This window comes from Manacus vitellinus, unplaced genomic scaffold, assembly GCF_001715985.3.
Source record: "Manacus vitellinus isolate BGI_N305 unplaced genomic scaffold, ASM171598v3 scaffold_51_pilon, whole genome shotgun sequence".
Classification (NCBI taxonomy): Eukaryota; Metazoa; Chordata; class Aves; order Passeriformes; family Pipridae; genus Manacus; species Manacus vitellinus.
Window position 1 is genome coordinate 143,735 of NW_021940620.1, and position 144,179 is coordinate 287,913.

Below are 144,179 nucleotides of genomic sequence, written 5' to 3' on the forward strand. Positions count from 1 at the left end.
ATTAACCTCTTAACCTGTTGAAACCTTCGAGTCGCTTCATAAGCCTGACCAAAAACGGAGCTGATCATAAGAACGTGGATTTTTCCTTTGACTTCAGTGGTCTTTGAAAGATTGATAGACCACCATGAGCTGGCAGTATCTTTTCCAACACGTGCTTAGATATTAATTAAGCAGAGAAGAGGAGCAATTTTTATCCTTTAAGAATATTCTGAAGAAAACATTTATTATAGAAACCATTTACTAGTATGAAAAAAACCAGCATGCAATTTATGTTTAATAATCAATTTGCAATTGAAGAAAAGCAATAAATTGAAAATCATTTTTTCTGTATGAATTAGGAGTGGATACAGTTAAGGCAATATAATCTATGAAAAATTTTTCCTTTTGCATTTTGGAGGAAAAATTTTTTGAAATTACCTTTAAATTTGTAAAACAGTTTCTGATAGGGTTACTATGTCTGCGTTAGACCTAAATCTCTGCTTAATGTCCACAAAAGTCACAGTAGAAAGTAATGGTGAGGATTTATAGAGCTCATTAATAACTATAAATACTTAGCAGGGTAAGAAGTTACAAAGAACTCCACAGGTTTCTTTTGAGACTCTTCATGCTAAGTTCCTTATTAAAAATGGGGAAAAAAGAAATAACGAACTTATGTTTTCTTCTCTCTCTCTGTCTTTCTCAGTTAATTCAAAGTGAAGCTGTTAACTAACACCCAGAGTACAATCTTTAGTTACTGGATTAATCACAGAAGACTTGCTGTGGGTTTTAAATTCTCTTTTGGGATATTTTTAAATCTGGTGGGTAGTAATACTGCCATGTGTTTTGTGAGCCAATAGTTTGTTCTTACTGAAATCATTAAAATTTTGGAAACTACACTGCCTGCTGTCAAGGCTCATAAATAAGTGGTTTTTTTTTAAAAGCAAAATCTGTTTATACTCCACTGTTCACATCTGAAGCAACATTCAGTGCACCTCCCACATATGCCGTGGGTAAACAGCCGGTCTGAGAAGAAATTGCACAACCTGTCTATCCAGATCACAAAGAACTTTCAGATAGCTAAAGGAAAGTTAGAGCCGTAATCTTCATGTTACAGATTTTTTCCAGCAAATAAAAGTATTTAAATAACACTGTTTTTAAAAAGTCATCAATTTTCATGTGATGCTGGAAAAAATAATTGATCGGAACTGGTTGCTGCTGTTCACTTGGCATTCTCTGTAGCCTGAGAGGCTCATCTGCATCCAAATCTGAATATAAATAAAACCTGATTTTGTAGGGAATGCTGTTGAACACATATTTACCGAGAATTGCCCTCAGGAGAAAAAATATCCAAAAGTGAAATAATTGTGGGTTACTCAGCCCTCTCTTATTCTGAAATAAATGTCTTTTCATTTCTTGTTAAAACCCGATTGGATAAGGCAATTTTTCATCTATATTGCTGGCAGGAATCTGACAGACTTGCAGAGATCCAAATCTCTTCCAGACAGATTTGCATGCTGCATTTAATTTAGGATTTTCAATCAATAGAATTGTCAAGATCTGGCTGGTGGTCTTTTTAAGTGCAATTAGTTCAAACCATGTGCTTGTTGACTTCAAATTCTTCATCTTTTACTTCATTTCATGTACTTTTCAGTGATCTCAATATTCTCGTATTTTTTCATCTCAGGACTCACACCTCAGCTGCTGACTGTGTTAAACATTTTAGCATGTATCAATTTAGAGTAAGTAATTGTATATTAATTATCTGCTATGCCAGGAAGGTATTGTTTCTTCTTCCAAATTCAATTCCTTTTTATGGCCAACAAATAAATACCTTCTTTTTTTATGGAACAAAATCTTGTGAAGCTCTCCTAAAGTTAAAACGTATGAAGTTTCCCAGTCAAGTCATCTCTATTACCTACTGTATTGGTGTCTGTCAGTCAGTCAGGAAAAGAAATTTATGTTTACCCTGTTGAGAAGCAGTAAAAGCAGAAGGGCAAAAGATTATTCTGTAGTTCCAAGGAGGGATGATCCTTTTTTATGATAATGAGAAATTGTGAGGAAAAATGCCTGACATCCTATGGACTTAGCAAATCCAGAGAACTGATTGAAGGGGTAAAGGGATGCAGGAATTATAGGGATTTATGTTTTTAATGTGTAGGATTTTAACATTTTTAGCCCGGTTCAGTATTTCATGAGACAACAGAAAGACCTTTAGGAAACAAAATAGAGTAAGAAAGATAGTTAGAGAGACTGAGAAAAGCATAGTATTTAGTTTTCTATTCATACAGATTTTTAATATATCTGTTACTTAAAATATGAAGTGTTTATTTGCATCACACTTGAAAAAATATATCTTATGTACTGTAAAAGTAGAGGAAAAAGATCAATCAGGAGCTGCTCAGTACTGCAGCAGCTACTAAATGGCTGTCTTCGATCTTCAGTCCAATATGTTTTCAGATTCCACTTGCTGGAACAACTCAGAATGCAGTGTATCCTTTCTGGTTTCAGTAGCACTGCTGCAGTGTGAACAGATTGCCCACCCTCATTAGAGAAAGAGCTCTGAAGCTGTGTTGTATCAGCTGCTGTGCACAGTGCCCACTGATAAGACTGAGAGAACTGCTGGTGGAAACAATTTGACTGAATATGAAGAGAAATGAAAGTGATTTTTCCCTCTTTCTTTACTCTCTCAGTGCTTCAAGATTAATTTTGGATCTGATCTTCAAAAGCTTAGATGTCAAAAGCATATGTATTTTAGATTTCATTTGCACGGAGTAGGGAAATTGCTCTCAGTACATTTCCACTTTGCAGTTTCCCAGATCTCAAATCCCTGAAGGCATTGATTACCACTGAATCTGATCTTTCTCATCTTCTGGGTAAAAATCCAACGTGTTTTTCCAAAGGCAAGTTCATTTAGTGTATGGATATGTGCCAGTAATATCAGCAGCTTGTGAGTGCATTTTCATGCAATTGCACTATTGACTATCAGGTAAAGACAGAAACCAATAATAAAAGAACATGTTCCTATGAAACCAGATCTTCAGGTGAATCAGCTTGAGCCCCAAGTCAAATCAGCTTTATGAACTTCAGTGGAAGAAACAAATATGGAAAGTATTTTTGCTCTTCATATTACTTTTTGCATTATGCTTTATGCAATTATGCAAAAGTGCTTGTGTTGTTTTTTTGAAATTCCCAAAATATTTCTGAAAGAGAAAGCTGATTAAGGCTAAACCAAGAAGTCAGGTGGAGCTGAATCCAGTAAGTACATTAATAGATTCTAACATTTCTTTAGGTATCTTAGAATTTGAAGTAATACTAGTTTGAAATATTTGTCTTTCTGCTGTATTCTTCTATCACCACCACTAACTGAGCTTTTCATAGGTGTCAGCATGACATTCAGACAGTTCTACGTAAAACTTTGTAGAGCTCAACAAATGAACCTCATAGTGAGAGGAACCATAACTCATCATGCCTTCTCCACAAAGATGCAGAATGCTAAAACAGAGGAAGGTCATAATATCTGTCCTTATCCTTCTGTCATAATAAAAACTTCATTCTTTATAGTCTGACCTCTAAAATATAATGTATCTTTAAATAAAACCTACATTTAAACTTTTATACCTTGGTTAGAAACACTTTCATTTTACATGTTTTTTCTTTCATGGCTACAAGAGTTTAAATTGATATTTTTAAGCTTGGGAACAGGAATTATACAGAACTTTCTCGTTACTGCATTTCTTAGCACTTGTGAAAATATGTTGAGAATTCAGAAATGTGTGTCCTGTGGGACTGAACTTACTAAAGAACTGCAAGTCACTTATTAGAAAATGCCTGCTAATCCCTGAGGATTTTTTCCTATTACCTACCCCTAAATGAATGACTAATGTGATGAATTAGTCTTTTCATCCTTGGTACATGACTAGAAGACTTTATGAACTACCAGGAATGTATTTTGATTTCACTAGTGTCCTTCCTAATCACTGCTGTTGAATTTCCAAATGCTTTTGGTACTCACCAGAATCCAGATGGAGAATTTTCTGAATTGTGAGAGGCTAACGCTGTTGTTCTGAACCTCTTTTTGCTTGACCTCCACGTGTCCTGTGTGTAATTCTGCCTTTTCCCAGTATCAAATCTGTGACAAGATCAAAAATGGATCTAATCAGATAGCAAAGGTGTTCTCAGCTAAAATGTACAACTAGAATTTTAACAAGAAAATTCAAAGGAAAAATTATAAACATGTATATGCATAAATGAAGATAAATGTATTGGGTTGTCTTAAGATTTGTACTATATGGCTAGATATATTGGTCTTTGTGAGGGTTCTCTATACTGACTTTGAAAAACCATGCAAGCAGTGTTGATGGAGGATATCCTTCAGAGAGACCTGTAAGGATGCGTTTGAATATATCCAACCATCTTTTTATTTGCATGATCCATTTAAAACCATAAATTGCCAGTCAAGGGTTTGGATTTTGACTTAATTATCATTATAATTTCAGACACTTAGTTATGATGAAGTGCATGTAATTAAAACTATAAAATAGCAATAAATGTATATAAAATGATATACAGATTCCAGTTCAGTATTGTGCTTCTGATGAGAATTGCTTTGCACAGAAGCTGGGGATTACAGACAGTTTGGGGTAGCTGAATGCTGTGACTTCACCTGTCTTTGTGCAGGTGAGAGTAACCTGTTGTCTCTCTTGCAACATTTTGTAGCATATTCTCTGTTGTCAGTTCTGAAGTAACATCTCTGAAACTTTTTTCATAATTCATACGCTGAGTGAAGGCTGGTGGAAGCCTGTTATGGTCAGTTCTGTATCGAGAGAGCATTTTGGCCATGCACAGAATTGTTGTGTAGCACATCTGACTGCATTTTTGTGAGCTCAAATTAGCCAACACATTGTTCTGTGCATTACTGAAGGGTACTCAGTTTCCTCAGAAAATGACTGTACTACAAATGAGGCTTCTGAAGCTTTTAGACAAGTTTCCTGGAGCACTGACTATAGACATGGAAAAGCAAAAAACACTGTTATCTCTCTCACTGTGTTGTAAGAGGACGCTGGCTTTGTCCCCCTCTTTCTCCATACCCCATCTGACCAAATAGGCTTTTTTAGTTACTAACTCACTCCACTGTGAAGCAGGTCTCTCAGATGTTTGGCTGCTGGCTAAATATATTTTTGTTGCCTTTCAGTGAAAAACAGCTCAGCTCATCAGGTCCACTCTATCATGTGCAACTAATGTTTTCCACTGCCTTTTCTCTCCCAGTTACTTTTCAAACTCTCTGGTCCTGCCAATCTTTTTTTTCCTCATTCCTTGCAGCAAGGCCTCTATCTGTTTCTACTTCTTTCCTGAGACTATCAACCGGTGACAGTATTAATTATTCAACCTTATTTTCTATTTCTCAAAGCTGTGGGAAACACAGCAAAATGTTACATTTGCAGTGCAACACAATTCTTTCTCTCACTCCAGCATGACACTGGCAGGAGTCAGATATACTACAGGTGTCTTCATAGACAAGAGTTCTCTTTACCAGTAACTGGATACCAAGCACAATGTTACATTTTCTCTTAGATATGCAGCCTTATAACAGAAAACTAATTTATAAAGATGAGAAAATTACTCGGTGCAACCATACATGTCTACTTTTATAAGAAAATAAATGTCACTGTAAGTTTCGGTAATGAACAGTTTCTACGAGAATTGTCTACTTCTTAATTAATTAGTGTTTAAACTGTATGATGATCCATACTAACAGGTATACCATATGCTGTGGAACTATCCTTCAGCCTCCAAACAAAGTCTGAGAGGAAATGAATCAGAATTTAACTGTTCTATTCACTAAACAAACACTCTGTAATTAGAGGTTCAGATGATGACTTTAAAAAGACAGTAAACAGATGATGTGACATTCAGACTGAATGAAATGCAGGAATGAATAGAAAAAAATGCAGACGCTGTCTTTAGAAGCAAGAAAAATTGTAGTCCAATAGTTGCAGGGGAACTTTACATTAAACTATGTTATTGCTCAGCTGAGATAAGTAAACTGTGAACTCAATAAACTACAGGCGGTGTAAGTTGTGCTTCACAAAGAGGGAACAAAGAGAAGATCAAAAGGCACAGGGCTCTGCAAGATTAGAGCAATTGAAATTGTTTTTCTTGTCACAGTATCAGCTCTGCTTGAGCAGCACCAAGCAAGATCTGGGTAGTGCCTCCTGGGGAGGGTGTCTCTTTTGAGACAATGCTCTCATTATCAAATACTGGGGCTTGTTCTTTAAAATGACTATACAAAAACTAGCAGGAGCCTTGAATGTACACATGCATAAATTCAGATACCATTTGCTAGTAATTACAAAATATTAGTTTAAAGCAGAGAGGGGCAGCACTAAAATAATACAGCTTCTGCTTTCACCAGAAATTGCTTTTTTTCCTTTTGATTCTTTCTCACCAAAAGTATTGCTGACAACACTAAAATGACCTTTTTTTTTTATTATTAAATAGAAAAAGAACTCTGGAAAAGCACAAGTCTTCCAGTCCTTTAATCCAGTTAAGATATTTTAAACTTAATTGTTGTATTATCATCATTCATTTTATTGCAAACTGATATTGTAGATATTCAATGTCCAGTGTACCAGAAACTGTGTGATTTAATCTCCTTGCAAGCAGAGCACCTCCTTGTGACTTCCAGACTCACAGCTCTGTCCTCGGAAGAGAACAGGCACATAGAGCTGGCTCGCTACAGCTTTATTGAATAGCATAGCTGACTTCCATAATGGAAATGCTGAATTGAAAAGTGTTGCCTTTAGTTCAAAATGATTAGCTAGTTCAAAATGTAATTTACTGGTTGGGTGCTTGCATTTTTTGTCTTGAAAAAGCAGCGTTTCTGAAGGGTGAGCACTGCTCATAAAAACCTCATCTTGTTGAGAACCTGGTATGTTTAGGTGTCATTAGAAGTAAAAAAAGTCTTTTCCTTGTATATATCCTAGCACCGTGAGATCCTGGCAAGATACTGAGAATCCTATTGAGAATTTTACTTCCAATTTAAGAATATAACTGAAAACAGTCAAAAAAAATTTTTTTTGCAAGTCATTGTGCCTCTTTTCAGTCTGTTTTCCACAGATACGTAGAAGTGTCAGTAGGTGAGTTTGTTGTGCTAGAGAACTGGAACTGTCATGTAATAAAACCCTATGCCTTGCATGACTGTGATACACTTCCAGTACAAAGTCCAAAAGTGTAATTCCACCCAAGTCTGCAGAGATATAAAAGGAATCAATACATTCCAATAAAGAGCAGTGCTTGTGTTGTCAGCACGTTATTTTAAATACTTGACTATGATCAGTAGGAATCATAATAGACCAACATGTCTGAAAATCATGTACTTTTATTTATGTGCTTAAGTATGATAACAACATCTTTCATTATATTTAAAAAAGCATCTGAATTTGCAGATAGACTTTCAGTGTTATTTTCAGATGTGCTTATGTGGCATTTTTCTGCATCTTTAAATACCTAACACTTGTAAAAATATAGCCTTTAATCTGTAACTTCAGGGATTTTAGCAAATCTCTAGGAGAAAATCTCTGCTCTTTTTGCAGAGAAGAAAGGGAAGAGACAGTCTGATCAATTCTACTGCCTCTTCCCTGTAGTTCCTCCTCTTAACTTGTGTGTCTTCAAGTAGAAATTATTTTAATTATTCAACATATAACGGGTTCCTGTAATAACAAAAGATCACAAGGTTGGACCATGGTGCTCCTTGGAATCAGCAAAGGACTGTGTAAATGTGGACATAGGGTTTATAAAATTCAGTATTCAAGGCAAAGAGGATTTTACTCCAGACTGAGACAGTCAGTTTGAAGAAATAAGGCATTTCTTTAAGAGTCTTGAATTGTTCTGACTCTCTCACTAGATGACACGGAGCGGGTTTGAGTGAAGTTGTACAAGAGTGAGCTGCAGAGTGACTTGACAAAGTAAGGGGATTTTTAAGCTACTTCAGAGTCTTGTCCCATCAGACCATTACAACCACTGAAATGGATCAAATGGTTACATAAAGCAGTAGAACTAGAACTAATGGAGTGATTTTATTTGTACTAGAGCAAGTCCACCATTGCACGCCCTTTGTCTGACTCTAAATATCTGGGTAACTTTATAGGAAAAGACATTTTCTAGCGCTAAAAAAGTCAAGTGCATGTTTCTTTTTTCACATTTTTATATCTAGGTTAATTCCTGTTTCTTATGGTTCATTTTATCTTTTGAGCAAATGAAAAAACAGCTCTACCTAAATTCTCTAAGTTCTAGTGAGTAGGGAAGTGACACTTCCAAACGCAGACTGAGACATTGTATTTTCATTTTCCAGGTGTAGGCATGGGCATGGCATTTAAGACAGAGTTCTGTGTATTTTTGAAACAATCACTGTAAAGTTATTTTGAAAAAATATTGTAAACATCCTTGGAAGCAAATTGATATCTCATTAGAATGAAAAATGTAACTTTTGGCTGGGAAGGTTTACCTAATATATATATACCCTGGTGTTTTGAAGCTTAAGTTGGACCATAAGCCCAGTTCTGAATTTTCATATATGAAATACCAGGCTTATTCATGTCTAACAGCATGCACTGAAAAAAGCTTTATTTGTTGAACTCCCTCCCAAATGTACTGCAGAAAAAGTTTGCCTACAAGTTGAGCATGTGGATATCTGTACCGGTGAGAAATACTTCAGAAAACAACATTAATCACCTGTGATATAAGAGACATTTCTCCCCTTAAACTGTTTGGTCTGGAACAGACTGCATTGGAAATCACTGACTGAAGTCTTGAACTAATAGGCAGTTTGTGTGAACACAATTACTGTACTGTGCAAATCTGTTTGAACATCTATCATTTAAAAGATAGACATAAATTTAATAAAACACAAGGCATAAAGCTGCTCTTGTGTTGAATAGCGATCAGATTGTAAGGTGGTTTTAGAAAGCAAGACTTCTAGTGAATATGCATTTTTAAAAGCCTCCAGCCAGTGTCAAACATATTAAGAACTACAACTAGTCCTTTTTATCACGAGGGTAACTTCCAAGGTTTTTATTCCTTATTTGACACAATGTAATCTGCACATATCCCCAGAAGACAGCTAACTCTTAAAATCTGTTATTTTTTCTTTGTATTTAAGTATATTAGTCATGTTGATTAGATGTCAAAGCTTGGACAGTGTGTTCTCTAATACTGTGAACTTGGCAACACTTCTATCAGAGAGTGGCATTTTGGCTTATTCTGTTATTTCAATAGGGAAAGCGGAAGAAAAAATCTTAACCTTTTAAAAATAAATTTTAATAACATTCTGAAATGCAAAAGGCCATCAGACCTTGCACCTGATGCGTTGATTTCTGCTGACCCCTTTTGACAGGAAAAAACACACTTAGGTTACAAAAAAGAATGTAGAGCATAACATAATTTAATTGGGCAAGTTTACTATTCTGAAAAAAGCCAACGTCTGCACTTTTTTTTCTGAAAAGAAACCAAAGCAGCAAATAGGAAAGGAACACATTTTCCTTACTAGAATAGGAAGCGTTCTCCTTGTTGCTGTGTATTGGCAAAGCTTTACCAACCTGAATAGTGCAATGCCAGTTTTTTAGCATCTGAGAAGTTGGTTTGGCCTTTGGAATACAATGGATCATCAATTCAAGGCTCTCCCATCAACAAAGGGAGATTCCTTAAAATGCCGAAGTACACAGAAACTTCCTTCGCTCCTCACTATGCACATCTCAGCAGTTTGTATTCAGGTTCACACTCAGGTCTGGATGATTTTAGTCCGTTCTCGGGCAATTGGATTCTTTTTCCTATGAACTGTAATAGTCCTTGTCTCTGTTTCCATGAAAAAGCCGAATCAGTTGTTAAGCCATTAGACTGACCACTGCAAGACTTTTTTCTAATGAACTTATTTTGATTCACATACCAACTGTCTCTGAATGCAGTAGCTATGCATTTGCCAATGTGATGATCTAATTCATCAGGCTGAAACATAACTTTTCTTTGTCATATGTGAAAATAAGTAATTAAGTAGAGAACAGAACTACCGAGAGATAATAGTTCTTAGACAGCAGAATATAGCTTAAGCAGCAAATTAACCTCTTGAATTACTTAACACAGATTTCATACATAAAGATGTTGTTCCTTTATTTTATTCTATTTCAGGCACAAAAAGTAGCGTACAGATTTTGAAGTTCTGTACGACAACTCACAGATGCAGATGGTTTGTAACTAATTTTAGGCTGCATTTTCCATTCAGATGAAGAGATCCTAATGTTAGAATCTTCATGATACATGAAGAGTTGTCTTGAGAAGCAGAAGTTATTTATAAAGGTGTTGGTCTGCTTTGGATGGAGAACTGCAGATGAATTCTCTTTTCTCCATAGTGGTACCAACATGTTATGAAACAAGATGTTTCAATACCAATGCCACCAATCTGTATGTCACTGAACATCTGTTTTTTTATATGGTCTATTTGAAGATTAATTACCTGTTTTGCAGCAAAAGCTTCTTGTCAGGAAAACCCAGTTAGAAACATTGCTTTTCCAGATCATTACCCTGAATGTAACCACATATACAACACAATGATTATTAACCACATTTAACTACCATTTTCAAGTAAAAGGGAAAAAAATGCTACTGGTATTCTGTATTCATTGTCATGGCTACAGTTGTCTGCTAAGAAAGTGGGTTTGCCCTTAATCCACCCCAGTTAAAGCTGACATACAAATTTTAAGAAATGCAGTGTAAGCTAAACACAAAGATCATTAACTCCAGAACATTTTACCCAAAAAATACCAACATCTGGGAGGAAAACAAGGCAAATAATTGTTTGATTGTTTGGCTTTTGCAGATGCAGCATATGTATATGATATCTTGGTTGCAGTATTCTTCATCACTAAGAAGATTTTTTGGTGCCAAAAGTTTGAGAAGATTGTGGGACTGACTGAAATCAGGACTGAAGACATGTTTGATCAGAAAAAGTGGTGAAGATTTCAGAGCTTACAAAGCAAACGCAGTGATTTTCTTGGCCCTGTTCTCTAAACCTTTTTTCCCCCAGGAAAACCTTTGCAGCCTCAACCAACTCCATAAGCAGGAGATGGCTGTGCATATAAAAAAATCTTAACATGTGAGAGCTTGGCAGAATGTAGTCTCCACTGGGATGCTGAAAACTGTACAGCTTTGCAAAGCAGAGCTGCACCAAATTGGAGAAGAGCACTTGAGGCATTTTTATGTGTGTACAGCTAGCAAAAACTTTTATTTTTATTTAGTTTTATATCTAGGCCAAGCACAAGAGAAGCAAGTGTATCTTAGTGCTGTATTAGTGTGATCATTGTGCTAGAAATTACCATATTCTGTGATTCTGTAATTTTTCTTTTACAATACTACTTCTGTAAGTTGGCTGCCAAAAAAAGTTAAAATTTTGCCAAATCTTTTGCTCAAAATTGTATAAAATCTATGTTGCACATTCATACCAGCTTAGATTAACACCACTGTGTACAGTGGGGACTCAATGGTTTTTGTATGTGATGCCATATATATTAAACTTTTTTGATAAATCAGTTGTCTTCTACATTTAATAAAGACATGCAAATACTGCAGGTCCTTGTCTGTGCTTTTCTTCTCAGTGTTTGGGTCTAGATACTTGTGTGTCTGTGCCTGTGTGTGTCTGTGTGTGTGTGTCTGTGGTATGTTTATGTGTGTGTGTGTGTCTGTGTGTGTTTGTGTGTGTATGAGTATGTGTGTGTGTGTCTGTGTGTGTGTCTGTGTGTCTGTGTGTGTGTCTGGTGTGCGTGTCTGTCTTTCTGTGTGTGTGTGTGTAGGGGAAAGGGACAGCTCAAACCTCCCTGAGGTGGCCCCGTGTCCCTCTGTCGGTCAAAGGCAGCTCGCACACACTTGCCCATCCCTCAGCTCCCGGAGTGCAGCTCAGATTGGCAGGACAGCGAGGACACCGCCCCTCACCCCGGTCGGAAACCCCCTCATGGCCGGTGGGTCAGAGGCCCTGCCTGGGCGGGTTGGCCACAAGAACCAGAGTGGATAAAACCAAAGGAATGCGTTCGCCTCGTGTCGCGGCCCTGCCATCTGGACAGGTGAGAGCTGGGCTTCCACGAGGTTCCAATGGTAGCTATACAATCTGCCTTTCCCTCTTTCTCCTTCCTCTGTTTTCTTGCTCCCTCTTTTTCTCTTTCTTTGCTCCTTTTTTGATGCTTTGGGTAGCCTAAAGCTGAAGGAATTGGATTTTAACTGGGTAGTGTGGATTGGTATGTGCTCGGTCAGTACTGTGGTGAAATGTTTCCTCTAGATTGTGTGATGCCCTTTTGAACTTTTGCCAGGTTCCCTTATTTTCTCCCCTAAATTATCAGTAAAAATGCCTCTTAGGGATGAGTGTGTGGCTTATTCTCTTGACGCTATCTCGAGGTATTAAAGAACCCTATATATATTTTAAAGTAAAACTCCTGGCTGATCCTGTGAGCTTGCAGCTCCAGGGCTGGGATGTTAACAACTATCACAAAGGAAAGTACCACAACTCCAGGGTTTGGAAACACCATGTGGCCCCTTTTGGATTTCGGCATTGGACTCTGTGCCCATATTTTGCTTAAGTCCTGCCTTAAATCCTGTTTCTAGGTTACAGGCTGATTCCTCTCTCTGTAAGGGTCAGGGTCTATGAGAGCATGGCAATTTAGCTAAGTAGAAGATCCTGGGTTCAATAAGTGGCACCGCTGAAAGTGTGATAGATAATAAATGAGAACTAATTATGTTCAAACTGCAATTGGGCCAGCAATTGCTTTAATTTATATAAAAAGAAAAGGGTAGCCAAGTATTTCTTTTGTCCAAGGTGTGTTGAAGATCATTACAGTAAGAGTTTTTAGGAGGACAAGAGTTTAGTAGGTAAGTGCTTTTTCTTTATAACAGAGAGGAAAAAAAATAGAGACTATCTAGTTAGTCATTGCTATTTCAGCTTTTTCTTTCTGTCTGTTTTCAGGCAAAAATGCTTTTCTACCTTATGAATTCATTAGTAAGGAAGAAAGTTAGAAGCTGTTTTCTGGAAAGCAGAGTGCGTTGCCAAATGGTTTTGGTAGTAGGTTTTGAAGTACCAAGTCTGAAAACAGAGAAATTTGCTCATAGTGTGCACCGGATAGAAGAGGTTTTAGCTTTTCATTCAGCAAATTGGATTAGAACTAGCAATTTCTATTTCATCCATTTTAATTGTGTGGTTTTAATTATTTTCTTTTGCTTTGGCTCAGCATATGTTATCAGGGCTAGTGGGCCAAATTCTCTGTGGTCTAGCCGTAGCCTTTTTTCAGCTTTACCCTGATGATTAAGAAGTAAAATGAAGCCTCTTTATCAATAGAGCCCATTTACACCAGTGTCATGTTTTATTACAGCAATATCTAAGAACTCATGATCGTTAAAATTCAGAGGTTACTGTTAATAAGAGACATGTGGGGAAAGCATCTGGTGGCTTTTGCATTCTGAATGCTGCTCCTTTTTAGAAAAAAAAGTAGTGCTGGTTAGAAATTAAAAATGTATTAATGTCTCTGACTTTTTTGTAAAAACTTCTTGGGCCCCTTGGGAAGTAGTTTCTTGACAGAAGCAAGCACCTGATGTTAACTTGGTCGTAACAGACACAAAAAGTTCCCTTTGTGTTAAAACCCAAACCTAACTGATATAGTATATCAGATAACAACTAAATACAGGATCACTTAATGGAATAGACCACAATGATGTTTGTTCTTCTGAAAAGTAAAAGAAGTGGGGGAAGGAAAGACGTGCACAACTTGCTAATGATGGATATCTGTCTGCAAGTGGTGGTGTTGGATGACAGGGTGTGTTCCCTCTTTCTTGATTGTCAGAAAGAAAACCAAAATGTTAAAACCAGTTGATCTCTACTCTCAAATCCCCATGTCACCTTATATTCTGTATGTTTTCTTCTGAAAATATTCTGCATCTTAGAAAGTATTGTTCTCAGAATTTGTACGATATGCTAGAAATGCAAATGGCTCCCATCTAAGGAGCAAAACAGTGAGAAGAACTGCTGCTCACTTTTCCAGTAGTTAATGAGTGAAACCAATATCTCAAATACTGAGTTCATAAATTTAACTGACTTACACTGGTGTATAGCAAGATGTCTAAGTGTACATATAAAAAAATGTTAAATTTTTGGTCTTGAGTGTTATTGGTGACAACTATTTGGCTCAGGGCAGTATTTATCATTGCTTCTCTGAGGTGCTGATATCAATTCCTGGCACCCTGCATTTGCATACTCTGTATGGTTTCTTTAGATATTTTTCAACTTTTAACTCCACAAAACCTTTCACATGGTACTTCAGAAGGAAAAGCAGAATATGCGATTTTTAAGACAGGTAAGTTAGCAGCATTAACACCTCGAGGTTTTCAGAAAAGGGTTGAATCTCATGAAAATGAAGATTGTAGCAATCAGTGAAGCTTAGCTTTTCAAAGAGCCCTGCAGACAGTGTCAAACAATACTTCTCTGATAGCTTCTTGTTTGATTTGGAGTCATTCACGTCTTTGTGAAGGTAAATTTGACAGCTCTGCTGTACTTATTAGTGGGGCAAAAAGCTCTGAAAAAAATGCACAACCATATGCAATTATGTTCTCTCCTGTCCTTGTGCATCTGTTGCTCTGGTTAATTTAAGTTATTGATAGAAGTTATTTTTCCTGGTCTCTAACCTGTTATACATGTAAAAGTTCCTTAGTTCATTCAAAATTTAACAAAATAGCCTGATGTTTAAAAAAAAATAATTAGTTGTTATTAGTAGTCAACATTAATACCAATTTCTGTTCTAGAATTCAAAGACAATATAAAACACTCCTCCTGCTAAAAGCAAATTTTAAATATGCTTTTCAAGGCCTTTAGTGCTTATTTTGCTAATCCAGTTTTTGCATATACTGTGCTAAATTCCTTATAACTAAGGCATGGTTAGTGCTTATCCCAATAATGTATATATACAGTATTAGTCTTAATCATACATCCTAATTTTTCTTAAAAGGAGGAAAAAAGATAATTAAAATTTGCAGTGTAAGTAGAACGCTAACAATGTTATGCTCCATTTGGACACGAGGTGGGGGGCGGAATTCCAAAATGTAAAGCCTTTCACAGAGTGCCTCATGTCAGTTCTCCCAGTATATGTGTATTAGGTGTGATGTATCTGGTTGAAATTCCAAAAAGGTCTTGCCAAATTTAATGCATGAGGATATAAACAACTGAAGTCAAGTACTTGTGCTGAGTCAAAGCTGAGTGGGATCTTTAAAAGTATGAGTTTGAAACAGTTTTAAAACTGTTAAATAAGGCTGGATTGCTAGTGAATCTAGTTGCTATCTTGTCTGTGTTTGTTTCTCTTTGGAAATAGGGATGGTTTGCTTAAAATATCTTACAGTTCGTTGTCAGAAAAGGTTGGGGTTTGGTTTTTTCCAAGTGTCTCTCAGAGCTATAATGAGATGACATTTTCTCAAGCATCACTGTAGTCAACAGAGTATAACAATTGTAATGGTATTTTTGCTTATATGGGCTTGGCTATATGGTGAACGTGTTATTTTGGTTTGTTGGGTTTTTTTGGTTTTTTTTTTAATTTATATATAACATGAGATAGAATAAAAATTGCATTGAGTGATGAAGTAAGCCTAAGAAATTTACATTAAGAGAGTGGGAATATTGTCTAAGTAACTTCAATAATAAAACTGAAGAACACCTGGTGTTAAGAATGTGTATATACATATATGGAGCTCATTGGCTACCGCTGCATTGCCTTTTAAGTGTGCACTGTGTAGTCAGCTTTTAATATTTCAATGTCTTCTCTCGGATTAACCCCCAGATTATCAGTGGGAACCTATGACAAGAAAAGATGAAAAGCTGAAACCAATGCAAAATGAGCTATGGTGTTGTGTCCACCTCAAATGATTTTGTAAGTTATTATCATCCAACATGAGGAACATGTTACCACAGAAGCAGCAAAGTTGTAGAAGGACCTATAAATGGATGGCATTGCTTTCACTCTTTCCTCTCAGTAAAAGCCTTTAGGTGACTGTGTATTTTTGTTAGATTGAGCCACGAATTTTATCTGCAGGGTACATAACCACTCTAGTTAATTCAAACTAAACAATGGGGAAATCATTTTCCTTTAGTTACCTTTCACCTATTTTTTTTCCTCAAAAGACCAAGAACCCAAGGAGCTGCTGTTGCTGGATCCCATTCTTTCCTTAGTTATTTGTAATATTTTTTTAATTTTACCTGTTGTCGAGTGAATCCTAATTTGTGTTCTTAAAGAAAACAAACTCCCTTCAGCAATTGTTAAAACTGTTCCTTCACACACAGACCCAATGTCAGCAACTTTTTTAGAGGTGGCAGGTCCCTTAACATGATGGGACACTTTCTATGTGCTTCTCGTTTAAGTGACATTGAATTGCTGGGGTATTGGCAAACCTGTCCAGTGGACATTCAGCTTGTCTTCCTCTGGTTCTAGTTCACTTCACTTATGCTGAGCCCTCTGTTTTCTTTTGTCATTTGAGAATCTTCTGTTCAATGAAAACCTTCTTTTGAGACTAATTAAAAACAAGCTAGAGGTTTTCTTTGAAGCAGAAGCACTGTAAAGAATTGCAGTGTCTCATTAGTAATAAAGAGGTGTCTGCCTTGCCTACCAAGGTTTTTTGCAGCTAATCTTAGTATAGTTATAATATTTAACAATTGTATATATTGAAGATTACTTTCCTGGTGTTTTCCACACTGCTTTCCTTTGTGTACATCATTCCATACCCATAATTACTGCTGTTGAGGTAATGTGATGAAGTGCTTGACAATTACAAGTCTGAAACAAACCCTTTCTCATTTCTTACGCTAATTTAACATACACTACCAGAGTAGCATACAAATTATTTTTGTAGTCACATTCTGAGTTCTTTTTGATGCCATTATGCTGTGTGCTATAGATGCACAGTAATTGAAGGTATGGTAGGTATAGGCTACTATCCAAATGTGGTACATAACCATAGATCTCTTTGTCTTGTGTCCGAGTTTCTCATATCCTTTACTTTTTTTTTTTTTTTTAAATTAGAGAGGCTCTTGAAATCTTATTTTACATGGACATCTGTGACAAAAGAAAAAATTAATTTGACTAGCATCACATGAGCCTATGCAGGGGGACTGTGCTTAGCTTTGTATTGCAAACCAACCTGCTTTACTTCTGTTATCTCTATTACAAGAGAAAAGCTCTTTGTAACAGTGAGAGGAGATCTATAGTATGTTTGTAGGGCTTCATGAAACAATTCATCATAGTCTGTTGTTGATTAGAATATTGCTATTTGCATAATTTGAAGTGCAGTCCTTTTCCCTGGCCATTAGTCTAAAATTACTTGTTCCTTTTGACAACATGCCACCAGTGTTTGCTTCTTATGATTGTAAAACCATTCTTATAACCTTTCTGGGAAAGGATCTTACCAATTTTCTGATTCCAGCTGCTGGAGATGTATTACTGCTATATGTGCCAGCCAGCATTTCTCAGCAGTAAGAAAATCTACTTGAGGGGAAAAAGGGATTGATATCTAGTAAAAAGTAATTAAAATAAGTAGAAAAGCTCAATTGTTGAGGGAGAAGAAACTTCCAAAGCCTCGCGAAGTCTGTGCTGCTTTACTGCATCCCTGAGTTACTGGTCACAGAGTGAACAAGGAATTACATATTTTATGTAAAATATTCATCATAGTTGAAATGAAAACATGCTGCAAAAAGTTTCAGAGAGACACTAAGCAATAAGCTCTAGTCAATAATAGTTGGGTGATAAAGTTGGAGAAATACTGAAGATGCATCAAGATGTGCTGTAAATTCCTGGTTAGCAGTCAGAACCAGGATCCCCATGATGCAGTGTTGAACATGCTAGAGCAGTACTGAAAATACAAGAATATTAGACATTATGAGCTAAGTACTTAGAAATAGAAAACATTATTTATGCCACTGGTAAAGACATAGTGAACATTTAGAATCCTTCATAGCTCTGTACTTCATCTCATTTTAAAAAAATCTAATAGAACTGGAAAAGGTAGAGAAGTTGACAAAATATATCTGGAGCTATTGAACTGTTTATAAAATAAGATTCATTATATCAGGATTTTTTCTCACAGGATAAGAAAACTGAGGGAGAAATGCTAAAGTTCTGAAAAATACAAATCATGTAGAGAACAGAATGATTATCACTCTGCTAAAGGACACTCCATAAAAATAACAAGCACCAGACTTCCATTAACAAGGAGATACATTTTCTCATAAGTACAACCCCACTATGAAATTCCCTGCCCTAGAGAACATTGGCGTTCTGTGATGAGTGAGAAAAGGCCATAGAAGGTTCATGCAGAATGTGTTTCTCAGAAGCTGTTCGGTGTGGCTGGGAAAAGGCAGCTCCTGGCTTCAGGTGGCTTTACCTGCTGCTTTACAGGAGCTGTGATGGTGTCCAGGCAAAGGGTCACTCTGTGCTTTCTCAGCTCTGTTGCTTTTCACTACAGCATCTTTTCATGGCCCTTGGCTGAATTCTGGGCTAAATGATGCTTTCTGAAGGAATATATCTGTTCTTATGGATGAGGAACAAACTTGTATGTAATTATGACAAAGCATCTCCAAATTGAACAAATACATTTTATAAAGCTGCTATCTGGAGTTTTCTCATTTCTTTCACATGAGCTAACCTTTCTGTAATGGAGTAACTTTCTGTTATCTCTCCTCTCCTCATCTTGTTTTCAAGTTTTAGCTGTAAGCCTGTGCCTTCTGCCTTTTTATTTGTGAATAAAACTGCTGTGGGGCAGCAGTTTTTATATGAGGGGCTTTTTAAGCAGAAATTACATTATTCAGTCTCTGACAACACTGATAGCTGTCTACAGTCACAGATGGATTTAAGATGAAAAATGTTTTGGACATGCTAAACTGAAGACTAAAGAAGGGCAAGTTTAATTTACATAGGAAAGAAAATAACTATTTCTGCCTGTGGTATTTTATGCACATTGGTATTTCCACTGAAGTTTATAGATAAATACCTATATTTGCTTCTGATCTCAAATACAAGAAGAGCTCATCTGGTATGCTTTAATTTGATGCATTATTACAGCTGAAATCCTGGCAAGCTTGTAAATCTGACAAATCCACAATTCTTCAGAATTGGAAAAGAATGTTTTCCTCTCAATTTCTGTTTGACTTTTAGCAAACAGATTTATCTCTCTTGATGTTCCAAACCAAGATAATCAATGTTAGGTAGTACAGATAAACTTCCTTGAGGGAAGGAAAAGCCCCTGCAGTAATAAGTGAACATTTATACAGGTTAATGTTACTGATAACAGAATTCTGCAATGATTACCATAACAGTAAACCTGCATTCATGTGCTTCCTAACAAGCATATAAGCTTTCTTTTCTTCCACCTGGCATCAAACACTAAACATTAACCTCATCTTTCTAGAGTTTAGGACCACTGACAAATGTCTCAAATTAAACTGCAAAATGAGGAATCCTTGACAGTAGTGGCTGGTTATTAGTTTTGTGAACCTACACAGGGCTTTCGGGGAGGATTCTCTGCAGGGCTGCACTGTGCTACAGGGAGGAGAGAAACCTGACAGTTGTGAAGAGCTTTTGATCACTGTCCAGCCTTGCAGCTTCTGAGCACTAACTCTTTTCATCTGTCTTTTGGTTCAGCCTGAGGAGTTTGTTCATATTATTATTCTGTGTCCTAATGCTGAACAAGTAACAGCCATTTTTGCTTGTATCCACCTAGACTCTAATCACCATTTTTGTTTCTTTGTAAATAGCAATGAAGATGCATTCCTACAGTAATGTGGGCATAATTAAGGTCAGAGCTGGGTCTTCAAACATCTTCCTGTGTCTCCCTTGTCTGTAAGACACCATTAACGAACACTTTATTTATGCCCTTGCACTGGAGAGGTGTTGACATTTAATTTTCATCTATTTTCTTTTTTTCCACAAGGTGCAAGAAGGTGGAGGGAGGAGCTGCCTGTTTCATAGCTGAGGGAGCTAAAGCAAGGAAGGCTGGAGTTGGTTATCAATCGAAACTGGAGGGTTTCCTAGAAAATGTTGCTGTGCCCCCAGACACTGGAGTACAGCTCCTATTCTGGCCCGGGGCAGGTAAGGCTCTGCAACCAGGGGCTGCCTGCCAGGAATAGCCCCTCTGCTCCTGGCTGCTGGCCCTGGCGTGGGCTGAGGGCAAGGGGCAGGGCAGAACAGAACAACTGCTGCCTGTGAAGGGGGAGAGGGTCCTGAAGAAGTCTCTGAACTCCTCTATCAGCCTGAGGCTACAGGCTGAGCCATGTGACAGTCACAGAATTGGTCAAGTTGGAAGAGACTACAATGGGTCATCTGATCCAACCTTCCTGCTCAAGCGGGGTCATCCCAGAGCACATGGCACAGGATTGTGTCCAGACTCCATGCCCGCTCTGGGCAATATGTTTTAGTGTGCAGTTCACCCAGACAGTAAAGAAGTTTTTCCTCATATTCAGGTGGAACTTCCCGTGCATTAGTTTCTGCCCATTGCTGCATGTCCTGTTGGCACCACGGAGCAGAGGCTGGCTATAACCTCTTGGCACCCCCACTTTAGATATTTATATACATTAATCAGGTCCCCTCTCAGTCCTCCCTTCTTGAGGCTGAACAGGCCCATGTTGGAGCTGACCTGATGGGGGGCCCTGAGCTGGGGTGGGGGGAGGCTGCAGAGTACCTGGAGACTTGAGGCCCTGACACCTGTGGCCCCAAACACTATCACTGCATGTGAGATGTCCTGTGTGCTTGCTGAGCAGAGAGGTGCCTGGGGTGCAGAGGGAGGGAGCCATGAGAGTTTCTCTGTTAGCCCAGAGCACAGGCAGGGCAGTGAGACAGCAGTGGGTGTGTGGGGCAGGCGGGAGGTGGGCGGTGCTGCCATAACGTGAGACGTGCAGAGCATGACTAGAGTGAAAGTTCCCAGTGCTATTAATGCTGGTTGCTACTGTGTGCTGGGGAACTGCAGCAGCACTGCCATGGTTACAGCTCCTCACTGAAACACAGGCTCCCTGACAGCCAAAGCAGAAGTTGAGGAGCTCAAGTACCAGATGTAAAAATGGCCAAATCTAGGAAAAGTACTTCCCAAGCATTGCACGTAGGGAGGTTGTTTTGCAAATGCTTCTGGGACTAGCAGCTGACTTTGAAGGAGTACTTAAAAGTCAAGTAAAGTAGCACATGGGCTGGCTGTCACTCCTTGGTTTTCAAATTGAACTAGGCCAAAAAAGACAGCTTGCAGCTACTTGCCCACACTGCACTGGACTGAATGGCAAGTAGGTGGTGGTTGCAGGACACACTGAAAGCCATGTGCCTCGAAGTGCTGGGCTAGGCTGGTCCATCCTGTATAAACATGCCTGTGTGAGTGAGCTTCTAAGCATTTGTTACTTTATAAAGTTTCAGATTAAATTAGCAATTGTAAAAGTTAACATTTGTAGCATTTGTGGGGGGGTGGATAGTAGAAAAGTCACAATGTAGCTGAGAATCTGAAGTGGGGGAATGATGTGAGGGGTCATCCATCAATCTTTCTTGAAAAGTAAATGTGGTTTCAAAACAGTTCCAGAGTGGATTAAAAGTAAAAAGTAAAGTAGAGGCAAAGAAAATGAAACCTGTATACTTCTTTTATCACATGTACCATGGGCCTATTATACAAACGTTTTTGACTTTAGCTATCCTAAGGAGTCTCATTACTTCATAAGAGTCGGAAACCCGATTGAAACAATGGGGTTTGCCATGGGATACACAGATGCTCACAGTCCAACCAGTCAATGTTTGTAACAGAAATGAAATTGCACTTTGCTGGTCCAGTCCTTTTGTCTCTGGGTTTGGTTTTAAATCCGGCAACCTATCTATCCTTTGTTCTCACTATGTGTTTTGTTATTTAGTTGTGCAGTACCTCTATATGTGTCAAAATTAGTATTCATAATGTGCTCCAGGCAACTTAACTATCCACACTGCCACATTTTAATGTCTGACTTCTTCACCACCTTTAGAAACGAGCATTGAGTACTGAAGATTTGACTCTGCTGAGCTCCTGCTTTGAAGTAACACGATGAACTAGTTTACAAGTGGAAACCTGAAGTTTCTGAGCACACAAGCATATCCAATAGAGTCACCTTGTTATTTTGTTACTTCCCTGGTACTGCGCTTGTCCCTTTGACCCCTGTAAAATGCAGGCTGCTTGACCAAGATAATTGCTGTTGAACAGTGCTGTTTTATTAACATGCACTTTATCACCACAATCCAGTCCTGCCAGGGCCTTGCTGTGGTGTATATGAGAGGTACACAGAGCAGCAGAGAAAAATCCTTTAAGACAAATTTAGGTGCCAGATTGCTTTATGCCTTTTCTTTTTTTTTTCTTCAGGGGACATAAAGCTCTTCAGTTTACCAAGCGAATGTGAAGCCCTCAAGAGTATAAACTAGGGGTCAAAGTAGACTCTTGCACTGAGATTGTAGAAAGGATTTTCTGTTTGAAGATTTCCTTATCCGTGCACATTAGAGAACAGACCTTTCTTCCTCTGCCACTGGCAAAGAAATGCACCTTACTTAATCATATTATTATGCTGTGACTCAGCAATAGTTGTGCTATTGTATCTCAGTATTCTGGTTGACATTGAGTACTTAATGTCCAGCATAAAGTTTTAGTAAGGCTGGTAAGGTCAGGTGTTCTTAAAGGAACAGCTTTTTCTTACAAGTCTGAAACTGTCTCTCTTGATGGGGCATGAGAAAGAGATGAAGCAAGAAAAGAGCTTTTTTTACTATCCTTGTGAAGGTGTTTTTCAACTTATGGGTACCTGGAAAGAACTTCTTGTCAGACTGTTGATCACAGCCTTCTTTCATGTAGCAGCAGTCAGTAGTATTAAATAATCATACATTCATGTCAGTATGATAAATAAATTTTAAAAAACATGGATTTAAGAGATGTAATCAGGATCATAATCAGTAACACCAATAAGCAATTATTCAGCAATGATCAGGTTGTGGTGAAACCTGCACCAGTGTTTACTGCAGGATCTCTCCTGCAGATCGTGCTCAAGTGAGAGGACTGATTAGTTATAGCAGGATAAGAATATCAGCCTTATAGTAGATAATGGCCATGAAACTGTGTCCTAATATTGTTCTTTTCATTCCATGATGAACTTTACCTCATAATGACAGTAGATCATATATATTGAGATGGAAGTAGCAGGAATTTTAAGTGTATATCAGATCTTTTTTTTATTAGAGGGATTTTGTAGCCTCAGACTCATATAAAGCTTTATTATAGAATGGGAACATGGAACATGCCAGGCTCTGGAATTATACAACAGTAATGAAACACAGAAAGTACCACTGTCATTTTCTTAGAATAATTTTACATTTTTGCCATTAAAATAAAAAAGGAAAGAGAGCTTTCAAATGTGAATAAATTCAAAGGTCATATTCCATCCCACTGCCAAACACCAAGTGCCCTTTTCTGATGTCTGTTGACTTTTAAGTTCTTGATATTTCTCTTGGCAAATTCCATTTGGAATTCAGGGGGTTTTTTTCACACAGCATAAAAACACTGCACATGCTGTGTGCCATAATGAAACATTATTGTAGTTCTGACTTATTACAGGCCTGAAAGTGAATTTAGCCAGGGCAAGTAGGCAGAAGTCATTATCATTTGATAGCAGCTAAAGGTCACAAATGACAGGGCCATAGGCATTCCTTTATTAGAATAACATCACAGTTAACAAACTAGGAACTGCTTTAGTTGAGTGCTTGAAAGAAGTATAACGTTTAAGTGTGTAATATCTTAAGAATAAGAAGCAAGGCAGTTAATACTATATGGTGTGTGTATTTTCATATATACATGTGGATCGAGACTTCTGTTTATCAGCACACCGAAGTGACAGATTTCCTCTGAACCTGCTGAATGCTCATACAAACTTTCTCAAGCTAGTTAAGTCCCTGAAGTTTAACCTGTGTTCAGGTGTTGCTGAAACACAGCATAAATTTTTATATACTTTCTTGGAGTGTTCTTTATGATGAGGTGCAGTATTTATTAAAAACTGGATTGTTGTTACAGGCATTTAAAATATTTATTTAAGTCTTTCATATGGATCTCTTGCCTCAGACAGATTTGTTGTTGGGACCTTAAAAAACCCATGTAGATCAAGTCTTAAATTTCAAAAAGAATATTCTGACACTCATAAGACTTTTTTTCCATGTATTTTAATTGTGAAATTTATTATAACTAACTCTTTCACATCAATAACATGAAGACACAAACTGGTATGTACTGAGAAAAGATAGTAATTGAAAATTTAAACAAAATCAAAAAGCCAACACCTACTGGGTTATTTTTTTTCATTTATGTGTTTCTCCAGTCTACCTTGTAACATCAAATCAACTTTACAAAAAAGTTAATGTATTTGTGATAATTTTTTTCCTAACTCTTGATTCTGCACTTTTCTATTCTCTAGACTTTTGCTTTAACTTCTTTATAGAGGAAAAAAAAGTTTTAAGGGTAACCCTTGCCGTGTACTATAACAAACAAACAAGAACTCTTTAGGGGGGATAATTTTCACTTTGTCTTAACACATTCAGAGGAAAATCATGTCCTAAAAGTGGGTAACATAATGATACATAGAGTTCTATAAATTTTTCATTTTAAATCATGATTGTAGTGTACACCACATTAAATATAAACAAGCTGAAGGCCTCAGATGGGAGTGCAGCAGCAGGTTTAGGAGGAGATCAGGTGAGATAGAGGTCCCTCTGCTGACATAGGTAGGAGCTCTGGGCAGCCCTTTAACAGCACTTGCTGAAACTTTTTCCTTTGTAACTTCAGGACTTTGAGTCAACTAAGCTCTGCCTACCTGCTCTGTCCTTAGCTTGCAACTAAGACATCCTAATGGACTTCTGAGCTTCTCTAGCAAAATCCAAGATGTTCACCTTCCTTTCCATTTTCTCTAGCCAAACTTTTTCCTCCGCTACTCCTTTCCTGCAGGCCAAGGATGTGCTACATTATCTTATCCTTCATAAACATCATCAGTTAATACTTAATGTGCTGTTACAAGACACTTTTATAAATGTTGCAATTACCGTTGAAATTTTCATGCCCAACCTTGACAGTGTTATGTTTGTATTTTTGTTTAAAAGTACTCCCAAAAAGCAGTTGACCAGCTCATGCAGTGTGGGAAACTGATATGACTCCCCCCAGAGGATACAGAATTGATATGATAGGATTTTAATTACACTGCAGCTAGTGGCTCTCTGAATCTCCATTAAAAATTAAATCACATCCTCACCGAGTAGGATGAAGCTTCAGCTGTCCAAATTGCATAACCACAATCTTTTTCCTTGTCTTTAAATGAAAATTGGTTAAATATTGAGTAATTGAATGAATTTCAGGTCTTTGATCTGCACTCTGTTACATTACTGGCAGTGTCACAGGTGGTCTGTCTGTCTTCTCCACTGCTCTTTTTTTGGCTTTACCAAACTAAGGATGTGATGGCTTGTCAGCAAGTTGGCCAAGACAACCTGCTGGCTTTTGGTTACCAAAAGAGAAAGACTTCTGTATCAAAGCAACCAGTTGAAAGCCAATTAAAATATTTTCCTGTACCTGCTTTTTCTTTTCCTTAATGATCTTACTTTTCTACTGTGACCAGACCTACCCTAACTCAAGATATTTTTGATTCAGGGAGAATTGAGGTTTCGTTATTTGGTTTGGGGTTTTTTGTTGGGTTTTTGTGGTGTTTCAATTTTTTTTTTCCACACTACATTGTATTAAAAGATATTTATATAAACCATATGTCTTATGAAAGGATAGACACATCTGTTCTTCCTCAATGGAAAAATCGCAATGCTCTATTTGAAAATGGGGGTGACATTTTCTATCTCCCTCTTCCTCCACCCTGCAACCCCACTGTGTTATCCAAAACCATTTGTGAAACACTGAACTCAGATTGGCAGAGCTATTAGAATAATCACAAATAAGTTTGTAAAAGAAAGTATGTGTCTGATAGGTCTTAACTTTGTTAATTTTCCCCAGAAAATATTTCATTTAAATATGTTTAAAGCAACCTCTAAGACAGCAGCAATCTTGCTGTAAACTGTTAGATCACTGCCTCCAAGTGCCAATTCTATTAAGAGTAACTTCATTGTTCAATAGCTGTAATATAAAACACTAATACAATATTTCAGTGTTATCAGACCTCTGACATTTCATTTTGGTTTTGTTTGCTAGACTTTTATTTTAAGTGTTATAATTGATGTGAGGAAAGAGGAAAGAAAGGTCTTCAGGGGATGTTAAAATACAGAAGAGGGAATCAAATAACCACAATGTAATAGAAAAGATTCCTCTCTTTCAACCTCTAGCTCCGTGCTTGTGTATACAAAAAAGTCCATGAGAATATTATTGCTGTGACTGCAGGCAACGATGTACGAAATTTCATTTGTGCATCAAAGCATGGGAATGACAACCTGGAGTGTTTTGTTTTGTGAGAGGAAGGGAATACAAAATTTGAACTAAAATGTACAGTTGTGACAGGATGTCCAAATGGCTTCACATGTACAGGAATACAGTGCAAGTAATATTTCAGATTTGATGAGTTTTGAGGGATTTCAACCAGCATGAGTGCTAAGAGGAATTATTTTTACTTGTCTTTTCATCCTATGGCAATGATTGGATGACTGCCAGCAAAGCAGTCTATTCAGCACGGACTGAGCACAGAATATTCTGTTCAGTTGTGTCAATCTGACTTTTCTGCCCAGATCTGAACTAGCAAAGAGCTGGATTAATTTCTAACTACATATTTAACCTTTGGCAAAATGCAAATGGAATTGTAAAGTGGACCATGTAAAGATCTTTACTGAAGGTTAATTGCCTGTACTATATAACTTCCTGTTTTACTGTACCTTACATGACTAACTTAAAAGGACAGGTGAAAGGATTAATGAACAAATATAATGGCTTGGACATCAGTGAGGCTTTTTCAGTTTTTCTTAATTTAGTCAGCACAATTAGGCAGACTAGCTCTTCTTTATGCTGCTCTTTCCCACTGGGATTTGCCCAAGCTGTAACTGAGAAACTTTCAGACATTTGCTCAGCCACATGGAGAAGTGCTGCTGTATCCAGACTGATGTTCCTGCAGATTTTGTCTGGAGAGGTGCTCCTGGTCACGGGCTGGCTGCAGATTACTGCAGTCCATTGAGAACTCACATGGGAAGATCTCCAGATGGTGCTGGTTAATGCCATGATGTTTTGATGTACACCTCTCTGTTGACCTTTACCACTGAGTGCTCATTCTTTCCAGTATTGCTCTTTATATATTTTCAAGTAATTTAATATTTCCATTACCTAAATCAGGGTTTTTTGATTTAGAATCTCTGATGTCCATGAGAGATGATTAACAAAACCAAATCTACTGCTAATCTTGGATAAAATTCTGCTTGTGACACCAATTTAAGTGTGGCAGGAGTACATTATTGTAGCTTGAGTTACTTCTTCTGTAAACTGATGGAATCAGGACCTGGCACCTTAAATGTTTTATTTCAGAGAATGTTCAAATGTAGTTTCTAAAACTTCTTGTCTGCATAAACTGAAATTTATTTTAGGTGAATCAATAAGATAGAGACCTTCCTAAGACATTCGGGTATCTGCCCAGTCTAAAAACCTCAGATTAAAGAACTGGAGCCCATGCAAAAAGTCATTTCATTTTCAAGGCTAAGATTAAAGTAATTGATTCAAAGTGAAATTACTGTTATTATTTCAATAAATGGCAATCATGGGTCTGTAATACTTTTTGAGACAAAAAAACTTTGTTCAACAGAATATAGGCACTGGAAAAAAAAATCTTACTGCAGAAGCTCAAAAATTAGATATTTGATTATTCAGCAAAGATAAACATTAAAAAATGTACACACTGTTGAGCAATATTACATGCTGTCACAGGTGCCTACAGAATATCAGTTCTGAGAAAGACAATAGCTCATCAGAAGCTGATCTCTGAAACCACCAGTAATGATGTCAGATTGCTGTAGAAAAGTTTGATTACCTTTAATAGTCACTAGACACCAAGCATGAAATGGTGTTGGCGACAGCCTGGGCTCAGCAGCTTATTCCATTTGCCATCAATTATAAATATCGGAGCGTGGGAGCTAGCCTAGTAGGACCAAATTACTGGATATAGTTTAGTTAGGAGAAGATACTGAAAAGGGAATTAGATATATAATGATCTGGACAGGTGAGGGCTTTAAGGCAATATGATTTGGAATTTAAAGCTTATTTAATTAAATGTAAGATCTTTAAAAGCTCTTAAGTATGCAAGTACTTGCTGGAATAAGAAATAGCAGTTGGTATATACTGAGGAACCTGCATAATGTGTAGGAACTAATGTCTGTATGTACTGTGCTTGCTTACCTTTGTGTGTGAAAACTAAATTATATAGACATACTTATTCTTGCATTTTTGAAATGAAATCTATTTATGCCTCTGCTTTGGAAAAATGAATCTTGCATAGGCTTCAAAAGCAGACTGTTTTTAGGCTGCTTCCCCAAGGTGTTACTTCTGCTATTTATGATATCCAGCTTACAAGGTCATCCCAGTGGGTTTAGTGTTCTCTGTATTAATATCATGGCTTTTGTGAAAATTACAATTTAGGGTTAGTTAATATCAATAATCTAATCCTATTATTAGGTAACCTGAAACTATTTATTAAATTTTAACCTCTAATGTAACACATTTTTTAAATATTTCTAGAGTATGAAAGAAATCAATTCTATTTTTTTTTCATTACATAGTCTTCCTTTTTCCTCTTCTGTTTTGTGTTTTCTTGTTTTCCATTTTGTTTTTCTTCATAAATATTAGAGTTTCATTTAAGACAAGTTTAACATTTCCCAATATATTTTAGTTTAGTCCTCAAGATATGTGCTGCAATGGCTGCTTCTAAAAAGAATAATCTAACCCTGACAGTATTTAATGAGTTTAATGATTGGTAGTCATGGCCAGTTGTGGAAAAGAAGTGGAAGTGAGGGAGAAAACTGTGTCTTACCTTTGTAAGGATTTTTTTTTTTTTGCATTGGCTGTCTGGAAGAAGTTTCCATATGTTTCATTTTTTTCATGAACAGGCCAATATAATCTACTGTATTCATCACCTAATAGCAGAAACATTCCTCTGAGTATAGATACCTTAATAATTCCAAGGGTTTTCTCAAGGTAAATATTTCACTAAAATATAAGGGTTAAGAGTATATGCATTTGAGTGTATGAGGAAGCAATACTGTGAGCTCAGTGGAGGATGTAAAACACTGAGACTAACGAGGATGAATTTGAGTCTGAGACAGGTCCAGCAGCTCCAACAAGTGACATCAGTAAAGATGGTGCAAGTTAGCACATGGAGTGGTTTGTACCACTGAAGTCCAGTTGGTGTCATCGCCTGAGAAAGATTTTACTTTGCTCTGATGGAGTTGATGCACCTGTAGTTTTTGGTCAGTGAAAAGCACACTCACTCACTGTGGGATGAATCTCTCCTATATATGGTTGTAACAAAGGAAAATAACAGGTTTGGGGAGGATTTTTAATATAATTGGTCTTCTTTTTTCCTCATCCCTAAAAATGTTGGTTTTCTTGTCTGGAACCTAACACATTTCTATTGCTTAGAGATGTTCCATGGAGTCTGGTGTTTTAAAAGGATCCAGCACACCTGAAAGAATTAATTAGCATTTAGTCCATAAATGGAGTGGAGTTTTAGTAAACATGTTTTAATGCTTTGGACCTTTTTAGGTTGACAAGCTTTCAAAAAATTTGTGTAGTATGGCATCTGCTGACGAACTGTTCCCTGAAAAAATAAGCATTTTGCTTCACAATCCAATACTGTGCTGACTGTCACCAGTGTTCCATGTTCTTTTTGGGTGTAATAATATTCTATTCTTTAGTCTGTTATGTAAATATGTAAACAATAGACTGCTGTGTTTAGCACACTGTACAAAGTAGCATAGTACTAAATTAAGCACAATGGATTGAGATATTTAGATTGCATGGAGTGAAAATCAAGGAATAGTTTTGCAAAGAGTAGAAACAGCTTTTGTTATTGCTTTTAAAATATAATGGTTTGGGTTTGATCATGAAAAGCTTTCTCTGGATTATAATGATAATAGTGGTTTTGAAGGAATGCATTGGTATAAACTATACAATTAATGATAACTGCAAAACAATCTGCATTAGCAGAATAGTACATTTCTTAAATTACAGGGCCATTGTTATGTGTGATTAGTATCAGTAAAATCTCCTGTAATAATTCAGTTTCTCTGACTAAACTAGTTACCATTCATTCTTGCTGCCGGAGGCAAGAAAATCCAGTGTACTTATCACCCAGTGACTCTTCCTTCCCAGTCAGGTAGAGCTGAGTTTTCAGATTCTGTGCCTGGTCCCAGGTCAGCAGGTGGGAGGCTGCTGGGGTTTTGGTGTGGCCGGGTCCAGCCAGATGCAAGACTCAGCATCAGTTTGCAGTAGGTTTGCCCACAAGGGCACATCATCACAATGCAGCTGGCCCCACAGAAGTGGTATTTTTATAAACACACACTGCATGAGTACTTTAATCTTGGGTCTACAGGCCGACAATCAGGGGAACACCATTTTCCTGCATATCCCTGATCCTACTCACTGGCCACTTCAACTTGAGCTTCACTGGGGTTCACACACCTGCACACAGTGTGCTGTCTCTGGGAGCTGCTGGGCTCTATCCAGCTGCTGGGCTCTATCCAGCTGCTAGTCCCCACACATTTGCTCTTCAGACCAACCCTTCGGCATCACTGAGTGGTCTTCAGAACTCTTGTGCTACTTCAGCTCTTCTTTCTGGTTCTATTCTGATCTCTGTGCTCAGACAATCTTGATGCTCATAAGTCCAGTAGATGCCATGGCCATATGAATAAATAAGATTTGGTAGACTGTCACCTGGAAGAGACATGATTAGTTTTATTGCTTTGTACTGATTCTGACAGTTTGACCTTAATTTTATGGGTGGTTTGGGATACTGTTTACTGAGTGTGTGTGACTTAAATCAGACAATATGGAGTTTAAGGTGTATTCAAACCAAACTTTATATTAGTTTATGTAACAGGTTCTCCAAAAACTTAAGATTCCTAGCAGTCTAGTTCTTGCTAAAATAACAGTCTTAAAGGGTTTTATTCCATGTTCTGTTGTCTAGAATATGCAACATGGTGGAGAAGAGAAAATGAGGAGAACTTTCTTAGAAAGACTTCTATTTGCTGGACAATTAATATGTGTTTAAGTACAAACTTTGTATCCAAGTTTTGATAGTTGACATAAAATGATACTTGAAGACAAAACCCTGTATTACATGATCTCATATCCAGTAAATGAGTAAAAAATTGACCTAACTGGGACTGACGATAGCATAACTAGATTTGCACTGAACTTGAAATGGTGACACAGGTCAGAGGGAAAAGGAGTATCTACAGTTATAGCAAAATTAGAATCACAACTTCTGAGGTAAGAAAGTATAAAGATGCTGCTGGGATTCTAGAAAGAAAGGAGTAGATAACCAGGTGATGTCCTTATTCTCCCTTGCTTAACTGAGGAACACATAGTAATTAAACCCTCTTCATTTGGGGAACAAAGAGCTATTTAGGGAGTCCTATGTACCTCTGTCAAATCTTCCAAAATCATCATTGCTAAGTATACAAGCAGAGGAGCTACCTGTATAAACTTTTCTTTCATTTGGAGAATCATATTAGAAACAACTGGAAGAGCAGGCTTCTCAAAAGTTTTCAGCAAAATTGTCTTGTTTTGTACCCACTCAGTTACTTCATATAAAATGCAAATGGTGTATTATATATGCTGTGTTTAGTAGTCTTCAAACTTGACCCCATTAGTAGAATACTATGAATTGCATAGAGTGACCAGATTACTAGAACCAGAAGCATGACTGTGGCCATGGATAAACTCGTAATTCCAGTGGTTTCAGTGTATTGAGGGTCTTTCTGTAGGTTGGTAAAAGTCTCTTATAACAACTTTAGAAAGATCATTCACAACCACATTGTCCTTTGGCTCTTCTCTAGTCTGCCAGGAGAGCTTCTAGCCAAGAACTTTTGACCCTTCTGCTGCTGTGATGGCACTTTTGAAAGCCTTTGGTGTTGCTTGGTCCACTGAAGTTAATTATGGGGAACTAACATTTGTGAAAAAATATCCTTTCCTTCCTTGTTTTGGCATAACAGTTATTGGCCTCTTGGGATGAGGGAAGATCATGATGGCATATTCAGGTCGCTTCAGTGACATAGTAGCTGTAAGTTTAACTTTTAAAAGTTTGATTTCAGCTACGAGTTTTTATTGGCAATTGACAGTAGGTAAAAAATATGATTAAGTTCTTACCCTCTGCCAGCTTGTCTTCCTTAATTTATACTTACTGAAATAAGTTGACAGCAGTTTAAATTGAAAAAAATGTACTGACCTGGAATATTGCACATGGTTTACTTAAAAGTGACCTATTTCTGAAAGACTTTGTAATAATTTTTTGTACAACTTTGATATCTTCTGTCTCAAACTTTTGCAGAGGTTGTTTTTGTAGTTAGAAGTTACAGCTATGTGTTTATTATGATCTAGATATCAAAGCATTCTGCCACTAAAAATGTAAAATTCCTAATTTTAAAAAAATCCCTATGACTAAAGAAACAAAATGAACAAACAAAAAACCCAACTCCAACCCAGATATATTTAGGTGTGTTAAGTCCATTTTACACTACTCTGGTGTTATGGTTAGGTGATAAATTGAACAAACTCAGTTTAGGCTACTGTAAGACACCTTGTAACACTGTTCACTACATTTTTTTGTTACAAACAAATGTTGCATCTTTTTTATTGATGAGAAACTATTTTTTTAAATATAACACCAAACATATTGCAGCTCCTACATCCAAGACACTCGGTCCAATTCTTTTTACAATAGGTGATCTATTTGTAACTCTTTTTCCATTTATGAAGACATGACAGTGAGAATGAGGAGAGCAAATACAAGAAGCAAAATTCAGCTCTTATCAATAGAGCCCATGCATACAAATAGAAATGCACTAATTTCTGCTGGGCAGAGTCATGCAGCAGATGTTGATTATATACTGTCAGTGTGCAAATAGCAGTAAGTTCTTTTAAAAACAAGCATGTTCCGTACTAGTGTATCAAAGGAGTGCAGAATGTGAAGGTGAGATAAATGAGAAAGCTGGGCAGAGTGGGAATGAAGAATAAATATTTCTTATTGAATCTGCTTGATATGTTTCCTGTTACTTTGCAGGCTTCGCTGTCTTGCTTTTCTCAGAGAGACAGAGGGCAGGGAGGGAGAGGAAACACTAATTATTAAGTGGGAGTTATCAGGTGAGAAGTGTGATCCTTTTGAAAAGAAGAGGAACTAGAGAGATGAAGGGACACTGCATAGGAAAAAACCAGTAATTTAAACCTCTAGTGAAAGTACAGGTTTGGCTCTCATCTGTTTCAGACCAGCTACCCATATTATACCATTTAAGGTAGCACTCTGTCAAAGGCTAGAAAGGATTTTCGATAGAACTTTTTCATGGGATGCTATAGGAGGAGATAGGAAATGGGAACAAACATAACATTTTCAAAATCAAATGGGTTTCTTTTAGAGATGGCTGCCTTAGATTCCTAGGAAACAGGCTTCATACACAGCACTCAAGAAGCTTGTTTCTAAAGCTGGTGGAGTTGAGTTCACATTTTGTCCTGTAGCATTAATGAATCCTAGCAAACGTTGCACAATTTGCAGATTCTGGGAAGATGGATGTAAGTGTTGATTCTCAAACTCAGACTAAGATCAAGCAACCACACTTCAGGATATCAGTGCCAAAATATGAAGACAAATGAGGTTCAACACAAAAGGGTTTTACAATAGGAGTCTGCATTAAATTGTTCAAAACCAAGGCTTCTTTGGCCTTAGGCAGCAGGTATGGACAGACCTGCAATTTGTTGGTGCTTGCTATTTTGCCTGAACTTGCTCTTCTGATTTTATTTTGGGCACTGGTGTTCATTCCTTACATAACCTGTCCATGTTTTACTATGGCGAATTGACCTTAGTTCATAGACTGGTGTTTCTCTTTTTTCTTCTTTCTCTTCAAGCTCCCTAAGGTACTTTGACTGTTACACTCAAAGGAAATGTGATCTTTGGAAGGCACACTTGCCTTCCTGCAGTCTAAGCAGCTTCTCTATTCAATTCCTAAGCTCATCCTTAAGGTGACAGTTCTTTGTGTCACTCTTTCTATCTCCATATTCTGTACTTAGCTGCCAAAGGATTTGCATTATTTAAAAGAAAAACAATGCAAATCTCAAAGATTTTTTTAAACTATTGTGTCTTATTAATTATGTTCAGTAACTGTATTCTAATTCCAAAGGTAGTTCTCATACTTGTCTGTAATTCACTGCTTTTTGTTAATAATAGTTTTGGTTATCTTATTATTCCTCTGAAAACTGTTTAGTTATGAAATATTCATAATTATAATGTTGGTGCTACGATTAAAGTAATGTTAATGCTTCTATTAATGAAACCTTCACTTGCAAGTAGGTGTAGTGGTTTGAATCTTGTTTTCCCCCAGAGGCTAAGAAAAGTGGTAGACCCCAAGGGGTGGAAACCTCTGGAAGTTTTGGAGTTTTGTCCAATGGGCACTCCTGCAAAAATGTAAACATATCACAAGCACCAGAAAAGACGAGTTGTAGTTTGGGTTGGTAGGAGAAGTAGCCATGTTGTAAGACCACGAGGAAGGGGCTCTGAGCCCCTCGGGGCCTCTGGGGCCTCCCAGCCCCTGGCTGGGGGGGACTGCAGAGACTTGGAACAGTGCTAGACTGGACTAAGTGTCTGTAGTATGCCGGGAGATGTTTTCTCTGCTGTGGGTGAGCAGAGACAGCAGTGGGACAGCAGCGGCAGACGCAGCGTCCAGAGACTCAGGCAGAGAGCCAGGACAGATAAGAACTGAACCGGAGAAGCAGAAGAGATGCAACTGAATAAGGAAGACACCAAGTTGTGTCGGAGAGCCGAGAAGGAGAGTCAGCAGCTGAGAGACAGAGTTCTGGGGATAAGAACTGTACTACACTCCCCAAACTCCTTTGAGACCTCCTGGAAGGAGGAAGATGATGGACTCTTGCTTGAAAGAGCCTTGAAGTGCGACATGCACTGCAGAAAGGAGCTAGAGAGTTCCGAGAGGAATGCAGAGGGGGTGACCTTGGCTCCCCCCTCACACTGCTGCCAAGGTGGCAGCCTGAAAGCAGGGCACAGAGGCCCTGCAAGGAGCTTGAATCTCTTGGAGATACCAGACCGTCACGAAGACCCCCTGTGTCTTCGTGATATGACGTGATGATACGACCTTGTCTGGGGTTACGAAGCCCACGGAAGACCCCTTTGCCTGTGTCAAGGGGCCGAGGGAGCTTGGATACCTCCCTCGTGAGTGCTGGCAGAAATCCAGCTATCAGCTGCTGCATGTGGAGAGGACAGACAGATCACTGCCTTAGAAGATTCCTGCTTTGAGACTAGAAGGGATCTGTCCTTCTTTCCCTCCTGGACTTTTATTTGGAGGGGAGAAGAGATCTGATCATTGTAAATACATATGTCATGGTGGAGATAGTTGTGATCGTGTGTATAATGTGATATGGTATTTATTTGTACAGTCATTGTAATATATTCCCTTTCCCCCACTTTGAGTCCGGCATGTTTTGTCTGGAAAACCCATCTCACATTAGGTTGAGATGTGGGAGGGGGAATGGAGCTAGGGATTGGATTTTGGGGCTATCTCAAACCATGACAGTAGGTAAAGTTCATATTTAGCTAGAATTTGTCATAATGGGATATAGACACAAAGACTGTTTTGCACAATGAAAAATATTTAAAAGTGTCAATATTTTTTATGATTTAACTTTATCCTATAACCATGTCAGTGAGACATTGAGTAGGCAATAAAATTAAATAGCCTTTCTTATTAAAAGTACTGTGTTTCCCTTTGGAAATACAATTTTGAAGGCTTAGTCTTGGAACTCATTCTCACCTTGGAAAGTCTTTCTATTTTGGCCCTGTGAGTGTAGTTTTGGGCTAGAAAGTCCATGGATCAGTGATGAAGTCCACTTCATCAAATGTCAGCATCCCATCTGCAGACGTTCTTTCTGGGTTGGGTTATATCAGCTGTGTTCTCTGGTCATGATTTTCTACTATTCATTGCCCTTCAAGTCTGGGATACCACAGTTTGTGTGACTAAGCACTACAAAGAGTTGATACAGTATGTGGGCAGGAAGATTCTTTCTTATCAAGTTCTTTTTCTTTGATGATTAAACTCTATATGTGTTTTCCTTTGAAGTACTTCTGAATAATTTCCTTTATTTCATACCAGTCTCTGGTATTAGATAGAATAATGGCTTGACAGACTTTGGTACCATGTATTTCTTGATTTACTTCTGATGACCATTATGGCTTGCTTTTCTTTTCCTGTTTGTCAGTGGCTACTCTGTCAGTGGTTTGAAATGTTTGCATATAGAACGATTAATCCTGTACTGCCTGGTCAGTCTCACACAGATCCTTCTGTACATTAGACAGAGCTGCAAAGACTTATATGCCAAGTTAAATCTGAACAAAGCTCAGTTTTACTTGATGTCTCATGTTGAAATAAATCTGAATACGAGTGGCTGCATGCAGATCCCTGGCCGTGTGCAGATACCTGGACACGTACATGGACCCTTTCTTAGTCTACTAGTAGAGACAGAGTATCACCTCTAAGGTCAATTCAGAGGAAGTTAAATTGTCCTCGCATACATTGAACACCTAAACACATAAGCAAGAGTCACACATGAGATGTTCTCCAAAAAAATACATTAGGAAACAGAACTTTTGATTCCATGGAATGGAGCCCACAACTGCTTTCTTCCTCTCCCTGATGTTTCAGGCTGTTATTGTTGTACCTCTTCCTTGATTTGAAAAATGCATGGGTGAGAAGGTGTAACAAGGGCCATGCTCCCTCCAGCACTCTAATGTCATGTCTGATTGGGATGAGATATTTGTGTTCTGTCACATGAATTCCCAGCTATGTCACTGAGCAAGTAGCTCTGGAACTGTTGCTCAGTAAGATGAACCGACTAGTAGAAGGTGGCCAACAGCTGAAGGGATTTATTCTATCATCACCAAATCTACTTCATGTTGAGAACCAAAAGAGCCACAACATTGTAAAATACTTAAAAGGTTATGCAGAAATAACTTTTGTGGCCAATGATAAATAAAATATGAGCATTTCAACAGCTTATTTACTAGGAAAACAATATAATCCTATCCCTTTTTAAAAGCTGCCTTGAAAGTTTATTGGACTTGAACTGTCCCAGCGCTTTCCATAATTCTGCTTTCATCAGAGGAACCAGGTTGCTGAACTACTACAGCTTTTCCTTTTGCAGGTGTTTATAGACGTGCACTTATTCTGATGTTTTATGTAACAGTAAACCTTCAATATTAAATCAACAGACCCAGATTTTAAATGCTGACATACTTATTGCATTTCTCATGGAAAACTGCTTTCTGACCATACAGTGGCTGCTGCAATGAATCTGTGAAGTGATCATTGCTGTGAAATATTCTGGAGGGTACTCACTTTGAAATGAGCAGTCGGAGCCTGGCTGATAGCGAGCAATTAATTAGTGAAAGACCATATGTTAGCAGACACACAGCAGATGTGTGTGTGTGTACATGGCAGAACAGAGTCAAAAATTCTACAGTTGCAGTTCAAGTGAGAGAAAAAGCTAACCTAAGGCAGAATCCAAGAATAGCAACTTTGATTTGTTTTCAAGTGGCTTTCTGAATGCTTAAAAATGTTTATATTTTTACTGTGGTTATTGTTGGATTAATTCTACTTGTGTGACTTCTAATGTTACCTTATTATATGGTAACTGAGATTGTTTTTAATTTCCACTGAGTGGAAGCACACATGCCCAAGCCTGTTGTGTCATACAGCAATGTTCCATATGTGTTTATTACTTATATTAAGAAAGAAAAATTGGCTCCCAGTCAGACATGACTTGAAAAGAGGCTGCCCTAACTTGGCCCCCTGTCAGACCACTTGCTTTATCAACCATTGTAAGATAAATCATCAAAGCATGTGTAGTTTGCAAAGGAAACTGGTGTTGAATCTCTCTCTGTGGACATTTTAAACATACTGTTTTGTTCTGTGTGATAACGTTTTCTATTGCTTATGACAATCATTAATGTTTTATGAAGTGCTGCATTTATTTGCTAAATGTTATTACAAATATTTTCTAAACAGCCCTGAATTGGGCATGTCTAACTGCCTGGAATGCTGACAAATATCAGTGTTTATGGATGGTTAACTAGGCAATGAGCTGTTCACCACCCAGTGTAGAATATACTGTATTTTTGAAAGGCATAAGAACAAATTTATTTCTCTTTCTAGTAATCCAGAATGTGAATGAGATTTATAGCTGGCAATAGCAGAAATAGATTAATTGGTATGTTCAATAGAAGCTATGCTTTGGTTAAGCTTTGGGCAGGGCCAGAGCAGAACACAATGGCTTGTTTTGGGACAGAAAACTCCTTTTCCACTTGGTAAATAAGTCAGTCAGTTAAGGGTCACTTGTAATGCCCCAGGATGTAGAGGTGGTCTTGTTGTGTGTATTACATCTGCCCTACAGCACCCATGACCAACCTGGAAATTGGGTTAACTGCTGCTTTACCAGTTATATAAAATTCTTCACTCATGTGAAAGCATTTTTTTTTGCTTCTTTATTGGTCTGTTTGACTCTTTTTACAGTTGCAGCTCTAATTTGAATTTTACTGGGTAATGATGGTGACTTATATCTATTTCATTAATATATTTATTTCATGAATTTTCATAAATAACTGGGATAAAAATGAGTAACGATGTACATCACTTAAACTAAGAATATTCTCTGAGATGGTTATAGTCACAGGAAGTTCCCATGTTTATTCTGGTGAATTTACTACTTAAAAGCTGGAAAGTCACCTAAGAAAATTTCTATCTGAAAATGTCTTTAAAAAAAATAAAAAAGAAAAGAAGAAAAAAGTAAAGGACATGAAGAAACAAAACCAAACTCTGTGTTTGTACAGTTGGCATATATTGAAGCTTTGAGATCAGAATGGATTGGGTTGGAAGGGACCTTATAGGTCATGTAGTTCCAACCCCCCTGCCATGTTCAGGGACACCTTCTAGGAGATCAGGTTGCTCCAAGCCCTGTCCAGCCTGGCCTTGAATACTTCCAGGGGTCTTGGTTTCAACCAGCAGATAGCAGGGATGGCTGCAGCTCACAACAGCCTTGTCCTTGAGAGCAGAGCTTCCTCCAAAAGACAGAGCACGGAGCAAAAGGTAATGGCAGGGGCAGGTCAGGAGCCAGCTCTCCCCCAGTAGTGATGCAGTGAAGCTCTGGGTTTGTCAGGGACACTGGGCTACATTCTGGGTTGTTGACTCGGGCTCAGAACCAGGTGGGTGGGAGTACACAGCCCTTCACATCATAAATTCCCTGACTTCTCCAAATGTACAACTTTAAGCTAGCTCGCAGCATTTAATTTTTTTAAAAAGAAAGGTTTATTGTTGTTATTATTACTTTTAGAAAAACTGTATTGACTTTGCTGCAGGCAATAGATAGAAGGAAAATAGCACTGTGACTCAAGAAAGGATTGTTAGCATTCAGTTAGAGTAAATGATTGCTGTTAGCATTCAGCTGCACTAAATGATTACTGCCAAGAGACAGCTATACTGTGAGCTCTTAAGCTGTTCTGGTCCACTGTTACTGCTTATAGGTGAAGAGCCTGCCAAAATCCTACATTCAGTCTTCCAGAAGAGTTATCAGAATATGAGATTTCTACTCTTTTTGGGAAGTGAAGTTGGGGGGAGGAAATCTATGTTTAATATTTGGCATAAGGAAAAAGCTATAGTGACTTCAGCATCCTGAGAAACAATTCATGCCCTAGATAGTTGCTTTATATTGAAACTATCACTTATATGACAATTAGAGGAAAAGAAGGTGGTGAGGTTAAAGGAGAGATGTTTGCTTGTAAATTTTTAAATGTGATACCAAATGCAATTGACCACCTGCAGACAGAATTCATTAATACCGAATTTTATATAATGTTGGAACAGCAGATATTTACTGAAAATAATTCAGGGAAAAAAATGATCCATTTAACTTCTCTCGGAGAAAATCTTTCTTTCAAAAGCTGCTGTGAATTTAGGAAAACTGTAGATCTCATAGTCACAGAATGGTGGCCTATTTCTAACAAAAAATGCAAACAATATAATGGTAAATTAAATCATACTATTACGAAGCTAGAGAGTCACTTTGTGTTGTCTTATTTGTTGGGAATGATGACATTTCAAGATTCCAGTGAACACAAAATGTAATCGTATGGCCCTTTCAGCTTTAATCATGCAGGTAGAATGCACAATCCTTTGCAAACTGAATTCTCTGACCTCTCAAAATGTAGGCCTTTAGCTCAGCTTCCAGTGCAGGATTTAATAAAAGGAAAGCTTCACCAAAGGCAGTGGCTATCAAGAGTGGCAGTCTCCAGCGGGGAGGATGGTTTTCCATGGAGAACGACCCTGACTTTTCCAGCAGTGTAAGCAGTGTCCTGATCCTGCCCCTGGAGCAGGGCAGAGCCAGGCCCAGAGCTACTGCCTCGAGCAGGAGGGTTGGCTTCTGCCAGCAGCTGCCCAGGTGGCATCAGGAGCAGTGGCATTGTCCCAGCAGCAGCAAGAGGAACAAGGAGCAATGCACTGCTGAAAACTCTTGAGCTGGTTCTGCCGGCAGGATCTGAATTGTGAAGTCCACAGTATCACTTGAGTGTGTTTTCTATAGGTTTTCTGCTGTCTACTTGTAACCATTCTGAATCCAGGTCCTGTTTCTTCAGCTGCCTCTGATCAAAAAATTTCAGCTGTGTGGAGCCCTGGGAAGCACTGAAAGTGCACTTGGGAACATAAGTATACTTGAAAGATAATTTCAGGTTTGCGGGAGGCAAGATAGGAGAGAATAATGCAGGAAATCTTTAATAATTCAATATATAAAAATTCAGTATATGATTTGGTTTGTCAAGAATTTGTCAAATTTAAGGATTTACTATTACCTCTAAGTGGCATAATTATTCTTCTGAACTCCACAAGAAAGTAACTATTAATGGTGTACACAAAAAAGTAGTTGTCATATAGAACTACTTCAGTGTAGTAGCTCATTTAAATTTCCTTACACAAGAAAATCTTCCCTGTTACAACTGATGAAAGAACATGTACAAGTATGTGGCTCTTTTCTGAAGCTCTACAGATATGAGAAGGCAGAACTTTTAGCTCTCATCTTGTACCAACTCAAAATCAGGTACCATATCTAGAAGAAAAGGTAATGGTTCAAAAGCCATTGTGAGTGTGCAAAACATGTTACACAGTTTGGCTTTTTCAAGAAAGATAATTGCCAGTTATTTAGATTTAATTTTAGACCTCAAGAAACGAAACCATTTATCATATCCTAACATATGCTGAGTATGTCCAAAGTTTATAGTGAGCTGCTGAGGAAAAGAGCCACAGTGAGAACTGTGTGGAGGGTCAGAGTGAACACTGAAATGCTGCCTTGCAGAGTCAACTATAGGGAGAATTTTTTTTGCATCCTGAAGGCAAAGCACAATGTTGATAATTCTTGTGTAGAATAAGGACTATGGATCCTGGTAGTCTTATTAAACAATTCCAGTTGAAAAGCATGAAGTCAGATTCTTAACTCAATGGAACGACTGGCAGGAAATGTGTCTGACTGAAACCTGGATACCTGTGCTGCCTCTGGAAGGGGAGCCACACATTCCCACTGAACACAGGAACAGTTTTGGAGGATTTTAACACAGTCCTTAAGTTGCTCTAACAATGACTGACATTTCTTTCAATATTTATTTTGTTTCCACTGCTATTACTGCTGTTGTGTTTACCCCCTGCTGGTTCCTGCCTGCAAAGCTGGCAAATGTAGTTCAGTGTCTATAAATAGCTGGTTTTCATTGCAAAAATTCGGCTCCTGAAAGCAGTCATATTCTGATGAGTGTTTAAGTGGCAATCTGTGATCATACATCAGGGCATGCTCATCTGAGATTCATTGTACTTTGAAATTTATTGTCTTAAGGAGTAGTATTTCAATCAATATATGTTAGAAAACATTTTAGTCTTTCGTAAAGAAAAATCTAGCCCTGTGAAAATTCCTTTAAATAGGCAAATTTAAATACTTGCTGACCTATTAGTGCATGTTGCACAGTAAGATATTACAAAGTAGTTAACGATATGTTCTTGTCTTTGAACTCAGGAATTAAGGACTTTCATAATTCTCCAAAATTCTTTCCTTGCTACAGTATTCTAGCATATTCTTTAACCAAATGTACATGATGTGCATTTTTTACTTTAGTAATACTGTAGGGTGGATTGCAAAGTTAAATCACAGGCAGCTCAGTTTATACTTTGAGAGGCACTGAAGCAACCAGGAGTCAGTATTGACTTAATTTCTCACTGTGTCTTTGAAAAACTCAGACTTTGATGTCTTGGGTAATTCTGGGGAATCCTAAGAATGGAGAACAGAGGAGGGAGAGCTACTATTTCTAAGCCATGATTTCTTTCCTGTGAGGCAAATCTTCATTACGTGTTTGTTGCTTTTCTTTCCTTTTCTTTCTAACCTTGACCTTTTCAACTAACTATTTAATTCAGGATATTAACAATCTCACTGTGTTCACATTTTATGGTCTTTTTGTACATTTTTTAAAAGACTTCAAGAAAATTGACTTAAGGCTTTCTGAATACATAGTCTTCTGTGTAGGAGCCTCCAGTTTGTTTTTCAAGGAAGGACTCAGGTAGTTTATGACAATTTCCCTCTACTGAACAGATGTACAACTAGACCTTTAAACTCCCTTCTCTGTACTTGCTCCCAAGCAAATTCAGATTTTCAGATGGAGGACTATTGGCTTTACTTTACAGCTATAGCTTGTTATCACTGGAGGCTCTTTGAAGAGCCAACAATACATTTAAAAGTTTAGTAGTTTATGCAGGAAAGTGGGTTTGGGGATTATTTTTTTTTTTAATTTTTTGTTTTCTGAAGACCAACTGGATTTTTTCTTTTGAAGATATAGACAATTTTGATTTGCTTTTAATACCAGTTTGCAAGTATTTCTCAGCTGCTTTTTGATGCAATGACTGAAAAATGGGCACTCACTGGCTCCCAGTGTGCACTGCTTCAGGTGAACCTGTACCGGGTATACTTGTATCTGCCTGCCAATACTGAATATTTGAATGAGCTGGCAAAGGAGAAGGGCATTAAAAGAAATCAGGTGTCCAAAATTCCTTCTTACAAGACAGACTGCTGTTCCCGTTTTCCAGTAGATCCACAGAATTAATTTCATTTCAGGTAACCCTTAGGATGTGTTTAATTGCCTTTTGTTCCTGTCTTGATTGACAAAAATTGTTGCCTATTGAATTGTGGTTTTTGGTTCTTGTTTTGGTTTTTTGCTCATTTTGATTTTTCCTGATAAAAATAACAGAAAACCCCCATAAAACCACGATTCAGATGGGCATGAAAAATACCATGTGCCTTCTCTAGTGCTTGGAGAAATTGTCTGCTGGAATCGAAGTGTCCATTTGTGTGTGAGGATTGACCAAGCTGGCATTGGCATTACTGGATGCAGTGTCATCAATCATGCTTTTGATACAAACCCAAAAGTATGCCAAGATCATACTTATGATGATGAATTGCAGAGCATAAATGATGAACTAACATATTTACTTCATCACTGTAAAAGGCCTTTTATAGTACTTGCTATTTCTCTAGGCCCACAGTTTGCAATGTTCGCTTTGTAATGTTTGATGTTTTTTATTTATTTATTTTTAAATGGATACTCTGTACTATGATTCACTTGCCAGTTTGCATTTGCACTGTTACCAGAATTTCCTAGTTGCTCAATTTGAGAAAGACTATACCAAATACTGTCAATTTTTTGTTCAGTTTCTCGGTCCTTAACCTTTATAGTTGCTTGTTACATGTGACAAAGTAAGTCATTTGACATAAAAGGCAGGCCAAAACTGAATGAAGTTGACCTTATGAGTTAGTAAATAGTATATGGATGCCAACATCATGTCTGTGTGAAGTTGTATTCCCAATTAAGAGACTGACTGTATTTATTCTATGTATGTGCTTTCTATCATCTGGTGGTAGGTACATGTGTATATCTGGAAGTTCTTGGCAGAGAATAGGGTGAACTCTGCTTTGCAGGTTAGTAGGAGCATGGCTTGGAATGACCAATGACTCACCTACACAGTCAAATGCTGAGGTACAACAAGTGCATTTGAAGATGTGCACTCGGTGTAGATGAGAAAATACACCAGCAAAAGCTGTCCTGTTCTGAGCAACAATGCTCCTCTGCATTCTCCTGGGCACATTATGCAATAACTTTAACTTACAAGAAGTCTCACAGCTTGTTTGTACATGCTTTGTAGATAATTGGGCTATGTATGGGTAGATGAGAAAAGAAATGTATACATTAAAATCTTCTAAAGCATCTATCAGTTTTAAACAAAGACATTTTTTGAATTTAAAGTGAAATATGGTGGGTAGGAAGGCTTCAACATTTTTATAAAACATTTCCTCTTAATAACTATCTTGGACACAAGTTTAGTATAAGAAATATGCCTTTAAACAGGCAAACTGTAAGATCCAGAGAGAGATTTTTAGTGACAAAATTCAGTTCTATTATTCAGAAAATGAGAACTTGGCTCTGCAATCAAATAAAATGTGCTGACTCTAGCACTGGCCCCCAGATTTAGTGAAAGACTTTTTAAAAAAGTAAGTTAAAATAAGTTTTTAAGTAGTTTTCTTGTGTGCTAGTATGAGGTACGTCCAGGAATATTTGCACAGTTAAAATTAGATGATTCAATTTTATTTCTCATCTTAATTGGGAAGGGTTTTTAATTTTATTTGATTGTGAAATGCTTGAATTTAACCTACTTATAAACACAGATGAGTCTTACAAGTGAGACTTAGAGTAAGGTTCCTTTCCAATTTGTGATGGCTCTGGACACTGCACAGTGCATGGGTTTAGACCAACTCCATGCCATCTGTACCATCCCAGCACTGAGAATGATGGATGTATAAGCTAAACTGGAAACAGCATCTTTGAAGCAGCAGAGATGCTCAGGCTTTCTTACTGCTCTGTTTGCCAGTAAGTGCATTTGAGTGCAAACAGAACTGCTCTGATGTTGGCAGCTACACCTGTCTGGCCAGAGCCTGTACCAGCTGCAGCCACTGCAGCAGGAGGTGGGAAGATGTGAGGGCACAAAGATATCTTTTATGGTAATAAAATGTAACAGCTTGGGAAAGTGCCTTTCTGTGGAGTTGTCTGGACTGCAAATAAGCCAGGCACATCAAAGGACCTAAATCCCTGACAAGGGGGTTGAAAAATAGGTCTGGGCACACAGAGGAACAAGAACCTGGCAAACATAGAAGGGAATGAAATTCTATCAGATAATGTCCAAAAAATGTTTGAGAATGGATACCTCTTTCTAGAATTCAGTTACCACTTCACTGATGCTTCTCTTAGAGGGGTTTCAGTCAACCATTCCGATATTTTCTGTCACCCATTCCTCCTACACAGCTACCACTTTGTTTCTATTTATTTCTGGGTTTAATGATTCTCTTAAAAAATACCTTTCGAGAGTTAGACTGGGTTGTATAGTTTGTCACCTTCAAGAGAATAAAATCTTTTTGCGTGTCAGGAAAAGCAATAAAGGGTGAAGGGTTGGATTTGGGAAGCTGGTATCTTTTTTTTTTATTTGTTGTTTTCTTAAGAGACTTCAGAGTGGGCAATGAAACTGGTAGGAAGAGATCCAGGAGCAACAAACCACACTTTCTGAGAAGGTAGCTCTAGTAAAATATCAGAGGTTTAGTTGAATTGAATTTAATATAATTTTTTGAGTAATGTCACAGCATTTTTGCCTATGAAAGCAGAAATAAGAAGCGATGCCTGAATTGAAAATACTTGAACTGTATATCAGTGCAAAGAGGAAGACATCTAAATATGCCTCCCTCCTCAAAGTAAACCATTAAAAAATACATATTCCACATGACTTGGTTTTAAATCTGTTTCATTTGCTTGTTCTAGTTCTGGAGAAACATATAAAAAGAGAGCTTGAAAAACAAGTTTAAAAATTGGCTTGTTTTGTCTTTTGCAGTAGTTTTGTCTGTAGAAAAGCAAACAGGAAAACTGTCTTTGTTAGTCCAGTATATTTTTCTAAGCTTCCATTTAGATCTACAAGCCCTTTTCCTGTCAGCAATGTATAGTCTTCAGTGTATTTGTGCCGATGTGTAAGGGCACTGTACTTAGTTAAGGCAAAATGATTCAAACCCAGTCTTCTGGCATTTTAAAACTCTTTTCATTAAATATTCTCATTGCTTCCTACTTTTCCCCCCAAAATCACACCCTATTATTTTAATCAATTCTTTTCAGCCATATCCATTCCATTATAAAAGTATTTTAGGCAACTTTCCAGAAATCTTTTGAATTTTTTTGGCAGTGCTTATTAGTCATAATTTCACCAGCAGATCCCCTTCTTCTATCCTGCCTCAGTAATAATATTTAATATTTAATACCTAACTGTTACTGTGCACTTGGCCCACAACTGCTTTTGGTCACTTGTAGTGACCTGAATTTCAAATCTGAAGGCAGTAGAAGCTGTGGGGCTCAGAAGCTATGAAAAATAAAGACAAAATTAAGTACCTAGAACATAGTCATTTCAGGCTTTCAACTGTAAAAAAAAAAATTAATTTTTCTTCCTCCAAAAAACACGACACTGACTGTTCTTTCTGGCTACAGTCTGTTTTGTAGTAAGAGTTCCAGGCAAGGCCCCCTTAGACCTTTCTAGGTCACTGACAGCCCAGTAAGTTATGATTTTCTCTAATGGATTCATACACAGTTAATTACAAAGGGCCATTTTCCTGGATTACAGCCACGGTGTAAAGCTTTCTGAAAACCCTTTTTCTATATGTATCTGAACTTCTGGCTCCCAAAAGGTGAGAACTGTGAAGTTCTTCACCTTCTCTTTGCTCTAAGCAGTTTGTTGTTGTTCACAGTTGGATCCTCAGTGACAGCTTGCTTTGCTGTGTTTTCAGTGCATAAAGAGCAAAACATACATTTCAGTCTCAATGACTTTCATTTTAGATTAGGAAAACTGAAATACAAAGTGAGAACAAATATAAAATCTTCATGAGAGAGAAAGCAGGGAATCTGTAAGATCTGCAGTTTAAAAAACTCTAAAACCTTTCATCTTTAATCCTCTTATAATGCTGTCACTGGCTGACAGGCAGGTGGTAAGATTTTCCATTTTATGGCATAGAAGGACAGATTTGTGATTAAGGCATAGATTGAGTCTCAAAGGATTCAGTTTAAATGTTTTGACATAAACTTTGTACTGGCGTCGGTTTAGACTTCACATTCCCTGTATCATTTGTTTCCCCTCCTCTCTGTAAGGATAGCATTCATCTGTCTACTTAGATGTCATAGTCTCAAGAATTTTATCTTTTGCACTGGAACCATTAGCATCTAGCAACTCTGCTCTAATGTGAAATCTAGGTCTCCAGTACAGGGGCGTAGTTGTGCACGTGCCTAATTCCTTCAGCAAGTCAGACTAACAGTGTGTTCAGCATTAGCCTCCATACACTCACCTGAACTGATGCTGAAGAAGGATCACAAATTAGAGAAGTTCAATGTACCAAACAATGCATCTCTTAGCAGCAGGAGATCTGCACAGTACTGATGTCCAGCAAATTTCAGTGTTGGGGGTGTGTTTATACATCAGTTTGGTGCTAACTCTGCACTATAAGCACAAAAGAATATTCATCTTTTTGATGCCACACAGGCAGAAGTGGATATTTCAAGGGCAACTGCAGTAGAGTTTGAAATGCATATCAACATTTTAAAATACTCTTATTGGAAGATATTACCTTTTACTCATGTTCTCTGACATAAAGGCAATTTATTTTATGTCTATATTTAGTTATTGTCGCTTTATATCTCATCTGACTTTTGTGCTGTTCAACTCATCATGAAACCAGGTTTCTTTTCAGCTGGGAGTAACATGCTTTCTTTTATTTTAACCTGGTTTGTGCATTGGGAAGCTGTACAATCTCTCATGTGATATTTGGTCTTTTAGGCTTACACTCTCAGTCAAGTGAAGATTTCTGCACTGGTAAAAGAAATGCATTTGATGGTTTGGCAAGCAAAGCATTTTTTTTCCCAACTCATAAAACTAACAAGTTGGGTTTTTTGCACATTAACCGCTTTAGATGGCTCCTTGAAAACCATCTGATGTCATTTGCCTGCAATTTCAATACCTATAAGAAGGGAGAACTGTCTCTCAAGCTCAGTTCTCACTTCATCTGTAAAATAGGTCAAGGAGGAAAAGAATCAACTAAAAGAATGGAAGAAGAGAAGCAAGGAAAGGCTTGAACAAATGACCACTTCATTTGCCACTTCCCCCAAGAGTAATACCATCAGAAAAGTTCTTGGTAGGAATAATTGCTTAGCAGTAGGAGATAATTTATCCTGGTTTTTCTTGCAAATCATGGAGTCTACAGAGGGGTATAGACAGAAACTTCTGTGCAGGTGTCTGACAGTGCTGCAATGGCTCTGTCTCCTTGAGACTTTTGTCATTTTGTCTGAGAAGATACAGGAACTGAGTCATCCTCCTACTGTCCAGTGGACTTACATTCATTTCCTGCTTTTATTTTCCTTCAGAAACAAATTTTCTGTTTATCATTGCCTCCAAATATGCATTTCAGTCATAAAATGATTAAATTCAAGGGATGATGCAGAGTACTCATCCTTGGTTTCTATGGTAGCAAAGGGAATTTCTTCCTGCATGAGTTAATACAGAGTACAATTTGTGTTACTAGCTGAGGGCGATTGCTTAGAGGAGGATTCTGGTTTCTTGAAATGGGAAAATCTTAATTATATGTAGCATTATTAGCTGATGATTAGGGAATCATTATGGGGTCATAGAGACTAAATCCTGGGATTTTCACTGTCTATGGGTAGTATTGTTCTGACATGCAAGATCATACTTACCTGCCAGCAGCCAGAAACTAAGATAATTAATTTTATAAGGTTAATAAATAAGCTGAAAGAGCCTGGATGTAGGCTATAGGTTGCTATAGGTTGCTTTGTTAGGTAAAGGGACATTTTAGATTCAAAAGAGAAGGAATAATCTTATATCTTTATATGTCATTCTCTAACCTACAAGAAAAAAAACAAACCAAAAATCACTGCTGCTGTCTAGAGGTGACATTCACAGTGCTTCCCTCCTTAACAGGGTTAGGCACTTTGCTAGGCAGTTTGAAAATGCAAAGTAACGCTTCACCTATCTCCAGGTAGCATGATATTGCACAGAGAATATTTGGGTAGTGTTTATGAATCTCATAAAATGGACCACTTTCTTCTTTTCAATATTTACTGCAAAATATGCAGTATGATTAAACCCGAGATTACTTAAGAAGATGGTATACCCAAGTGGTATTTAAAATATGAAATGGTAGAGCAAACACTTTGATACAAGTGAGCCACACAGTAATGAATATTGCTGGATTCTTATGCAGTTTAATCTTTAACTTTGTATAAGAAAATGTGGCAAAGAGACAATGTATCACTGAACTGATAATTTTTTAATTCTGTATGTACCTGTCCAGCTATATAAGGAGAAAATATTCATTAACTTATGAAGAACCTTGTAACCATCTCCTACATTTATCTTCTTATGCTCCCCTGTGTGTCTCTGTTGCCATCTGTGTATCTCTGTGAGCTTGGGTGTAGTCAGCAAAACCCCTGACAAAGTGCTACAAGTCCCAGCTCCCAGCTGGTCCTGCAGCTTTGGGGGCAGTTTTGCTAACCCAGGTTCCAATGTGGTTCTGCATTTGTGTGTGTGTGTGTGTGGTGATCCCAGCAGGGATATCTTTGGTCCCTCTTGGTACCTCCACCTCCTAAGGGGGTGTGGGATTGCAGGCTCATCACAGGAATGGCCTTGTCTCAAAAAGGGACCAGGTCCTCGATCAGTTTAAAGGCCATTTCCCACCCAGTTTTCTGACATAAGTGAATGAAATGTCGGTGTTTTCTCTCTACAAACTCTGGAAAATATGTGAAAATGTCAATTCTGAAGTTCCCACAGATGAGTAAGTGCCAACTAAACCAACCTGCCGACTTGAGTTTTTTGGTTGTTGTTGGTTTTTTTGTTTTGTTTTTGTTATTTTATTTTGCTGGGTTTTTTGCTTTTTTGGTTTTTTTAGTATTCTAACTTCGCTGTCAGTTTTGGTTGTCTAAACATACTAAAGAACAGGTGACCTGAGGTTTAATTTAAAAAATAATTTATGTGTAGGGAAGGCTTTAGAGAGAGGATTTGTATCTCATGCTGAACAAAATGAAACTAAATAAAAATGCAGATCTGCAGAGCTAAGTGCAGATGGTAACTTACCTTCAGGTAGGAATATATTCATGGTTAGTTGTGACATAACTCTCCAATGGTTCTGATTGTTGAATTTGTTCCAAATTAGTGGAAAAGAAAATTGTAAACTTCAAGTGTGTTAATTCTTAAAATGTACCTGGTGAGTTTTCTTAATTTGTTTTCCATTATTTTGCCATATTTTCAGATAGTTCTTTTGCCTGCTTTGTTTCTTTCACTTCCTATGTAAGTATTTTCTTTTTCTTCGTAAGTAAAGTACTTCTTCTGTATTTTAACTCTTTGAAAAGCATATGATTCCTCATAATTGATAATAATTGCAGAGCATCTTTAGAAACTGGCTGTTGCTGTTTAGAATAAAATACATTCTGTTCTACTATAGCATGAATGATTTTGGTTAGCTTTTTGATTAGTATTTTGCCTACTACCTATGAATTAAATGGAGCTTTAGAAGTTTATATGATTTTTGTTACTAAAATTGAAAAACTGGTACTTTATTTTTCTGTTTCAAAATATTCATTGAACACATTTTCTGGGCGACATAACAATGTCAATCCATTTATTCAGGCAGGGTAGAATTATTTAATTGTACTGGTACTCAAAATGATGTAGGGATCTGGTGTACTCATCCTAGGATTGGTCACGATGGTCTTAGTCTACAAAGATTAATTTACTAAACTACTATCTTAATTTTTCTATGATTTTTAGAAACTAAGCTGCCAATCAATACTAGTCTATTTCTTTACCTAGAAAAGTTTGTTGCAAGGTTAATTTAAAGCTTTTATTTTATTAGAACTTTCCCCAGATACCACTTTTCAGTCCTACGCTTCCCCCTCCCCCCAAAAAAAGACAGGATAAAATAAGGGCATCTTTGAAAAGGAGCATCTTCTCACATGGTACTTCTCCTTGCACAGCATATGAATTCAAAGTATCAAGGGTTCCTTCTGAGTCTGGGTGCCAGGGAGAGTGGGAAGGAAGGTAGAAGGAGCAATAACAGAGTACTTAGTATTTATTTGGCAAAATCCTCAGAAGAATTTTTACAATTATCTTGGATGTACATGGGATGTGAACTTCAGCCTGTTCACATAATCAAACCCCGTGTGTCTGCATTAACTGCTCAGAATTATCACCTGTTCCTCTGTGTACAGGCAGGAAAAACAACCTCTGGAGACCAAATTGCATGTTCACGAAATGAGCTTATCCCCTACAAAATATTATCATAGCAGATCTTATTTCAGGTTTGGGATGGATTTTATCCTTAAATTTCCTGTTTTATCCTTAAATTACCTGTAAAGGATAAAAATCACACATACAAAAAGTGGCTCAGATGATTTTCCCATTTTAGAGATCTCGAGCAGAGCTAACCACTGCAGCACTGTACCAGGCAGGCATCCTGTAGTTTTGTTCATTTCACAGTAGCTCTAAATTATGCAATTACAGAAAAGATGTGTGCTACCACTTATACTAGAGCAGTTTTGGTCATAACTGATACCTTTACTTAAAGGTGCAGCCAGAAGCATGGTAGAGAAATTACCAAAAACTTATGATGCTTAAAATTTTATGCAGAGATTGACATCACTTTATGAATAACTGTCACTAAATAACACTGCAGGTGGTGCCAAGGTGGGTTCTCTCTGAGCTGTTACAATTGTGGCAGTGAATTGTGGTTAGAGAGACCGGCCTTGACGAGAGCTGGCACCAGCTCCCCTGAAAGCAAGGAAAATACAGGCAGGCTTGAAGTTAGCAATGCTCTGTCTGAGCTCCTTTTTGCCTCCTGGTATTGAGTCCATTAACTTCGTGACATCACTTAGTTTCTTTAAAAGTAATAGTTTTCAAACTACAATAATTTTTCAGAGTTGAAATGGGATCACTCATCTGGGGGAATCTGTGGGGATGGTGGTTTGTGGGACAGAAGCACATGGGCAAGAAAGACCCAACACTGCTAAATCAGCAGGAAAGGTACCAACTTCAGGTGAGTGTGAGGGTGAAGGAACTGCAAAGAGCAAAACTAAAGTGCCCTTTTCTATAAGAAATCTCTCTGTGGCAGCAGTTTAAGGAGTGCTGGTATAAATAGAACAGTAATGACAAGCAGAAAAGCTTCTGAAATCTGAACAGATTTTTAAGACTGTGGAATTACTAAAACTGTCGATCTAGTCTTTCCCTTCTAGTCTTAAGGGAAACACTGAAGTGAAGTCTGATGCATTCTTATGCATTGGTATGTGAAGATAAACATGAAGACATTAATTTATTTTTTTAAATAAAGACATGGTAAATCTACATGGGTTTTTTTGGTTCTTTAATACAGCAAAGTATCCAACTATGCTAAATCTTCTCTAGCAGGTCTATCTAACTTTCAAGTAGTTTATAGCCTCAATTGCTATTTTTATAGACATCTTGTAAATAGATTAGCTGGATGGATGTCTCTGTGCTTGTATCTCATTTTAGGAATGAAAAGAGAAGTCTTGATTTGAAGGTTTTTTGGAGAAAGGGTTTTTTTTCTTTTGTGCAGGTTTTTCTCACAGCAAAATGACTGACTCTATAGTTAGGCCTGTAGCATATACCAGAAAATTCTAAAGAGAGTGATGGCTGATTAAATCTCATCAGATATACACTTCAATATACCAGTATTAAAAAGCATGTGTCTGGTGGAAAGATCAATATTTCTAATGTTTTTCATACTGGTTGAATTACAGCTATATTAATATTTTCGTATTTCTTGTTTTCCCTTTTCTCATTTTGATAATCAATATGAATTTTATATAAGTACAAATGAGAATATCTTACCCAGTCTAACATACTGTTTTTGTGAGCTAATTTGACATCCTGGACATTCTGGAATGAATTATTCAAATGTATTTGTCAAATGTGTTTGCTGACTTGTAAGCAAAGCTTTGAGTTCATGTCTGTTATTCAAGATCTTTTAAAGGTCATGAGCTTTCTTTTGCATATTCAACAGGTATGTTTTTCATTGTAAATCTTGACTTTAAGAAGAAAAACTCAGTAATGCGTAAATAGGAAGTCTAAATCTTTTCATCTACAGAATCCTTCTAAATAAGGAGGCAAAGTGCATTGGCTTTTAATTCTTATGAAAGAAACAGTAGATCTCTCATGGGTATAATAAACTGATTTATCTGTGAAGCTTTTCATAAGATTTAATTGAATTCTCAGCAAAGTGACTGAAATCTTGTTTGAAAGACAACACTTGCATTTTAAAGTGTTGCTTTTTCCCCTGAGCTGTAATTAAGTTAGATAGATTCTTTATATTTTTACTTTTTTCTTATGTTCATGCTTACTACGGGATTCTGCCTTGGATGATCTCTTAGCTTTAAAATAACGGGTTTTATACTTTCAACTCCAGAAGCCCATGAACAAGCTTTATTTTTAATGAGGACCTTATCTTGGATGTAGCTATTAATTTCCAAATAACATCAGTTTTCTGCCATGGCATCACTAAAAGCCTGAACTCTAAATGTGTCCTATTAAGTTCAGAGAACTGCAACCTTCATTATTTTGGCCTTGGAAATTATTTTCTGTGGATCCTACTGCCTCTGAATTCCTGTCCTTAACTTGCTGTTCTGGGCTGCCTCTTTAGTGGATTAAGGTGCAATTTCTTTATCTGTCTCTGATTAGTTCTCAGCTCAGGCTGGAGGAGCAGCTCGTTCTCTGCAGCCTCTGGGTCATAGCTGAGCTGCAGTTTTGTTCCTCGACTATCAAGTTCTCACACAGAGACTTTTTTACTTAGTCCTGCCTTTCCTCTGCAGCATGAGAAATGCTTCAGCAAACCTAAAAAATCCTTACTTATCGTCTTTCAGTTTGCAGCTCATCCCTACCACGGTCCTACAAAGCCCAGACTTGGTGGTAAGGCAGGTAATCTAAAACTATATTTTCCCAATTATTTTTTGGTTCAAACCAAAGTAATGCTATCCACTAACATTTGTGCAGTTAACAAAGCTTTCTTGTTCCATTTCTGACATTATTCATTTGCCTGAATATTTTATAAGTATACTTTGTTCTACACATTGCAAGACTGAAGGGCTTTAGCAGCACAGATGGAAGAAGGTCTAAATGTTTGGACCTCCAATCCATGTCAATAATTGCTGCTATATCTGTGTCATTGGAACTGCTATGCACAGTTGTGAGACCAATCCAGTCATGTTCGATAGATTTATGTGACTGTGGGAAAATGAGGCAGAAATGAGTGATTAAAAAACCCCAAAACCTCTTGATTATTTTTTTTTTTACCTTTGTGTGTGTGTGTGTAACTTTAGCATTTTGTGTTATACAGAGGCTAAAATTATTCCATACTGGCTAGTTAAAATATAGTCCTTTGAGTTTGGCTAACATAGAAAATAGGAGAACTACTTTTTAGTCACATTATCTCCTTAAATACCAGTTCTTTATGTACAGTGTGGGGTTTTTAAATGTTATAAATACATAAAGAATTATAAATGCTTTGAGGGTGTTCTGTTTTGGTATAATCCCTGGGAAAAAACAGTGTCGTGTCTTGCTCAGGACATAGCATACTCTTGGAATATAAGTAGCAAGTAAGTGATTGTGCCACTGGTGTATCCTTTATGACCTTTAATGACCATCTGAACATCCTCAGCCATATCCCAGAGCAGTAAGAGCTATCTGCAGTTTGATGAGCTTGGAAACATTTTAGCAACCTGGCCTGTCAGGAGTGAGTTTCTTCCCTAGAATATAACTGGGAGAGTTAGTATGTATAATGTATATATTAGCATAATGTTTTATATAACGTGTATGTGTGAATGTCTAGAATAGATAGGTTTCTGGGCAAGTTTTTTCTGAATAATAACCCTTATCACACCCAAACGCTGTTTTGTTTGCTGTGGTGGCAGCCTGGCTTTACAATACAAAGGTCATCCTCTGATCCTGTGCTGAATAACTAAGACAATCTGTTCAGAGGAGCACTGTGCTTCTTATCTAGTTAGTGCTAGATTGTGCTCTGGTGTCATTTTCTTACTTAGAATTCTGTGGTTCTGCATGAACTGTCCTTTGGAATCTCATCCACTTTCCCCAGGAGGAGCTGACAAATCGCCTCAGTAAGTGCAGGAACTGGAGTCTGGAGTAATGACTGAGAAGGGCTTATTTTCTTTATTTTGTGTAGTGGTGGTGAGAAAAGTTCACTCAACTCCTTTAGGGAGACATGGTACACTTTTCCATGTTGTGTGGTTTGTGTTTTTGAGATGGGGGTGTATCAGTCTTTAACTGAGCCCCTCCCTTGCACAAGTGAGGGATCTGATTGTTCATTCCTTGTTACTGCATCCAGTTCATCGGTGTCACAGGCTTTTCTCAGGCACATGTAACTTGACCTGGACTAAGGTAAAATGCTTAGTGTTTCTGAATCCTTAATTTCACAGACCGTGCCAAAAATAATCCTAAATATGTTGACCAAAATGCACCTGGGCTGAGGGAATTAAAGGGCTGGCTTGGGCTGAGTTTCTTAATGGTCTGTATAAAACTTGTTTGGTAGCAGAAAAAATCCAGGTAAAAATTAAAATGTTAAATCTATGACATCAGTCACACTTATTAATTGCAAGGAACTAACAGAAAGCTGATAAATCACTGACTGTTGGGAAAAAAAATTAGAGATCTGTCTGCCACCAGCTGAAACACATTTCCATGTGAAAGATGATTGACACACATTGAAGTAGTGGAGACTCTAAGTAGATAAAGAAAGGTTCTCTCTCTTCATTAGAGTACTTCCAATTCAGTGATTTTTAAATACTTTTGTTATTATTATCATTTAAGAATAAGATAACCTTCGAAAGATTTAATCTTAATCCTTGAAAATTATGTGAGTAATCCATTTGACTACAAAATGAGACAATGCAGAGGATTATGAGGATTATAATCACTTATATTTAGGCATCTGATGAATCAAACCAGTCCAGCAGTCTAGTTCTCAAAGCATGCTTTTAACAAACTAATCACAGGAATACTGGAATTGAGTGCAGCAGTTTTATTGAAAAAGTCCACAGGTGTGTGCTATTCCTTTATTAAAATTTTTTCAGATACATTGGACAAGGAGCAATCGATGATAGAGATATTCCTTTTTTATACATTTTTATTTTCAAAACTATACAAACATTGGAAAACTTTCCTTTTCCTCCATTTTACCTAGTAGTAATTCTGTAATGATAGATTATAGATCTCCCTTTTCAAGCTGCAAGCCCACTTTCCTGGAGGTGACATTTTACAAGTTAAAAAAAAAAAAGGTCAGTCTTATTTACATGTGCTTAAGGTTGCATAATTGAGAATCATACAGGTTCTGAAAACCAGTGGATAAATGGTTTTCAAGATTCACCCAGGTGGGTTGAAGGTTTTAAATGCACATAACTGCATACATGTGATTTAGTAGCCAAGACACCCTTTTGTTCCCTTTCATTTTCAAGGCTGTCTATAAACTGTGTGCCAGCCACGGGCAAGGTTGGTTTTAGTAAAGGTACTCACCGAGTGAAAGCAGCACTGACAACAACCATTGCTGATCAAGGACATGGATGGGCAGAGAACTGTTTGTGTATATATAATACAAAGTCTAATGTTTCAAAATTAACTTGAAGCTCTTATGTAAAAATAACATGTAGAATAAAAGCTATTTCCTGGATTGGTTTAAAGAACAAAAGACGCCCACAAACACTTGTGTAAGGAAAAAAGGAGAGCTCAACATAGGAAAAGAACAATAGAAGCACATGGATTAAATTCGGAAGCTGATCTTGCAATGTATAATTACTGGAGATTCAGCTGAAATATCAATGGCAAATGAAGGCTACAACTGCAGCAGACACATACATTACACTTTATGAGCTATTATATTGGCCATACAGGTTTGTCTACATGTTATTTATTTGAATCCTTAAGGCTTCTCTAATGTCTTACATGAAAGTGCTGTCTGCTTGGATCTTCCATGCATGAGGGAAAGGGGCAATTTTTCAAGAAAAAAAAAAGTTCTGTCCACATTTCAATTACAATAGAACATCCAGAGACACAAAATAAAAAGATAAAACTTTATGGTACCTTTTCTCATTTATTTTGGCCCCCAAAAGATGCATGCACTAGACTTTATGTACTACAAGGTATTGAAATATTTACAGCATTGTACATGTGCTCTTAAAGGGATGGCATTTTCATCTTGGTGGGAGTAGAATTTAACTTTCCTAGCTTAATAATACCTATTCAAAGTGAGAGATGACTCTTCCAAAAAGAAAAGCCTACAGAGAATAAAGCTATAGCATAATTATAACCAATGTTAGCCAACTGTACAGCACTTTATCTCCCCCCTCTCTCTCCCTCTCCTGTTTGAAACTGCAGTACCAGCTGTTGAGTGGTGTTGCTGTGCTCCCCGTTTCTCTCTATTCCAGTGGGTGTAGCTGTATATTGCCTGTCCAAATGATTTTATTTTCAAATTATTTTTGGCATGTGGAATGGACATACAATTCACAATAACCAGATGGGGATTTTTGGACAAATGATATGACTGATATTTACGGGATTATGGCACTAAAGAATTCAGACCACTATAAAGCGCATCATAAATACTTCAAGTGAATTTAGGAAACCATCTCTCTAAGAAATTCAGTGAGTAAGGCTCATATCACTGATTTCCTCCTGCCTTTAAAGGTAAAGATACGACACCCAGTAGACCAGGTTGAACAGGCAGAAGGCAGTGGGGAAGAAGATGCGTGCGTAGGAGTCCATTTTGGCGATGCGGATGTGTATCCGGCCGTGCCGCCACGCGCCCGTCCGGCAATCCTCGAAGCAGCAAAAAAAACTGGCACAGTCCTTGCCATCCAGACACTCATACCCGTATTCTTCATCCCTTTCTTGCAGGTGTGTAGCATTGTTCATTTGAATAGTAGCTGACCGGGGGCGGATGTCAATAGTAGGTGCCTAAGGTGGAGCAGCAGAAAGAGAAGGATCTGTTATTGTCCCCAGAGCGACTGGGAGAGGGGCATTAATGGGCAGCATGGGCATGGTGCTCTGTGTGGGCACGGGGGTGCTGAGGGCTCTAATGGTGATACTGCCTTGAACTTATTAAAGTCGCTTGTATCACACACTTTAACTTTACAAGGAAGCAGCACGAATCAATAAAGTTAACAGCTGTGGGCAATTGGCTTCAAAACCAGACTAGGTAAATGTTAGAGGTTAAATGAAACATCCAGGAATGTAATTTGATGGTATTTTGAATTTCTTTTTTGGGTTTATATTTTACATAGCTGCTTGATATCTGAAGGCAATTTGTGTATTGGATGTGGAAGGAGATTAATTATTTGGAAATGCAGGATTTTAATAGAGTTGGTTTATGTTGAGTCAGGAGCAAATACATGTACACAAGAAATAAAGGAAAAAACTGGGCCTTTTGAATAGGGTTAGGAGAATCTTTATAAAACTCTCCAATTATTTGAATATATGCAGTTCACCACCTACTAATGTTCACCACCTAGACAGTTCAATATATTCCAAATTTTATATAGTAGCTGTACATATATATCTACACACACATATAAATTTAGTATCAGTTGAGCAAGTTAAGCATGTAAACACATCTGAGCACTTGGTGAACACTAGCATGACAGGCATTGAAATTTTCTGCTGATAGTTATTAGGGAAAATAACAATTCCATTCTATAAGTATGTACATTTCTTGGGTTTATTTTATGTAATTTCTTTTTTTTCCTTTTTTAAAATAAAATCTCTGCATTTCTGAATGGAGATAGGTTTTAGATGTAGAACACAGATAGATATATTTGCTAATTTGCTAAGAGTGTGTTGATCCAGGGACGACATTAAAAATCTATATGCATCTTAAACCCTTTCAAAACCCCGAATTTTTTTGCATAAGGATCATCATTTGAATAATTGATGATAACACTGAATTTTGTTCAGGTCAACATGGGAACAGATTTGGTTTTATAATTTGGAGTGAAGTATCACGAAGGTTAAAAAGTCAGAGTCAGAGTTGAGTTCTAAAAGGGTGTACATTGCAGGATTGTAGGGTAGCTGGTGCTATTGGATCCCATGGTAAATTGAGAAAGAGAGAAGCAGAAATGTTTTAACATTAAACTCTCTTAATTCATGTGATCCAATATTGTTGGTCATTCTTGAATTTAGGTAAGTTCAGAACCATAGTGAATCAGTACTTGGGCTGCTGAATCAACTCTACAATTTGTTTAGAAATATGTAACCATTCTACTTAATTAGGAAGTACCTTGAGTAGAATGATTAGTAGAATGAGGCTTAGTAGATGCCTCATTAATAAAAAAACCCAACAAAACACCACTCTCATCTAACAGTTAAATTCAGCAGTCGCATGCAGTGAATTTCCATTCCAAAAAACATTATACCTTGAAGGAAAACATCCGAAGAAGCTTTCATTTTGTAGACAGAAAAGAGAATCAGAGGGTTTTGTTTTAAATTAAAGAAAGAAAGAAAAGAAAGAAAGAGACAAAAATAATGTAAATTAAAAATATGTTTCTAAAACATAGTAAGTCTAAAGAACTAGAGTTACAGAAAGGTTGGGATAACAGCAATTGAAACAAGTATCTGTAACATAAAACCCCCACATCTTTGACTTGTCACTGTCTTGTAGCTATAGCTGGGCCAAGGACATAAGACATCAACCTTCATTTAGATTTTCACATCCTGAGGAGGTTCCAGTCTGTTATGCTGAACTGTTTTGAAGGAGACAATTCACAATTTATAGAACCACTATTGAGAAAGAAGTCTTGTTACCTGCAGACTGTGACCCGAACAGAGTAGACTTATAGAGTTATTTTAAGTTTTTTAGGCTCTGTGATTAGGATCCAGGCAAACATTTCTAGCTCTGTTTCTTCCCTGAAGCTCACACATAAGCAATATAAAGAACAAGTAATCAGCCCCTATATGGACACTTTAAAGGGTCACAGCTAAATCTGAGGTATTTAGATTTTGTTCCTTTACCTGACTGCATAAGACACACATGCACAGAGACATGTTTTATTTCCATCTAAGACAGGACACTTCATCATTTTATTTCATTTTTTTACAGTCTACTTCTCAACAGCTTTTAAAGTTGAAATTAAAGGAATAATGTGCAGTAAAAGGTTCCTTAATTGTTTTTTTTCTATATCCTTTTCATGCTCTGTGTTGTAACTAAAAGGAATATCTTCAAAAGTCCATGAATATTTTAGCAGAGCAAATCCAAATCACTTTATTTTTTGCTGGATGCCTAAAATGGATTTGAAAATGCTCTCTTTTAATGTAAAACACTTGTTCGTCACTTTTTTCCCCCATAGATGATTATGCTACTTTTCCCCCTCTGATTTTAAACTAATTATTTTAGAGATTCTAGACAACAAATTTGTCAGTTCAGTTGCCAAAGGCAAGGAGAAATCTGTCCTGGTCAAAATAAGCAACACTTTTTCCGTGTTTGGGCAAAAGCCCAAGTATCTACTGAGGGTGCTTCCAGGATTTTTTTATAATTGTTGTTTTAATTTTTTTATTATTGGGTAGCATGCATCCATATGTATCATCATAAACTACTGACCAAATCACTTTCTAAGGAAGAGAAGTAGGTAAAGGAGGTGAGAAATACAAGAAAAAGAAGATAAGGAAAAAATGGAAACAGATGCTTAAGGGGAGATTAGAAAAAGCACACACTGCAGTTTGAATATAAAAGTTTAACTGTAGTCCCGATAATAAGAAAGAGAGTCATGTCAATAAAATGGACATAAGTTAATGGCATAGAATATTGTTAATGCTAAGACAGAGAAATTGAGAAGCTTCTATAAAAGTCACAACAAGAGCTCTATCTATGGCACAAATAATGGGTTTGGTCATAGTTGTGATTTGCCAAACACTTTGGTTAAAAGGATCTTTATTCTAAGAAATTAGTTTCTCTGGCATGCAGACAACTGTAATATATGAGCTTTTCATTCTCAAGGTGAATGTTTGCATTTCTATGATTACAAAGGAAGAGTATATATGTAATAGCAAAGTATGAAAAAAAAGTACAATTGTAAAGAGAGATTCAAATGCTCTCTCAGAAAAAGTAATTGAATTTAGGCCTTGCTGGTAAAAAAGATACATACTGGGTTTTTCTTCTTTTTGTCTTTATCCTTGCTTGGCTTTCTATTGCTGACAAAGTAATGCAAAGTTCCATATTCCACAAGTGCAGAGAAAACAAAAATAAAGCAGACTGACACAAAAAGATCCATTGCTGTCACATAGGAGACCTTGGGAAGAGATTTACGAGCAATTGTACTGAGGGTGGTCATTGTCAGGACAGTTGTAATACCTGGTAGATGGATAGAAAACAACAAAAGTATTACTACTTCAAGTAACAAACTGATTTTGCCAACCACCTCTCTCTGACTGGTTTTGAAGTATGCCTGGAGTTCAAACAGATAGCAAAGATATTAAACAGTACATCCCAGCAGTGAAATGTGGATTCAGTGAGAGCTTAGAGATTAACAGGGGTATGAGATATTTTTGCATGGCCACTGCCAGTGCTGCTCTGTAGAATATTTTGGATAGGTGGATTCTGATTCTAAGAAATGTAATTTGGGATTTTGGTTTTGTAGTTTACTTCTAGAGAGCCTTGATTTTTATTTAAAAATTTAGGTTTTGTGCTCAAACTCTTAAACAGAGCTAGAAAGAGTCTTTAACTGTGAAGCACTGTGACATGCCTCACCACCTCTTTCCCTTTCAGAACATTATTCCCTGTACTATGATGTGAAGAACATTAAAAATGCATTAGGACAGTTAAAATCCATCACATTGTACATGGCAAATTTCATGCCATTGGTTTTACCTTTTTAGTGGTACAAATAGACTAATTCTCAACAGAGGGATAAGTGTTTTGTGTATCTGAATGCCTTTATTAATTTTCTACTTCTTTAAAGCAGATTTTATAACCTCTTTTTAGTGAGAATGTGAAAAAGACAGTTAAATACTTAAAACTTTCTGCCATGGGAGCCACTGTTCCTCTATTCTTGTGTTTCTCTCAAGGGAATCTGGAATGAAGATTGTGTCCCTCATTTTGCACTCCAATGCTCTGTGCTGTAGTTCTCTGAAGAAATGAAAATGCAGAGGGAAAAACTAAAATGATCCTCGCTTGTGTGGATTTAATGCAGAAGTAGAAAATGTGTTTGAGTTTCTCTAGTTGAATGTTTCTCCTTTGCTGATTCTTATGGCTCCTTTGCACAAGCAAGATTAATTTGGCCTCTCTTTATTTGTGGAGCAGTTGCTAAATGTGTAGAAATTTCTAATTCTGATTAATTGCATGTCACATTTTCATGCACAGGATTTTGATTACCACCGAATTCAGTTGATTTTTTGGCCTGAAGTCTACATTTGACTGTTGGCCTCTAAAGCAGAAGTCAGGGTGCTACATTCTCCCCTTGTTACCACCATGGCACGCAGACAGCCAGAAAGGTGGATTCCTTCTCCTTCATTTGTGCTGCCAGTCATGGTAAGAATAAATGAAACTAATGTGTCCCTGCCTCTAATCCAGCAATGTTCCCCAGTACCTTGATGGGTAGAAAAAAGGACTGCTGGAATTGGAAAAAATGCAAAAGCTTTTATTATTGACAATCTACAATACTCAGAATCTGACACAGTAAAAAGGAAGAGATGCAAATATGGCTTGTCTGTGTTATTCCTTGGAAATCACTACATCCCTCTAAATAAGGAGAGTTCTTGTGAAATTGTGTCTTTTCTTACATCTACAAACTGGTGATCTGCAGAGGTGTCAGTTAAACATAATAACACCTGAATAAAACCAGGAAAAAATCAACTCACCCAGCGATGTTCTGGCTGGAACTGCATCCTTATTAATCCAGAAAGAGACCCAGGACAAGACAACAATAAGTGTGCAGGGAATGTAGGTCTGAATAGTGAAATAACCCATTCTCCTGCTCAGATTAAAGAAAACAGACATGACTACGTAGTCTCCTGTAAAACAAAAGCATAGTGAGATAAAATATGTTAAAACAAAAGCATACATTTTCTATGTAATAGCTAGGCTTTTCCTATTCCATGTCTGGGGGTTGAGGGATGTGTGTATATATATATTTAACTGATTCCCCAGAGATGCTGATAACAAATTCATTCATACATCTTCTTCAACCCAGGTCTAGATGATTTTCCACACCAGGTCTGGTGGATTTTCCACACTCTGAAAGCAAAAAGTCCTGCAGATCCATTTAGGTGACTTTGCTGTAAGATTTCCAGGGTAACCTCCCTTGCATAGTGTGACAGGTTCCTTCTACCCAAGCCACTCCTCCCAACCTGCAGCTGCCCAGGCCAGTCCTCTGGTGTGTGCTGGTCCAGCCTCTGCAGGCCCTGTGCTGGCCCTGTGAGCACACTCAGCTCTGCTCTCAATGTTGCATGCTTTCACATGTACTCCCTAGGTTATTCATGTTGTCAACTATTCTTCAGGGCTAGGCTGTGTCAGTAATTAATTTTTTATTTGCCTGAAGGTTTTCTGTTGTATTTTCTCCTCTAAAATAATTTGCACCCACATTTCCAAAGTGCTCCCTAAAACCAGGCTATAAGTTGCTCTGGTGTACATAACACATCATTCCCATTCAATAGGTTGTGATTTTCTTTTCAGTTTCTTTTCCTCTCTCAAATTATTAAGTATATTCCATCTGGATTCAGGGATACAGCAAAGCTTCAGTTTTTGATGTATTCTTTTCTAAACCAAAAAACCCCCCAACCCAACAACAAAACAAAACAAAAAAAAGCAAAACCAAACCAATCCAAAACAAAACCAACCCCAAAACAAACCTGGTTCCCATCTTTACTTCAGATTACAGCACTCCTGGGAAATCTTGATAGCAAAGGAACTACAGAACCCCAGGCTACAAAGACTTCATTGCAATTCAGTGAAAAGGAGCCCAGAGAAGTCTCACATGGAAACAGGATAGGATTTGCAAATTTAGAATAAGATAGTTTTCCAGTCTTATCAAAGAGACTCTGTGGCTAATGTGTATTCTGCTTAGATCAGTGCCTTTAGTTAACATTGAGCTCTGTCTTTTCAGGCATAATTAAAATTTTAATTTCCCCCAGAATAATCCCTTTGAACCTGACCACAGAAGAAACTTCAGAGATCAGTCTTCAGCTGGTGCTTCTTTGTTATGTTATTTTTTTAAAATTGAATGTCCATATTCCTGGGATTAACTGGTTTTAAATTAGTTATATTATAACTCAACCAAAACCACAAAAAAGGCAAATTTTATACATATGGTTTACAAGGAGATATGACTGAATAGGAGCAACCAATTTTAATAACTTTAGTCTTATTACCCCCTTAGTTCATAGATAAGTTTGCATCATATGTGTAGGTCCTTCATATACCAAGAAACCCTGAAAATAAGAAACCACCACTCATCAGAAGCACTGTAAAACTGAAGCCATAAAACTGCAGTATGACTCATTCTTGATCTCTCTTCATCATGTATGAACTTCCTGAGAAGTGATTATTTTTTCAGTTTTGGGACTTGTCTTTTTATTTACTCACCCTCATATATGCTATTATTAGCATTGGTATTTAATTTCTCTTTTTTGCTATACTATGGTAGACCTCCTTTTAAACAGTAGCTGTATTACTTCCATGCAAACATTTTTAAGGAGAAGCTGTTTTCATGCTCACTTTTATATAACTTTAATGGGACAAAAAATTACCAAAAGTAAGAGGTGGAATATAAACCCAAACATATATAAGAACATAAAAAGGTACAAAAGATTAGCTCAGAACTGAAATTTGAAAATCAGATGTTTTATGTCTGTTATTGTTTTTTTCTGAAGCCTTTGTGGAGTAGCTGAAGGATGTCTAAGATCCCAGGTAACTACTCTCTCTGGTTTGTCCTGCACCTGGACAGTTCTTTTTGTGGGCAAAAAAACCCCCAACAAACTACTGTTTTGGTAGTTCTAGCACTCCTGCCTTGTATTCAAAAGAACAGAAAATAGGAGAATCCACTACACAAGCCAGCACTTTCTTACAGGTATTAGAGACAAATCCAAAACTTGGCACCTGTGCTGAGAAAGATAAATAGAGATGACCTAGAGCGAGGCCTGGCTGCAAAGCCCTGTCCCTGGTCAGACTGTGTGTGCAGAGCCAGGGCTGGTGTGGAGAACACATGGATATACACAGACGTGGAGAACACATGGATATACACAGCTGTGGAGAACACATGGATATACACAGACGTGGAGAACACATGGATATACACAGACGTGGAGAACACATGGATATACACAGACGTGGAGAACACATGGATATACACAGATGTGGAGAACACATGGATATACACAGACGTGGAGAACACATGGATATACACAGATGTGGAGAACACATGGATATACACAGCTGTGGAGAACACATGGATATACACAGACGTGGAGAACACATGGATATACACAGACGTGGAGAACACATGGATATACACAGATGTGGAGAGCACATGGATATAGAGAGATGTGGAGAACACATGGATATACACAGACGTGGAGAACACATGGATATACACAGACGTGGAGAACACATGGATATACACAGATGTGGAGAGCACATGGATATAGAGAGATGTGGAGAACACATGGATATACACAGACGTGGAGAACACATGGATATACACAGACGTGGAGAACACATGGATATACACAGATGTGGAGAACACATGAATATAGAGAGATGTGCGGGGGGGGGGAGTGGCCTCAGTCCTTTAATTTATAGACTGTTTCACATACAGTGGTTTTTTGTTTGGTTCTTTAGAAAGCTTGGTGGGGACCATCTGCTGTCCATGGACACTTGTCTGGATTTTTCCCTTAACATGAGGAGTAAACTATTACAATAATATTTTTACAATATTGTATGCATTATTTTAATTTCATGTGTAAGACCTTTTAAAACATTAACTTGTAAAGCCTTTGGCTGTTCACCAGCAGTGAAACTTGACTGAATTCTCTGTCATCTCAAAGCAGCACATCAGAGGACAATTCATTTCCATACAGGAACAACAGTGCCCTGTCCCAGAGCATTTGCTACAAAAACTGGAGACACTCCAGGTGGTTTATATCGAATGGAATATAAGAATACAATTCCCTCTGCTTTTCTTTTATCTTTTTTTTTTTTTTTTTTTACAGGGCTTCTGAAGCAGTTATGTTGGGAAAGAACATATCTCTGCTAATATGTCCAAAAAGTTAAAAGAGTGGTGTAATTGTTGTAGGTCTTGTTCAACCCTCACAAATGTTGTTGCACCTTCCTTTGTGCAAAGACTTCCTAATGACATATATGTAAAAAAAATTCAAACCACTCCAGAATGATATCCATAGGAAACTCTGTGTCAGCTCCTGATATTTATAGACAAAGTCCACAGCATTATTCTGGCTGATCTTATTTCTTATGCATTGGAAATGTTTTACTGAAAGCGCAAGGAAATAAGAGACCACAAGGAAATAAGAGACCATATATATTTTATATGAGCTTTAAGGTTTCTACTAATGGAGAAGTTAAATCAGGGTAAGTGAAAACTTCAGTGTCAACTCTAACTTGCTAGGCACTGTGGAGGTGACCAGTCCAAAAAGTCATTCAAGGATGCAGAAATTCTTGTGAACTACATTTTGCTTTCTAATCTGAAAGCCTGCTGATGCTGCAGACACTGTTGTGTTATGGAGTGTTCCAGAGACCCTTACTAAAGAACGGAATAATATTAATACCACTGAGAGTTGTTTTGTTAATATCTTACCTTGCTTTGGTGGGATTTTGGGAAGTGAGATGTACTGATGATTTTTTTTTTTGAGGTAAGAGTGAGAATAACAAATAGAATTTAAGAATTGCCAAGACAAGGCAAGCCAGTAATTCTGTAATGTACTGACTATCTCTTCTAGCCTTGAAGTAATACATTCTGGTTTCACCTGGGACAGAGTGCATTTTCTTCTTAGGAGCTGGCACAGGATGTATTCTGGTTTTAGCACGAGGCTGGTGATAACACACTGAGGTTTGTTTTGCTGAGCAGGGCTGACCCCAAGTTAAGGACTTTCCAGTGTCTCATGCTCTGCTCTGCTGTGAGTAATCACACAAAAGGCTGGGAGGGTGCAGAGCCAGGGATCTGCCCCAGATGGCCAAAGGGATGTTCCACCCCACGGAACATCATGCCCAGCACAGACTGGGGGAGCTGGCTGGGCACTGCCCAGGGCTGGGCTGGCATCAGGCACTGGCTGCTGAGCAATTGCAGGGGCATCACTTGTTTCTGCTGGGTTCTGTTACTCTTTCTCCCCTTATTGTTACAATTATTATTAACATTATTCACATATTTATAATAATAATAATAATATTTTGTTTCAATTATTATGTTGTTCTTATCTCAACCCACAAGATTTACCTTTTCTTTCTGATTCTCCTCCCTGCTGGGGAGGGCTGGTGACTGGGGAGTGAGTGAACAGCTGTGGTGCTCCATTGCTAGCCAGGGGAAAACTGGGACAATAATGAGTCAGGGAAAACAGGACTAAAGGGTGGGATGCTCCAGAGAAATATCTTGGTGGTATTGCCTAGTTTATGTAAGTGATGTTAGAATTATATTGTAGCATGTTTTCTGAGGTTTTGAATAAGGAAAGTACTCTGAGCATACAAAATAATGCAAGACCAAAGATGTGCAGTTCAGGAACTAGTATCAGTTGTCATAACACATCCATCCAAAATGTCAAATGCATTAACTCCTCTGTGGAACATGCACTTGACAGTACTTTGCTTTAATCACACCTTTCATGACGCAATCTTGCCCCAGCCCTGTTTTTAAGCACATTTGGTTTATTTTCCAACTCCATTCATGGACTTCTCAGCTCTTTAGGTAAAACCAGCTTAAATACTCTCTGGGTTTTTTCAGATTATCTCTGTGCCTCAGGTGATTTTTCACTCCTAGTGTGATGCCTGCATGAAGCTATCAAACTAAGACATTATTTTAGCAAAAAATGGCTAGAGTTGATCCTTAGCACAGTGTCGTTCATTAGTCCTCAGTTGACAAACTGATAATCTTTTCATTATTACTTCATCCTCTTTCCCTGAGCTCTGGCTCTTGTTTATCCAATATTGTCTACTGCAGCAAGAAAGCTTCTCAGACTGCCAGACTGCTTTTGGAGGACTAACATACTTTTGGATTTTTCTAGAAATGAATGATAATGCAATGTGGCAGTATCTTTGTAAGACAACATACTTAAGGACTTAACATTTGGCACCATAATTAGGAGATTTTGGATTACTTAGCCTTTCACCAGAGACCTTACAGTCCTATGGCCCATGTTAACTGCTACATATGTCTGGAAAATAATACCTAGGTAATTTTCAATCTTTAAAGAAATACAAATTTCCCTGGAAAAAATAATCTTATTACACTGAAGAGCATAATAACTCATCCTTAATATATTTAGACCTTTTTTCTCTCTGAATATCCGTATTTCTCCCATTCCTTAATCTTTATCATATACCTATTCCTCTATATCAGTGCTTGTGTGCCTATAGAGGCAATAGACACAGTCTTTGTCATCTGAAGATACAATACCAAGTTATTCGGTTTCTTTGGTGATATATATTTAAACCAGAATGCAATCCCTCAGGAAAATGCTATCCAGGTCATGTTTATCCTCATGTATAATACTCATGTTTTCTCCTAAGTGTATATTCCTGCCAATTATGTTTGGAAGATCACGAGATGTAGGGCAGGGTTCCGACTTGAGACACAGCATTCTCAGACTGTCACTCTGAAAGGGAATTGGAGTATTTGTTTTGGTGGCAATAATCTGTGCTGTACACAGAGAGAGTGCATGGATCTTAAGTCACTTCCAGAGTAGGAGATACTTTGAAAATGAGATGCATGCATCAGTATTCAGTGATCATGACCTTAGTAAGCCCTTACAAATGTATTTCTAACAGTCCTGTTCCATCCTATTTTACACAGGCTCAAAGCAGTCTATGTGAACTTCAGAAATTGTTAAGTTCCTCCTAATATACGTGTGTGATATAGTGATTTGCATACCAGGATTCTGGCTCTGTAAGCCAGTAGGGGAAGTGAATTCCTGATTTGGGGAACCATCTGTGCACACGTCCTGACCTAAGTCCCAAAGGTTCAGTAGAAGGAATTAGTGGGGCATAGCCAGGGGAATGTACCCTGTACTTAACTGATTTAATCAGCACAGTGGGTGTGATCCTTCATTGCTTCCTGGTTGTGGAATCATTTCTACCTGTGCAAAGTGAATGGGAAATTATACCCATTAGTGCTCTCTTTATGCATGTTTAAGTGACTGTGCAAAGTGTAAGGTACTGGGGAAACAAGCCTTTAATTTGTACTCAGAAGTGATTTGGAAGCTAGTGCAAATGCAAGAGAAAAGAACAGCTTTAGAACATCACAGGAAATTGGTGTCTTAATTATAGTTCAGGTAGCAACACTTTTAGCTGAGATTGTCTCATGCTATTATGAGATTCTGCTTTCTGTTTTTTAAAACACTACTGGATTTAAATTATTAAAAGAACTGCAGAAAAGCTTCAAAAATCATATGTTGGCCGCCTGGTCAAGTTATTTGTATGCGTCACTTCAGTTAATTCTCATAGATGGGTTGGAGTGGGGAACATTCAGTGCTTCATTTCTGTTAATTCTAAGAGAGAGTTATGAACAGGGAAATTCCATTAGACGAAGGGCTGGCCTTTTTATGGGTTGGCATTTCTGTAAAAATCTTTCATGGCTAACTTCAAAGCTTTGGAAAACAGCCCATGTTTGCATAGACGTGTTCATAGACATGTTCATAGACAGTTTCTGAAAGTTTGTAAGACTTTATCTCTCCCTCTGTTTCTTACAAAGCTACACAGCACTCTAAATGGCACAGCAAAAACCAATGGATGGTAGAGGTGGCTCTCTTCTTCTCAAACTGTATTTGTCCCATTAAACATTCCACCAGCTAAAATCTCCAGAATTTCTCTGTGTTGTGCTGAAAGTTTACAGCATGTGAGCTCCTCATCTCATGGACTCCGTGGTGTCAGGAGTTTCATTGGGGAACTCTTCTCCCTGAGGAACTGCATGTGTTCTATCCCAGGGTATGAATACAATTTTTCTTGAATATTTGGTTACTTTAAATATTTTGGCAGTGTTTACTAGTATGAAAATCAATGTGTGTGTTATTAATTCTGATATTTTTTATAATTTAGTGCTTTTTGTGCCAAAATGTAAAACTCTGTGAAGAAAATAAATTATATAGGAGAACGTTGATGATGAATCACTAATTGGCAGAAAAAGCTACCAAGTATCTTTATAGTGTCTTTTTAAAACATTGTTTTCCTCTACTAGATGGATCTGTGAAGCTGCCAAAAAAAAATAATTCAGATAGGAGAAGAGTAATATATGAGCCAAACTCTCCCAAAATTTCAGGCCATCATTTGTTCTTTAAGGACAGATCAAATGACTAAACACTAGGATCAATGTAGGTCACAATTGATATGGTAACTAATAGGCACAATTCTGTTAGTGCAGCAAACAGCGGCCACACGCTTCATAAGACCAGAGATGCAGCAGCTCTCCAGATTCCCAGGGGGCTTTTATCTCCTCATTTTACACAGAAACCATACAGAGAAGAGCCAGAACTTTTTTAAAATATTTGCTGAAAGAGCCATATGAAAATATAGATAGAAATGGAACGTTTTCTCATAATTAACTCATATAGACAAGTATATAAATAAATGACGTGTTTATATATTGGAAACCCTATCCAGTTCATATTTCAGGATGAAGTATACATAGGGAAAAAGGGAAATAGCAAAACTCCTGCCACAGGAGGGCACTGTCACCTCAGAAGAGAAACGAGAAACGCTTGCAAGTCTGCCAGTGGAAAACCGACTCTTAAAAACTTCTAATTGTTGTCGCCATTGAGTGTTTCTACAAACACTGAAACGGCACAACTGACTCGTGTGGCTCTGTTAGCAGAGGGCACTTGGAAGGACTAAACTGACTCTTGTATGGCAGAAATATCACCAAAGCAACATCACCTTTGTGCTACAAGTAATGAGTATAAACTTCATAAATTGTTGATGAAGAACAACAGTTGCAGCAGAATTTATCTTCTTTTCCTCATAAATAGCTAATAGATACATCCTTGTTCTTTCTCTCTTTTGCTGTTAACATGGCCACAGTCTCCTTTTCTGCTAGGCAGAGATCATAGCTAGTGCTGTTGGTTTATTTTAAAAGAAGGAACGGGTAAATAGTAGTTTAATGGAAAAGATGTGTTTTCTAGGGCTTAGTCATGGTACATGAAAATACCATTAAAATAGTAGCATATGATTTCTATAAACATCTCCTTTAAGCTAGGAGGTTCCTATTCTCTCTAACTCTTTAAAGGCTACTGGATTAGTACAGACTATAAAAGCAATAGTAAACAGGACCAAAAGGATTCTAAACGGATCCTTCTTCTAAAAAGAGTCAGGTCTGGTGCCATTTTTACACAGCTATTCTGTAATAACAAATAATAACTGGATGGTATTAGACTGGGGGGCATTGCCTGTAAAACAGCTGATTTCCTTCCCATTGTGTGCCCTTCTGTACTTGTGGTACACTGGAGGGCAGCAGGGACACCCAAAAGCTGCTACAAGTGGTGAAAGAAAATTAAAGGAAACGAAAAAAGAGAGAATATGGACAAAGTCTTTTCTCTTTCACATCAAATCAGGTGATAGTACCAGAGCTCTGGTGTTGCTCTGCTCAGCTGTGCCTGAACACAGATAACTGCCCCCAGAAAAGGCAGGAAAAGGGGAGAATGGGAGACAGGAGTCAGATCTCTCTCCCAAATCAAGCCAGTGTCAGACTGTGGATTACATTGTACAGTGCAGCTCTAATCTAGGATGAAAAATCATGTAAATAGCTTAAGATGGGTGTATTTGTCCTGATGCACCTTAATCTGGTTTTTGTCTCCATCTCTTTTCTTGCCTTGACAGGGTCTATATTTGGAGTTTGCTAGCATTTACTGTCTTGGTGACCATCTTGGGTACTGAGTCAGCCTGAAGATGGGGTTCAGTGAGATGTCTTGCACTGTTACGGTGGCATGAGCAAAAATATAATATTTGTTCTAAATTGTCACAATGAGGATTCAGATTTAACCTATTCAAATTATTGTCCTGTATAAAACTTAGTGACCTATTTTTTTTTTATTCTTTCAACAGATCAGAAAGTTCTTAAGTCTGTCTAGTTCAGTACTAATGTACTTCTAAAACCAGTCACTGATCACATGAAGAGATGATACTCACTCTTCCAGTGCAATATGTTTTTGCATATATTGCAGGAATGTAATTTCAGCTGAAGTTTTTGATCACTGGGCACATGAGTGAATGTTCATCAAGACAGAACAGAAATTTGGTCACAGGGCTGATCATAAGCTGATATGTATGAGATTTATTGGTTCCCACAGCCAGAAATGAGAAACCTGGGGAAAAGGCAAAACCAGAAAAAACACTGTTCCCTAGATATCTGACCATGAGACCTTCTTATCTCATTCTTTGCCAAATGTCCTTTTCATTGTTTCTATCCTTCACAGCTTTTTGTTCTTTCACTGACTAATTTTTAGAATGCAGAAGGGCCAGAGTTCAAAAAAGAATTAATAATTCTCTTCCATTCCAAAAATGCTCAACAACTTCTTTCCCCCCGAGGTTTAGCGGCAAAATATCACTGTTGTGTCATAGAGAAGTTGTGATTTGAAATAAAATCCTGTAAATGTCTAGTCTTTAGGACAAAGAAAGAACATCTGCCATGGCATTCCAGATATTTGCTTGCAAGAGACTTGAAGCACAAGGACACTGTGCCAGTCCCTACCTGGCTGCTGGCATTCCCCAGAGAATGGACCAGCCACATTCATTGCTGGAACAGCACAGCAAGTGTAGGGAGTGATTTCTCCTAAAAATCTAATCGTGGAAATTCTAAATGTCCGTTTCTAAGCTGTGATTATACTTTGATTATGTAATGAGGTAAAACAATGTTAAGATTTTGACAAAGGTTGCACTGAAGTCCATTTATATAAGATTATCTCTGCGATTCAGATAGCTGAAGCCTGCCTTTCAATTTACATTCCGAAGGATGAATCCCAACTGCATTGCACAGCTGGATGGAGGGCAGGGGATAGGAGGAGATTTGCTTTTGTTCTGCTGCTTTTAGAAAGTAAGGTGAATGTCTATGTGTGAATATGTCTGACATCAAACACCTTGATTTCCTGTGGGAGCACAGAGAAGAGAACTGCAATTAGTTTATGTTTGTGAAATGACAATCTCAGCTGATGAAAATTCTGCAAAATGAGATGAATCATTACAGTCATCCAAGCAAATGAAATTTCTTTATATATGACATGACTTTCTGCCCAACAGTTCTGTATTTTGTTTGGTCCTTGGCCACTCATTCCACTTGAAGTGATGTTTTGTCAGTTCGTTTGACAGAATGTGTTCCATTTCTCATTAGTTTCTAATTATAGGAGGAAAGAATGTAATGTCACTAGACAGTGATTAAAATCTATTACTCCTGTTCCCACCTTCGCTTTGGAATCACAGAGACAAGATTTAGCCTGAGAATTTTTTTTTCTGAAAAATGTCAGTATGTGGAAATGTATTGAGGAACTGAATGTAAACTTAGATGTGTTTGCTTCCAAGATTTCATCTGTGAATGCCTGAAGTCTGAGGGGAAAATGAACATAACTGACTCTATATATTTCCACATGATTTTTTCCTAGTTTGCAACATAATTACAAACAACTGATTTTTTTGTTTGTTTTTGAAGGTGGGTAAGCTATTACATTGGCATTAGCAAACACAGGAGGATTTTTAGTGTGCAGGATTAATGCTCAGATGTGATAGCAGCACAGTGTAATAGGTTGCAACTGCTGTGAGCGAACCATTATGCTCCAGTGTGTAAATAATCTGCAATTTATAGAACCTTCTGCTCTCTTTCCCATCCCCCTCCTGCCTAGGAAGCATCAGGCAAGGATGAGAGCTCAGCATCTTCTCTCTGAATGGTCAGGAGTGGTTGGGTTTCTAAATGACCACTTTGCCTTAGTGTGATAGAAAGTCCATTGAGTTCAGAGGTGAGAAGACATGAGGATGACAGGAAATGTCGTGTAAGGTGAGAAAGGAGAGTCCCCATTTCCAGGCAGCCCCACGTGCTGGGTCTGTTCTGTCAGGAAGCTGCTGTGCCTGCCACGCTCAGGCCACCTGTGGCTCTGGCTCTGAAAGGCTGGTTGTTACCTGAATAGCTAAGGAAAAGCTCTCTGCTTCAAACACATTATGCACCTTTAGCAGGGCTCTGTGCATGTTTAACGTAACGACTTGATTCTTTTTAACTATCTAACCTATTGCCATAATAATACAGGTTTTGAGATAGTGTAATCACCAATGTAAGGAAATAGGAAATATGTTTTGTCATGTTTCACCCATTTCAAGGTACCCAGATGGTGTACCCACCTGCTGTCAGCATCCAACCCTGCTTGCTACAGGGACAGTTGGAAATAACTTTTATTTCCATACTTCAAAGCATGAAGTACAACACATCTCTCGTGCTTTAGATCAAACACACTATCAGAATTCTGAAATAGCATGACATAAGAATTGTCAAAGCTATGTAAATTTTATCATGTTGAAATTTTATCACGTTGAAATTTTTAGCATTTTGCATCTAGGGAAAAAAAGTACATCGTGTTTCATGTGGTGGTAAAGCACAATATTTATACCATACTGTGGGTCTACGTATTTGGACTTACTGGACAACTGTGCAAGGGATTTGTCTGAAAAGAGAGTGTGGGCAGCTCCAGATCAACGTAAGATGTAAAAATGGGATTTAAGTTAAAGGTGACACTTTGAGGCCTAGGTCAATGACTGCTAATAAAAATTATATACAGGTCTATTTGTTAATGCCACAAGAGGAAAAGAATGAAGTATTTAAATTTTTTGGTCTAAATGACAAATGTTTTACTGATATGTTGGAAAACTCTTGAAATTAGTTTAATGAGCTTTGTGCAGGATTTGGTTGCTGTAATGACTGCACAGGACTAATGTAGTTCATAAAACACTTCTTAAATTTGCTTTTTCATCCTTATAAATTGTCTTGCACAGCAAAGGTCATTCTTGAATTTCTCTGAATGCTTTTCATTTGGAAAGAAGACGAATTTGAGGATATACTCCATTTAATCTTTGATCCAGATGTTTCCAGTTATCTTAGTCAGAGCCAGGAGACAGTAGACCTGAGGCTGCAATAAAAGTTAATGTTTTCTTCTACTTCCTCTCCAGAGGAGAGAAGGTATGATTGCATGGAGGCAATTTTCTGCAGGAGAGCTACAGATTTCATGGATTCATTCTGTCTGTTGGTGTTTAGGACTACTTAGAAGAATTTTTGACAAAAATATGACAAATGTATTTGGTTTTCAATTTGAGATATTCTTTTAGAAGAGACTATTGTCGACTTACACTTGAGCAGTAAACACTACCCTCCTTCTCCTGCTCTCAGTTTGCCTGAGGACAAGACCTGCTCTGTGTGCAGGTTCCAAATTGTTTCTGGTTTATTAAGTATTCTGTGTTGCAGAAGCCAGGTGCAAACCTTCAACTATGTGCAAATTAGTCTTGTTCACAATCACGGTTTAGAGGTAACAGCAGAAACATCCACTGGCAAAAGTAGGTGTTGCAAAATAGTCTAAGGTGTGATTGGTGAAGAAATGAAATGCAAAATACTAGCTCTAACAGAACAGTTATTTATATGCTAAGAAAGCAGATGACAAATGTGTTTGGGTGTATTTTTAACCTCTTAAACTTTCTAGGAGGATATTATTGACATCAGGTAGAAAGTAAAATTGCTGAGGGAAAGAAAAAGAAGCTTTCCAAACCAGCATGTCTTTAGTTATTCAAGGGGGGGGAGGGGAGGGAAGAAAGATTTTTAAAATCAGGGAAGAAATAAAGGCCCTGAAGTAGAAGGAACTAGGTTATGATTGAAATAGTAAATAAATGTAGAATTAAAGTAGAAGATGTAGGAGAAATTGAGAAAGAGAAATTAGTAAAAATGTCAAGCAATGAAATAATGTTATAAAATGACACTTACTACCAAGAGTAAGATAAGCCACAAGCCCACATGCAACAGGCCCAAAGGGAAAAAGAGAGTTGAAGAGGATGCTTAGTTTGAAGATCATCTCTCAGAAGAGACAGCTATGAATCATGAATAATTTATAACCAGTGTTGCCATTTGAAGTCAAACAGATCAAGCCTAGGATGTAAAAAAATTCTTTAAAGACTACAGATACCATCTTGAAGCTTCAGCTACCAGCTTCACGGGAATAAAGGTAGAGCTTCCAGGTGTATGTAATCACCCTAGTCCAAATCCTACAAGGTATTTAAATGGCTTGCTCTTTTCAAGAGGAGCCCTTTGAAGAACTATTTATTTCTCAAATAGACATATTCGGGATAACGTTCACAGCTACTACAAAACAGTTCCCCTGGGATCTGCATTCCATGTCGAAGTGTGTACACCATCACACTGCATGTTTTCAGGCCAGACAGTGCAACCTCTTCATCTTTTCTTAAAAGTGAGGTTGTGACACTGTGAATCCCATGGGTTATGTCTTTTTAAGGCTTTCTTCTCTTAGCATTTGAAAATGTTATGTCCTAGAAAGCTGTTAAGAATGAACTGGCAATTCTGAATCTGAAACGCAGTGTGGCATCCAGAGAGGGATGTGTTTGTAGTCCCACAGGAACACGGGGAGGGAGCTGTGGGTTGAGCTTTGCCGTGCAGGCTGGAGTGTGCCCTGCAGAGCAGTGATGGAATGTGCAGTCACTGAGGGAGAGGCCTTTGGGAGGGCTCCTGCAGTGTTTGTTAGAAATTCAGATGCTGCGTTTGTAACTCCCCAGAGAGATGAGGCTGGGACAGGTGCTGGGCACCAGAGAAGGTTAAAATGCCCCAAAGAGTCCTCCAATGCTTTTTGCTTTTATCTTTCTGTAGAGGTTGCTGGACTCCAGGGCGAGATGATGGGTGACATGCAGAAATGAGGCAGTGGTCATTCGTACCTTGCATGTGTAGCTTGTTATAGAGATTCTCTGTGAAACAGTCATGATGTTACCTCAGACTCCACAAGAGAGAAAGGCACTCAAAATGCAAGAGGCAAAGCAATAAAATTACAAGCATTAATTTCTCACACCCAACAAAATAGTATTTGCTTTGAGGGGCTCATGAGTTTCCTGGAAGGCATGTACCTATGGAAATGCCATCCAGCTACCTTTAGGAAAGCACCATTCCCACCAGTGTGGCTCCTCCATGGGCTGTGCCCAGCAGCTGGGGCCCTTCTAGTTCAGCTCTGCTGCCACACTCCCCAGCAAGAACTTGGCCCTTCATAGGCACATATTGCAGGTGGGACAGAAACAGTTGCCCAGAGAGCATTTAAATACTGTTTTTATTCTTTTTCACTCTACTGAAGTCAGAGGCTTGTTTTTTTGTCATGACTTTCAGTTTTTACCATGGAAATGACAGCCGTGTTCTCAAATTGCATCCCAACTGTTCCCAGCCAGACCAATTTTAAACATTTTATTTCTAGAAGTTCAAAAGAAGATGACTGATGGTAGTTTTTGAAAAATACATGTTTTACTGATGTAGTTTCCTCCCTGTTTCTTGATCCTAACATTTCTATGTGAACAACTTTTTAAGCCAAGTGAATGTTTGAAAATATGAATACAGGTGTAAACAAAGTTCTCCAAGCAGTTCTCAACACGAAACAATTTATTTGTTGTTTATTTGTATTAGTATGAGCTAGCAACCCTGATTTTGGAATAAAATTCTCCTATCATAGGAATTTTATCTAGAAGAAAAAAGTTTGTATCTCCCAAGTTTACATTTCCAGAGTAAATGAATTATAGAATTAGAGCTTTGCCATATCAAAAATAATATTGCTTATTGCCCTTTACTGAAAGGCTACTTTTTCCTTTAAATTGATTTTTATACTGTACTGTAACTTTTTTGCGTGGATAGTCCCTGCAGCACTGCATTCAGACAGGTATATTAACAACCATTGTACATTCATCTTTGATTTTAGCTAGTACAGGTGGAATGAAGCTCCCACATTCAACTAGCCTAGTCTGAAGTGCAGGCTCTGTCTATGAAGAACTTCATATTGGGCTGAATTTCCTTATTTTCAAAGGTGTTAGAGTCAAATATTATTTTAAGTACATTTCTGTGTAAAATTTTTGCTCACAAGTCTGCTAAAGGATCTTCTCACAAAAGTTGTGTATGTTAGAATATTACTTTCTCTTTAATTCCACACACTAAATTCAAACTCTTTATCTGAACTATGCATAAAAAATTGCCATTCTTCAATCTACAAATATTATGCTGAACACTTCTCAGATTATTTCAGTTGTTTCCTTATTTCAGTTTAATTCCCGATATTCTTATTGGGATATTTTGGCTCATAGATCTTAAATCCCATCTGGAGGTTGGAATTACAATGGCTTGTAAAATGTAATTAAAATTGAGGTAAATAATGAATAGCTCTTTTTTATAAGCCTCAAAACTGGTATTGTTTAGGCTTTAGTTAAAACTTACAGAAGTACATTGCTTTTTATCCTGTTCATCTAAGAGAAGTCAAGGTCATATTATCTCAGGCAGTCCTTGATTCTAATTCTGAAAATATTGATCTATTATAAGTATTAAGACAGAAGTTGCAAAGTGTCAGAAAGACAGATAGGGGAATTTGAGGGACTGTCATATAATGGGGCTGCTGCTTTCCACAACATCAGCAACTCCATACAGTCCTCCTCCCTAGAAGGGTTAAGAAATGACTTAGAGAACACCTGTGAGGTGCTTTCAGCTGCTGAAAATGGCATTTACATGTTGACTAGACAGCAGGGAATTCTACCATGAGATGCAAATCCACAAGAAATTGTCCCTTTTTCTCACAGATCTACACATTCTTACTTAATTATCCCTAGAGAAAATCTCTTATTACACCAGGAAACAAAAATCCACTTTAAACTTCCAAGGCTGTGTCAGTAGGAATGAGGTGGGCCACAAAGACATGAGGTAAAGATTTTTCCCCTCCAAACTGCCCAGTGTCAGCAGCCCAGCATTCCGTGGAGTGGGCACTGTGGGTTGCAAAGCCAGGGCAGGCAGAGGAGGTTCCAGAGGGGTGGGAACTGCTGCAGGTACCAAACTACAATCAACAAGAACACATTATTTGCAATAGTCAAGTTTTTTGATAATTTTCTAATTTCTTGGAACTATATCCGAGAAAGAACAAAGAGCAAATGCTGACTAATTTCCTGATAATTTGTAGTCACTAGCATTAAGACACACAAAGGGTGTTGTGGTACTTCATGCATTAAATCTTGAAAAATATTTTCAAATTCTTCTATGTAGGGCATGACACAAGAAAGTATTATTACATCAATTTTATCCTGTAGCTCTTTAGCCTTAATTATGCAGTTTTCTTGAGAGTAGCAAAGAACTCACTTAATAGACTGTATCACTTTTTGAGATAAGTGGCATATTTATAGCTTCCGTAATGTACATTGAAATGAGGACAATTATAGCTTGTTTCAAACGGCAGCGTTAAAACACACTATTTACAATTAAGATTTAGTTTTAACAATACAAAATGAGGGAGCTAATGTTTGAGAAATGTACAATGATAATGACAATTATTTGAATGTTACTGCCATGCTTAACATTATTCTACTCTACTCCTCTGTGAGCATGTGTTGTCAGCATTGTAGGATGGGTTTGTGGAATTGTGTAGATAATGTGTATCTAAAAATGGAAGTAGAACATTTTCTAGTCACAAGGTACAGCAGAGTGGTTTGTACATACTGTATGTACTGTAGTTTGGACATACTGTACACATTTTCATTTAACGTTTTCTCTTTGACCCTCCCATTTTATTTGATTTAAAAAAATAAAAATGAAAGCTCATTGAGAAGGTCTCTTTAAACTTAGTTGTGTTAATTTAGTTTCATTCACTTTTTACATGGGATATTTGGCGGGATTTGAGCGTTATCAGCTCTCATGGATGCTGCCTGGCCCTTGTTACACAGACTTGTCTTGCTTCCACCCAGCCCTTCAGTTATATCTGTTCAAACCCAGTGACAACCTCCCCCAACAAAACAGCATCTTAGATAAGTAGGTTACTAAAAATGCTCTGTAATGACAGGAGATTGGGAAGCTCGAAACTGCACTTGCAAACTGAAGGGATTGAACTAAGAACAGCCTTAGAGCATATGTTTATTATTTAGGACATATATGTGCTCCAGGCAAAACTAAACCTATTTCAACTAACTATCCCTGCACTATACACATCATGAACACAGAGCTGTCATCATCTTCAAACATCCATAATTAATTTATTTTTCTCCACTAAAAGAGCGGGAAGATGATGAGTAATGTAAGACCAAGGGAAAAAAAAGTGAAATTATCTTATAATCACTATACTACAAACATATTTTTTTGTACATGCAAAGGGTCTGGAAGTGAAACATCAGTGCAGGAACTGACTGTCAGATCCAGACTGATCAATTCACAGATTACAGAGATTATCTTGTGACTTTACCACTGAATGTACTTACTCACTCTAAAAGATAACTCCCCTAAAAATGCTTAATGTTCAGAGTTATTTTAATGCTAAAATAATTGTGACTATACATTGTTCTCTAACTACCAAGCCATTGTGTCTAATCCTTTTGAATAAAGATTTGTCCTTGCAATTCATCATAATTACATCTGGCTCCAACTGGAAAGGGTGACATTACAGTGTTTTCTCTTGTGATGTTTCTGTGGAAGTCAGTCATTATTTGGAGTATGATGATTTCATTTTACCAAACAGGAATTATAAAAGGGAATTGGGATGTTAATATGCTTTGTGTCTCAAAGAGTCATCAGTACTTATGAAAATATATACATAGGGACATTAGAGGCATTACAAAAATTCGTGTGCTTAGTTATTTGCAGGAAAAGTTTCAAGATATAGACTTACTCTGCTAACTTGCTGATTTTATCATAAAATTAAAAGCATTCAAAATTCAATTTTTCTTTATTTTTAAATAATTTAAATTTCTTAAAAGATCTAATTATTTTCTTGCTATTAAATGAACAAATATTATTTAAAGGCACTGTTCTATTCTATCCACAAAACTATATTTAATGCAAAACCAATCTTGCCTATAATATCTGTGCTTTTGTAATTACCCAGTAATGGGTTCAGTGAAAACACTTGTCAGACCCCACATTATCCCTTTTTTTCTGGTTACTTGTACTTTAATTCTTTTTATCCTTAGCTGCCCTTTCTAAAGCTCAGTTTAAACTCTAGCAAGCCATGCTTTCAGATATGGCAAACCTTAGGAAAGACAGACTCAGAAAAAAAACTTGACCCTCAAGAGTCTGTTCAGTTGGGAAGTCATGCTGGGGTAGATTGGACATGTTTTCAGAGCCCACAACCCTTTTCCTCAGGGACAGTCAGGATTTCACTTTGCCAAGGTGAGTCAGTTGACATTCAGTCTAGGAAAAACCGAGGATAAAAAAAAGGCTGAATTACTGTCACTGGAATTTTAAGAAAGCCTTTAACCCCTTTCAAAAGATGAAAAATAATCATCAAAGAGCCTTTCAACTCTTTATATGATTAGTTAGAAGCAGGTGGGCTTGAATGCATAAACCTGAAGCTATATAGATACAAACCTGAACAAAAAGGTCAGATTCTTTCAACCTGGGAGAATCTGAAACATACTGATTCCCCAGAAATAGTGGCTTTTTTCCCCCCCTATTAAACCAAGAAAATCTGACCTGTCACTGTGACAGAGATAGCAAGGGAAAGGAGTGTTTTTGCTCTAGGAGCTTTTTTGCATTAACACCAGTGGTGAAGTTCCTTCACCCTCAGTCTCGGCTCCATCGCTGCTGCCATGGCTTGGGGTTCTCACCTCTCACCATCCAACTCTTTCCAAGGATCTGACAGCAACTGGCAAGAGGATGGAAATGTTTCTCACATGGGTGCAGCTACCCTTGTCACAGAAACTGGAAAGATCATTTTTATTGTTGTAATAACTGAACATAGAGCAGAAGAACGGGCAAAACCTGGTTATTAATTATCCATGTGGCTCGGATCCAGAGCCTTCCTTGCTGGATATGTCATTTGTGTTAAATTCCCTGGCCTCAGCCATGGTAAGGGAGCATGGATTTTCCTATGGTTCTGCTGTCAGAGGAATAGGTCTGTGGTGATTTGAAAAGAAACTACAGACCAGATGATGAACAGAGAGATGGCTGAATGACTAAAGAAAGTGGGAATGCAACTGTGTAGATTTTCAGGCAAGGCTGAAGCAGCCAGTACAGAACAGCCCCAAATGTAGCTGACTTGAGTCCTTCCCAGCCATGCCAGGATTCCTCTGTCCCTCGTTTGCAGTTCATTGAACAGTTTCTTGGGATGTCTTTGGTTTGTCCCTATAGTCTTGTCTGCCTCTGCAGGAATTATACAAGGAGAAATGGTTCTAAGGACTTGTGGCTTCGCAGCTCTGAACAAGTGCGTGTACACAAGTGTTGAATGCCTGCATGGCAGGGAGAGTGCAAAAAGCTGCTTACTGAGTTAGTTCATTTATGCAGTCATGGGAATTCATCTGTAAATAATTATTTGCCACCCAATTAACCAACCTGGATGAGAAAATGCAGAATATACAACAGGTATGGAATGAGGGAATTGTAATGCATTTTTGCTTTTTGAAGATATGATCCTGAAATGTAGATTATTTTCAATGAACCAACTTTTCAATAGCTAAACTTTAGCAAACATCCATTAATTGCTAGGTTTGATGGATGACTGACCAGACAGGAGTATCCAGATTATTTGAGAAAAATTTGTTATTCACATTCTAGATATGTCTGTTCTTCCTTATACTTCAAAAAACATATACAATAATCAACCCGTCCTAGAACCTGGGGCTGTATATGGGGCTTTCAGGGATTTCTAGGTGCAGTGGCAATCCACTTATGGCCATTTTTTAGTGGCCTATCTCCCAACACAGATCTTCAAATATGATTTGCAACTGTCATGTTATATTTTGCCTTATTAAAGAAGCAAAAGAAGACTCCTGTTTTTTTGAGCATTATGCAATCTCTGGGGACTGCTTGTCTGCCAACAGTTCAATTCATTACAATACAACACTAAAATAAAGTATAAAGGCCTGCAAATACATCCTCCTCCACAAAATAATAGCCTTGACCACATTTTCCTGATAAAACAGAAACCAGACCCAGATCTATTTATGTGGCTTAATAGATGCATAGGAAGATAAATATTTAATTACCAATTTGACACTGTTTATCAGTTATGAGCAATACACTTCTCTGGTGCACAGCTCTGATTAGCTCTGTAAAACCCAGGACAGGAAGGAAATAAAAAGGCGTTTAGATATATTGGCTGACCAGTCTTGTGGATCCTGTGCAGCTTGTTGGACTGCTATTTATTGATTAGTCTTATAATGCCTTTGTATCTAATTAAAAATTTGGGACAGGCTCTGTAAATAAGCTGTAGACAATGTCTGGTGTAAAAGAGGAACTACCCAGTCACAGAAATGAACTGGGAATACCAGAAGCTCCGTCTGTCCTGAATAATTACACATGTGGTTTGCATAATACAGTATTTTTTACATTCAAAACCACTGGAATAGTGAGCAGAAATCCAGTTTGTCTAGTTCTAGTATTTTTTATGAAATTCATAAAGCTAGCCCTTTCCTCCTGTTCTGTGATGCAATTTCATAAGCCCTCTGATTTTAGGGTTTCTACTATCTTCCCAGAAGCAGTGGGTTTTGCAGCAGTATCACATTCTCTATCCTTCATGGACTTCTACAGCCACCCAGAATTTTTTTCTAACAACTACTGATCTTTTTATGTTTCTGCATTTGATTATTTCCTTCCTAAATCTTTCACTCTTTAACTACAGAAACTACTTTCAAATTTTGAAATGTTCCTGTTTTCCTGTTCCCAAAGTGCAACGTGTCCTGATCAATGTAATCCACGTGTGCATTATATTTTGCAAACCTTATGCTTCTGCAGCACTTGTTGTGTTGCAGTAGCAATCAGAAAAATTAAAGCTTATTCTTCTCATTGGTCAAATCTGAGTTGACAGAGTTCTCTAGAAAAACTTCCTTGAAGCCTCTCATTAGCAACAGACACCTTTTGTTCTCTAAGGTGATTCTAGGTAAGCTCTATAATATTTTCATTTTGACACCCAAAAAGTAAGGAACAGCAGCATTTGCTCATACGTTTCACAAGTGGTGAACTCGCTGGCCAATTTTCTCACCAAATTTGTTTCTTATTTTGAATTCACAGTGAATATAAAAGGTCAGAAATTATATACAGAATAGTTCTTAAGGCTAAACAGAACAGACATTCGTTTGAATTAAATGTACTGTGCGATACTGTGCTTCTCTTTATTTTTCCACTCTTTTTATACTTAGTGTCCACTTCCTGCCATATTCGCCAGCTAGTTTTACATTTGCCCCATGTATAGAGCGTATATGTAATAAATCACACACTTCAATAGCTAAACACACTGTAAGCATAACATGAACTCTGAACTATGTCAGTAAAGCAACCTCAGTATTAGTTTTGAAGTAGGATTTTACAAATCTGTTGCTTTCTTTGTAAGGGCTACCCATGGCATCCAAATTTTGCAATGTGGTGAATTTTTGTTCCCTAGACTTTTCCATTAGCTCATCCCTTTTTTATTGGAGGATCTCATTACCATTCAGTGGAGAGGGCCTTACACTGTGAGCACAAAGGTCACACAAGAGAAATGGTAGTTTCCTTATAAATGACTGAGGTATGCACTGTTTGAGAAATGATTGTGGACATACTTCAATAATACAAAAAAATCTTAAAAGCCATCTCAGTTTCTAAGTGTATGAAGTCAACTGTATTAGTTCATGCAACTCAGATGATATTGTCTTAGCGTGTATTTTATTGCAAATTACCTAAACTAAACCACTGCTGTTTACACAATGTAGATTGTAGTAAAAAAGCAAAAAATATATCCAAGTAACGTGTATGGACTATTCAGTCATTTTAATGAAATGTTCACAGGGCAGAAGGTTTTGAGTTTACTTTTCTTAACAATCACCACAATTTCTGGACATTAGCTAAGTCATTTCTTACTGCTTGGTCAGTGACTGTGGAAGAAAATTACAGTTCTAAGTAAATGTTTAGTTTGGATAATTTGGAGGGAAAGGAGCTGCCACTTCAGGATGACTCACTTCAGACAAGAGAAACAGGCAGGATGGTTTGTAATACTCCAGTTGCTTTTTTCCTGCTGTTACTGGGATTTGCTGACTATTCAGGGACAGAATTGTGACATCTGGCCCTTTCAGTTAATCTTCTATTTCTGCAGTGCGTGCAAAGGAAGAGCAGCAGATAAATGAAGTCATTTCAGCAAGTGCATCAGGTTTCAGGAAGCTCACACTCAAACAAGCCTTGTCCTTCTCTGCCCACAGCTCAGCCCAGAGCTCAAATGTCCATCTTTGACATGACAGAAAGAGAGTGAGGGAGTTTGGAATGGCCAAATCTCAGCCACCCTTTCTAGTTCCCTGCTCCGAACGAGCAGAGCCCTCAGGGACTGGCACTGGGAGTCTCTGGGAGGAATGAGGCCAGAAACAAGAATTGGTTTTGAAATGGAGTAAATGGAGATATGGAAAGTTTACTCCAGTTTCAAATGCCTTAACACTATCAGCAATGGGACTGATATTAGTTTCTACCTAAATTCTGTTCTATACAGCACTGAAAATCGTTGCATAAAGTCTTAGCACTTATTTTGGCTGTATGGCCATTGAAACATTAAACTGGTGTACTCAGGCTTCATTTAGGTTTCAAATAAATCTATAAATTTGGAATATTTTTCCTGTCTTTTCTTTTAGTGAAACTCTACTGCAAATATGTGCATGTTAAGAGAGTATTTTTAAGTAGAGTATGGGTCTGGCTGAGGAATACTGGACTTAATGTAGCTGCCAGTATGCTAATATGTCACTTAAGTAAGCAATGAACACTCTTTAGGCTCTGCCAGCTTTACCAAAATATTTGTAAGAGATAGACCAGACTCATAACAATCCCTATTTTGTTGTTGGGTTTTTTCCCCCACCTTCTAGTCATTTAGATACCACACCTAGATCAAAATAAACTGTAGTTTTGTGTATCTGTGGTCATAAAAACAAGAGGAGCAAGGAAAAGGTAACTGCAGAAGAAGAAATATATACACAGGACATTTTCCCAAGTTTTTATACACAGCAGGTCTCTGAAAGCAGCTCAGCAGGCTGAGTAGCTTTCATGGGCATTTTGTCCTAGGAATTGAGTGACTCTCTGCTGCTTTAAAGTGCATGCTAGCTGCTAAATACTTCCTTTTTAATGCAAATTGGGTGGACTGGTGTGTGTCATCATATGAAAAATTACACATAAAACATTATGGCAGTACTTCAGGTGAGTACTACAAGCTTGAATGGATATCCCCTGGGGGGGGAAAAAAAGTTTTCTTTGCATGAAAAAGTGTATTTTTGCTTTCTAAGTTTTACTGTTTCCCAGAATGTACCTTGTTCACATTAACAGAACATCAGAGTGCTTTTGATTCACCAATGCAAGATGTGCTGACTCAGGGGATATGGAACTTGTAGCATGTTAAGATTTTATTATTTTCTATCTCTGGTCAAAAGAAAAGTTGATTAGAGATTCTGCTCAAGCAGAAAATTAATGAAAATAGCAAATAAAGGAAACTCGAATGAGGGCTGAACTGTCGCTAGTTTTCAGTCTGGGCAGGATGAGACTTTAGAACGCACTTGGATACACTGCTGCCTTTTGTGCAGTCCGAGGGGAGATGTATTGCTGGCTACATTTTTGCTTTGAGAGCAACGTGTGATGTCTAATGGTGGTTATTAACAGCTCTGGCTCACACACATGCTGCTCTCCTGTCCTGTTTTGCATCTTTATATTTATTTTCCTGGCAAAACGAGAAAAGTTAAACGCTTTCTTGAATTTCTGACTAAATATCTTCCTTGGCTAAAATGGAAGAAGATACCATTAGGCAAACATGGCTACAGCTGGGAGGCTACATTCCACTTTTTCCACCAAGTATTCAGACTTGGAAGGGACCCACCAAGATCACCGAGACCAACCCTTAAGCGAATGGCCCCTATGGGGATTGAACCCCCAACCTTGGCTTTATCAGCACCAGGCTCTGACCAACAGAGCCAAGCCACAGTTTTGCCCTGCTCATAAGACTAAACTTGTCATTGGTACTTAATGTCCATGATTCAGGAGTTGGAACTTGAAATAATTCTCCACCTCTTTCTTTGCACATCTGTGCAATGCACAGCAGGCTCCTCTCAGCTCTAGTGCATCTCACTTCATATAACAGCAATGCTGGCCTTTTAGAAATAAAATGGGTGGGGGTTTTCTGAAGCCAGAATTAACACAGATGTCTGAATTTAAATTAATATACTTGCCAGATCAATAAAATAAGGTGAAAATTGGAAGTAACCTGAAAAAAACCCAAACCTGCTTACATTTAATTCTTCTTTTTGAAAATAAGAAATAAAAGACAAGAGATACCATGCATCTACAATCATGTTAATACGCAATTCCTCTTTAAATCCTTTCTCATAGTCACTGATTTTCTTTCCACTGAGAAATAAAAAAATATATATTCCTAGAATAATATGTTTTTCTTCTTAGTTAGTAGAGTTAAATTTTTTTTTTACTGAATGCAGAGTTCTTCATTTATCATTTTAAATTCCATTACCTGTTTCCAAGGAGATGGAAATATGCAGGAAAATCATCTGAGACTCTGATTTGTAAGCCTGTTGTCTTTAATGAGAGTTGAATGTGTCTTTTTTAAAGAACAAAGTAAACTTAGAGCCTCTGTAGTAAAGAGGTTGGGATTTCCCATTTCATTTGTGTGCAGGCCTACTTTCTGTGTCTGGAAGTTGGGAGGGGATCATAAAATGTTCCCCTCAGTATCAGATCATCGTGTAGTGGCTCAGCTCTGCTGTTTTCTCCACTGGAGCAGTGGAGGAACTTCCCTCGCCCAGCCCCCCTTGCAGTGGTGGTTTCTGCCAGCAGTCCCATGTACCCCTGGAGGATGGGAATGGACAGGAAAGAACTTGTTTTTCTGCCTGTGAGCTGTTCAGAAATGCTAAAGCCTGAATGGTTTCACAGATATTTAAAAGCCTGTAATTGTACTGAGAAGTGCCAGTGCTAAGTTCTAACCAGAGATCTCTGTCTTGGTTTGATTCTTTTAGTAAAATCCGAAATGAACCTGGGGGTAAACACATCAGTTGTCTTACCTGAAGTAGTTTTCACCACCTCAGTTGTGTTTCTTAATCCTGTGAAGGCGAACTGATAAAGCCTCCAGGACCTGGTGTCCCCCACCTCGACCGAGCTGCGCTTCCACTGGTAGATGATCTCTTCTCTGGGGTACCCATCTTATTGCAATGGGAGATACAGAAGCTTTGGTTCAGAGTCAGTGCTAGGGTTGGGTGTACTTGGGGCAGTAAAAATACTACTTTTTATTTCTGAAAAACCTGGAGAAGCATATTGCAAATAAATTATAGATATGTTTTCCTCAAATTACTTAGTAGTGCCTTTTACTTAATGACACATTTTATTTTATTAATTACAAATTTAAATCACATTTGAGATAAATTTTTCAAAAATAGCCTTTTCACTTTTGTGGACCCCATAGTATATCGTTTTTTCCATCCTTCAATTTTGGACAAAAAAAGTCTGCAGCTGGACCAGGAATTCACACCTTGACCTGACTGCAAAATGTCAAACTTGAGTCCAACTAGTGCAATAATAAAACACCTGTGCGCAAACAGAGAGTGTAAGGCCACGGGACTTTGATGCTGAAAGTAAACATTTCTACTTTTATGCTCAGATATAAGCATAAACTAATCACATAGGTCCAGAAATTTGATTTTTTTTTTACATAGCATTCCTCAATTTTATTTGTGAACGTATGTGATCCACGTACTGAAAATAAGATCAAAATAAAAGTGAAAACCACTGGGCTATGTCTAATTAAGAACATTATCTTCACTGACTCTAAGAATGCAAATATAAATTTATAATAAGCAGTTCAGTATGGGGCAGAAAAGGGATATTTTTAAGCAAGTTACTTACAGCTTGAAAATTCCAGGGGGCAGGAGTGCACGTCCATTGGGAAGTTGTGTAACTGTAGCTGACACTCTGCATCAATTGTCAGCCTGAGAAGAGATCAGGATATACAGAATGCACTTGAGAAGTTTGTCCTGAAAGCTACATCATGGTAAGCAAAATAAGATTCTTCATAATATGGATCTTGACTATGAAATATATAAATATTATATATAGGGAGAGAGAGAGAGAGCAGAAGTAAGTTATTGAGAATTATGTAATTGTTTGAATATTCCAAGCATAGCAAGACATCATGGTTACCAATAACCAGTTTCTTTTTTGGTTACGTAGACCCTGATCATCTTTTCGGACTGTGTAACAGAAGAAGGTATTAAAGTTCTGTTCCTCTGCATCTGAAATGGCAGCATTACTCATGACTAACAAATCCATAAGTAGATATACAGGTCATCTCATGACCAGTGACAAATCTTTGTATCACAACATGCCATAATGCACTAGGGAAATGTATTTTCTGTGACCAAAATTCTATTTCCGAAATGACGGATGGCAGTCCAAATTTAGACATCTGCATCCAAGACAGCCACCTAGACTCCCTTCCCAGCTGGTGCAAAGGTGCTCTGAGGATACACTTCATTTCCTCCCAAAATACGACATTTGCATTACTGCAGAAGAAAAATGAACCGAAAGGGGTTTCTCTCCATTGAATATTAGGAGAGTGTCCATAATAACTCAGGTAGTGTAGGTGCTATAGATCAGGTGAAGTACTTTTAGAAATCCAGAATTAGATGAGATGTACCCCCTGATGTGCCTGCTAAAAACTCTACCATTTTTCATTCAGTCCCATCCTTGCCATGAGCAGCAGGATCTTGAACTTTGGAAAGGAGGGAGGAGGTGGGGTGAGAGAGGAAAAAAAGAAGAGGAGGAAAAATGTTTATTTGTTCCACGAGTCTCTAGGAAAACTGTAGGTTTCTGGTCTTTGCTGATCAGCCTGCGAGCTGGGTTTGTCTACAGGATCCTGAGTGTTCCTGCCTGCAAAGGGCTCCCTGAGTCTCACCCTGTGGGATGCAGGGGGGGTTCTGTGACCACCAACCACCAAGTTAATGAAGTCAAAGGGAAACATTAGGAATTTAGGAGCAAATCTAATTTCCTTGTTGCCCTTCCTCTTTTCATTTTCATCATCTTGAGTATCACAGATACTTGATTTCCTGCTGGTCAGGATGGTTCTTGAGCCTGGGGGGAGGTGACTGAGAAAACTCAATCAGCCCTTTCGAAGCTCTCTTCTCTTCAGCACAGAATCCCAGATGTGTTAAATCCCATTTCACTTGTGCTTTAAGCTGGATCAGATCCTTACTGGTGCTTACTGTGGCTCCCTAGCACAACTGAGTAAACACTCATAACAGAAAACTCTTTCCAAGTTCTATCAGATACATCTGCTTCTAGTGAGAGAACCTGAGGAATTTGAAGAGAAAGGTAACGAAATCCAAAGAGACAGTAGTGTAGCCAAGTTCAAATCTAACATTTCCAAAGTGGATCTAGGATCATTTTTATCACACTGACTTTGATTTGCATTGGACTTCAATTTCAATTGTTCTCTTATCTCTTCGGGTGATGCAACATGTGATGAATGTAAAATAACTATGAAATAAATCTTCTTTTTGTAATTCAGACAGCTGCAACGTTAAAAGGTTGTGTTAACCAAAGCCTCACCTCTATTCATTAAAATTATGAGTATAATTTTCTTCAAAACTTCCAGTCTAAAATCAGATGATCCGATGTCTATCATCTTTGATTCTATACTCTCATTTTAAATTATAAATAATCTTGACAAAATGTTGTATTTATCTGTTTTTTACATAAACTCAAGTATCATATCACATGAAAAAAAAAAGTAAAAAACCCCAAACACTTAAGATTTTCCCATTTAGGAAGTATCTTATGGTGATTTGCAATATGATATTTGAGTTGTTACATATGGCACATGCTACACTTTAATGTAGGCACACACATAACTTAATTATTGAAAAGGGAGTCTGTCTCTGTAGGAAAGCTACACATGTGACTGCGAAATCTGGACATGAGCACAGCAATTTCAGGTTCATGAAAATTTTAGTGGAATGGGGCATATCCATAGGTTGGGATTAAACCTTAAATGTTCAATGCCGAAATGATAAACCTTACTCTCACGGGATATTTGAGGAACAAAATGCTTTTGCAGTGTTGAGCCTCATCTAGCTAAATTGTAGTTAATTCAGAATAAGACACCTTTGATGTATATAATACCTCCTTTTATACCATCTACTTAATTCAAGGAAAATTCAAATTTATCCGTTTAGTGGAATAAAAAGGTAAAAGACAGTAGGGACCAAACCAGTGGCAAACAATAAAACATACCTGAAAATTAAGAGTAATTACTGTAAAAATCTGTAATCATTTTAATATAGGAAGGTGACTATTGTAGAGCAAGACAGTACAATCCATAGGAAGAAATAAAATTCTTTATTGTGCCAATATAACATAAATTTCATGCAATGACTATCTTCTAAATACTTCCCTTTTTCAGGGTTTTATGAATAAATAAACAGGAAACCCCAATGTTTTTTCCTTCAGGTTAGTGTCAAATGACCTGAATTCAGAGGGTCTTTCTCTGGCTTTCCTTACAGAAATTAAAGTTATGTGTAAATACCTCAATGTGTACAAGACTCTGCCGTCATTCCAGATCCTGAGCATCCTATTAGGAGTTGTTATCCAATGAGCATCAGCTTTCTTGGAATTTCGGAAGAATGTGTCTGGTATCCAAATCTTCCCAACCATGTTGCTGTTTAATCTGAGCACTTTTATAGTGCTGTTGAACTTCAGACGTCTGTCATACCACGTTTGGGCGAAAAATATATCAATTGTATATTCCTGTTGTGTTAACCAGAAATACTGATGAAAACATAGCACTCAGCATTTTACATAGCTCCTGATAAGCTTTCCTTAATTTCACATGAAAAAACTGAACTACAGAAGATGATCCTAGAACTGATAAAACCAATTTTTTTGTGAATTTTACAAAAGATTATTGTTTAAAACCAATTTTTCCCGTTATTTTTCCCACTGAGAGGTAAAACTAGGGTAAAATTGAGTGTCATATGCACCTTTCTAACTCTGTGTCCCCCCATCTCAACCCAGACCTGCTCAGGCCGGAGAACAATTACCTATTTCCTTGGATCTAGGACAGGAAAAGTTTGAGCTGACTGAACTGCCTGTGTGCCATGGTTATATCAGCAATGGGGAAGCCTGTGGAGAGGATCTGGGCTTTCTGTTTTTTATCTCTGGGTGGCAAGAATTATCGTATCACTGGTGAACAGCTTTCCTTATTTTGTAGCAATCTGGAAGCTCAGTTTTACAGGAGTTAAACTGTCCCAAAGCGTGTGAAAGTAGGGCACATGAAGGTGTGTGGATATGTTAAAAACTATTATTATTACATTTTTCAGCATAGAGCTCAGTTTTCCCATCTCGTAGAGATTTATACCTCATAATAGTCCTCACATTCATAATTACAATGAGGTTTTAAAAATAATACAGGTACAACACAACATTAGAACTAATGGAAGCTTTGTCATGTCAAAATGATGGAGACGTGGTAAGAAGGAAAACTGGCAATCATTTACATACCATGTTGATGGCATTCACAGGCCCAATGCTGTTTACATACATGTCAGTGTGAATTATTGTTGGTTTAACTGCAAGAGAAACACGAGAATCAGTGAAATGAATGAAGGTCAAAGTCAACTACATGGAAGTCAAACACAATCATATTATTACAGTACTTCTGGATGGCTGTGGTTGCCTCACATTTAAATGTGCATATACAATAAATACAGATTTGCAGCAATGTCTTCAGTTTGAAATTAGCTGGAGACACTTTGAGACAAATTCTTGCATCACTTATTCTATCAGAACTAATTCCTTTATGCTATGAGAATAAATACTGAAACAAATGTTGTTAGCTTAGAGTGACTCATATCTGACTGAGAGGATGTATATTTTGTGTCAGGTCACAGCAACACTGACAAAACACTATCAATGAGAACAAACATTTTTCTTATGGTGTTTTGGACCACTTGTTTTGCATTATAATGCCAAATGCAACATGACTGCTGTTGCCTGCAGAGGTGGCTGTAGGCAAGTAGCAATTTCAGGAGCCCAAAGCAAAATTAATACTCAAGGCTCTCAAACAGAAATGAAGAACAGTTGTTAGAATAAATTTATTTTGAAATTACTCTATTGTAGCTTTATTATTCTTATACACCTTGACTAAAACATGATGTTTTTTCTCAATTGCTTTTAAGAATGTCTACTTCCTCTCTGTTTCTGGAGTCTTGGATTGGGAGAATGAGTTCCTCTGCTAATTTACACTGTATATGTACATTGAAGGTTAAAGACTCATGTTATCCCCCACTGTGAAAAATTCCTTTGTTTATAAGCCTCTATAAACTTGTTAGAAACAGGTTCCTTCATTAACCTTGCTGCTCTCTGCTTTCCTGGGCCTTCCTCAGCCATGAAATCTCCCTGCCTTTTTCTATAATCTTATTACTGCTGCATCCTCTTCTCCAGAGGTATTGTCTGCCTGTGCTGTGCACACATGGGGCTTCTCAAACACACTTGCAGCAATTCAGATTTTTCTCTTTGAGCTCCCTCAGTAATCGATGGAGAGGAAGATTCCTGTAAAAGGTGATTCAGTCAGATAAGACTTCCATTATGAGTCCAGATCTAGGTCTATATACTTATGCTGGCTGTGGGAAACATCTGGGAAGACTGGCCTTGCCTGACTGCAGTTATTTTTTGTGAACCTCTTTCTCTGTGCCCCATTCATTCCCCTGTCACCTCTTGCCCTGCAGTGCAAGTCAGGGCCCAGGCTGGATCAGCCAGTGCAGACCTGCTGCCATTGGAGGCTCTGTATCCATCACATCATACAAGGATCAGGCTGTGGTATCCTCTTTTTGACCTTCCTTTTCAATACATTATTCGTGGTTCTCTAACACCCTCACTTAGGTATAAAAAGATGATAAAAACTTGCTTTTTCAGTCCCCAGAAGTTAAATTTAGAACTTCCTATGCAGGTAGATCATTACGGGCAGCCTGATTCAGCAATTAACAACAGTCTTATCAGATGTTTTAGGATAGATTCAGCAATCTTAATTTATGTCAGCTTCCAAATTCATGACTAATTTTCATGCCTCTGATGTTTTACTGCATTGTATTTTATTCTCATAACTACTTTGAATGGATTATGCTTCCTGTGTGCAATCATATGACATAAAAATTGCTTCTCTTCACTGCTTAATCCAAAGTCGTCTAGAAAGAAAACCGACATACCTCCTATGTCAGGTCTCAACTTGTTGTCATATCCTTCCAGCAAGCCATTTAAAATAAGAGTCACATCACTCTCATGGACTTTGGGAGTCAAAACCCAAGTCTTATTTGAAGTGTAATCTTCATAATCATCATCTCCCTTCTGGGTGGAACTAATAAAGAAATAAAAATGAAGAAATACAAATTGGCAGGTAACTTTTTTGGGACACAAAACACACCCACCTCAGGCTTTAATAATACTGTACAAAACATTGAAAAATTGCCTGCTTTATAAAAGGAGACTCCCAGTAAAGGTGCCATGTAACAGTTGAGGTTACAGTTCACTTTAGCAGCATTTCCTTCTAGTACAGTTGATACCACATTCAGTCTCCTCAAAGGAACATGAGTGCTTATCACCTTTGCCACGCCTATTTTTCCTCTCACTGCCTCAGGTGGGACCTGTTATGAAACAAATCTAATTGTCACTCAGCTTATGCAACTCTCCCCCAAAATATCACTTATTATGTACTCAGTGTTGTTGCATTACTTCTCTTGGAGAGAATGATTTGATGCACCACATAACTGACATGACTGATAATTAGATTCATTCAAACTAACTGTCACACAGCTTTTCTCCACTCTGATGAACTTGAGCCTATTGTGATTTTGGAAAGTTCAGCACAAATTTTTGCCAAGGGTTTTCATTTTCACTTTTGCTAACCAGAACCCAGAGAGGATAAAAAGTCTGGCTGTTAGTTGTTTCTGCTACTGAGCAGGATGACAGCAGATCATATTCAACCTGCTTATCACAGTGAAAAAAAAAAAAAGCAAGTTAGGAGTCAGAAATGTGTAGACTGGTCTTAATGGATGTTTTGTTTTCTCAAAATCTGTGCCTCCGGTTCTAAAGGAGAATACAGAAACTACTTCGGGATATGACAGAATCAGATATTTTAATTTCAGAATGTCAGTGATAATCAGCTGAACAGTGCTAGGCAACTGTTTTTTGCATAATATACCAGCGTCCTTCTTTCCTGACCTGCTTCTGTGACAAAGTTTGAACACTGCTGGATATGAAAAATCTTAATGATACTACAGATTTCTTAAGCCAGCGGGTAGAACTTGGATACAAATGGGTTAAAAGCAGAAAATTTAGTTATTTTCCCATTTCAGCCAGAATCTGTACAGGAGTGGGAAAGAGCTCAGAGAAGTGGATTCTTCTGGGGCCTGGGTCTTGTGCTTGGCACACGAGATTGAAAGAGGCCCAGCTGGCCATGGGTGCAGCAGTGCAGGGAGGAGTGGGCCCAGAGTCGGAGAGCACCACTCCCTTACCAGCAGCCTTAGTGAGGTTGTGCCCACTCATCCCTGCAGTGTTCTCCTGCTGCATCCAGCTGGGACCTCCTCAGAATGGATGGCCTGAAGGCTCTCCCATGTTGGGCTTTGGGAGCTGTAAACCAACTGCACAAATACAACTGAACTATGAAAGAGGTTTTGGGTCCTTTCTTCCCCATGGGCACAACCTGACAGGACAAAGCCACAACACGTCTGTGCCTCTGCGTGTAAGACTCTGCTCCCTGGGAGGTGCTGAAGGTACAGTGACATTTGAAGCAGCCTGAGACCGTGCACAGGGAATGTGCAGCATGAAGAGAGAGCCAGACTTGCACTGCATTGAGTTGAGTTTTGATTGGTTAATCTGTGCCTTCGTTCCATGTCCTGAATTCCACTGAGTGCAGCCTCCAGGCACCCCTAAGCCACCCAACACCAGCAGTATGAACCTGGGAGCTTCAGCTTCCCAGCTCAAGAGCTATCAACCCAGCTTCTTCCTTCTGGCTGCACAAGCCTGAGCCTTTTACAGGCAGTGAAAAGCAGAGTTTTAATTGGGTATGTGCTCCACAGTATTCTGCTCGTACTGACAAACAGGTCAATATAATTAAATTGGGGAAATTTATTTGTTCAGCTGTCTGGAGTTCAAAGTTCTAATTATAATTCAAAGGAACATAACTGAAGCCAAGTTCTTTCTCTTGGAGGAAAGAAAACCTTTCTAAATAAAGTCTTTGCAAACAGAAGGCACTAGATTATATGTTTTTAAACCATGCAAAGATAATGAAGAAATACAACTTTATGTATAAAAGGCCATATTCCTGTTTTATAACCAAATAAGCATCCATTCTCTGAAAAGAATATAATTTTCTGAATGGAAAAGAAAAAGTAAATCAAATGCATGCTTTCATAAAGGCAAGGTGTTACTGAATATCAATGTGATGAGAAAGCTTCAAAACAGCTAGTTAGTAGAATCTGGTGTCCTAGACAGTGCAAGATTAGGAGTAGGTGTGTCTAGTGGTTTTCTCAAATCTAGAACAACCTTACTGAACAGCAGTCAAAAGTCACTAAAACTTCCATTTCTTCTTGGAAGTTATTTGCATGAACGAAATATCTACTTATTTGTTTGCTCATCTCTCATTTCAAGCCATTTTGGCAGTCCACATCTCAAAAAACAGCAAATACTTTATGAGCTTGGTGGGAGACAGAGGAGAGAGAACACAGCCAATGTAGCTAGGGAAAAATGCCACTAAATGCCAGCTTTTATCAGAATTCCAAGAGGATCATAAGTTAGTATGGGTATGCAATTGTCTAAATGTGTCTCTGTGTAAACGTGCACACCAGCCAGAGCAACCTGAGGTCAATCTCTATCCAGATGAGCAGGGCTTTGGCCATGCCATGCATAGCCAAATACTAATGAAATTAATACTAATGAAAGTTATAATGACAAAGCCCTTTTCATCTCCTTAAGACTTTCAGATCAGTCCTTCTGATTATATCATCTAAATTTTGCAAGAGCTTTTAATGTCCAGAACAAATTTGTTAAAGCCTAGATTATACCCAAATGTATATTGAAATCTGCTTTTACTTTTATGACTGCCAGAAGTTTTCAAATCTAGTAATATAGATATGAAAAGAAACATATATTTACCTACTTGCAGATTACAGTAAAATTTTTGGAAGGTTAATGTTTTGGACACTGACACAAAATCTCAGCAGTTGAGATATTCCCACTCAGCCATTAATGCCATTGCAAGATGTGTGCAAAACTGCTCTACATAAATCCACTTTCCCTAGTTGAAAAAAAGAAGGCTTAAGAGAGTCAGAACCCAAACTTGAAGCTTCAAGCCAAAGAGTACTTGAAGTTAGAAGGCACTTTTGGAGGTCATCTGGTGCAATCCCTGCTCAGTTGGCCAGCTAAGCCTGTATGAGATAGCTGTGATGGTAATTACTTACATATATATTTAACCATGAGTGTTTAACATTCAGGGGGCTCTTTGTATGACTCAAATTACCTGAAATACATCTTCACAAAGCAGAGAAAGGGCAGCAATCACTACATGCTAATAAGCACTTATTAATTTAGATTAGATTTTTTTGTATAACGTGCAAAGATCTGTAAACTGGTATCTCACTCTACATTTACATAAAAACCTCATTCTTCCACTGAGCTTTTTACCATGTCAGGTGTTAAACAGGAGTGAAAATTAATTTTAACTATTACTGAGAATTTTCTGCGGACCTTCACCCAAGAGTCAATTATCCTGCTGAAAAGTGCCTGCTGTTGCATTGCCATTTACAGGTAGAATCAGAGCAGCCACAAAGTGCATAAAGGAAAAGAATTGTAGCAGTACTGAATAGCTAACAATTAGTTAGTTTAAATCCTATTACAAACTTAAATTTATTTGTTGAAAAACTCTGGCCAATTTCATCTTTTATACAAAGTAGGCTATAGAAGTTATAAAGCCTTCAGCAAAGATTTAATAAACTACTTACATATAGAATGAGTTGTTCATTGAAAGCACCAATCTGTTCTACCTCTCAGGGAAGGACTGAAACGAGGCTTGCTAGTTTACATAACAGCACTGTTTATTTAATGAAGACTCAAGTTAAATTCATTCTCTGATGTGCATAAAGAATCACCTTAATCTATAGGTCGTACATTAGTCATGGTGATAATATGGTCACTGTGAGGGAAAGGCATTCCAGGTTCCCACAGTGGATGCAGAGATGCTGTATGCAGATGTGACAGATGAGTCTGAGGAGCATACAGTGTCTCTGGCAGTCTGACAGTACCTGTGTTCTCTCTGGGGGCTGCCAACCACCTTTGAAGCAAAGCCAGCTCGATTGAAACAGAGCATGTTTGCACAAAGCTGTGTCCTGGATTCTCTCACCCTGTTCATGTTTCTGGGCTCTCCATTTGTATTGTTTAAATCCCAGGGCTATGCCCAGGATTGTGCTATTATCCTTACCATAAAAATCGATCCTATTTTCTCTTTTACTACTAAATGTTCATCACAATACCCAACCTTCAATTTTCTCAGCACTGCAAATCATGTAATGTGGAGATTAATTTTTCCCATTTCTTACATTAAAGATGTAAACTTGGAATAATACTTTGCTTAGAGAGGAAAAGAGGAGATCCAGTCATTTAACACGAAATGATGTGGAGAAATTTGAACCACGAAATTGTGGAAATCATGTAGTCCCACTCCCTTCACCTAGAGCTGTGGTGCTGGTGCAACTACAATTCTGGATGGAGCTATGTTGAAGAGCCTGAAATCCTAAATTCCCAGAGTTTCCAGCAAAACTTGTTTCACACCTGGCCAAAAGAGAGTATAAGCTGTATTTTGGCCCTTTGAAGTAGTCATGGAGTGAGGGAGGATGAGGAAGTTCACAGGAAGAAACTAAATAGTTTTGACCTCTACTCAGTGTTTTGGGTAGGGTGGATCTTAGGTAGGTCACCTGGAGAAGGTAGTTTATTTCCTAGGCAACTGCTTCTGCTACAGCTATCATTTCATGAACTATTCAAATTGTGTAAAGTATTTAAATCCTTGTCATGAAATGATTACTGCTTAAAAACAAAACAAAGCTGAGTTTTTCTTTCATCCCTAAGTCACAGAGGTACTGAAGTGTACAAGGCAATAATTATTAAAATAATACTACAGTTCTCATAAGCTGAAACATTAGGATTACATGGGGACTGAGTACACACGTCTCAAAATGGGTATTCAAGACCCAGAAATCACTACAGGAGCACAGATGAGTACTCCCAGCAGATGACTTCTCAGTCATCTTTACTGAGCATGAAGGCCCCAGATTGCCAGCAATCACTCATTTCTGAAAACTGTGCCTACCCTGAGATTTAAAGGGTGCCTGGATCCCTGTGAACATTTCATCTCTTGTTCACTGAAGAGATGATACCTGACAACACAAACCTATGTATCACACTGTGGATTTTACAAGCTTTCTTCTAGTCATTCAACAATTCACAGTATCTCACTGGTACTTTTCAGACATTTTGAGTAAAACAGTCCAATTCTTAAACCTCTTCACAGACTTCTAAAATATTATATGGCAATTAGGGTTTTGTATTGGTCTCTATAAAACTGTCAGTCACAGCAGACTGGTTTATCCTACGGTCATTCTACATCTTCCCCAAGATATGCACTCACATCAACTACTGCACATAACACATCATAAATTTTAGCTCTTCATAGTTATTGTTAAAGCATCTATTTTCCATATTTTCAGATTAAGCTCGATGTGGCTAAAGCAAGTGTTTATACAGAAATATTGAAAATGAAAAATTTAAGTTGGTTTGAGTTTTGTTTCCTTCCTGTATGTTCACAAAAACACCTCTTAAAAAAGCCCTTTGGAGTGCATTTACTGAGAGTTCTAACAATAAAACTTATCATTTGTAGTATTTACTCTGTTCTCTGGTTCACTATACTGAAAAATTGTAGTGCAATATTTGCATTGCACAACAAATTGGGTTCAAGTTGTGAGTGACCATGAGGATTATTATTCCTTTTAAAATATTTCTAGTAGCAACAAAATGGTCACGGCAAGTTGTCACAAAAATTCCCGGAAACGGGGACCAGTGTTAGCAGTCCTGGCAAAGAACCAAAAGCTGAAATGTAGCACCCAGTCTAGAACCTGTTTCTTCAGCAGAAAGTTGAGGCACATTGTTAAATAAGTTGATAAAGTATTTCCACCTTCAGATCTATCAGAACAGGCTGATGTAAATAATCAAAGCTGAATTCCACCACAATATGAACCTTTGGGTGTGCACTGGAATCGTGTGCTACCCCTAGGGAGGATAACAAAGTGTAGAGGGTTGAAACAAACTTGTTTAGCCAGTAAGGAATAAGAAAGATAATTATAGAAACAAACATATATCATTAATTTTGAACATCCTGAGCTTGAACTGCAGCATCTAGACTTCTGGAGGAGTGTAAGATGTGATCAGATGATTCAGATAAGCCTCCTTAACTTAAGATGATTATTTCCATTTTTTTTGAGCTTGAATTTTGTATGAATATGAATCCTTACATTTCATTTACTGGAGGTTATATAATCTACTCCCATACCTGTTTTCACCATGGTTCTGGCTACTCATGTTAGTGGCAAGTGAAAGCATTAGAAACAAACAGAAAAGGTGGAAATAGGTTCAGATATTCTTCTGCATCACAGGGTTAGCTTGAGTTGATCTTCTGTTTTATTTGAAATTTACTGGCTCTATCTAACTGTAAAAGGTGTAACCTTGGAATTACATGAACCTGAGAAGGTTTTTTGTTTACCTTCCTCTTCTCTCCAGTTCTCTCCCTTCTCATCCTCTTCTTTCCTCCTTTTTTCTTTAAATTTATCTTCTTTTGAAACTGTTTTATGCATCTCTGCATGTGAAATCTAAGGCACTTGGAGCATGATTTTTGCCTGTTGCTATTACTCAGCTCCTGCAGATTTCCACTATAGCTGGGAAATCTCAATAGAAGGAGTTAATGGCCATTACTGGAATGTGATTTGACTAGGTCTGTTTTAGTGTGAGCCCACTTCATTTTTCCTGGCTGTGTTTTATTGTATATAACTGTCATCTGTTAGTATTTTATGTGATTTCTCTTCCCCAATGACGTACATTGCTTTTAGAAAAGATTTCCTTAAAATCTCACTATATATTAAAAAGAGGAGTAAAAAGCTCAATTCTGTTCTCAGTGAGTCAACTTAGGAAAACATTGATGCCCTTCAGCCATCTATTTAAACAACATTAGCTCAAAAAACCCTATCCTATTGCTCAATTAGATTCGAGAAATAAAAAAATAGTTTCTTGTTCTGTACTAGTGCATGAGGCACTCATATTTGTGGCTTTTCAGAATTCTTGCACAATGTTTTTCTGTATTTTGTTTGCACAGTAATTTCACACAGAAGGAAGTCACTCCTGGAATCAGTCATTCATGATGTGGTCATCTTCTCATCACTATCTCCTAATGTTTAAAAACAAAAGTGAGGTGCTAGAAATGTCAGCAGTTTTGCTTATTGAGTAACACTCCCGAGCATTTTTTTTGGATTTAAAACCCTTTTGTGTGTGTGTGTGTACTGATGTGAGCTATAAATTCAAGTTAAACTGAATATAAATCCTTGTTAGAATTAAATCTGTCATGGAACGTCTTTGTTCTTTTCTCCTCTGTCTTGGTACACAGCAAAGCACTATAATGAGTGCTTTATACACTATATTGAGGTGTTCCCAGTGTTGGGCTGGGAGTCAGGAGCATTGAATGCTTACCCCAGTTAAAGGACTAGTGTCCTTCTCCTTGTTATGGTAAGCCAAGTGATACCATCTCTCTATGTAAGTGTAAACTACTTTTATAACATAAATAAGCACATAAATGTCCCTTATTATTTGTGTTTGATAAAGACTAGGTATGATGGTAAACCATCTAATTAGGAAGAAACAACCACTAACCATGCCTTAGGAAATGACATTGCATTGCACTTATCAGCAAGGTTAAAGCCTGTATCTTTGGTAAAGCAAGTGGGTCAGATAAGCCCTGAATGTTTAGAAAGCCAGTCAAAACTAAATGTGAAACCCGTACGGGTTTATTCAGAATATATTAATAATTCTTACTTCTCTTAGATCATGGAAGTGACTTTACTGGAATATTTATTAGGTAGAAATGTGTCTTGATGGAAGAGCTGAATGAACAGAAAATAGCTGCTTAATACACATCATCATGTAGCTAACTCATTCACAAAATGACTGTAAGCAAATGGTAAAAACTAAACTGGTTTTTTGTTGTTTCTTTTTAAAACAATGCTTCTGATTTAATTTCATTTTTAATGCATGGTAACCAATAGTAACCCATGTGTTCCCACATAAACCAACTCATATCATGCAAGACACTGTTTGCACTCATACTCATAAAACAGACTGTGCAGGGGTGGATGTGGAATTTAGTTCTGATAACAGGGTAGATGTGTGATAAATTAAGAATGTAAGTGGCAAACTAATGTCTCTATGTCAGCTGAGTAGGAAAATTGTCAACAAGTGTGCCTGTAATTCCCCTATGAATTTCATTAAATGGTGGGTTTGTTGTAGAATTCTGATGGACTTTCCTTGATGGTTGTTGCAATCAGAATGGCTTCATGTCAGGGTCTCCTTAATTCTGTGGGACATAAATATCCTAGTTTTAGGGTAAGGACTGCTGGCACCTCTCCTGTAAAATGCACCCAGGCAGGGTTATCCAGTGGTATTGTCACCCCATGCCTGGTTAACCTCGAGAAAAGGAGGCTCGGTGGAGTCCATTGATCGTTACTATTGTTTGTATAAAACTCTGCTTGTACCATGCAAAAAGTCAAACAAATTAGCTGGAGATGTCTGGTCAAGGAGCTAAATTGCTGTGGCAGCTAAACCAAGTCAAAAGAAGCTGTGGGCAGGTCAAGAGATGTTCATGCCCGGCCAAGCCTCTGTCCTGGGGCCTTGCAGGCTCAGTGCAAGGAGGGCCTGTCGTGAGCAGTGGCCACACTGCATGGCAGGGCTGCCCACTGCCACTCACACTCCTGCCTTCCACGAGAAATAGGGATGCAAACTGCTACATCTTCCTTTCCTGTTTATGCCCCACTATGATAAATGTTTTCTAGCTCAATTTCAAGAAGAAATCCTGAGGTATAGAAAATTTTGTAAAAAAAAAAATACTTAAGATATCTATTCCATAGAAAGAAAATCTCACTATTAACTATGTAGAACTTTTTATGCAAGAAAATGAAAATCTTTTTCTGAAAAATGGTCAATTGTTTTAAAGGCGCTATCTAATATATAATATGGTGGCTCTCAACTTTATTTTAATGAGAAGAAACCATGCATGGGTTCACTTAGTGTCTTATTTATCTTTTTTGCCTTTCTATCAGTCTCCAGTAAGTAAAATGTAAAGCACAAACATGCAAATCCTACCTAGCTCTGAAGTTTTTGGCATTTGAGTGGGCTAGGCATAACGATCACTGCAAAGCCTATCTTCCCATCTCTCACATTTGAATGTGACTATTAAGACTAGTCAAAACACTGGGAAAATAGCAGCAATTTCTATTCCAGACACATTCAAACATATATCTCCCAGGTTTTTCTTTTTCTCCCAGAAATATTTTGGCATACCTTTTTTGACTCTCGTCATCATAAGAGAATTTTATTTTATAAATTGTCATGGTTCTGATTATGGTCAGAGAAGTTTGTCTTTGTAAGACACTTCTACAGAGAAAGCTACTAGAAACTTGTTTTATAAGTGGGTGTCATTCTGGGCTAGAGAAAGCTCCTCGTAACTGGAAAAAAGGGCAAGATCAGAATAATAAATAAGTACAAACAGAAGCTGAGAGTGGGTTTGATTAATGTGTGCAACTGGCTACAAGGGTGAGAAATAGCAGTAGATGTAACCACAGACATATTCCAAAAGCATTATTTGGAAACATTGCTTTGGGAACCAAGTTTATACAGCACTGTTACTGATTTATTTCTGAAATTCCTGGAGAGAAGAAACCACATTAAGGTCTACAAGATGCCTACTCATATAACTAGAGTTTCAAAATATATTTAGCAATGGAATAATACAGAGTGCAGAAGATACTACAAGAATGATACAAAGTCCAGAAACAGATACAGGTGAAATTGTTTCCTTCAGTTTGAAAGATTATATAAGAAGATTTTTGTTTCTCCCCCTCTTCACCGCAGCTCTGTACTGTGCTAAGCCAAAGGACCCACTAAATGTGCTCCAGAGACTGTTTCAGATGAAACCCAAAATGTCCATATATTCAGGCCACAATGTCCAGTTCCCCAGCAGGTTTCCTTGGCTCCTCCTCAAAAGCTCTGTGGAGGACCCCCCATGGCAGGACAGCAACAAGCTTTAAGGGTGAATGGATACAAGATGAAGCAGGAATATGGAGAGGTTCCCATCTGGCATTACTTGAATTAGTCCATTCCCACCTGTGGGGTCTCCATGGAAGAGATGTAAGTAGCAGCTACATGTGGTGTCATTTATGGATCTCGTACTCTGTGTGAGCTCTGAAGCAAGATCCAGGAAGGAATTTAGGGCAGCCACGCAAAGCCTTGTGGAAACTAAGAATAAGCTCGTTGGCAAAGTGCAGATGGTTTCAGACCTCATTTTCCATGGGTACAAAGAAGGCACCATGATGCTTCAGAGATTTTGTTGGTCCTTTATAGATCTTATCCAAATTGCACAATCAGGAACTCTTTAAAAACAAGAAGAGTCTTTCCATGACTTGAGCAGATGCTGATGGGACCATCAGGTGAGGATGGACACTTGAAAACTTGGAAAGAGTGCAAACCCCTAAAATTAATGGGACATGAGTAGAAGCCAAGGAAGAGTAAAGAAGTTTTACTAATCATAGCATATCTCCCACATGAATAAATCCATCTTCAGTTTCGTTTTCTATAGATCCAGCAGCTTTCTATGAGCTGCAGACACGCAGAATAACAGGCAGAGTATTGACAATAAGAAATTCCACTGGAAGCCACTAAAGCAAAACTTCTACATGCAATCTGTCCTCCTGAGATCCCAGGGAATTTGGCAAACACACCTCGAGATAATTTGTTAAATAAAGAAACAGGTGCTATTCTAAGCTCTACAGTTTTCCAAGACAGATTACCAAAGAAATAATTTAGAAGACAGGACATAATTGGAATAGACTTTCTGGCAAATGTTGCATTTTTAGCTTATATCTGTCTGATTTTCCAGGATTATGCTTTCCATACTGCCAGCTGCTCTGTATTCTCATCCTGGTGCAGAAAACTATGTTGGTAAACATTTAAACACAAATGAAAGTGTTTTCCTGGCTAAGGGCTTGAATGTTAAAGCCTTGCTGAACTGAACCCTGGCTCAGCTGCCTCAGCCTGTTTTCCCAGGTGTCACTGCAGACATGACACCTTGGTTGACGAAATACATTCTTTACTTGCTGTTTGGAAGTCTTGCTCACAAATTCTAATGGGAGGTCCTATTTAAAATAAGTACTATTTATGACTGGACATAATTTTACTATTAAATTTCTGGATTTTTTCATTATATCCTTTCATTACTGTTTAATTGAGGAGCTCAGATCATGGCTTATGCAGGTAATGATTGCAGATAACAAATGTTTCTCAGTTTTTTGTCTGAATATATATTGCATTGAATTCAATCCCCTCTGTGCTTATCTACCACAGAGATATTAAGAGAGACAGTGGTTTGGGGATGGAAACAGAAGAATTGTTTTTACAGATATAGTATCTTCTATCTTTCTTCTTTTTTTTTTCTCTTTCTTAACAAACTGTATAATTTAAGCTGCAAACAATTTTCTCTCCTAGTACTCTCCATAAGTCTTCTCATACTCAGAACTTCTTCAAAGTTACCACGTAAGCTGAAATTCTTGGTTTCTGGCCAAGGGATAATTTTATTTCAAAGCTTAAAATAAAATCCAATTTTTGAAATCTGTAAAGTTATTCTTATTCCCGTTTAAAACCAAATCTATATATGAGTTGTTTTCATACACATAATCCCTAAATGACTGAATAGTAAATTCTGGAACTCATTATAGAAATAATCCTTATTAAGATGTATACCACAGTAAAAGTGATTCACTATTAAGAAGTTAAAATGTATTCAGTGGGTATAAAAGTGGTTTAAAATGGTTGGATATTAATAGCAAGTAATTTGGAATTGCTTAATTTAATTTCTGAGAAATGAACTCTGGAGACAGCGGTGGCATATTATGGCATATTGAGTTTATCTGGGCAAAACAGAGGCACCTGAGATCTACATTTTGACATCAAGGAGGCAGTCATGGGTCTGTATCACAAAAACCAGTGGCAGACAGGAATAAGCCTTGTTAGTTATGGTAGACATAGAAGTTAAGGATTTGGCCCTAAAGATTTGTCATGACTTTAATCTCGTGTGCTACATTACATTAGACCTTTATTAAGGTTTTAAGTAATATTAAGTGCATGCTTTAAGTCTTTAAGACAGCTTAGTGAGATGTTTTAGTATTTCCTGGAGAAAACAGGAAATAAAATGGAAAAGGTCATTGCTAATGTATTGTTTATTTTTGTTGCCCCAAAGAGCTTACAAATACCTGATATGTTTAGTCAGTACAATATGGTCTGTGGTTTGTAGTTAATTATTTGGGTTCAATAAAAGAGTAGCAATATTTGTATTTGTATTCTAAGGACCTCCACGCATTTTGCCACTGGTAACCTTTCCAAATTCTTACCTTCCCAGAAAATAATTTCTTTACTACATTACAAAACAAAATTGTAATGCTCAAACATATTTGGAGTGACAGCCCTCACGGGCTGCAGGAGCAGATTGTATCACTTACCTTATATAACAGAAGCCAAAAGGTGTCTTTTCAGTATTAGTTCGGACACTAAGACAGTTCTTGGTAGTGTAAATATCATTACATGGGTCACACACCTCATCTTCTTTCTCAAGCCACTACGAGCTTTCTCACTTGTGTTCTTGTTGGGGTGTGGCATCTCTCTGGCCTCTGACTTCCAAAAATACACCCAGGCTCTCTGCACTTCATGCAAACAGTTGCCCTGCATTTGTCATCTTTATTAATCTGAACATACCCACTCATCTTCCTAATCCCCGTGCTGGTTTTCTATTTGAAGTATAGCAGGCTTCTTGTCTCTCTGTTAAAGATGATGTGTAATTCCAGCCTTCCCAATTCGCTTCCAGACCTCCTTCAATTCTACCTCCTATTCACAGCAACTGTAGAGCCTTTTTGGGCTCATAGCTACAGCCCTTACTGAACTAGGCAACTCTAAGGGCTCTCAGTAATTCATCTGAGATGGTCAAGTTGACTGTAATTTTAATCATATGTAAAGTATTTGGTGGCATTCTCCACTCCCTGACATTTTTGTCCCTGTTTGCCTTTCCTGTTGGATCTCTTTGGGCAATGCTTTCGCAGATGGTTTGAAAATATTGGCCATCACCACAAATAAACACGAACTACTGGTCTGAATATAGAATTATGTTATTGATTTTTGGGGGGTCAAGTGTTTATTTTTCTGTACAAAGACTCAGTTTGGATGCTTAAATTTTGGAAGAATGTCTCTTAGGCCTATAAAAGTAGAAACCAGAGGCATTAGTGAGGATAGCAGAAGAGGAAAAATGATTGCAGACTCCTCAATGAACTGTTTTCCCTTGCCTGCATCAGTATCTGCTATGCATCTAATTGAAGCCTTTTTAGTGTTAATCTGCACTGTGAAGTCTTCTGTGTCTTCATCAGTTTTTGGAGAGGAAAAGCAGAGTACACCCTCTCATAGGATGTACACAAAATGGCCAAGAGATAAGTGATCTCTTTGATCATTGTGAGTACAATTCATTCTGGTTTGGTGACACGGTTCTCTGGCTTTAGCAAATATAGGCATGGTTCAGTAGGTTCCCAAAGTGCATTATTACTTGATAATATATTGAATAATACATTGATTAGTTTAGTAAGGCTTTCTAGCATTATCTGATTAATTGTTCTTAATTGTTCTCTTTCTCATTCTACCTCTTTTTCGCTCATGAAAAATAATCTCAGGGAATTAAATGAAAGTGGAATTCAGTAGATAATCCTCAATCTGTTGCAGCAGGCAGATTTCTGTTTGGATTTGAAGATATCTTGCTATGGATTAACGAAAGCTTCATATGACCAGAACATGCTATTTGTGTTACACAATATAACACTGAATCACTATTGAAGGAAAACACTTGTTTTCTCTGATCACCCACTTTTTTCTGGGGAATTCTGGCAGAAGGTTATTTTAGGTATGTATGAGATCCTCTTTAAGATGCATTTCTCATCAATGTATAGAACCAGAAGTATTTTTCAGTACAACACAGAGCATTCAAAAAGTTTAAGATGATAAATAGCTCAGAAAAAAATCTAGCCTTTCATCTCAAGGGTTCTCACCAAAGTCTAAGATGACATTCAGTAAAAAATACAATTTCATACATGATTACCTGCTTCATTTGGAAAGAGTTAATGCAAGCATAAAAAGTAAATAACTTCTTATTCCATTCCTTCCAAATACTCATTATTATCCTTCATTTCTTTTAAATATATTTTTCCCATATATTGATCTTTTATTTTTGGTAATAATCTGTACATGTTGGTTTAGGTATTGTAAAAATGCTATTTCTTAAATATTTTCCTGTTTATCTGCAAACAGATGAAAGTTCTATCTTGTAAGAGTAATATTTAGTCTCATATACAATGGCCAGATTTCACAGCTGTTGTACTTCAGTGAATATGTGTGAAAACGTCATTCCACTAAATCTGAAAAAATAGAGCTGATCCTCTAGGTGTAAAAATCTGACACAGGAGTGTTTTTCTTCATTAATGGTGATAATCCGTTGCACTGAGATTGTACAAATTACTGAATTTCTATTATCTTCTCTTACTTCTCAGTAACCACAACGTAATCATTACCCTGGGTCAAACCACCAGTATATTGAGCCATGTATTTTGCATCTGGCAGATGTCAATAGCAGAAACTAAGAGCAAAAGAAAAGGGCAGAAATATCCCTGCCAAAATCTCTCCTCTTCCAGAAACATGAAGATAGAGATTTCCTGTAATGGAATGTTAGCATTGAGTTCAGTAGATTTTGAAATATTTTTCTTCTCTTTGAATCTATATAAATACTGGGCCCTGCATTACCTCACTTACTAAAAAAACCCAACCATTTTCCTAAGTTTTCAGGCAGCCAGGGATCATTTCATTGGGTGCTCTATGCCATTTACATAAGAGAGAACAAGTAATGCTGCTGTAGTCAACTTTTCTATGTTGCTTAGGACATCACATGAAGAAACATTATGCAGCTGAGGTAGTCATTTACATGGGAAGGTGTTTGCTACATTTCTCTTCTTATGCAGTCACTGGTGGTTTTCAGCAGCATTAAAGCCTCCTTTTTTGACAGCAGTTGTGTTAAAAATATTACTGTTATATAAACAAGAGGATATCACCGTGTGTCAGACTGAATACCCAACATTCAGTCTGACAAGACTCATATATTAATTTCCTGTCATAACTATAAAATACCCCAGAATCACACTAGATATAATCCTCACTGTTCTCTCAATACTTTTGTAAACCTACCACCTTCGGCCCTCTTTTACCTCAGTTTTGTCAGCCAGCTGGCAGGTGTTGGAACTCGTGAAAATATGTACCCACTATCTCCCTCTTCCCACTCTTTTTTCATATGGATGAAAAAAAATATATAGCTTTTTGCAAATTTCTCACGTTGAAGGAGATGGTTACACATTCTGATATAAATTAAGTTCTAACCACTTTGTATGACAAGTTTAAAAGTAAGTAATATTATGTTCTGTTTTGCTGTTTTCTCCACTTTCTGGCTTAGTGTGAAGCTGAATTTCTTCTTAATTTGAAGAATCAAACTAACAGGTTACTTCTGGACATTACAAATAGAAAACCAGACCCAAAAACCAGCAAAGCTCCCACTTACTGCACCAGAGCTCTTCTGAGCCAGGAGCTCACCTGAATAAAATGCCTGCAAAGACACTGCCTCTCCACAGGCGTATACAGCAGCTGAATTCAGACTCTCATGGGATGCATCTTGTTAGTATTGGGACAATTTGGGCCATAATCAGTATGAAAAGGAAGGATGCAATGAATGTTAAATTTCAAGTCATCAAAAGTCACTCTTCATATTGAGTCTAAAGTTTAAAAACAATAGGTGCATCTAGAATATACACTTTATACTGATCCTTTCTCATCTCTCCTTCAGCTAAAATAGCTCTTCACCCTCGTTTTTGTGTGTTGGATATTTTCAATAGGGGCAGTTGAAGTCCCTAATTTCATGAGTTTGGTTTTAGTCTCATTTTTTGAGATAGGCTCTTCCTTACGTAATAATAATAATTATAGTTACCTGACTATGGCAATGGACTCTTTTTTTCTGTAATTTATGGTTCTTTCCAGGTACTTTCTGCAGTCTTTTTATACCTCATATAATGAATGTATCCTGTTCTAAGTAAACAACCTTCTCCTTTCAGCCCAGAAAGCATATCTATACTTCCAGTGAAGTTACCTGAATGTCCATTTCTATCATCAGTTGTCATATCTTTTCTAAAAGAAAATAAACATGTCTCTTTCTCTTTTACTGCCAGAAAACCTCCCTAGTTCTTGTTCAGAACTTCAATTCAGACAAAACAAGCCCTGTTTGTGAATGGAGAAATTCCTTTATGTTCAGAGGGCCAGGACAAAACCTATGTGCCATTTAAGATCAGTTTACATTAGTCTGGACTGGAGTGTAAAGCTTATGTTGATCTTCTATGTAGAATAAAAAAGCAGGAATGAAGGAAAAAGTGTTTAGAGCTATTGTAAATCAGTTGGGATGTAGGTTGAGAGCTTTCTGCAAAAAAATAAAAGCATTATGCAGCGTAAGAAACACTTTTTGAAGATCCTTCCTGAGTTATAATTTAACTTCAGGTGATTTCCCTGTTCTTACTTATGAGCATATAGCCACTTGTAAGAATCTATACTGGATATGTCTTGGCTTTTCCCTCAGCAACAGACTGACTTCAGTGGATCAGGGATTACTGAGAGGATAAAACGAGGCTTGACATGTGAGAAGATTCCCAGAACTGCTGACATTTTCAGTACTAGGTATAGGATAGGGTGTGGATTTCTTAGTAAGCAAAACTGGAAAAATGGACAATTAAACTTTATCATTTGTGTTAAAATGGATTTGTATTGCAATAATAGCCTGTTAAAAATGTTCAACTCTAGACAGGCTATGAAGGATGAAAATTAAAAACCCCCTTCAGTTCTGACATCCTATGTCAGGTTTTGGTTTTAGGTTTTTTTGTGTGTCTATTTTTGCATATTTTTGCATAGACTCTTTTCAGTGATGCCCAGCGACAGGACGAGGAGCAATGGCCATAAACTAAAACACAAGAACTTCCACCCTAACATGAGGAAGAACTTTACACTGAGGCTGGCAGAGCACTGGAACAGCTGCCCAGGGAGGGTGTGGAGTCTCGCTCTCTGGAGACATTTCAAACCCACCCGGACACGTTCCTGAGTCACCTGTTCCAGGTGACCCTGCCTTGGCAGGGGTTGGACTGGATGGTCTCCAGAGGTCCCTTCCAACCCTGAATATTCTGTGCTTCTGTGATTTTCGAAGCCTGAATTGGTATTAATCAAGCCCCAGGCTAGCTGGCTGTTCTCACTTCCATTCTCACATGAGCCATTTATTTTCTGTATAAGGCTGTGAGTGGGGCTGCAGGCACAATAGTCTGCAGAGCTGCAGCTGAGACTGTCCCAGTGAGGCAGATAACCACAGCACACTCTGGTTATCCTGCTGAATGCTAAAAAATAAATAATCAAACGATCACCCCAATAGAATCTTTGTATTTAGAAATATATAGAACTTGTGCAGCTGGAGTAGTTGACACCAGTTGTTAGAAGGGAAAGGCTGCAGAGTTCTGAGCCAGTTTCAAATGAGCCACAGCATCTCACTGCAGGACAATGCCAGTCAGAGCTACTGACCTTTAAACTGCCTCTGCTTTGGAGCTGATTTGAATATATGTCTACAAGGTATTACTTAATTTTCAAATCTACTTTAGATCTGTGGGTTTGGTACTCTTTTTATGACAATGGTAGTTGTTCCAAGTTTGTGTCCCAGCATTACAGCTGACAGCAGTCAGGAATGCAGCATGCTTATGAAAAACTCAAAGGCAGTCTCACGCTCCTTGCCACCCTGGACATGGTAAAAGTAGTGAGCAGGTCTGGTGTCTGTACAGCCTCAGCTTTGCTGACACAAACACTGTAGTGTATTAAATATTCAATTTCATAGTATCATAGGCAAGGATAAAGTCATATTTTAACAGCACCTAGATTCACATCTTCTGTCATGACGCTTCTTTAAAGGGAACCATTCCTTGTGAATTGAGAGATCATTTCTTACTGAGCAGTTCCTTATTCTTGACTTAGTATTTAGTGTTGTATGCTGTGTGGAAGTATTGGAAGTATATGAATAACTACAGCTACAGGAATACCACCAAACTGATGTCAGCAAGTTTTATAGTAATTCTAAATGACTGTCCGTCTGGGGGATACCCATACTCCTTTTAATTCCCATTTATACCATATCACTTTACAAGAGCAAAACAATTTTATTTACACCCATGTTCAGTAATTTACTAATAAAAATACGTTTCACAAAGGCACCAAACTATTTTGGTGCTAAAATGATTATGGATTTTTTTGATCAGTCCTGACAATTTTTGGGTTTAGGTGTGTAACTGCAGTATATAAACATTGCCATGATGCTACCTGAGCACTCTCAAGTGAAAAAACAAAAGTTGCTGGTGTTCCACATTTTCCATCTGGACATTACTTTGCACTGTATTCATGTGGATTTTGCTGACAATTTGTTAAAGCTAAAGACTGCAAAAAACCCTAATAAACACTGTATGCGAATCGTGTGCAGAGTATAGCTTTAAATAATTTTAAACTTTGCTGGTGAATTCTATTATATGTAATGTTAAATACCTACTGTTGTTCAATAAGGGTAATCAAATAATTAATTCCAATTAAACCATATATTAGTGTGTGCAAATATTAGTTTATTATATTTATAGTTTTAAACTGTCTCTTAATCCTAAGATTTTTTTATGTACAATTTTCAGAAATTTGGAGCTTAGTTTGACTAATTTTCACTGAAACACAGCTTTAGTCAATGTGATGGACTGCCCAGTGCTGTTACAGTAGTCTGAGTGCTAAGATGATGAGGAACTGCAAGAAGTTTGCAGTACAGTTATGTATGTCAAGAAACAAATCGTAAGAAAGCACTTCCTAAAACTTTAATGTGCCCAGTTGTAAGGATGTACTCTGTGCATGCAATAAATCTGAAACAAGTTCTTGTGAAGGTAAAATATTGCAGTGCTGTAATATGGCATTTGTTCAAATCATGGTTTGCTGAGGTCAAAGTCAGAATTTTAGTTACTTCCATTAATGCCTAGTGATGTCTTGACTTTTCTTTCTTTAATCTTGCAAATGTCAACAACTTTGCAAAAATAAATTTCACAATATAGTATTTTCTGTATTAATAGGGTTCAAACTTCTGCACAGTACTAGTAATCAACATTTATGTGTTCAATTACTTTGATCAGATTCTGCAAATACTTAAACCTCTGTGTGTTTCAGATGCATAACATGGAGCACTTTTGTTGGCGTTCACCTGCATTGGCCTTCCAGAATTTCAGGCAAGTGACACATAATAAATGATATTGCTCTCCTTCTGAAGTGTTTGATTAGATTTTAACAAGGAAAATCTTTCATCCTGGCTATAAATAAATGGTATCTAAGTTCAACTTTTTATAACTCAGCCTTGGTCCATGAGTTTTCAAAACTACTTATTATAAGGCTTCTTCCACAATAGAAGTAGGAAATTGTTAGATTTCCTGATTGTTAGAATTAAAATAATATTTGCATGTTGGCTCATTTAAAATGTTTCTGTAAAGCACTATTTTCTCTTTACTTGTAGCTGTTTATTAGTATTTTTCTATTATATATTCTTTAAAATTATGAGGTCAGGAAACTGTCAGAGGACACCATCTTAGCTATCAGATGGCTGTGAAAAGAAAACAAAACCTTTTGCTGAGATAAAACTTTAAGTTGCATTACGAAGGGGTTTTTTTAGAGCTTATGAAATAATTTTGGCAAAATTCTTCTCGGGTGATGCTATTCTGAAAGATGAGTGAAAAGAAGGAAGTGTGTTAAAATAAGTATTTGAGATTATTTTAGTGGAAGTTTTATGTCAAAATAATCTGAGAACCTGTGACATAAAATCCTGTAGAAACTCATTTTCCATTGCTGTATTCACATAGTAATCATAAATGGCTCTGTAAGGATCAGAGATACCTCACACTTGTCTTACTCCCAACAACCAGGTATCCCTCATGGTAGGCTCACCAAGTTTTATTTCACTTTCATTTTCAACCATTTTAACTTTCTTTTCACAGGAATTCTTTACAAAGCCCTTTTTTGTGTGTGGAAAAAAAATAATCTAAAACACAGCAACTTTTAATTTCCCTGGGCGATCATTTGGCCTTTTATTTGGCTTAGAAGTAAGGTTCTACCACTGCAGCTACCAAGTCTGATTTTTCTTAAACAAAACAGAAAAGCAAACAGAAAGAACACACTTTTCAGTATAGTAGTGTCCAGGTAAAGGGAGGGAAGAATCAAGAAGGTAAATTTGAATGAGAAGCTTGTGTTGACACAGCATTAAGAGTAGCAAAGAGAGCGGGCACTAGCTTCTCAAACCTATCAATGACAACATGGCTTATGCAGTTGTGAGGAACAGTCTGTTGCTGCTGGAAAGGCCAGGTACTTTGCAATGCTGTGCTGTTTTCTCATCTAACCTGTTAAATGCACAGTCCACACATTTTTACAGGAATGTCTGATTCAGCGCAGTGCTTGGCACTGCAGCAATACTCCCACCCTCCACTTTCTGCTCATCCTTGAACTCCTTCTTCCCCTGCTCTTGAGATTTTTACCTCTTTACATTTCGGTATCTGACACACATATGCAGCACGCACAGGTCTTCCAACAGGACGTGTTGGTGTGGGGGGAAACGCTGTTGTAAACATCCATCTCATCTGGTCCGCGAACGCTATCGCAGCCTTCTGGCAGCGTGAGGAGACCGACAGCGGCCGGGAGCCGCCCGGGAGGGCTCTGAGGGACGCGGGAGGGCTGTGCGGGGCCGGCAGGGCTCTGAGACACCCGGTAGGGCTGTGAGGCACCCAGGAGGGCTGTGAGGCACCCAGGAGGGCTGTGAGGCACCCGGTAGGGCTCTGAGACACTCGGTAGGGCTGTGCGGGGCCGGGAGGGCTCTGAGGCACCCGTGAGGGCTCTGAGGCACCCGGTAGGGCTGTGAGGGACCCGGTAGGGCTGTGAGGGACCCGGGAGGGCTCTGAAGGCACGGGAGGGCTGTTGAGGCACCGTAGGGCTGTGAGGACCCGGAGGGCTGTGAGGAACCGGGAGGGCTGTGAGAGGACTGGGAAGGCTCTGAGGCACCCGGGAGGCTGTTGCGGGGGCCCATGAGGGCTGTGAGCACCGGGAGGGCTGGTGCGGGAGCCCATCCGAGGGCCTGTGAGGCACCCGGGGGGCTCGTTGCGGTCCCGCATCCCTGTCCTTGGTGCTCACCCTGCCCGCCGCTCGCAGCGCGCTGCCGCGGCCGCAGCCTCGCACAGCCATGATGGGTCTGCCCGCTCGGGGAAAACAAGCACGAATGCGCGGACATTCTGCCCCCGAAACACAGCTGCGTTAGAACTCCATGCATTGGAGCAAGCAATTAATTCAGAGATAAAAGGCTTCATTAATATGGCACCAAATTCTATGAACAGCCCGGCATGTACCACCATCATACACGCCCGCCGCTCCCCTCCCTGGGCATGTCAGAGCGACAATTGTAAGAGAAATAAAACATTGCAAGATCAGAGCTGCTAGGAGATAGATGAATGCAATGCCACTACCCAAACCTCCGGCATTCTCACCGCAGATCGGCAAATTTGCAAACAGATTCTTCACCCCCCCAGTCCTCCTTCCCCCCACCCCCCTAACAGAATCAGAAAGCACATCTTACCACTGGATGAGAGAGAGGAACAGAAGTGCCCACACCATCATTTTGAGAGAAAATGCAGGATTCAAGAATGCAGTGCTCCCCAGGCTTGTTGGATTTGGAGGAATCATCTCTATTCCAATCCCCCCCCCCAGCTTTTCCCCCCCTTTTCTCTTGGTTGCAGATGGATCCGTCCCCTTCTTTAATTTTTTTTTGGTAGTGGTTCTCCCCCCTCCCTACCGGGTCCCGTCAGTGGGATGAGACATTGCGCCCAGCTGCGGGAATTAATATGCAGGGGGACAGAAATTAGATCTGCACAAGCCCTTTGCAGATATAATCAGAAAACGTCAGCTCAGGCAGCAGGCAGCAGCTTCCAAATCTAGGGAAATAATATAATTGGGAGAAAAGGAAAAAAATAAAACCCAAACAAAAAGCCAGAATCAGAGACATTCACAGAACAAAAACAGTCAAGGAAAGAAGCACATGCACATGCACACATTTACGGAACCACTGACACACATGCAGGAAAAGCCAACAGAGCAAGAAAGAGTAAATGGAGGAAAAAAAAAAAAGAATGAAAGAATAAAGAAACGGAGCTTCTGCCTGAATGCAGATTAACTCTGAGGTCAAAGTGGAAATGATGCACTCTGCTGCAGCACAGATTAACACATGCGTGGTGTCAGTCAGGGTGCTTTTTAACCTTTGATTACACATGTGCAGGCAGCCTGGATTTTCATTTTGGAGGCAAGAAGGATTTGGCAGGCATAAAAAAGGAGGTTGGAAAGAAAAGCTTGCCCTATGCTGCTGAGCATCCTCATTTTTCTAAACAGCCTGAAAATCGTGATTGCAAAGGAGGAAAAAAATGAAAGGATGGATGGGGGAGTGGAAAAGGGAGGGATGGTTGTTGCTAAGTGACTCAGGAAATGGGGAAAGCAGTATTGGTGGAGTCAGTATGAATGAGGTGAATTAGTGTGTGATAGGATTAGGGGAAATATGCAAGGTTTTTATCTCCCCTCCCCCTAATAAAATCAGACAGAGGAAACACTTCCTGTCCAGAGGGGAAACACTAGATGACCATAAAAGCTGACCTGTGCCAAATTTTGGAACCAGAATCCCAAATTCTATTGTCCAAAATGCAATTTAGCAACTACTAGTGAAGTAAAAAATTCAAGGAATCTCATGATTTCCCGAAGTAAGAGCACCTCAGTTGAAAATAGGTACTTGGATCATGACCAACAATAACAAATTTTTTTACCTCCCCTATTTTTATTGCCTAAACCACAGCAACAAGCCTCCCCAATGCTGATTATGAACTGGTAGATTAATAGACTAACTTAATCATCAGAAACTGGGAGATGTGACCTGACACTGTTTCAGTTCAAAGCCCATCTTTTTAAAACTCAAAGGAGAAATAAAGAAATAATTATTCTAAAAAAAAAAAAAACAAAAAACAAAAAAAACCCCAAACAATTAAAAAACAAAAAAAAAAACCTTAAATGAAGAGGAAGTTAAATGTTTCCAATAGAATAAATGCATCAAAATTTCCCTCTGGACTGAACCAAATCTGACACTCGGATCCTGCTCAAACCTTTTAATACCCAGGACAATCTGGTAGTTCCCAGTGTCCAAATTCAAAATGACAGTTATCCATCAGAAAAAGATAGTTACAGTAGTTGCTGTCTCAGAGTCTCTGAAAACATAGATCCAGCCTTCAGCCATCAAGCTATTTTTTTCTATTTCCAAACACAAGATATTTAACTCCCAACAATAAGCAATAGATCAATATTATTAGTTGAATGAAATACATCTTGGCCCTTGGATAGTTCTGTGATAAATTGAGCCAATATCTTACACTGTCACTGTATCACTGTTTCCAAGCAAACTAATGTTACGAACCTGGTTCTTAATATTTCCAATCAGTGGTCCTATTCTTAGTTAAGTAATTTCCCCAACTTGTGAAATACAGCCACTTCAGTGATAGAAAGCTACCAAATATTCCAAATCTCTCTTTCTCTTGGTGTATATCTGTATATGTATATATGTATATATGTATGCATGTTCAGATAGCAACATTTGCTCGTGGTACACTTCATTACCTGTAAACATGACATTTTTATGATTTTACTGCTGTAATCTCTCTCATCAGTTATCACAACATTCCTTTGAAGGATAAAAATGCTGTATATATTTTGATGAGGGAATCAAAATTGTTGACAGCTAAAAATTTGAACTGTGTAAATAGTTATTGTCTTAGCTGCAGCAATTGTGTCTGTTATAGCATAGCAGCTTTACTCTGCACTTTATTTACTGAAATTTTGTTCTGTTAGCAGAATCTTCTTGTCTGAAAAGAGTTCCTGGACTTCCTAGAAAATTGTTATGCACCTTCACTCCAGAGGTTCAGCTCGTTATTCTTGTTAAGAGAAGCAAAGGATCTACAACAGGAGAAAAGCCTGCTGACATCAAATCCTCATCGTTTTTTCCAGGATTCACACCACATAGAGGGTATGTCAAAAGAATTAGACACTGTAATACTAATCCTTGGCTGCTGAGATTTCACTAAGGTAGAGACCACTGATAACATTATTCCTGTAGGTATTTTATAAGCTGTGCCTTGTATTCACATTGTTAATTGGACATCAGTGGGGTTTGATAGCCAAGAGTACTCTGAAGGTTGTGTAGATTATTCTGCATATTAAAACTTGCATCACCATATTATGATTAATTTTTCATCTCAGATGCATCTACTTTAATTTTTTTTCAGCTGGATGCAGCTGACATTTAGGCACCGACTTAGGTGGTGGCAATTAGGATCTGCAGCCTCTGATGCAGTAAGGGGACCACACAGAGGCCAAGTCAGGTTTTTCAGTGCTCCTAGATACCATCATTTAGATATCAAAATACCTGACCCTGGTACGTAAAACTCATCCACCAATAATCAGGCAATACTAATTTTGGCTGTAAGTATTTTGAAATGCAAAATTGTCCTTGTGCTTCTTTGCAACCTCAGCCTGAAGAAAGAGAAAGCAACCCCAGGTTTTATGCTTAATGCATTTCAATATTATAATCTCTGGTTATGCTGATAACCTGTACCAGGAAAAACTTTGTTTATCTGTAGCAGATAGAACTGCCATAGAAAACAAAAATGTGACAGGCTGTTTTCTGTCTGAACACACGTTGTCTTTGAAGCACAGTGTTCTGCTTTCTGTGCCCACAAGCTCAGATCAGAATTCCATCATAATAAATTATCACAAAGGACTGAATTTACATGAGGATACTGCCCAGTGTGAAATGTTTTCCTGACACCTTTTGTGTGATAAACCAGTCCCACATAATAATTTGCCCATGAGCACAAATGTGGTATTTTCACAACAAACTTCAAGTTTTTTATGTAAAAAAAGTCTTGTGTAGAGTATTTAAACACAGAAGTGATTGTTCCAAAAACATGCATTCTTTATCAGACCAGAAAGATGTTCATAAGAGTATCTTAGTATATTTTGGCATGTCTTGTTTGCCTACAAGGGGGTTCTCAGCTTCCATGATTTCCCTAGTTGTCTGTATGCTTAAGCTCAAAGAAAACATGGCTCGTTTACTCTAAAATTATTTTTTTCCTGCCTATCAAATATTAAATCACACATTAAAAAAGAAGAAAAAAGATATATGTGAACAAGCAAATGCAAAAATAAGTGTTATAAAAGATGGATAAAGTGAAAAAGAAGGACAATGTCAATGTCAATATATTGCCACATTGTCTTTTATCACATGTTCCTATCTGGAAGTTCTTTCTGTTTCATCTTTGAATTCCTCGTGTTCCTTTAGACACAAGTGCTAATTTCACTGTCTCTCCAGTGCTGTAAGATTTGGGTAGAGGTAGCTGTATTATGGGTCATGTTAAGGATGCTTTCTTAAAGACATAAGAAGGAAACATATAGGTAGTTAAATTCTCTGAGGTGATGATTTAGAAGACTAGTAATTACATATCTAGTAATGTTCTGATGCTTAGAAAAACACATTAACTGTTTCAAATTATTTTTATCCTGAAATAATATATTGTAGTTATAAAAACCCCAAAAAACCCCAGAACTCTTTTGAACTGCATGAATCCACATATTTTAAAAAACAGCTTGTTTAAAGCTATATATAAATATATTTTTATAGCAGTAGTATTATAACATTGATAACATTTTGCTTTCCTTCATGATTCTCTTAGCATACTCTAGCCAGGGATAAATACCTTAATTACTGAATTCCTGAGAAAAACAGCATCCAATATAAAAGATTTCTTTGATGGAATTTTAGGATTTGATGCAATCTCTTATTTTTTCCCTATCTTCTAATACATTTTATGGTTGTCTAGCTATATTAAAAAGTGGAAAAAACTCAGAATGAATTTTGAAAAACTCCTAGAAGAAAAACCTAGGTCATGGGTTTGTACATTTATTACTGTACATATGTATTTGTGATTGTGTATGGGGGGAGTGTTTTCCTATTAGCTCATTATGTCACTGATAAGGAAAATTCTGTACTAGAGCAGGAACTGCCAGGTCTGAGCACTTACTGCCAAGTCAAGGGCCTGTGGGTGGACTTTTTATTTAGAAGACCCAGACACTCAGTTTGCTTTTAATCCATGTGCTCAAAATACAGCTAGTGTGTGAAGGAGTGGTATGGAGGTGGACTGAGCAAAAAGGACACTAGAATAAGTGCTAGACTAAAATCATAGTTCAGAGATGATTCTTACCTTCTTAATCAATGTAAAATCTGGACCCTTCAAACAGCTTTTTAAATCAAGTCTGACAACATTATTGTGACTGCCCAAATGTATACATCCATATCAATACTAAGTAAGTGAACTCAAAAACATAGTGCACAACGCATCACATATAGATCTCTCTCTATTTTGCCAAATGTAACTTAAATCTAATTATTAGTAGTTATTTAATTAGAACATAATCACTTCTTAAAATTGAGTCTCACTGCTTCTTTTCCCTGGTAAATATTGGATGGAGTCAGACAAATTGCCTATCATTGAGTAGAATATTGATGTCCTAGAATGGCAAATTAGGACTTAAGGTTTGTTCTATTATTTAACCAAAAAAGTGTGACTTAAGCATTGTTTCAGTCTTATCTATTAGAAGTAAGATGATTCACTTTAACTGTCAGACTAAAAGAAACAAAACCAAACTAAATAGGTGAGAATAATAATTCTTTCAAGAAAACCATCAAGCTAAAGCCAACTTCTTAGAGGATTCAACCTGCTGCATTTTTAAAAAGCCAAAACCTTGTGCTGCGTGGGAATTTATTTTTTAAATGAATTATTTTAAAGCTTAGCAGTAAAAAATTGGGAACTCTTTCCTAAAATGGGTATACAGTGGTATTTCAGGATTTTATGCAAAGAGAATATTTTTTTTAAAGATTATCATCAGGCTTCCATTCCAAACAATCACTTTCTGAGTATTTGACTTAAAAGAAAAAATTGTGGTAGCCTAACTACAACCAAAACACAAACCCAAAATAGGCTGTGTGCTTATGTGCTTTGATCTTGTGCTAGAACAGGAAAGAAAACAAGTTGTTGGCTAAGGGCTTTCTCTCTGTACTTAGATTTACAAGCTCGTGCCAGAAACAGACACCAAATGCTATTTTGTGCAGTAAATATCTAAGATTCTGTTACCATAAAACTCTTTGAGGAAACTGCAAAGCCCATCTTCCTGCCACTGACCTGACTGAGCTTTCTTATGCTGTACTGTTACCTGGAGGGTCCAGTTCCATGACACTACATTTCTATGTGAAGAAACCACTATACTAAGATACTTTCTGAGGAACACAATAATGGTTGTTTTCTGAATAGTTTTTTTAATGCTTAAGAAAAGTCTCTACTCTGCAAGAGTTTAAGAAAAATGTGATTTTGAGGAGTCATATATTAATATGTATTCATATTAATATGTATTAGTCTTCAGCTGGATTTCTTGTGCACAATATTTTATACAGTTTATTTTGTATAAAGAGCTTAGATCAAACCCCTGTGTTCAAACTACAGCTTTCTCCCTATACATACCTTGTGCTACATCACTACATTGAAGACCAGTGGCTTTTAAACCCTCCCAGGAAGGCAGACTCTGCCTGAGCACTGGGCTGAAGAGGAAAGGAGGATGCTGGAGTTGGCCACCTCTCAGTCGTGAGGAGAAGAGAGTGGGCTCATGGGCAAGGCTGGGCTCAGTTCTGGGGGGAATCTTTATATGAAGGAAGGAGGAAACACTGTTCATATAATATGAACTGTGGGACGAGTTTAGATTTATTGCTCATAAATATGGTTATGGCCAGTGGCACTTCAACCTATTTGCATGCTTTTTTTTTTAAATTATTTTTCAGTACTTGCATGTAACTTGTAACTGCATATATTCTCTATTTAGCAATGAGACAGGAAGAAATACTATGTGTACAGAATCAGCATTGAATATCAGAGGGAAAGACACAGTAGAAATTTGAGAAAAGAATACTTTTTGAAGAAAGGGCACTTTTCAAGAACTATGTTCTGATATTTGAATATATGTGTATCGAAATGAAACCAAACAGGTCTTCTTGAAATCAGCTATGAAACAGCACATTTGGTGGACCAGTATGATTGCAAATATATTCTCATCTGTGTATACTCACATTTGGCAGGATTAATGTGTTCTGTAAATGATATGTTTATGTTCTAGGGCACTGTATATATCACAGAGAGCTATTAACAATCAGTTATTTCCTGCTGCCAGTGGTCAGTTTGCCATTAAAAGCATTCACTATCACTCTATACTAAGGTATAAGTGAGTGATAAAGTAAGGAATAGAGTCCTTTTTCTTTAGTTGTTCAATTCAATATTTTAATTTTCTGTATAGAGCATGATGTTTTATGCTTTTGGAAAATTAAAAATTTAAGAATTTTTCTTATTTATTCCTGCCAAAAAAAAGAGTGTTCTTGAGGCTCCTAAATCTGTTAATTTAAACTGTGCACATCTAATGTATTATTTTCATTTTCATGAAGAACAAAAATTCTTATAGACCAGGAAAACACAGTTCATTAATTTATTAGTTTTCCCCAATCTGTAATGCAACAAGAACAACATCAGCACCAAATACGTGGTTTCTGCACACTACAAATACCTTGGCTATCTTAAAAGAGTGGTTACTTCTTTCAAAAAGAAGTCTCTTATGAGTTTTTCCACAAATAGATATATGTTTTTTGAAGACTAAAGTCTACAGATTCCTGACAAGAGGCCACAGGAAGCAGCTTGTTATGCCTGCTTAGGATAAAGCCCAAGCTGAAGTCTCACAAACTTTGATGAGAATTAAGAGCGTTTGACTGCTGTCTGTATCAGGGTTGTCTAAGTCCAGGTCTCTGCTCAAGGAGGTGCAGCCTTCTTTTCCAGTAATGCAAGAAAAGGCTGCTACCTGACAGAAAACAGTTCAGCCTCAAAATGTCACTTTTCACAATTTTAATCTCTATTTTTTTCAGTAAAGATATTTTTACTGTTTCTGCTTTTCTCTCATACCAGGAAAGTGAGGTCTAAAAGTAAAAATGTGAGATTTAACAATACAAGATCTTAATTTGTTCATCAGTGAATATTTTAAGACACCAGTCTCCAGGGTCTGTGTTGTAGCAAACACTCAGAGCATGATGTCACTCCTGTCAGACCCACTGTTATTGACTTTTTCTATGGTTGTTATCCCTTTTGTATAGAAAATGTGATTTGACATACACTGGAAGTTTTCCAGTTTGGTTGGTGTTCAGTCATCATGGCTGGGCTTCGTGAATGAAGATTTGGGAAGGGCTCTACCCACACTTGTTATTAGTGTTCAGTAACACAGAGGCAAAAGCTCTGTGCTTCCATGCCAGACTCGGTATTTTACATAATTTTAAGAACTATTTTGATCTATCATTATTTCCTCTGACTGCAATATTCAAAGTCTGTTTCCATCAGCAATGCAGTATCTCCTTCCAAAGTGAATGTGAGGAAAAACTTCCAACCATTTGTGTAAGAAGACATTTGGGCACAAAAATGGTTTTGTGCAGGTTGAGTAGAGCAGGAATGTCTACATCAGGAACGGATCCAGAGTCCCCAGCTCTGGGCAGCCTTTGCTGGGAAAAACTTACAACCAGGCTCTCCAAGAGAATGTTATGTCCATTCTGTATAATCATTACAAATGGGGTTTGATTCTTCTTGGTTGGGGTTTTCAGAGATACTGCTTAACTAAGTTGTGGATCATTTCAGAGCAATCCTGAGGAATAACAGAAGCAGCTTTTTATGCCTCTGAGGTAGCAAGTTTGCATAACCACCAGCAAAACATATACTTATTTATGTATTATTCATTAGGGTCTATGTTAGAGGTTATAGGAAAAACAGAGAGGTGTGGTAAAGATCACAAGTTTAGATTCAAAACTGAAATTTCACAGATCTCAGTGGAGATATGGGAAATTAAAAATTCAAAATTTTATCTTTTTTTTTAAAACTGATTTTCCTACTAGCCCAGAAATTTTTTTTTTTACATGTGGCATTTCTTTCTTTCCACTCTTAAAATAGATATGCTCACCCTACTGCCCAGTTTGGCTTTGAAGTAGCCAGGAAGGGAAAGGTGCAGCCACCCCAGCCCTTGTGCATTGTTGAGACATGAAGGGATTTAAGCCACAGGTTACAGTGCACACTTTGGTTTTATGAGTGTAATAATCTTTCTGAATGTAACACCATTTTTCCAGTTAAACATTGTCCTTTTAAACTGCTCCGTTCAGCTGCATTTCCTAAGTGTTCATTCCATGCTGCTGCTGCACAGCAGGAATGGAACACGTGGACAGTTTTTTCCAGGGAGGCAAAATACTACTTAACACTGTTTAAAAGAGACAACAGATGGGGAGACTGTTTCTCAAAATAATCCTTCCTAATGGACATTGCAGTCACAATCCTGCAGAAAGAAGGAGGAGAAAAAAATCTCTGCAGCATCTGTGAAAGGAAATCCTGAGAAAACAAATAAGTTAGGTTCTTTTAAACAGACAAGTGACTGCCTGGAGTTATTTATGCATAACAACATTTGTTTAGTTACTTCTTTCCATGTTGTTTATGGATGGTTTAACTGAATCTTCAGATGGATTCTGTCAGATCACGTTTCCAACCCTGATTCTTTTACACTGCTTCAAAGAATGGACAGAAATTTGCTTAAGTAGCTGGGGAATTCTTGGGGAATTCTTGGATGCCAAAGGTAATGCCAGCCAAGTTGAGGCCATGTTTTTGCCACTTATCCTTATCCTTCTCACCAACATGGAAAGCAAATGTTGAAAGAGAAGATTCTCCCTTTTCGTGCTTGCAATGCCATCCATATATGCAAATCTTTCTCGTCACTTCTTTTCTCCTTTAGGCAGTGAATAAACTATTAATCTGTAACACTTCACAAAGTTCTAGTGCTGTCTTCATACATTCTTTATTTTTTTAGTGTAATTAAACCGTATTTTCTTTATTCTGTTTGTTGATCTGGGCAGTGTCTCATACATTCCTTTGTAGTATCTAGAGGCTAATTATAATCCTTGTTCAGGGTTGTAACATTCATTACAACTGCTCTCTAACATTTCAGTTCTGTATTTATAAATAGCCAGTTTTCTCTTTTTTCACAACTCTTTTTCAAAAGTCTTGCTATCTTCAGAATTTGCATATTCATTGTTTGGTTGGGTCTATTAAATTGTATGGAAATAAACATGGATTTTCCCCCTAGCATAATGTCACAGAATAAGCTCCAGTACTGCTAAAATTGGTTAAACTAGGGGAATGAAAGAGAAGAAAAAAAAGAGAGTGGGCTGGAAATAGGAATAAGAACAGATGGCCTAAGTTAACATTTTTAGATATTATATTACATAAAGTTGTAGGAGGAAAACTAAAAAGGTAAATAGCAACCTTTTTAATAGCAGAAGTGTTCTGTTGATACTCTCTCATCCGAGCTCATCTGTGCTAATGAAATAAATGGCCTTACCAACTCTTAGTTGTTCTCTGTGTATTGTACAGTATGAAAACTGAAAACCACACTGCTAAATAGAACCAATTTCAACATTAAGTTGTTTAATTCATTAAGTTGGAGTTGCAAGGATACCTACAACAATTATGAGTGTCTCTGTGGCTTTTTAAGTCTTTTGTATTTATTTGAAAGAACACATTATTATTGTGCATGATCGGCTCTGCACAGCTCATTTGCAAATTAAATTCACAGTAATATCCTTCAGAGACACTCTGCCACAATGTGTCTCCAGAGGAGTGTCTGTAGTTTCTGGCTTGAAGCTGTCTACCATGCTTCATGTGTGATTTCTCCATGCCTAAATCTTTCTTTAGGAGCTTGGTTACTACCCAGACTTTTATAACATTACCAAGAAACTTCCAGCTGAATTCCAGCAGTACTTCTCGTTTTATTGTGTGAAAAGAAAAACAGAGTAGATTCACTTGTGTATTTTTTGCAGAGAAAGGTAATTCAACATAGTGGTTGGGAGAAGACAAAAGTTTTTTTGTGTGTCATTATATAAAATGGAACCTGGACAGATCATCAGGGGATTTTTGACTTGTCGCTGGCATTATATTAGAACACAACTGTATATATAAGATTAAAGAATGTAGGTCATGTCTAAAAGTGTAAAGAGTCCCAGAGATGCAACGATTCTGAAATGATCTGGGATAGTGGTTACTCATTCTGTTTTGCCCGAGAAAGTTGCAGTCCAAAATATCGAGGTATTTTGAAGTACTTGACTTTAGACAACCTGTTAGGATTTATTCTTTTAGAATTATGCAATGCAGATTCCAATTTATCTAGGTACAAGAGGCCTTAACTGTTATAAAATAAATTGTTAAAGCTGAGGTTTTTTAATGTTAAAGGCGAAATCCCCCATATGTGACATTATGAAAACACTCCTCACCCATGCTCCAAACCGTTTAGCAGCATGATCAGCAAGGAGCAGACTGGGAGCAGAACAAAAATGTACTACTTCTGCTGGCTCTGAGGAGGAGCAGGTGGAGAACCGATCAGCATGGCAAAACAGGCAGAATCAGGAGCCTCAGGAGTCTCTTGCTGACAGCGTCTGGGCCCCATCAAGGTCATGCAGAAGCTGAATGACTGGTGTCAAGGTACACATCAAAATGTAGGGGCCTGCACGTAAAATGAAAGCTCCTTTCAGGTCCTTGAATCCTTTTATGAGTCTGGAGAAATACACTGAAGATATAAATGAGAATAGAGGATGAAGAAAGGGAAAAATGAAAAGAAAAATTCTAAAATAAGCATTTACCTGCCAATGATTGAGCACTTTAGTGAATCCATTAAGGCCCAAAACACGAGTTACATCTTTAGATTGTAAACTCTGTATTAAAGTCAGATGTTCTTCACTAATTTATTGCCTAACAAAGTTTTCCTACTTACTAATTTAAGACATCATATCTCTCTATTCCTGTCTAGAACAATTTTTAGTACAAGTATTAAACACCTTTCACTCAACCATTTAGTTTGGCTGCAGTGTGTCTTTCCAATTAGATAAGACCTGAACAACTGGTCAGAACCTCACTGTAAATCTCTATATGACTGTACCTATTTCATATAAAAAATCAGATAGTTTCATTATATTCACCACTTTGAACAAATTTGTGCTCCCCTGCATTATAAATAGCTATTTTCCTTTGCCTTTTGATGTCTTTGCCTTTCCAAGAATATGTGATTTACAATATGATAGTCAAAATGTCATGGGAATCAAAGTTCTGTGTGCAGTTATGCTGGGTCATGTTCATCTGTGAATTGAGAATGAATGCATAAATGATTTATTTATGTCATTTTATATTTTGTTTTTGAATTATGTTCAGTATCATACTCTTATATCTTCCAAGAAGTATTTTCAAATAGATAATGGATAATTAAATTTCATAATTTCTTAAGATAACACGATTTTAATGAATACTGTGAATAAGGCTCATCATTAACAGATTTAGCTGCCTGAAGAAACTAACTACTTTTATCAACTTTCTCTGTACCAGAAAAAAAATAAAAAATAATTTCCTCTGGATTCGCTTCCATTTATACCAGAAATATTTGTTTAAAAACATAGGCAACCATTGAATAAGAGCATGATTCAGATAAAACATAGACAAAGGGCTTTATCTAGATGATAAAGTATATAGAATTCACTGGTTCATTTAAGAGATACATTAAGGACTAAAATAAACTACATTATAAAATACAACTGCACTATACTCAGATCAGAAGAGCAGAGTGCAGTCAGAGCCTCACTTCAGCTGAACCTCTGGTGTTCCTAAGCTTTAGCACAGTAAGGGCAGGATTTTTCAGATTTTCAAGCAGTTTTTGGGTGTCTTTCACAGTGTCCATAATCTTTCCTGTAGACTTTTCGTTGGCCTACTCACAGAAGGCATTGTGCTGGGAAATTCAGTGTAAGAGCTACGCTCGCACATGCACTCAGTGACTTTTCTAGTCTTACTGGAATTTAATTCTGCAATAACTCTAAATTACTCCCTGAAACTTTTTTCTGAATATTATATTGTCTCAAGGCCTGGCAAGAATCTGTAAAAAGAACACCATTAATTTTTGGGGGCATTTATGTTGCATCAGAGGCATCACAGGAAGAAAGAAGGAAATGAACCTTTTCATTAGAAAATGAACCTTTAAAGATATGCAACTCACTACCTAAACTTAACCAAAGGTTTTTTCTCCCTTCAGCTTTTTGGAAAGCTTTTTTTCTATACTCACTCTCACTTTGTTGGACAATACTGTATTCTTGAGCATTGAAATATTTCTTTATCAGTGATCTGATAGGACTGATAGAACTGAAATGTATTTTCACATCTGACCTGGTTTATTAGTCTTTGTGCTGTATTTTTTTTATTTTATTCTTGATATAGCATTATTAAGACAAATAAATATTTATATATTATTCAACTATTCTTTTATGTACAGATGCTAACCTCCTAGAAGGCCATAATAATGATAATGATTCATATCCAAGAAGGATAATTTTATTTCATTGCAAAATAATTATTATTTAGGCCAGTGGTAGAGGGGGGCAACTGAAGTCAAGAGAAGATCAGTAGTTTTCCTATAGCAATTGACAACTGTGAATAAGACTGTTAAATATAACTGGTTGTGATTTAAACGTTCCTGCAAACTTAGCTCAGGTTCTGCAGAGCCAGCAGGGTATGTTAGTCTCCCAGAGGGAGAAGGACACTTGTGGCAATGCACTGAAGAAGCCTCAAGGCAAGGTGTACAGTGTACCTTTCTATTGCTGAAGCAGCAGTGGGGCTGAGTTCCAAAGGCCTTTAACTGGCCAGTTGTCACCAGAGGCACTGTGGGAATTGTGTCAGTACTGAGGGTGCATTTGCTTTTCCAGAGGGGTGCTCCACTGCCATAGACCATTCAGATCAGGATACAAAAATAATATTCAAAGTTCTTTTATAAAGTGTCTTCGAATTTAGGAGCCATATTCTTTTGTTTTGACTAAGTTTCTTCCCCTTGATTGAGCAGACATTAAAACAAAACTGGTGAAGTAAAGCTGGGTAAAAAGCATGCCATGAAGGTTTCCAGTGCTGAGTATATTTGGTCCCTGTGTTTCTGGAAACTTTTCAGACTTTTTGCTGTGTGCATATTCATCAGACAGCTGTTGGAGTCATGAGTCTCTTCTCATGCCGAAATAACTCCTTTCTCCTTTCCTGTAGGCTTGCACTGACTCGAGGTAAATCATATGGCTGTAAATATATTTATCATGGGTTAAATTGTTTGTAAACACAGTGACAACAAATATGTGTAGTTCTGTACATATTGCTTGATGGTTAGGTTGTCTGCTACCAGCAAGAAAAGTGAGCCTAGTGTACTGAGTCTTTGCATATTCTTGGATATTAATAGGGCAGCACTGATAACATTTTGCTTCTCTAGTTGCTTTTGAATTCCTACATGCATTTTAGCTTTATTTTCACTCTCATATTTTTTATTTCCCTTGATAATAATTCAGGTTTATTAGAAATAGCTTCTTTTCCACTGTTCTGAAAACAAGGTTCAATAATGGAAACAAGGGAGACATGGATTAACCACAAGGATTTTTCATTTTGGACTGATATAGTGGAGCTCAGCAATAACACAATTTTTTCCCATGCTTGCTTGCCGTTCCCACATGAACTCCATTAGAAATTATTATGCAAATGGATGATACTGTGCAGGAGGGTAAGAATGTAAAGTCTCAAAACATTTCAAAGTACACTAAATTAATCACAATTTTGAAAAGTTAGTAATTTCAATTAATATGCAGTTTATGGGTATTGGGAATAGAAATTGGGTACAGAAATTTTCATGACAGGCCATATTCTTTAAGAAAAAAAAATCTACCTATTGGTAGGAATTACAGGCCTCAGAATTCTTTATAAGCCAAGTCTAACAATATTAACATGAAATATGCACAATTAATACAAGGGAACACATGAGTCAATATAAAACATTCATCTGTTAAATAATTTACAGTACTTTTTTTTCCTGTTCATCTACCCTACTTTCAGATTATGCTTATACTCTTTTAGACTTGTTTGCTTTTTTTCAGCAATGAATGGAGAATTGCTTTGTATGTGGGTTCTGTTACAACTCTATTAAAAAGTGATAGTTTCAGTTTGGCTATCTAACAGAAAAGAAAATGTGAAACCTTCATATAACCCAAAGGTTTCCTTTCTTTTTTTTTTGTTAAATTACCAAACACATGAAGCAATAGCAAGGGAACAAAGAGTTAGATTCACAAATTGCCAGAAGCACAGGGAAGACCCTTCCTCTCACTCCTCAGGAAAAGAGGGGGAAATAAAAAAAATAAAAAAAAAAAAGAAGAAGAAAAAGGGGAATCTCAAGCTAAGGCACCTACAAAAGCCTTCAAAGCAGTGCACAGTGGGGTTACCTGGAGTAAGGTGCTCACTCACCATTTGCCCTGGGGGATGTTGTTGATCGTGATATATTCTTTTAATCAGTTCCTAAACTGAGGAAGAACAGATCTCTAGTGTTGCCACCAGTCTCTTTGTATCTAATCCCCAGCCTAAAGCAGATAAAACTAGAAAAATTAATAGAACTTCATCTACTTGCTATGAAAGTAAATAGCAGTTTACTATATTAATCAATTGAAAAAAAGATGTTTCACTTCCAGGCTTGATTCAAGATTAGCAGATGCAGGAAATAATGTACAAGTAGGTAGATAATTTAGGTGCTCCCTCTTCTGCCGCAGACTTTGCATGTCTCATTTCCCTGTCTGTAAACACAATTTAAAAGCATGTTTTTCTTTATTTTTTAAAAGCATCTTGTAAGATTTCAGAAAACAGTAACCAGTTCTTGATGTATACATGAACCACATGTGCCAGTTCTGTTCTCAGTCCTTAGTGCTCCTGTAATACAGATAAATTAAATAGCAGGAATGTAAATCAGCTTAGACTGTAAGTGCCATAGAAATCTTAGTCAATCATTCATATTTTCCTCCTGTGCATAGGATCACACTGACTCTCTTTAGCTCAAAATCAAGCTGAATTCCCTTCCTAAAGCTATAACATCATGACAGGAGTTACTGTATGCAGATTTGCCACTTATAATCAAACCAGCATTTCCTCTATCAGTTTGGTTGCATTATTAAGTGACACTTACAAGTAATTTTGATGATTAAATGAGCTGTTCTTCACAAGTACGTAATTTTCTTTTTTCCATTAAGAATACAAATCACGACATAATATTCTGTACTTGGCACATCTATGCCAGAGGCAAGAAAATTGATCTGGAGGTGTGCTTCCTTCTTTACCTGCTTCTTAAATGTTTCCATCACTTGTAGTATATATTTCTTCGTGGTTCTATTTGATAGTGAGGAATTATCTTGCTCCCAGAGACAATTCTGACAATAACTGTGAATAATTTTTTTTGCTAATCAGAGGGGAAGAAAATGAAGGTGAATATGCTGATACAGTTGGTCTTATTGGTTTCTTTTGGAGTCGTCAACCACCATTGTGGTATCAGGTGTTATCTGAATTTTCTAAAATCGATTCTCCACTCCTCATGCCAGCAAACAGCAGCATCATTCCTTTCACTCAGGCTTCCCATTCAGACATTTCTCACACTAAATCCAAGTGCCATTGAGTGTAAGGAAAGTCTATTTCATTGCCTTTCTTGTTCAATATGATTGAAGATATTAAGAAAACATAAGAGGCAATTGATATTATGACATCTTTAATAAATCATTATATGAGTAATTTTAATTAAACACAAAATATAGGGTCTCTTAACTCTTGTAGTGATAGGTACGTTAAGAAATAGCATCAACTCAGACTATGAAGGACATTTCAAGCTCAGATTTATTTGTTTTCCTTTGATGCAAGAGGCTTGAATTTTACTTTCTGCAAATAAATGGCTTTAGCTGCTACAGTTATACATTCTATTTATTAATTTGACAGGTGAGATTTAATCATAGATGGAAGGAAACCAGGGGACGATATTTACAGCTTTATCCATGTACATTTTATGATCTTTGAGTGCTATATTCTATATTTTGTAAAGGTTTGTTTTGTTCTTTGCTGGAAAGGCTGGAATTTTTGATTTTGAAAAAAGTTATTTCAGATTCTCAAGATATTTCTTACTAAAAAAACTCACACTGCAACACATGGAGTAACATTCTGGCCTTCTTTTCACAGGCAGGAGTTGGACTTAGATGACACTTGTTGCCCCTTTTGTAGATGTCTGACCCACCAGACACATCCTGCAATAACATTTAAAAAGGCAGTTGTGATCATGACAGCCAAAGGAACTGCCAGTGTCTGCAGGTGGCCAAAGAGCTGCCAGCACCAGGTCATGCCTCCTTCAGGGAGGGTGGCTGGGATGGGCACTGTCAGGGGCAGCAGGCACAGTCTGCCAGTGGATCTCTCCTAGGCCACAAGGGCAGGAGGGAGGAATCGCAGCTTTCCTAGGGCAGCAATGCTCCCAACCTGATTATGAATGAAAGAAAAGAAGTGTATCATGCTGGAAATACATAAAATTTGATGAATTTAAGAAAACAAATTATATACTCAAATTATCAGGGAGATTTTTTTTTTACATCACACAATCCTGAATTATGTATTAGTCTGCATATCTTTACTCCTGTTTGTACACTTCAAATATAATATGTTTATTTTTCTGTTGCTTATTTAAGCTCTGTTGTTATTTAATTTTATTTATTTTGAAAAATACTTTTAATTAATTATGTTTTATTTATTTTTATAATGTACTTCAACACAGGCTTTTAGAAAACTCAAAAAATGATGGAAGGAATTTCCAAAATGGAAAATACTGTCATACTTGTCAAAGGAAGTGTCTATCAATTCTAGGTGCTTTATGAAGTCCATGTCTTCAGAACTGACTAGTCAATATCTAAGTTCCTCAGTTCTTTTAAAAATTAGAGGAACATATACATATTAAAAATTTTACTCTGTTGGCTGGAAACATAGTATTATTGTTCAAATGTCTAGAGCAGTATGTTACTTGATTGTTCTTTTTGTAGCTCAATTTCAATTTTAGATTATGTTTAAAATTATCTGCTGTATTCTTGGTATCAACTGCTAAGCACATGATATTCTGGAAAGCTGAAACTGCTAAACCTCTTATGCATATTTTTTTCTAAATGTTATACCCAATTTTAGCACTGTTAACATTGTCATCTTACAATTATTTGGGGGCATATACAGCATGACCTGCAAATGATGTATCAGCAAAGGGTTTTCCCTCCTACAGGCTTCTATTTCAAATTCTTCATGAAATCAGAAGGTATGCAAAAGTTATTCTGAGCCACTAGCCCACCTACAACATGTCACTGTGGATTGCTGAAAAGTACTATTAAGAAATGAAGTTAAGATGGTGAAAGGGATGGGAGTCTTTGTTACATTTGTTGTGATGGAATTTGCAAGTGTTTCGGTTGTGAGTCAGTTAAAAGCAAAAGAAAGCAAGAATGTCATATTTCAATCCACAGCTCCCCCAAAGTAGTTTCACGAATTATTACATTGGCAGCTATCAGATGGTCAGTGACTTACCTGAGGGCTTAGATAATTTGTTAAAAATGACATTCATTCCTTTCTACCAAATTTCTATTTAGAACAACTTGAGGTTTTTCTGTCTTACTGTCTTTCTTCCTATGGAGTCAGTGGGGAAATGAAGGAATGTGACGTATCCTTTTGCTTTACCCTGTCCTCAGGCCGGAATTCACAGGGGGATGAGATTCTCATAGATGGCAGGACAGTATTCATGGAATGCACAACAACTTTTTAGTTTTGGGTCATCAGGAGATATCCACCTGAGAATATGGAAAAGAGTTGAGCTGGGCCTGGCTGGGACAAAATTCCATAGCACCCCATTCAGCATGTATTGACAAGATCCCAAATTTGCAGTTCCCTAAGGAAAACGTGCTCCTGTGTAAGGACAGTTCTGGTGTCCAGGGGACCGTGCGAGGGATGGAGGGAACTTAGAGGCTCTGTCTGACAACTGACCTTAGTTTGGCCTGCTCCCAGCTTCCCTTGTCCTTTTTTTTTGTAATTTCACTGCTCTTACTGAAAATGTTTGCTTTAATTTCTAGGAAGTATGTGACCAGCACTATTAATTCCACAGACACCAGAGGTCTGACACAACAGTGTAGTGAAAGGTGGCAATTTGGAAAGTCTGTGTAGCTGAAAATTGAAATCCTGGACTTTGAAAACTTTGAAGAATTCTGTACAGCTGTGAAGGAATTGGCAAAACTCCCTAATTTTGATTGTTTCAGAGTTTACTCCCAAGTTATTTCTTAAAAAGTCACTCTTCAATAATGAATATTAGTGAGGTTTTCTAGCTGAATATTCTGAGGGTTCTATCCCTTTAACAAAGGGGCAGGGGACAGAAATAGAAATTTTTTTCACAATGCTCTGAAACAAGTCCAGCCCACAGAAAGTGTGATTTCATCATATCCTATATAGCTTTTCTCTCTCTCAGAGATGTCCTTGTTGCCTGAATACTTGCCCAGCTGTATTGCACTCACATGATCTTGTTTGAACTTGAAAAGTGATGTACAAGGAAGGCAAATGTAGAGTTAGGTAATTAATTATTCTGTAATTAATTATTCTGTTCTTTAATTAATTATTCTAAGGGCAGGGGGCAAAATGGAAATTACGTGGTGTTCCACAGCAGTGCCACATCCCGTGTGACAGCATCGTGCCCAGGGTTAGCAGGGACATACTGCTCACTGGATATGTGATTAATGGGAAACATTGGTAGTGCTGCTGCATCTGTCACAGAAAAGGGAAAAATATTGAAATAGAGTTATTCAAATGAAGAAAGAAAAATAAGTAAAAAATCAACTCAGAACGATGTATTAATGGACTATTCTGTTTAACTCGTATTCTAGTACAGGTCTTAGAAAAGCACTCTGTGCCAGATTGGGGCATTTAGTGTGGTGTTTAATTTAAAGCTGTGATTGACTTCTGGAAAATCTAACAAGCATTTAGCTTCATTTATTAATATCTAAAGATGCAGTATTCATCATCAGTGATTTTAATTAATGTTCCCCTTCAGCAATGATATACAACAGTTAGGTGACCTTGAGGACAGAACATTCCACACTATTAAATAATAGACATTCAAAAGATTATTTTGATTTCTGCGTCTGCCTGATTCATTTATTCCTTTGGCAAAACTTGTTCTTCATAGAATAAAGCCATGCATGCAATGAGACAATTCTTTGAATTTTAATCTATTTTTCTTTAACTTTTAAATTGAAGTTTAGCTTCCTTTGGGGGACCTTATCACTGGATATTAAAGGTCACTTCCTGATGAATTGTTTTTGTTCAGTGACTCTTTATGCTTTGGAATTTTTCTTATATTTTCCAGATAATTCTTATAATACATAGAGAAGAAGTTACAAGTATTAATAACTAAATATTACATATTTATAAGACAAGTTGCATAAGTGCTCCTCTAGGATACTTTGGATGTAATTATTGACTGAACTTAATGAAAGGCTTGGGGAAAAAATATTTTTATCTGCCACTTAACATGGAAATGATCCAAAGTTAGGGAAAAGTTCAACAAGGCTGGGAAACAAGAAGTATATTTTTATGGCTAAGGATTTGATTTAAGGAGGGATAAATGATTAAATATTATAAGAAGAAAATATTTTGTCTTGAAAATTTATTCTTTAAAGTGTCCAATTTCAATTCAGGGTTAGTTCCAGTCATGAATAGCATGAGACAAAATCATTGTTTAGTTGTGGTTGCTGTGATAGTCATATGGGAGAGAGACACCTTATTCTGTACACAAATACATTGGGCATGACTTTATTCGTAGAGCAGAATCTCTTCTGCATTTGAGTCCCTTGAAAAGTGTGTAATAAAAATACCACAAATAAAGCCACTGTGCTGAAAAAAAAATTTTAAAAAATAGATAACTTCATTACATATTTTCAGAGGTAATTCTGTCCTTGCTGTCTTGGTTTATATCTTATAATTATTTTTTTTGTAGTTAAACCTAGTCTTATATGAAAGCTAAACCACTCTTGTTCCATCTGCTGAAGAAACATAAAAAAAATCCAAAATACTCTTTAAAATATCTCTGCTCTTTTTTTACTTTTCTCTACTGTCTGTAATGTACTGTGACTTCTCTTGCTCCTCAGACTTTCTGTGGAGGCACTCAGAGTGCATCTGAATGCTCAGTGTTCCTCACCCTTGGGAGATGTAGGGCATTCAGGTCAGGGTACTCTTTTATAGCAAGTCCTTTGCTTAGCAAGGAATGTCCAGTAAGGCAACAGTGAAACTCTGAAACCGTTTTAAAATAATTTTCTCTTTAAACTTGTGATTAAGAGCCTTAAGAAAAGTAGAATAGCCAAGCTTTAGCATCAAGATAACAAATCAAAGGATGCTTACGAATCAAAAATTATGTTGGGGAATTCTCTAGCCGGTGGTTTGAAAACAGAATGGGCAAACATATCTGCTAAAGAGAAGGGAAATGAAAAAATGCCATACAAACCAATGCAAATTAGACTTTTGATATTACTTCAGGGATTTAGCAGCACCATTTAACAAAAAAATAAGGGAAATCTTCCTTCTGAGTTTTACAGGTGATTGATTTTCCATGGATTGTTGAAATCTGTTATGTTCTGACCATAAGAATAGTGATTTATAGTTTTATCAGCCTTTCTAGACTTTTGAAAATGTATTATGTCATAAATCATTTTCCTCTACTTAAAAAAAAATATAGAAAAAAGAGGTGTGCTGTTGATTTAGGAATCCCTTGAACTCCAGTGTCTGTAAAGGGTGGAGCACTAGGGCTGTGTGTGTTGTGCTGACTACCCTGGGGCTCCCAAATCTCTGAGCATTGGAATCACTCTGTAATTTCATGTCATTGTTGGTGTGAACCCCATGGGTGGGACTCCTGTGTAAACCAGCACCCTCCCTGTTCCCATGGCTGGGGCTGCACTGGCTCTCCAGGAGAACTCCAGTGGTTTGGGGTCTGAGCAGGATGTGTTTGGAGGCCCAGCCTTTCCATTGCAGCGTGCTCTGGGCTGGGTCCTGAAGGACACGGATGATCCTGGGCAGTGTAAGGATGGCCCTCCAAGAGCTTTGGGCTGCATTACTGCTCTGGGTGTCCTAGAGCAGTGCTTGGGAGTGGAGGGGTTCACGTTTAGCTCCAGCTTAAACTCACTGCTTAGCCTGGATAAAACAGAACTACGGCTGCTACAGTTTAGTCATCTGTAAAGCTGATGTGAGAGTATCCATCTTGCCAGGGTTTTCTCAGGCCTCATGAAAAAGAATAGTTAACTTTTTAAAACTGTTAGAAAGCTCAATAGCAGCAACATTATCGAGCAATGCTACAATAATTAAATAAATTCAATGTGAAGTTTATTCTCTATATAAGTGACTTGCCAAGTGATCTGTGCAAGATAGAAAAAGGAAACTTCAATATTTAATAGTGTATCTATTGGAATGATATTTGCAAGCGATTGGAACTGGAATACTCCAATTATAAACAGTTTTAGGATTATTTGATTAAAGACTAGGATTTTTATGCATTCACATAAATAAATTGCCTTATTTTTACTAACTTATAGACTCAAACTTCTGTACTAAATGAATTCTGAAAAGTACATGATATTTTCTCCATTATAACTTTAATAAGACAACTAAAAGTAATTTGCTGTACAGCACAAACTGGCCATCTCTTTAAAGAAAATCTGAGGGGGAAAAAAAGCAAACTTAGAAAATTTATTTTCTGATGAATAGGTAATATTTTTTTAAATTTATAAGTGATTTCCCTGTATGTACACTTGGAAATAATAGATACTGGAAACTTGAATCCCATATATGTGTTTATCATGATTGTTTTCAAAATGTGTAGAGCTGTGCCTGTTGTCCTTTTTTACTCTTTCTGCCCATGGTTGTGCCATAACTTAATTTTTTATCTCTGGATTTGTTTGGCCATTACTGTACTCCTCAGTAAGACTTGTGTGTCCAAGCTGGACACTGTCACGGAATTACAATTTCTACAACTTCGCACATTGGGCTCAGAGTCAAGTTTAGGATGGGGCAAATCCAAGGCAATACAGGCAGAGTAAGGGAGCTCACACTGATCTGTCCCGTGGGCCAGGGATTGGAGTGGCCATAGAAGAGGCAGCTCATCACCTGAATCTGGGCTGATCCCATTCAGCTCCTTTAGCTTTATAAAGGATTGTGTTTAGCCACTAGAACACCTAGTATTGCTTTTGCAAAAGCATCTCAATGTCTGAAGAAGTCCATGTTCTTTTTCTAGAATGAGATCAGCATTTTGAAATCCAATTCAAATAGGCTAGCTGTTAAATTCTAACAAATGGGATTGGTAGGAGATTCAAGTTTTTGTATGGTTTTAGATAGTTTTTTATATGTCTTTTCGTATTTTTGTTATAATGGGATTCAAATGTTCATAAAAATTTATTGCAGTATTATCAGTTTCTTTTTTATTCTAACTTAATATAGCAATTGAATTTACCAACACCATTTTTATAGCAAAAAAAGAGAGAACTCTCAGGATATCAAAGTGTTTTTCAAGGGATTAAGTGTTCAGAGAATTCATGAAAACCAGTTCTTCATTTCTCATTTAATTTGACTAATTAAACCTTTCTGCCAAGTGCTAAGGTTGTCATATAGGATGGCTTTTTTTTTTAAGAAACATGAAATCACAAAATATGAGTGTATGTTAATATCCTCTGTGAATACCCACTGGAGTTTTTTTCTTGAAAGCCTGGGCTGCCACTCTGCAAGCCCTTACCATCTCATTTGCATGGGATGTCCCTTGGGCAATTCCCTTCACTTGTGCTTGAAGGCAATCAGTAGAATAATCTGAGAGTTCTTTTTTTATAAACATTTAGGATTAGTGAAATCTTTGGCAAGAATTAGTTTGAAGGTTTCTGTGTACTCACCGTGAACAAGTCTCCTCATCTATCAGTGGTAAGTAGCTCGTACACACATCTACGTGAAGAAATGTTGATGCTGCCAATGTACACACAGGGACTGATGATGTACTTTACATGGCTGTTTGCTATAAAACAACAGCATAAAATATTTCATGTCACAAAAGACTTTCAAGTGAAAGTCTTCAGTTGGATTTTTGCAGAAATTGGATGATCTGTCTTGGAATTAGCATCATTCAGTAATAAATAGTGTGTAAAAAACTTTAGTGAGCTGGTAGAAAGCAACTTGTTTTATTGTCAGCATAAGGAACTGTCCTAGTAGTTTTATAGGAATGTGACAGAGTAAACCTTCTATTTACTTCTGGTTTTCTTCGTACTAAAAATATATCATACTATTTGTCACTGTCCTCTTTTCTTGACTGTTGATCTGCTGCCACTCAATTCCTTAACATCTTTCTCATATTTCACAAAATCTTTGCTGTTTTATTTTTCTAGCTTCATGCCACATTTCTGGAGGTTCTTATTTACAAGCACAAATGTTTCAACACACCTCTAGAATGACAGTGTGACATGATTCCACCTGCTCAATGTAAAATCATGAGATGTTTTTCTGACTTGTGCTCACACATGACTCCATCTCTTCTTTAGGCAAAATCATACATGTTTTCCCTTTTGCTCTCTCTTTTCTCAAAGGCTGCAGCTGTGCATCACTGTTTTGCTCAGGCTTTTGTGAAGACCTTCATATCCAGGTTATTCTAATTATCATGAACCAAGATCACTAAGCCAGGCTTTCTGACCTGTGTGATCAGCAAGGCTCTTCTCCGGTCTCTTCCTCTGGCCTCTGGTTGCTGTAATATACCTTTGCTTTGGCCTAAAACTCTTAGTGGAGTTACACAGAACAGCACTGTGAAAAGTCATTTGCCTCACAAATTGCTTTCCTTACCTTGTACCTTTGTTGATGTGCTTTTTCTTTCCTCTTTCATCGAATAGAAGCTACTTATCTCTATTTTCATTTTACAGTCAACTTTTCCATAAGCTGTCAGTCAGAACCAAGAGATCAGTCATCACATCCTGTACTTGTGATGTCAGCCTCTAATCTACATGTTGAAGCGAAGAAACACTCTATTGTATGGCTCTCATTGATGCTGGGGAGAAATCTTTCAGCAATAAATACCACAATTTGAATACAAAACACTGACACCTTTCTTGCTACTCTCACGTCCTGGTATTTTGTTGGGTGTGATCATATTTGCACAATGACTTCAGGCAGAGCACTTTGGGGATCTCATCCCTCTGTCTAAACCCAGATTTTCATATTTGCATGATTTTTCAAATTCTCTCATACTTGGTGACAGACTTATCTGTCAAATTTTCATTTTTAAATTTTACTGGATCGACTCTGAGCTATGAAAACTTTTGTAGAGTAAAATTTCATGGCTTAACATCCTAATTTACTTCACAGAATGGTTAACAGGAACACAAGTGGGGTTTCCTAAAATACTATGACTACTACTAAACTTGCAGGAAAATATTATCCCATTTTTGTTTCTCTTCGAGCATTTCACACTCAGAACCCATGAAATGTGAAGCATCATTATGTAAACTTTTTATTAAATGAAGTTTTAAAAGATCATCTGTAACTGTCTTCACCTTTTCTCTTTGAGACCGTCATTGAATTGTCCTGTTTCCAGTAAGTTGCCAAACTGTTTTATACTGAGCCTCTGTGGAGGTTCTCATGATCCTGCACTGTACCCTTCTCTGTCAAAGGTTTTAATTGGTGAGAAGCAGCAGTGTGTTACTGTCCTCTGCAATTTGGTGGGGTTTTAATAAATCCAAACACTACTATTGAAAAGCCCCTGTGACTGGCCCTTTTCCTCCCATAGTACTTGGCAGTGGCACTGCACAGACTTGCTGCAGAGAGAGCCCTGCTGAGGAAATGACTGTGCTGTTCTTTCAGCTTCTCACAGGACACACCTCCCATTAGGCTTGGCTTTGTGAAATGTTTATTTAATTAATGAAAATGGTGCCTCTGAAAAATAGCAAGCATAAAATTACTCTGGGTTCTCAAAGGAATAGTCTTGACCCAAGGAGAAAAATAGCAGCCAGGTAATTCCTGTTCTTTACAACTGGTCATGTAAGAAATTATGTTCAGATTACTGAATTATATTAATATCTATGTGTAGCCAATGGATTTGGTGTTTTTAAAATGACTGGCACATTTGAAAGTTAAAATTAACGTTGTGGTAAAATTTAATTAAAAATTTGCTGTTACCCAACAGGAGTAGATGAATTCACTAGTAGGGCTAGAGTTTAACTCATTCTTTATTTGTCCTTGTTAGCCTAATAGCTGATGTCCTTGAGAAAGTGTTGGTTTATTGTTTTTAAAAATTTTCATATGTATTCTGTGGGATTGTTTGTAGGTATTTCAGATAAGCTATGAACACTCTTTCCTTTGAAATTAGACCTTCAGTGTTGCAGACTTAGTTTTTTACAATTTCCTTGCTGTAAATGTCATTTTCTGTTTAGTCTGTAGAAGATGAAGAAATGTATTTAAAATATCTTTTAAAACAGTGCATATATAGTAAAAAAAAATGATTAATTACACAACTTATTTACCATGTACCCATATGTCTATCAGAAAAAAGAACAACATAATCAGAGATTGGGAGAAACTGTTGACACGAATTTTGCCCTCTGTCACATTCCTTTCTGAATTAAGGCATTGAAATTTCTGAAATCTGTGGAGGTTTTATAAAATGCAACAGATGGCAGGAGCTGAAGAGGGTGAAAAGTGCTGAGAGATACTTGATCTAATTTTTCCTTCTCTATCTTAGCCTGTAGATATTTCCTAGGTTCAACAGTGTGAGGCATCATTTTGAGGTGGTGTGGAAGGGCTGCTGGCAAGAATAAAAGGCATTGCTGCTTTGCACACAGAGAAGAATTTCTGTGTCCCAAGGTGATATTGCACAATGTCTGAGCCAGTAACTTCTGAGAGGAAGTCATCTCGAGCAGGTAGCTTTAGGTGTTTGTCCATTCATAAGTTGACAGTTCTTTCTTTGTCTCTACCCTGTCTATCTTCTCTTTACCTTTGCAATTAGGGAAAAGTAAGAATAATATTAGAAATCTTTTCTGTAGAACTATTAAAAAAAAGAAAGTTGTGCTAATGAATCCGATATTACCTTTCGACACCCCTCATATTAAGGCTACCGAACTGCCAAAGCAAATTTCGCTTGCAGTTTTCCCCATTTATTCACAATTCTGCTAATCTAGTTCAGGTCTCTGTTTCAGTATACATGATGTAGAAAGAGAATCTTGATCCTGAGACTGAAATGAAACCATCTATTGCCTTGAAAATTCTCTATAATACACTGTATCCTACCTTTGTCCAAAAAGTACGGTAAATGTTATTTTACTGAAAAATCTAATGGTGCATGACTGTCAAGTGGAGTTCCATAAAAAGAACCACCATGGAGATAGGTGTATCATTGAACATAATCACTGTCACAGCCGAAATTTTAGGAAAATTCTTGCTAAAATATTAAATTGAATTTAAATTTTGTTACATCTAGAAATTTTCTAGATTGTACTTAGGAGGAGGTTCACACTTCCTTCCTTTGATAATATACTTTATAGCATCTGAGTATATCATTTGAGCTTTACATATCTCGGCACATCTCATATCCCCCATCCTTAGTCCTTTGGTTTACACACAGTAGTGACTGAGCAGCTTGAAGGAGCTGCTCAGCACACAAGGGGATGTATTTGCTAACTCAGCACACAGGGGTGTGTTTCTTCCTGCCAGAAGGGTCA

General features: G+C 37.6%; 1 protein-coding gene across 3 annotated transcripts; it reads right to left on the reverse strand.

Annotated features, from left to right (window-relative positions):
* Window positions 1-56,375: 56,375 nt before the first annotated feature.
* GABRG2 (gamma-aminobutyric acid type A receptor gamma2 subunit) lies at window positions 56,376-117,939 on the reverse strand. 3 transcript variants are annotated; one of them, XM_008922698.4, is made up of 10 exons: window positions 116,967-117,939; window positions 95,041-95,189; window positions 93,338-93,405; window positions 92,364-92,584; window positions 89,687-89,769; window positions 88,849-88,986; window positions 63,312-63,464; window positions 61,601-61,806; window positions 59,876-59,899; window positions 56,376-58,421 (listed from the first exon to the last, which is right to left on the reverse strand). In XM_008922698.4, the coding sequence occupies exons 1-10, from the start codon at window positions 117,071-117,073 to the stop codon at window positions 58,146-58,148; spliced, it is 1,425 nt and encodes a 474-aa protein (XP_008920946.1). In that variant the 5' UTR covers window positions 117,074-117,939; the 3' UTR covers window positions 56,376-58,145. The 3 variants fall into 3 exon arrangements, with proteins under 3 accessions (XP_008920946.1, XP_017936583.1, XP_017936582.1); XM_018081094.1 differs by lacking the exon at window positions 116,967-117,939 and adding an exon at window positions 115,879-116,011; XM_018081093.3 differs by lacking the exon at window positions 59,876-59,899.
* Window positions 117,940-144,179: the final 26,240 nt, after the last annotated feature.

Excerpts from the sequence above, each read along its gene's own strand:
- GABRG2 (XM_008922698.4), bottom strand. The coding sequence starts at position 117,073 with ATGATTCCTCCAAATCCAACAAGCCTGGGGAGCACTGCATTCTTGAAT. Across the intron at positions 93,406-95,040 it reads GTTGAGACCTGACATAGGAG|TTAAACCAACAATAATTCAC; the intron begins GTATGTCGGTTT and ends TTTCTCTTGCAG. Across the intron at positions 58,422-59,875 it reads TTCGGATGTTTTCCTTCAAG|GCACCTACTATTGACATCCG; the intron begins GTATAATGTTTT and ends GCTCCACCTTAG.